This window comes from Lepus europaeus, chromosome 5 (assembly GCF_033115175.1).
Source record: "Lepus europaeus isolate LE1 chromosome 5, mLepTim1.pri, whole genome shotgun sequence".
Taxonomy (NCBI): Eukaryota; Metazoa; Chordata; class Mammalia; order Lagomorpha; family Leporidae; genus Lepus; species Lepus europaeus.
The window spans coordinates 27,794,012-27,912,718 of NC_084831.1; the positions used below are offsets into that span (position 1 = coordinate 27,794,012).

General features: G+C 44.7%; 2 protein-coding genes across 3 annotated transcripts; one reads left to right on the forward strand and one right to left on the reverse strand.

Moving 5' to 3' along the window:
• Positions 1 to 254: 254 nt before the first annotated feature.
• CLSPN (claspin) lies at positions 255 to 39,041 on the reverse strand. Its single transcript, XM_062190945.1, has 25 exons — positions 38,919 to 39,041; positions 34,295 to 34,400; positions 33,349 to 33,791; positions 31,918 to 32,079; positions 31,193 to 31,270; positions 30,824 to 30,896; positions 28,289 to 28,397; positions 27,544 to 28,115; positions 22,316 to 22,507; positions 20,569 to 20,837; positions 18,448 to 18,626; positions 18,282 to 18,346; positions 15,540 to 15,736; positions 15,049 to 15,203; positions 14,228 to 14,454; positions 13,564 to 13,675; positions 11,262 to 11,340; positions 10,951 to 11,054; positions 5,980 to 6,144; positions 5,764 to 5,885; positions 5,388 to 5,515; positions 4,987 to 5,092; positions 3,735 to 3,817; positions 3,338 to 3,496; positions 255 to 2,675 (listed from the first exon to the last, which is right to left on the reverse strand). The coding sequence occupies exons 1-25, from the start codon at positions 38,940 to 38,942 to the stop codon at positions 2,565 to 2,567; spliced, it is 4,020 nt and encodes a 1,339-aa protein (XP_062046929.1). The 5' UTR covers positions 38,943 to 39,041; the 3' UTR covers positions 255 to 2,564.
• Positions 39,042 to 39,049: 8 nt separating this feature from the next.
• On the forward strand, positions 39,050 to 113,888 carry AGO4 (argonaute RISC component 4). 2 transcript variants are annotated; one of them, XM_062190947.1, is made up of 18 exons: positions 39,050 to 39,180; positions 72,575 to 72,740; positions 77,734 to 77,854; positions 80,320 to 80,501; positions 80,666 to 80,802; positions 80,911 to 81,045; positions 83,570 to 83,657; positions 86,789 to 86,936; positions 87,153 to 87,272; positions 87,397 to 87,525; positions 87,769 to 87,902; positions 88,998 to 89,182; positions 90,512 to 90,671; positions 94,228 to 94,543; positions 94,682 to 94,816; positions 106,700 to 106,801; positions 107,069 to 107,268; positions 110,091 to 113,888. In XM_062190947.1, the coding sequence occupies exons 1-18, from the start codon at positions 39,084 to 39,086 to the stop codon at positions 110,197 to 110,199; spliced, it is 2,664 nt and encodes an 887-aa protein (XP_062046931.1). In that variant the 5' UTR covers positions 39,050 to 39,083; the 3' UTR covers positions 110,200 to 113,888. The 2 variants fall into 2 exon arrangements, with proteins under 2 accessions (XP_062046931.1, XP_062046932.1); XM_062190948.1 differs by lacking the exon at positions 39,050 to 39,180 and adding an exon at positions 68,734 to 68,799.
• Positions 113,889 to 118,707: the final 4,819 nt, after the last annotated feature.

Genomic DNA, 118,707 nt, shown 5'->3' on the forward strand with positions numbered 1-118,707 from the left:
GTGAGGGCCAGGGTGTGCGATGGAACCTTTCACTGAAATGGAAAACACAGGAGGAAGAGCAGGTTTCTCAGGAAGGCAGGTCACACTTTAAAGGCATGAAGTTTGAGATATTTGTGAAATATTTAAGGAGTGGACAACACCATACGATGGAACTCTGATACTAGCAATTTCTTACACTTGCATATAACATTTGACATAACGCATTACAACTCAGAAACAGGCACGAATCAGTATCGTTATTCTGCAGATACAAACACCCTAAAGGGAATGGCATCATTTATTCAACCTTTACTGGGCACCACTACATTCCAGGCTGGATTGATCCAAGGAGGATCCACAACCGTCTCTGGGTAAATGCAAGGAGGATCCACAAATGCTCTGCCCTATCCTTAGTGCACAAGTCCCCGGACAAGAAGCCCTAAGAGTTCTTAGACATCCTTTAGGAGCTCAAACCAAAAACAGCCTCTAAAAAGTCTTCCAGCCTGATCGTTAGGAATTCTCAAAGTGCAGAGAAGTCTGTAGAGCCGCAGTTGAGCTGAGGGACCCTGCAGAGAGCTCAGCACCTTGTCTCTGAAACTGTGGTAAACGTGGCCTGGCGGTTTGTAGAGCGGATCCTGATGTGGCCTATGCAGCTGCAGAGTAGGTAAGGGGCCTGTGTACATGGGGGCAACACCCTGTGTCCCTACCTCAGTGTGTGGATTAAGGAGGAGGCAAAAGAAGCGAGAGTGTGCACTCCAGTCCCCAGGCCCACCGAGAATGTAATTTTCAAGCTAGTGGAGCTAAGTCCTACCAGGAGCCACAGCACCAGGCCCTGGGGTTCCCACTGTGTCAGCTGCTGCTGCTGACTCGGCGCTTTTGAGTAAAGGACATGTGGGTCCAGTCAGAACCTCTCCATTTCGGTCCAGTTACCAAGGTCAAAGCTTAGTTTGCCCAATGGCAGCTTTAATGGCAGTAAGAGACGCAGTCCCGAGTTGAAGACTTAACTTTTTTTTCTCTAGAGAGAGTGCTTATTCCCTGGAGACTCCCACGCCACCATGTGCTCCTCGGACTTCTCAGGCACTGATCCTGGGCTGTCAGTTCCAATCCTCTTCTTCACCTCTCCCCAAAAAAGGCACGTGGGGAAGCAAAAAGGGAGACATTTCTAACCCTCTACGTAAACCCTGCTCCCCACCTACCGGAAACCAAATCAGCCAGTAAGTTAATCCCATCATTTGCTGGGGCTGAGAGGCCACTCAGAGGACAACCGCAGCACAATCTCTCGCTCCAGGCCCAGACGGCTTCCCGGAGAGGAACACTTGGGAATGAGATGCTCCTCAACTTTAGACAGGCACTGCCCTGAGATTCAGCACTCAACCTGGACAGCGAACGCTGCCTTCAAGCCATGGATATTTATTGAAAAACTACATACTTATTAAAACATCTTTATACACATATTCCCCGTTACAAGATTACAAATATACAACCATGAGTTCTGTCAAAGTCCGCATCTTGCGTATCAGAAAAAAAAAAATCGCAGAAAACCTACACCCTAATTTCGTTAGAATTCCTCATCCCCCAATGTCTTGACATCAAAAATCCAGCATCCACATGGAAAGTTTTCTGATGCTCAGTTCTGGGAAAGAAAAATTTGCCTAAAGTTCTGAGAGCTCCATGGTAGTCAGGGAAAATGGGGAGCGATGGTAATGATCTTCAACAGTATTTTTATTAAACTCCATGTTGGTCTTCTCTCAAAATCAGTAATGAAATATTGCCATGTCCTCTGATTGGTCAGGGCAACCTGCTCAATCTAAGAGAACACAATAAATAACGGCTGCATTTCTTCTTGTGAGCTGGAGGAGGGACGGCTTTGAGCAAGTGTTTCAAAATTTAGTTCCAAGAAACGTTTCTGCCCAACAGACCATCCAATGTGGACAGACACAAGGTATGATCCTTTATGTTCATCCCCACACTCCAGAAAATTTGGTCCGAGGTCTTTCTGACTTGGTTCCCAGTTAAAGTCCTTATTAAAAAGGTGGCAAGAGTTAACTACAAAGTTGCAGCTGCCTTGGGAAGAAGCATACAGGCAAATGGAAGGGGCCAGACTAATTAATAGCCCACCTGCTGGTTCCCAGTCTTCCATCTGAGAAGTTCCTCCGTCAAGAGTCCTGGTTCCGTGGTAGGGGTCTTATGGGTTTGGAGTCATTCTGGTTCTGACTTTCACTGCCTTCTATAACGCCACAGTTTTCCTTTCTCCTCCTCCTCCTCCAAACAGCTCCATCGCAAAGAGGTATTATTACCCCCAGGAGTTGTTAGGATAAAATGTCAAATGTTTAATGGAGGAAGAGAGACTTCACTTCACTCAAGTAATCCATCAGTTGTGGAATTAAAATTGGTAGCCAATCCAGGAGCTACTGTTGGGAAAGGATTAGAGCTGTGCAGTAGAAAGAACTGGGATCTTTGTCGATAATCTCAACACTCTGGGTGGGAAGGAAGGCGGGATCAGCAGTGAGAGCACAGATTCCAACCTTCAGTTCCAGAACCTTCTCAAAGCAGAATCAACAAGGAAGCTGGCGCCCCCAACACTGTTAGCTTTCCAAGTATTTGAAGATGCTCCGCTTTGGTCCTGAAGTGCTGTCATCTGTTTTGAGGCGTTTAGGTGAAGGCGATGTCATTAAAGCTGGACCCCTTTTCCTCACCTAGAGAGCAGAGGGGGAGTCAGGGTCAGCTCAGGACCCTCATAGGAGTACTTACCTTCAACTGGTTCTTTTTTTTTTTTTTTTTTTGACAGGCAGAGTGGACAGTGAGAGAGAGAGAGAGAGACAGAGAGAAAGGTCTTCCTTTTGCCGTTGGTTTACCCTCCAATGGCCGCTGCGGCTGGCGCACCGCGCTGACCCAAAGCCAGGAGCCAGGTGCTTCTCCTGATCTCCCATGGGGTGCAGGGCCCAAGCACTTGGGCCATCCTCCACTGCACTCCCTGGCCACAGCAGAGAGCTGGCCTGGAAGAAGGGCAACCGGGACAGAATCCGGCGCCCCAACCGGGACTAGAACCTGGTGTGCCAGCGCCGCAGGCGGAGGATTAGCCTAGTGAGCCACGGCGCCGGCTTCAACTGGTTCTTAAGCAACTCACTGTTAAGTCATGGATGATAACAGGAAGACTATATGCAAACTTTTCAGGCAAAGTTTAAAAGCTGATTACCTACAAGGAGTGGCCATTCCCTTGCACCTCATGAGAGTGCAGGATTAGCACCTAGCACCGTAGCATAAGCTGTTAAGCCAGAATCTTTGTTTTTTCAATCACATAAATAAATCAACGAATTTCACTTTGGGAAATCACCACAACAATTCATAAACTGCCCACCTGAGGTTTAGAGGCCTCCTTTGCCTCAGCTTTGACGGGAGAAAGTGTATGAAAAACAAAGTTTCTTGAATTTCGTGGGGCACTGGGGTTGAGGTCGGAGAGGGCAGCCAGTTTCTGAAGCACAGCTCTGGGCTGGTTTAGCAGGGACCCTGTCTTCCGCTGAGGAAAGAAGAGTCATCCGGGATCAAACACCAAGCGCTAAGGAAAGAGTGAAGTCAGTCCCTCCTGCCTCCCCACAGGTATGGGGCACGTGTTCTCACCTACTCAAGTCAGACACAGCTCCTTTGCCATCTCCTTCAGCCTCCTCCCTCCTCTACTAACAGACTGCTTCTTTACCTTGATCTGGTCCTTACAACCTGTAGACCATGACAGCAGCCTAACAAGGTCCCCAACTAACCTGCTGAGCACTTCCTGCTGTGATGGCTTCAAAAGGGTTTCTGAGAAGAGACTTTGATTCCTGAATAACCACAGGACGATTGGCTGGAAAGGAAAAAACAGACCTGTTCTGTGCAAAGCTGGGTAGAACTGCTTTTAAATCTAACGAAGCTAAGAAGTCTTACAATTAAACTAATAAGCTAAAGCCATAGGGATTGAGTATTTTATAATGGTGACTCTGAAGCTATAATAAGTGGCTTCAAGCAGACAGACAACTTAGGGCCAGCGCTGTGGAGTGCTAGGTTAATCCTCCGCCTGCAGCACTGGCATCCCATATGGGCGCTGGTTCTAGTCCTAGCTGCTCCTCTTCCAATCCAGCTCTCTTCTGTGGCCTGGGAAAGCAATAGAAGATGGCCCAAGTGCTTGGGCCCCTGCACCTGCATGGGAGACTGGGGGGAAGCACCTGGCTCCAGGCTTCAGATCGGCACAGCTCCAGCTGTTGAGGCCATATGGGGAGTGAACCAATGGAAGGAAGATCTTTCTCTCTGTCTCTTCCTCTCACTGTCTGTAACTCTACCTCTCTAATAAATAAAAAACAAATCTCTAAAAAAAAAAAAAAGAAGACTGACAACTAAGAGCTGGTGTTGTGGTGCAGCAGGTTAAGCTGCTGCCAGCAACACCAGTATCCAAAATGGGTGCATTTGAGTTCTGGTTGCTCTAGTTCTGATTCAGCTTCCTGCTAATATACCTGGGAAAGCAGAGGAAGACGGCACAAGCCCTTGGGTCCCTGCACCCACATGGGAGACCTGAAGGCATTCTGGGCTCTTGGCTTTGGCCTGGCCTAACCCTGGCCATTGCAGCCATTTGAGGAGTGAACCAGCAGATGGACGATCTCTCTCTGCCTTTCAGATAAATAAATCTTTAAAAAGAATACAACTAAAGTTAAACTTACTGATGAATCATTTATAGTAATAGTTTAAAAAAAACCAAGAACAAGACTGGTAGGAGTGAGGTAAGAGCTTTATTTCTGAAGTTAAATATACCTGGGTTCAAATCCTGATTTTAATACTTAAATATATAATGCTGGTCAACTAAATAGAAAGGCCAGAACTTACTACTCTAAGCCTAAGAACATAAATAGCAAAAGAAGCTACATATATTATAGACACAAGCTAATGACTAAGTTGCACCCACCCCTAAAGGTTAGAGTCACCCCTGAGTCTCCAGCACCAAAAAATCCAGGGGCTAACCCCTGAACAGAACCAAGAGCTCACCATTCTTCTGTAGTGCTTTGGCTGTAACCTTCTTGGCTAGCATCATAAACTGACTGTCTTCCCCAATTTCTTCCTCTTCTTCAGTTGTAATTTTCCCCTGCTGTGCCTGAAAATAAAAATCATACAGCATTAACAGAAACACCTACAGCTTAGACCAGGTTGTGGGCCTAGGATACCTGGTTAGTTTGTTGTTCTTTTACAACCTTTATTGTTTTAGACAAAAAAATTGATTTTGGACAAACAAACCTGAAGCGAATTTTACCCATGATAATCTTCTCAAAGCACAAAGAAATACTCAAGGAGTAAAAGGGACAGGCAACTATTAATACAAACAAGTGGCCAGGTCCTCTTGTTTTCACAAAGTAGGCACAGCATAGGTGATTTTCTTGCAGACTTCTTACCTGGTCCCGAAGCCACTGCTCTCGTTCAATTCGCTCCTTCCTCCATCTGGCTTCTGTCTCATCAAGCTGTTCTTCAATCTGATCATCATCAGAGTCTCTGTGGAACAGGTCCATCTGGGAAGCGTCATCTAAAGCCAAGAGTTAAGTCTATCAGCATTCTGAAATTACCACAGGAGAGAATACTGGGACAGACACAAAATAAACCCTTATCATTCACTGTAGATTGACAAAATTTTCCCACCCGGTAACAGAAAACAATGGCTACATCCAGGACCTCCACAAAGCCTGTTATCATTTTGATTTCCATTTGTCATCTTCAACTGGACAAATATGCGCATCAAAAGGTGTGTACATCTAAAAGCAACAATCAAGATACCTATGTTTTTCCATCGGAATTTCCTCATTCGCCCAGGCCCGTCGCTATGCAGATCACCATCAGCGAGGTACCGCTCTTGGTATAAACGTAGCTGTCGCTTATCATCATCCAACATGGTTTTCCTAAAACGGGAGAAATCAGGTGTCCAAAACCAGGATGACTCCACCTGCCTTAATATGTACTCTACTACTTAGAGGGGTCTGCTGAGATACTGACATGTGTATTTTCTTGATTTGACTCTGCAGTTCCTCATCAGAAGGAAGTACTTCATCAATCACATCCTCTTCATATTCATCAATATCTTCTCCATCATACTCGTCTTCACTTCCCACGTCACTTCCTGACACCTCTGCCTCATCCTCCAGGTATTTCTTTAATCTCCTAGGAAGCAATTTTAAAGATTAGAAAACGTAACAATGAATGTACACATATAATATGAACACAATGAGAAAAACAGAAGAGTTCTAATAACAATAATACACTTAAAATGACAAATTTTTTTTCAAGGGTAAGCTATAGGTACAGTGGTTAAGACTCTGCTTGGGGCCGGTGCCGTGGCTCAATAGGCTAATCCTCCACCTTGCGGCGCCGGCACACCGGGTTCTAGTCCCGGTCAGGGCACCGGATTCTGTCCCGGTTGCCCTTCTTCCAGGCCAGCTCTCTGCTGTGGCCTGGGAAGGCAGTGGAGAATGGCCCAAGTGCTTGGGCCCTGCACCCCATGGGAGACCAGGAGAAGCACCTGGCTCCTGCCATCAGATCAGCTCAGTGCGCTGGCTGCAGCACGCCGGCCGCGGTGGCCATTGGAGGGTGAACCAATGGCAAAAGGAAGACCTTTCTCTCTGTCTCTCACTATCCACTCTGCCTGTCAAAATATATATATAGTGCCTAGGTTTAACTCCTGGCTCTGCTCCCAGTTCCAGCTTACTGCTAATGCACACTCTCAGGGCATCAGGTGATGGTTCAAGTGGTTGGCTTCTGCCACCCACATGGAAGACCTGGATTCATTCTAGGCTCCTGGTTTTGGCCTGGCTCAGCTCCAGCTGTTATGGGCATTTGGGGAGTGAACTAGCAGGTGGGAGGTATCTTTCTCTTTTTTTCTCTCTCCTTCAAGTAAATAAATGAAATCATTTTTAAATATTTAAAAGTTGAGCACTTAATACACACCATTTGCCAATAATTGTGCTTTATATACATTACCACAGTATCTTAGGAGTAGGTACAATTATTCCCTTCATTGTACAATTAAAGAAGCTGAGGCTCAGAGGGAGTAAGCAATTTGTCCAAGGTTACACAAGAAGGTAGCAGAACCCACATTCAATCTTGGCTGGATGATTCTAAAGCAAAAAAGTTTTAATCTCTTCTACATTTTTAGGAATACTTGCTGGAAAATTCAAACTCCCGTTTTGCATTCAAGCATACCAAATTGAGGAGATAGATTAAAGATGGTAACGTATAGAAAGATTGTAACAGAATAGGATCTTCTTATAGCCCATCAAAACTTGCTCCCCACTTCCTACTCCCAAATTATTGGCAAGACTGTAGCTCAGAGCTCTTGGTAATCAAAACTACCAATAGGGGGCTGGTGGTGTGGCACAGCAGATTAAATGGCCACTTGCAATGCCAGTGTCCTATACTGCAACATCAGTAAGAATTTCAGCTGCTCCACTTCTGATCCAGCTCCCTGCTAATGGGCCTGGGAAGACAACGGATGACGGATGGGCCCCTGCCACCCATGTGGGAGACCAAGATGGAATTCCTGGTCCTGGGTTAGGCCTGGCCCATATCTGACAGTTGTGGTCATTTGGGGCATGAACCAGAAGATGGAAGATCTTTCTCTATCTGCCTTTCAAATAAATGAAATATATAAATTAACAAAATTTTTTTAAAAAAACCACCAATTATTTTTTGTGACTTTTAGCTCCTCTTGAAAACAAATTTGCTGTCACTCAAAGTTCAAAGTTCTTTATCTATTATCACAAACAGCAAAAGATTGATAGTTTTATGAAAGCTGATTTTTCAAAAAGGATTTATATATTTATTTGAAAGGTAGTCACAGAGAAACAGAGAGAGAGAGGGAGAGACAGACACAGAGAGAGATTTTCTATCCACTGGTTCACTCCCAGAAATGGCTACAATGGCTGGAGCTGGGCTAGGCTGCAGCCAGAAGCCAGGAGTTTCTTCCAGGTCTCCCATATGGGCGTGAGGATCCAAGTACTTGGGCCATTCTCTGCCACTTTTCTCAGGCACATTAGTAGGGAGCTGGATCAAAAGTAGAGCAGCCGGCGGGCTTTACCCGTTACCCAACAGCACTGGTCCCCTATCCACCTTTGAGCAGTTCAACTTTTAGCTGTCATTCTTCAAAACACTTCATTGTAATCAAGAACTATACAATTAAGCAAGGTTTAAGAACCACCGCCTTACGGGGGCGGTTTGAGACTCAGCTGATCTACTTTCAATCCAGCTCTCTGCTATGGTCTGGGAAAGCAATGGAAGATGGCCCAAGTGCCTGGGCTTCTGCACCCACATGGGAGACCAGGAAGAAGTTCCTGGCTCCTGGCTTCAGATCAGCCCAGCTCCAGCCATTGTAGCCATTTGGGTAGTGAACTAGAAGATGGAAGACCTCTTTCTCTGTCTCTGCTTCTCTGTAACTCTGCCTTCCAAATAAATAAACAAATCTTTTTTTTCCCCAAAGAAACCTTTTTAAATAAATAAATCTTAAAAGAAAAAAAAAAAAAACAACAAGAACCACTGCCTTAGAAAAATGTATGGGATATTCCAAAGTGGTTTGATAGTGAACTTGATAGGTGACAAATTAGAACCCAAAATGGATCTTAACAGAATGGAATGATGGACTAAAAACAACAATATAAATCTAATAGAGATCAATAGAATGTTCTACATATAATTATAAGTCATTCACATATGATATAAAACTGTAAAACTGAATACCTATTACAATTATCTTTATGAAACTTTTTAACATCATAAAAATGCTTTTGGACATGCAAAATTTTATATAAAAATTGCACAAATCTCCAGTATATAAAAATAAATGCATTAAAAAACATCAAGAGGTTTACTTAGTGTAGGGTTAATCTTATGAATATAAAGTAAACTAAAAGAAGATCATTGTGAAAATTAAGAGAGGAAGCAGGAGGAAGGGTAGGAAGCAGGAAGTATCACTATGCTACTAAATCTGTATATATAAAATATGTGAAGTTGGTTCTCACCTTAAAAACAAACACACATCATGAGGAGGGTGGGCATTTAGCCTAGGGGTTAAGACACTGCTCTGATAACACAGTCCTTGGGTTTGATACCCAGTTCTGGCTCCTGACTCTAGTTTCCTGCTACTGAAGATCCTGGGAGGCAGCAGTGATGGCTCAAGTAACTGATTCCTGCCACCCTTGAGGGAGACAGATTGTGTGCCCAACTCCAGCTTCAGCATTACCTAATCCTGACTGTTGTGGGCATTTGGGGAGTGAACCACCAGATGGGCTGTCTCCCTCTATGTCTGTCTTTGTCTAACTCTCTCTCGCTCTTTTTGAAAAGATTTATTTATTTATTTACTTGAAAGGCAGAGTTATAGAGAGGCAGAGGTAGAGAAAGAGATAGAGGGCTTCCATCTACTGGTTTACTCCCCCAGTGTGCCGCAATGGCCGGAGCTGCACTGATCCGAAGCCAGGAGTCAGGAGCTTCTTTCAGATCTCCCACATGGGTGCAGGGGCCCAAGCACTTGAGCCATCTTCTACTGCTTTCCCAGGCCATAGCAGAGAGCTGGATCTGAAGTGGAGCAGGCAGGACTAGAACCAGCGCCCATATGGGATGCCGGCACTACAGGTGGTAGATTTATCTGCTATAGTGTTGGCCCCTCTCTAACTCTCAAATAAATAAATAAATAAAATTTTACATCTTGAGAGGAAATAACCACCATCAACAATTTCACAAATATTCTAGATAGTGGATACAGATGACTTTTTTTTTACAGGCAGAGTGGACAGTGAGAGAGAGAGAGAGAGAGAGAGAAAGGTCTTCCTTTGCCGTTGGTTCACCCTCCAATGGCTGCTGCAGCCAGTGTGCTGTGGCCAGCGCACCGCACTGATCCGAAGCCAGGAGCCAGGTGCTTATCCTGGTCTCCCATGTGGGTGCAGGGCCCAAGCACTTGGACCATCCTCCACTGCACTCCCGGGCCACAGCAGAGAGCTAGACTGGAAGAGGAGCAACCAGGACAGAATCTGGCACCCCGACTGGGACTAGAACCCCATGTGCCGGCGCCGCAGGTGGAGGATTAGCCAAGTGAGCCGTGGCGCCGGCCACAGATGACTTTTATTTTCCTGTATTCTTTCAAAAATAAAATAAACATCTAAAACATTTAAAAAAATTAAAAAGTCATTTGCCCAAGACTAGGATGAGGAGACTGGAATGATGTTAATTCATAGGAAAAAAGAGCCAGGAATCCCAGTCACTATTAGATCACCAGGATCTAGAGTATGACAGCTCTGATGATCTCTGGTTATATTTTAAGTAGCTTGAACCCAGTACAAGGGAACAGTCAGACCACACTTGAGGATAAAGAATAACAAGGAAGTGAGGAGACTAGAAGCAATGCCAGTGCAGCTAACATTCCCTGACACCCATGTGGAAGGCCTAGATGGAGTTCTGGGCTCCTTGTTTTCAGGCTGGCTCAGCTCTGGCTGTTGTGGCCATTTGGGGAAACAATCAACAGTTGGAAGCTCTTTTTCTCTCTCTCATTCTGACTTACAAATATATAAGGAAATATATATATATATATATTTAGTAGCAAGTTGAGGGTTGGCACTGTGGCTCAGTAGGTTAAGCCATCATATAGGTGCCAGTTCAAGTCCCGGCTGCTCCATTTTTGATCCAGCTCTCTGCTAATGCACCTGAGAAAGCAGCATTAGATGGCCAAAGCCCCTGGACCCCTGCCACCCACTTGTGAGACCTGGAAGAAGCTCCTGGCTCCTGGTTTCGGATCAGACCAGCTCCGGCTTGAGGCCATTTGGGGAGTGAACCAACAGATGGAAGATCTTTCTCCCTGTCTCTCCCTCTCTATATATAACTCTGCCTTTCAAATAAATTAATTAATTAAAAAAAAAAAAGTAGCAAGCTATAACTAAACCATTTGGGAAATTTTCTTGCAGTAAAAAAAGAGAACATAATACCTACATTTGCCTTTTCAGCTTCTCAGATTGCTTCAAGAGTTCTTCTTCATCATCATCTTCGTGGTCCTCCGGGGTCAGATCTTCATCACCAGAGTCACTCTGTTCATCCTGCAAAATCACAGTATCTCATCTGACATTGAGTGGAATAAAGTGTGTCCTTAACGAAAACAGAACTTACAAACTTCTGCCAAGGCATCTCAAATTTGCTTCTGATAAGATGCCAAACTTAGAAGTCGCAAGAACTCAACCAAGAAAAAAGCCCCGAAGGGTAGCAACCGAGTTCAGTAATGATCACTTTGTTCCCTTCAGACTCACCTCATCACTATCAAATTCATTATCATTTGGGACGAGCTGGAAGTCCCCAAACTCTTCCTCTTCACCTTCTTCTTCTTCCCTAAAATGCAAATAAATGAATCAATAAGTAAGTTGTTGAAAGCAAGCCATAAGCAGTTGGCCAAGTGAAGAATCTGAAATACTTTATTAGCACCGATAGTCTCTTCAAGGAAACTGGGGCCGGTGCTGTAGGGCAGCAAGTGGAGTTGTGGCTTGCCACGCGGGCATCCCATACTGGAGTGCAGGCCTGAGTCCCGGCTACTCTGCTTCCAATCCAGCTTCCTTCGAATGTGCTCTGGGAAGGCAGCAAAAAATGGTCCAAGTACCTGGGCCTCTGCCACCCACATGGGAGACCAGGATGGGGTTCTTGGCTCATGGTTTTGGCTTGGCACAGACCTGGCTATTGTGGCCATCTGGGGAGTGAACCAACAGATGGAAGATCTCTGTGTCTCTCTATGTGTCACTCTTTTTTTTTTTTTTTAAATTAATTAATTTATTTGAAAGTCACAGTGACATAGAGAAGAAGAGGCAAAGAAAGAGAGGTCTTCCATCTGCTGGTTCACTCCCCAATTGGCTGCAATGGCTGGAGTTGTGCTGATCCGAAGCCAGGAGCCAGAAGCTTCCTCCAGGTCTCCCACATGGGTGCAGGGGCTCAACGACTTGGGCCATCTTCTACTGCTTTCTCAGGCCATAGCAGAGAGATGGATGAGAAGTGGAGCAGCCAGAAATCGAACGAGCACCCATATAGGATGCTGGCACCGTAGGTGGTGGCTTTACCCGCTATGCCGTAGCACCAGCCTCTGTATTTTGTGTCACTCTTTTAAATACATAAATTAAAAACAACCCCACAAGAAACAAGATGATATGCTTTTTTTTTTTAAAAAAAACTGTGGTAAAACATACGTAACATACAATTTAGCATCTAAACCACTCTTAAGTACGCAGCTCAGTAGTGTTGAATATATGTACTTGGTTATACAAGCAATCTTCAGAACTCTTCTCATCTTGCCAAACTACAAGTCTTTTTTTTTTTTTTTTTTTTTTTTTTTATGAGAACCATTAGCTAAATGCAGTTAAAATTTTTTCTTATCCCGGTTGCCCCTCTTCCAGGCCAGCTCTCTGCTGTGGCCAGGGAGTGCAGTGGAGGATGGCCCAAGTCCTTGGGCCCTGCACCCCATGGGAGACCAGGAGAAACACCTGGCTCCTGCCTTCGGATCAGCGTGGTGCGCCGGCCGCAGCGCGCTACCGCGGCGGCCATTGGAGGGTGAACCAACGGCAAAAGGAAGACCTTTCTCTCTGTCTCTCTCTCTCTCACTGTCCACTCTGCCTGTCAAAAAAAAAAAAAAAAAAATTTTTTTCTTAAAGATTTATTTATCTATTTGAGAGGCAGAGTTACAGAGAGAGAGAGAGAGGGAGAGGGAGAGACAGAGAGAAAGGTCCTCCATCTGCTGGTTCACTCTCCAAATGGCTACAACTGCCAGAGATGGGCTGATCTGAAGCCAGGAGCTTTCTTAGGGTTTCCCACATGGGTGCAGGGGCCCAAGCATTTGGGCCATCCTCCACTGCTTTCTCAGGCCATTAGTAGGGAGCTGGATCACAAGTAGAGTAGCCGGGACTCGAACCAGCACCCACATGGAATGCTGGCACCACAGGCAGAGGTTAAACCTACTACACCACAACACAGGCCCATTTCCTTCCTTTTTGTGGCTGAATAATATTTCATAGGATGTATATATCACATTGTTTATTCACTCATCTGTAAACATAACACTCAGGTAGCTTCCACATTTTGACTACTGCTCTGAACACAGGTATATAAATAGTTGTTTCAATCCCTGCTTTCATTTCTTTGGCTACATACTAAGAAGTGGGATTGCTGGGTCATATGGTAATTCTACTTCTAATTTTAGAAGAACCACCATACTGTTTGCCATAGCAGCTAAACCATTTTATAGTCTCACCAACAATACACAAGACTTCCAGTTTCTCCACATCCTCTCCAACATTTCTAACAAGTATAAGGCAATATCTCATTGTGGTTTTGATTTGCATTTCCTTAACAATTAGCGATGTCAAGCATATTTCATGTACTTATTCTTCCCTTTTTTTGTTTTTTCATCAAAGCATTTTAGTTTCCTTACTTTGCAAATATGAGGTCCAAATCCACTCCAAGACCAGCCAAGATAGAGAACCTCTAAGATAGTTATTGCTAAGTCCAGAACCTGATACCAGGATTTTATCCAAAGGTCAAGCCTTCTCAAGTTCCCACTAATCTGAGACTCACCTGTCTGTTGGGAAAGAGCCTGAGCAAAGAGCAAGTGCTTCCTCCATTGGATCACCCATACTGCTCTCCTTTTCCTGCTTATTGAACTCTGATGGAGCCAGACTGGAGGGATCTACATCACAAGGAAAAGATTTGTCACCAAGGAATGAAAACTTTATCGTCTTTTCCCAGCCAGCCAATGACATGCCAGATCAACAGAATTCTAAGGTATGCTTAGCAAAAAGAGCTTTCTGTCCATTCATTCAACAAATCTTAACTTAGTGCTTAGGTTGAGCCAAACACCAGATACAGTAGTGAACAAAACAAAGATCCCAGGTCTCACAGAATTGTATTCTAGCAGGTGTGTGTGTCAGGGGAGGGGAGGATGCAGGTGGAAAGAATATTTATATGAAATTTATTACATACCAGACACTGTTCTAAGCCCTTGTACATAATATATCACATGACCAAAACTAACAGTCTTGAGTTGATAATTTACCAATCTAAGGAAGTAAGGGCTCTAAATGTCAGGGAACTCAGCAGTGAATTCAATTTACATGCAAGATTCCATCACAGCCTTTCTTTCTGTAAACTTTTCACCTGAGGGTAAGGGGCTTTTTCCCCCTGGAACACTGATTTAAGATATTTGGCTGTGGTGACCCTTCGTTCTCTGTTTCATATTTACCCTGAGAAGTGAATTTTCCTGAACAAAGATTCAGGAGTTCCTCCATATTCTCTTTCTTGTCACTCTTTGTGGACAGATGTTTTTCAGCCTGAGTTGTAAACTTCCCAGTACACAAATCCAACAGCTCATCCATGTTGGCATCCATGGCGTTCTCATCCATACTGGCCAATGGCAACCGAGGTTTCAAGGCTTGGTACTGATTCCTGTGGTTCCTAACATTTAAGAACCTACAAACACAATGAATAGAGTAGGAAATTCTCCAGAGAAGCAGAAAAGTCGTGGGTGAAAAACTCTGGATTTATTCCCAACACCAAAATTAGAAGCTGAAACTCAAATTGGAAAACAAAAGATTCAAACTTAGCCTCATGCTAATCTGAAGTGGCTGAGGGAAGTTATGCAAAAAAAGAATAAAATGATATTCAAAAGATCAGATGAGAATAATGATTTTGACTTCACACGATGCTAGAGTCTGGCTTTGTGTTACATCCTGTAATGTGCTGGGGTCTGTGAATCCTCAATCTTACTCAACAATTATAATGTAGTAGAGATGGATATGGGGAAATTTAACGCCCTCACAATACAAGATCAATGGAGTTCAAAGAAGTGATTAAGGGATCAGACAGTCAGCAAGAACTAGTTATATTTTATTTTCTGAAGACTTTGTTCAAACTTGTAGAGTATAATACTAATGATCTGTACACCTTCTTTCCCTTTCTCAGAAGAGAAAGCACAGATGGAGTGACAGAAGCTCACTTTATTTTTAAACAAAATTAAGCAGTACCCAGCACCATTCCCACCCACAGAAACACAAAACTACCTACCCATCTGCATCCAACAGTTGGCTCTGAGTGTCATCTTCTAAACAGAACTGGAAGTCTCCTGCTCCTAGGAAAAGTGTCTTAGGCTCTGGGGAGGCGTTATACAGATCCTGGGAATCTTCAATGGGAAGTGAAGGCTCAGACAGTTTCCCTGAACTCTGGCACCAAAGCAAAAACAAACAATAACAAAACATTTTGCAAATGTCATTCAGTGTCATGAAAACAACAGAAGTTGCTGTTTGCAACACTGAAACTACTCCCAGGCAATTGCAGTTGAGGACAATGCATAGCCAAGAGAAGCACAAAGAAAAATACCACCCAGAAGTAGGAACACTGGATGAAGCTTGTTTTTAATACACAAAGAGGGTGGATTTTTAAAACTGAACACATATAAGCTCAGGAGCATGGTGGTAGGAGTGGGTTGGCTGGAACACACTTTATTTAGCAATGTGGGAAGCAAAGGGAGGAGATTAGAAAAACTATTACCAACTTACCTTAGAAGCTGAGCTGACCAAACTAGACCGAAATAACCCAGGGGAAGGAGATCGGAATCCTCCTGCAGGAAAAAAGCTGGTTCCTCGGCCTGTTTGTCTGTTGCAAGGCTGATAGGATGGAATGGTGGAGCCAATCAGCTCAAAGCTGCTATTGTGGCTGCTCTCCTTTGTCAGCAATGAACATGAATCATCTTCCTCTAAAGAAAGAGAAATACCTTTCAAGTATGTGATTATAGAAAGAAGGTGGGTTTGTTTAGGAAAAAGTTGAGAATGAAACTGTGAAGTAAAATTCACAGGCAAACTCCTCATGTTATATGTTCCAAAACATTAGAAGTAAATGATGGGGGTGGGTGTTGTGAAATGGCTTAAGTCAATGCTTAGGACATCTGTACCCCCTATCAGAAGGCTAGGTCAAGTCCCAGCTGCTCTGCTTCTGATCCAGCTTCCTGCTATTGCGCTTGGAGGCAGCAGATGATGGATCAAGCACTTGGGTTCCTGCCACCCACATGGGAGACCCAGATGGAGTTCCTGGTTTTGGCCTGGCCCAGCCCCAGCTGTTGCAGGCATTTGGGGAGTGAACTAGCAGATGGAAGATATCTCTGTGTCTCTTCCTCTTTCTCTGTTACTTTGCTCTCAATTTTTTTTTTTTTTAATTAAATGACTGTACTAAGATGGCATTATGGGGGTCAGTGTTATGGTGCAGCAGGTTAAGCTGCTGTTATGACACTGGCTGGTTTGAGTCCTGATTGCTCTGCATCCGATCCACCTCCCTGCTAATGCGCCTGGGAAAGCAGTGGAAGATGGCTCAAGTACTTTGGTCATTGCCACCCACATGGGACCTGGATGGATTTCCTGGGTCCTGGCTTCCACCTGACCCAGCCTTGACAATTGCAGCCATCTGGGGAGTGAATGAGTAGATAGAAGATCTTGGCCAAGAAGGGCCGGGATTGCTGGCCTGACATCTGGTCATGGAAATCTTGGCTATTTCCTCTCCTTGGCCCAATAACTTCTGTAGTCTTACTGCTTCTCTTTGGACCATGTGTTTTTAATGCCCTTGTTTGTTTTGTCTCTAACAGACTAAAAGCTGTCAAACTCCAAATGGTCGTCAGACAAGGCTTCCAGCCCATTCCATTGGACAACCTGAGCAGCCCTCTGGACCGAGCAGGACAGTCTTTCCAAGGCCACTGTTGCATACCATAAGACAGATAGCAAGAGGAAATACCCAAATCCCCCTCAACGCCCACATGCCAGCTTTGAAGAAGTTACAGAAAATGAACTCCATCCATAATCCCAAAGAAGAATTTTGGGTATTACCTCTTGAGGGGGGAATGTTAGGTAGGAAGTCAGTTATGAGTTTATGTGTGTGTAACAGGCCTAGAGAGAAGACGTCTATGTCCAGCATATGCATCTGCATTTCAAAGTCATCCTGACAATGTTTCAGGGGCAGCCCAGATTTCGCATCCTGCCCTGCCCCCTTCTACCTGATAACCTGCCAGGTGGAGGTCCCCGCCCCTTCTGCCTGACACATCTCCCAGGTGCAGCCCAGTATCTGCTCCAGATCCCCATTCTCCAGGGGATCTTGCTCACCCTTCCTCTAAACTCAGGATGGAGCCAGCTAGGCTTCCTCCTGTCTGATACCTTCAGGGGAAAACTCAAGATAGAAGTTTTTCTATTTACATCCAAAAAGCCCTTTGTTCCAAGAGGAGCAGAGGTGGGGAAGCAAGACCCATCTCCTTAAAAACCCGGCCTCAACTGGTCTGCGTGCTCAGCCTTCTGCCTCTCTGCTGAGCCGCCCACCTGCCTGACCAGGTGTACTCTCTCCACTCAACATATAACCTCGCTCCTTCCCCTCCACCCCCCACCCCCGTCTGGGCAACTGCACTCTCTCCCAGGTACTGTCTGGAGAGGTGCCCATCTGTTCTTACGGATGTCCCTTCCCTAATAAACCTTGCTATTTTACCTCCCACTAAAAAAAAAAAAAAAAAAAAAAAAAAAGATCTCAATGTCTTTCCCCTACTCTTCTTGTTACTCTACATTTCAAACAAAATCGATCTTTTTAAAAAGTGGCATTATATAATCAGGGTTTATTACTTTGAGCTAAGTGATGTCTGGAAGTTCTTTTCTTTCTCTCACCGACTAATGCCATTGACCACCCTTCCCATTATCCAACCAATTAGATATCTCCCTTGGAACTAGATATAGAAATAGTTCAGAGTTCACTCAATCAACATGTACTCACCAAGGACCTACTATATTATGCCCAGGACCCACTACAAAAAAAAAGGGCATGTAAGTTGCTACATGTAAGATGGAAAAAAGTCACCAGATTACAAAAATGTAAACTTGGAGCCAGTGCTGTGGCACAGCAGGTTAATCAGTGGCTTGGAACACTTGCATCCCATGTTGGAGTGCCTGGTTCCAGTCCCAGCTACTCTGTGCTTCCAAACCAGCTTCCTGTTAATGTTCCTTAGGAGTGGATGATGGCCCAAATTCTTAGGACTTTGCCACCCATGTGGGAGACCCAGATGGAGTTCCTAGCAACTGGCTATTACAATCATTTGGGGAGTGAACCAGCAGATGGGAGCTCTCCCTCTTTGCATCTCCTTTTCTTTGTCACTCTGCCTTTCAAACAAATAAATACATAAATCTTTAAAAAAAAAAATAAACCTACAGAATTGTAATCCTTAAACATCAAAGCTAGAAGATAAAGAAAAGTCTGGTTCTGCAGTAGTCACTGCTTACCCAGTTTGCTAGGCTGTTTGCTTGAGCTTTCATCTGTTTCTGATTTTTCTTCAGAAGGAAAGTAACTACAAAATAAGAAGGCAAATCGTTTGAACATCTGTTCCTACTTCTTCCTAGAAGGACAAATCCAAGTAAATTTCCCATTTCCTTAGAGAGAATTGCTTACCCCGTCTTTGAAGAGCTGTCCTTAAATAGGAGTAAGGTAGAATCTGATGAGAGGGGCTTGGGATCAGAGAGGAGGCCAACTGACTTGTCAATTTCACTACTGCCCTCATTATTTTCTTTATCCATTTCTTTCTCATCTTTGGTTTCTATTTCTTCATTACTAAGAAGAAATTCTTCAATCTTCATCAATCATAACAGCCAAAAACAAAACAATCCAAGTCAAAAGATTTAAAAGCAAACCCACTGTTTAGTTAGAAACACTGCTGCATGGTTAAAGGCCACATGTTAAATCTGCAAAGGTAAGCCTGAAGGAACTCGGTCTATTATATACTTTCCCTAACACTTTTAGAGAGCTCTTTTATACTTATTTTCCCTTCTATCCTCCCCAAATTGCTAAAACATAATGAAAAAAGACTGGATTATCGTTTGAGGCAATAACAGGTTAAACAATTACTCTAAGAGAGTAGGCTATGTCCTAACCTCAAACCCAACACAGATGTGATATGATGTCCAGTTATTGCTTTGTTTTTCCTTTTCACAGGGGCAAGTATTAACCAATTCCTTCAAGTGATCTCAACATAGAAACAAAATACCTAACAACCACATCACTTGCCTTCCCTAGGCAAAAATAATACTAGCAAACAAGGAAAAAAGGTCCTTCTACCAATATCTTCCTCAAAAAGAATCAGATTAACTGAGGAAGGCCTCTGCTTGTCTGGGAATTTATTTCGTATCTTAACCTGGCCAAAATTAAATTTTTAAAAAAATTCTGGCCGGTGGCATGGCTCACTAGGCTAATCCTCCGCCTGTGCACCAGCACACCGGGTTCTAGTCCTGGTTGGGGCGCTGGGTTCTGTCCTGGTTGCTCCTCTTCCAGTCCAGCTCTCTGCTGTGGCCTGGGAAGGCAGTGGAGGATGGCCCAAGTGCTTGGGCCCTGCACCTTGCATGAGAGACCAGGAGGAAGCACCTGGCTCCTGGCTTCGGATCGGCACAGCGTGCTGGCCATGGCAGCCATCTTGGGGATGAAACAATGGTAGGAAGACCTTTCTCTCTGTCTCTCTCTTTCTCACTGTCTAACTCTGCCTGTCCAAAAAAAAAAAAAAAAATTCTGATGAACATGTGATGCTTATAATTAATATTGCTTTTTAATCTGTATATACAGCTAAATAAGCAGTCTCTATTAATATAAAGCCATTTTCAATATCAGCATTATATTTAAATGCAATCTAACACACAGAAGCCAGGACAATGGTTCCGTGAACTGTGGGGATCCAGTAGTGCTGACAGAAGTGAATGTACTGGGGCTGGCCCTGGGGTGCACTAGGTTAATCCTCCGCCTGCAGTGTGGCATCCCATATGGGCACCGGCTCTAGTCCCAGCTGCTCTTCTTCCAATCAGCTCTCTGTTGTGACCTGGGAAAGCAGTAGAACATGGCCCAAGTCCTTGGGCCCCTGCACCTATGTGGGAGACCCAGAAGAAGCTCCTGGCTCCTGGCTTTGGATCGGCACAGCTCCAGCTGTTGTGGCCGTTTGGGGAGTGAACTAGCAGATGGAAGATCTCTCCCTGTCTCTTCCTGTCACTGTCTGTAACTCTACCTCTCAAATAAAGAAATAAAATATTTTTGGCCGGCGCCACGGCTCACTAGGCTCATCCTCTGCCTGCGGCGCCGGCACACCGGGTTCTAGTCCTGGTCGGGGCGCCGGATTCTGTCCCGGTTGCCCCTCTTCCAGGCCAGCTCTCTGCTATGGCTCGGGAGTGCAGTGGAGGATGGCCCAAGTGCTTGGGCCCTGCACCCCATGGGAGACCAGGAGAAGCACCTGGCTCCTGCCTTCGGATCAGCGTGGTGCGCTGGCTGCAGGGTGAACCAACGGTAAAGGAAGACCTTTCTCTCTGTCTCTCTCTCACTGTCCACTCTGCCTGTCAAAATATATATATATATTTTTAAGAAAAAAAAAGAAATGAATGTCTAAGACTTAGACACATATGAGGCAGCTCCCTTTGTCCATGGCCCAACCAACAACTCCTATACAATTGAACATGCTGATTATACTCTTATTTCAATTGGATCACCTTTCTCCTATTCATCATGACTACGTAACAAGATTACATAATTCCCAGAAACCTCCTCATTGCCTTCTTCCTCCTCTTCCTCTTCTTTCTCCTCCTCTTCCTCTAATTCTTCTTCTTTCTCTTTTTCTTCTCCTGGTTCTTCTGTCTCCTCTTCTCCATCCTCCTCAGACTCATCTGTCATTTCTTCCTCCTCCTCCTCCTCTTCCTCAAACCCATCTTCATTATCTAATTTAAATAATGCTTGGCGCTTTTGGCGCTCTTCAAACCTTCGGAGTTTCATTGCCTCTTGAAGCTTAGCCTTCAACACCTGAAGCTTTTCACCTGAACAGACAGGAAGAGAAACAATCCCAGAGTAAAACTGGCAAAAGATATGAACTGGGAGTTTTCAGAAAAATAAAGACATATTAATAAGCAAATTAAAAATAAGCTTAATCTCATTTATAATTAAAGAGAAGCAAATCAAAATAACAAGACAGCATTTTTGACAAATTACTTTGATGACATTTATCAAAATTTGATTCAGTGATTCCACTTCCTCTATAAGGGGTTCTGCATCCAGATTATATCCATCTACATCTGGTTGTAGGCTGCGACATAGATGTAGTAGCCAAAAGCTGGAACAAACAATATGTCTATCAATACAAGTATGGTTAAGCAAACTGTGTTGCATTCATTCAGTAGAATATTATGCAGCTGTTAAAAGGAAGCCTCAAAGGTAATGTATAACTGAGCTTTAGAATTGGGTGGTCTGGATCAGCTGCTAGTCCTACCAATTATTATCTATGTAAACTTTTAAAAAAATTTATTTATTTAAAAGAGTTACAGAAAAAGAGGGAGAGAGAAACAGATATTCCATCCATTGTTTCACTTCCCAAATGGTTGCAACTGCCAGGGCAGAGCTGGGCTATGGTGAAGCCAGGAGCCTGAAACTCCTTCTGGGTCTCCTACTTGGTTAGCAAAGGCCAAAGCACCTTGAGCCACCCTCCACCACTTTTCCCAGGTACATCAGAAGGGAGCTGGTTCAGACATGGAGCATCAGGGATTCCAACCACTGTTCATATGGGATGCCAGCATCACAGGCAGCAGCTTAACCCACTGTGCCACAACCCTGGCCCCCCAAAGATAACTATTAACAACTTCTTGGGGCCAAGGTTGTGGCACAGCAGGTTAAGCCACCACTTGTGATTTTGGCATCCCATATCAAAGCCCCAGTTCAAGTCTTAGCTCTGCCTCCACTCTAGCTCCCTGCTAATGCACCTAGGAAAACAGTGGAAGATGGTCCAACTACTTGGACCCTTGACAACACACATGGGAGACCCAGATAGAGTTCTGAGTTCCTAGCTTTGGCCTGCCCCAGCCCTGGCGGTTGCAGCCATTTGGTGAGTGAACAAGTGAATGGTAGATCTCTTCTCTGTCACTCTGCCTTTCAAATAAATAAAATGAACCTTTAAAAAAATGAATGTAAGGAAGAGAGTTTAAGGATAGATACACAAAATGGTTATAGAACTTGTCTCTGATAGAGGACTGAGATTTTTTGTTTATTTTATATGAGGGGAGCTTTAAAAAGTCTGAAAAATGAAATTTTAAGGTAAGATGAATTCTCCATGAACTTTTAGAAGCACCATCATTTTCTATGGTATTGGCTGCTTTTTATAATAATACTGATAAAGTCATCTTACCCACCCCAGACATTGTGTAGCACACCAGAAGCGCTGCTGTCCAATCTCTAACATCTCCAAGGGAAAAAATTCATTGAATTTTCACTTTAGGATCTTTAACAGCCATAAAGATTCAAATACCTGGTTTTGTGTAGCTTGCTCTGTCCAGCTTCTCAGCTGCCAAGGTCACAGGTACCACATCTGCCTTTAGCTCTTCCTTTCCCTCCGTGCCCACGTCTTTCACTATGATGTTCACATTCACCGTCTGACCAGCCCTGGGTTTGGCTGCAGGATTGGCATGCTTCCAGAAACGCTGCTTCAAGGCTTCCAGTTCTAAACCCAAACACCAACAGTCTGTCAGTCTGCCTGCTCAAACTCTTTACAATTCCACTTAATTATAAGCTTGTAATTATAAACCAAGTTTTTAGTTCAACAGTGCTGAGGAAAGAAACACAAACAGAAAAAAAAAAAAAAAGAACCCCAAAATCCCTTTGCTACTAATGCCTGCATGAAAGGCATACAATTTACCCCAAATTAATGGACTGTGCAACTCTTCTCAGTTTCAAAAATCAGACTTTAAGACAGAAATTTACAATCTAACTTTCTATATGTACAACTCTTTAAAAAAGGTACTAAACCAGGGGCCAGCGCCATGGCACAGTGGGTTAATCCTCCGCCTGCGGCACCAGCATCCCATATGGGCGCCGGTTCTAATCCCGGTTGCTCCTCTTCCGATCCAACTCTCTGCTGTGGCCTGGGAAAGCAATATAGGATTTCCCAGGTCCTTGGGCCCCTGCATTCATGTGGGAGACCGGGAAGAGACACCTGGCTCCTGGCTTCGGATTGGCACAGCTCCAGCCATTGCAGCCATTTGGGGAGTGAACCAACAGAAGAAAAACCTTTCTGTCTTTCCCTCTCACTCTGTGTAACTCTAACTCTCAAATAAAATAAAGAAAATATTTAAAAAAAGGTATTAAACCAACTTTAAAAAACCCACAATTTTCAAGTATTTAATTAATTCTTCATGAGTTTCAGTTATTTTTTTTTTTTAATTCCCTCTTTTGAATATTTCATTATTGACAATCTTACTAATATGGGCAAGGTCAAATTTAAAAAAGGAAAAAGAAAATGACCTTCAACCCAGTGATCTAACTCCACAGTCTTGTGGTGGAACTATTAACTAGTACAATTGGTACAATCAGAAAGGAAATGCAATTTATATGTAGCTCCTATATCACACACCCAACTTGTATACAAATAGGAACATACTGGGGGCAGTTAGTACAGTGGTCCAATGGCAACAGAGCCTTTTCCCTCTTTCTCATTGCTGTAGCTTAGAACTTTTCCATGTAGTCTGAGATACTACAAGTATGGCTCTTTTTAAAAATGCACTCAAATCATACTTTAGTAGTTTTGTGACTAGCATCTAGATGTGATTTTTCTTTTCCTAGAAGGTCATAGTATAAAAAGAGAACTGAAAGAAGTTTTACCCAGAACCCCTATATTATTAGCAGCAAAAACCCAACCCTACAGGATGGTATATTTTCATAAACAAAAGGGGCAGAATCTTTAAGTCTACCTCCTATTTTGTAGTGGAAGCAACAGGTGATGGCGGGGGAAGGGAACATAAATTAGTGCCAACAGAATGAAAGAAATGGTTGAGTAGGAAGATTACTCAGAACACAAAATAATAGCAAGAAAGAAGGTACCTTCATTTATAAACAGAGAAAACTAGATTCCTAGAGCCCTTCATATCCAATCCACTGGAGCACACACTTTATTACATGACTCCAGCATCACCCTCCTCATTTTAAAATCCCTATTCAAGGTCATCTCCCTTCATCAGTCTTTTTCCAGCAACTCCTTTTTCCTATCTAAGTGAAAAGTCTCTGCCTTAGTTCAAGTCTCTGCCAGTAGCTTGGATCTAAAACAGTTCTCATTTCCATTGTCCTACCATTAAAACAGAGGGATTAAGGGCAGAGATGAATCCAGATGCTATCACAAGGCACAAGAGCACTGATTCCAATACGGGTTGTTCCCTCTGAAATTTATGTTGAAATCTGTGAGAGAATTGAGAGGGGCATTTAAGGGGTGTCGGGATGGTAAAGAGGGATTAATGCCTTTCTCAAGGGAACTGTCTAATTCTCATAGCAGTGAATTCTCACTCTCTTGGGATTGGATCACCATGAGGATGGGTTACTAGAGTGGCTGCTACAAAGCAAGGCTGCCTCTCATGCTTTGTCTCCTACATTTGCACATGCCTACTCATTCTTCCACTTTCCATCATGAGGTGAGGCAGCAAGGGCTCTCACCAAAAACCAGATATGGCCACCCAATCTTCAGACTTGGTGTCCAGAGCATAAGGCTAAATAAACTTTCTTTTATAAATCATCTAGTCTCAAGCATTGTTATAACAATATAAAATGGATTAAGATAAGAAGTAATATATTTCTGATACCACAAAATTTAAATCTATATGCACGTCATGGAAACCTTACCCTCTATGAGATAAAGAAACTGAGCTATTCCTTCCCACTGCTTTCTCTGGGGCAGCCATTTGGGGAGTGAACCAATGGACAGAGGATCTCTCTCTCTCTCTCTCTGTCTCTTCCTTTCTCTGTAAATCTTCCAAATAAAATAAATAAATCTTTAAAAACAAAAAGAGGGAGGGCAGTGCTGTGACTTAGAGGGTAAAGCCACCACCCACAGAGCTGGCATCCCATATGGGTGTCGGTTTGAGTCTTGGCTGCTCCACTTCCAATCCAGCTCTCTCCTATGGCCTGGGAAAGCAGTGATGTCCCAAGTCCTTGGGCCCCTGCACCAACATGGGAGACCCGGAAGAAGCTCCTGGCTCCTGGCTTTGGATCGGTGCAGCTCCGGCCGTTGGGGACATCTTGGGAGTGAACCAGAGGATGGAAGACCTCTCTCTCTGTCTCTGCCTTTCTAATAAATAAATAAAATCTTTTTTTAAAGATTTATTTATTTATTTGAAAGAGAGTTTCACAGAGAGAAGGAGAAGCAGAGAGAGGTCTTGTATCTGCTGGTTCACTCTCCATTTGGCAGCAACGTCTGGAGCTGCGCCAATCTGAAGCCAGGAGCCAGGAGCTTCTTCCGGGTCTCTCACACAGGTGCAGGGGCCCAAGGACTTGAGCCATCTTCAACTGCTTTCCCAGGCCATAGCAGAGAGCTGGATTGGAAGTGGAGCAGTCAAGACTTGAACTGGTGCCCTCGTGGGATGCCAGCACTGCAGGCGGCGGCTTTACTTTCTACATCACAGTGCCAGCCCCCAATAAATAAATCTTAAAAAAAAAAAAAAAAAAAGTCTACTCAAAGTGTAATACTTTGAGTTCAGTGTTGAAAGATCATTCCTGGGGCTGGCGCTGTGATGCAGCAAGTTAAAGCTGTGGCCTGCAGCACTGGCATCCCACATGGGCGCCGGTTCTAGTCCCAGCTGCTCCACTTCCAGTCCAGCTCTCTGCTATGACCTGGGAAAGCAGTAGAAGATGGACCAAGTCCTTGGACCCCTGCACCAATATGGGAGACCTGGAAGAAACTCCTGGTTCTGACTCAGTTCTGGCCATTGTGGTCATTTAGAGAGTGAACCAGTAGATGGAAGACCCCTCTCTATCTTCTCTCTCTCTCTCTGGCTTTACCTTGCTCTGTAACTGTCTTTAAATAAATCGGGGAAAAAAAAAAAAAGAAAGATCATTCCTTCATTCAATAAATACAGATGTCTACAATGTGTCATTACTGAGGAAGGACTAGTGATGTGTAGAGAACAACACAGGAGGTTCCACATCACAGAAGGGGTCTTCAAAAGGTCTGGGAAATGCACATAATGAAAAACATGTGCATTGCCGGCACCACGGCTCACTAGGCTAATCCTCCACCTGTGGCACCAGCACCCCAGGTTCTAGTCCCAGTCGGGGCACCGGATTCTGTCCCAGTTGCCGCTCTTCCAGTCCAGCTCTTTGCTGCGGCCCAGAAAGGCAGTGGAGGATGGCCCAAGTGATCTCCCTGCACCTGCATGGGAGACCAGGAGGAAGCACCTGGCTTCTGGCTTCGGATCAGTGCAGCGTGCTGGCCGTAGCAGCCATTTGGGGGAGTGAATCAATGGAAGGAAGACCTTTCTCTATCTCACTGTCTAACTCTGCCTGTTTTAAAAAAAAGTGCATGGATTTTAAAATTCTTTTGTGTCAAAAATAAACTTTTTTTTTTTTTTGGACAGGCAGAGTGGATAGTGAGAGAGAGACAGAGAGACAGAGAGAAAGGTCTTCCTTTTTGCCATTGGTTCACCCTCCAATGGCCGCTGCAGCCAGCACATCTCGCTGATCCGAAGCCAGCTGCCAGGTGCTTCTCCCGGTCTCCCATGCGGGTGCAGGGCCCAAGCACTTGGGCCATCCTCCACTGCCTTCCCGGGCCACAGCAGAGAGCTGGCCTGGAAGAGGGGCAACCGGGATAGAATCCAGCGCCCCGACCAGGACTAGAACCTGGTGTGCCGGCGCCGTAAGGTGGAGGATTAGCCTGTTAAGCCACGGCGCCGGCCAAACTTATCTTTTAATTCCATTTTCTCACAAACTTTTTGAAGTTCCCTTGTAGAAAGGGAAGGCATCCAATGTATAATCACATCCATCTCCTTTCAAGTCTTCCTTTAACCACCCACTAGAAGAAACTTATCCCTTGAACTTCTGTAGAACTTAATGGTAAATGTTTTCCCCTCTCTGCAGAAAAGAATACTTCCCCTTTTCTTCACATTTTTTAATTTTCTTGATTATCAATGACAAGTTCATTATAGACTAAAATGTCACTTACCACTCTCCCTTGCATTACTGTAACTTGCACATTTCTTACCACCACTACAATGTACAAATTGAAAGTATAGGATAAATGTGATTTGTCTTAGTATGCTCTACAGTATTTTGCTTACAGCAGACACATGAATATCAGCTGGATGAGTGAAAAAAAAAAATTCAGCATTACAGACAATTTAAGGGAACCAAAATGTTTAGCTATGAAAAACTGAATATTCTCTTTGTGAAGGTCTTAATAAGATTTAACAGGGATCATAGAAAAACTTAAAATTTCAGGGTGCAAAGACAGAAATAAATTCCTAAATACCATAACACAACAGCAGTGCGCCTCTTCTGTACATTAACTATCAACAGGCTTCCCTTAGAAACAAGGTTTAGATCATCCTGACACCCTGTCAAATTTATCTCAATGGAACCCCTCCCATCTCTGGCACAACTGGAGTGAGAGCACGTGTGGTTATTGGTTTCTCTTGTGTTCCCTGTCCTCCATCGTGGCAAGTAACTGAAAACTGCCAGGACAAATCACTCCAGGAAGGCGCCCCGCCATTTCAAGATTACCTCTGTTGGTTTCAGGTTCATCAAGTATCACAAAGGAATCTTCATCAGCACCCAGCTGTGGTTTAATGGAAACATCAACTCCCAGCTGCTTAAGTCTATCCAGAGTGAACCGCCTCGCTTTTTCAGGTGGCACAGCGGCTGCTGATTTAGCCTGCTGCCCGGGCTCTTGCACTTTCTCCTCTGCTTCTTCTGCTTTTTTCAGGTTGTCTTCTCTCTTCAGGGCATGAGGTTCAGATGTGTCTGGGCTACCAGCCTGACATTCCTCACTGTCATTCCTACTGGATTCCTGTTGCGACACTACACTGTCCCCAGGTAAAGGTCCAACATCACTCTGCTTCTGTTTCTCCTGAACTTCTGGCTCCTCACTTCTCACCAAATCCTTCCTGCAAGACTCATCTGATCTAGTAGTGATCTGAGGTTCCTTTGAAACCATGGGGAGTGCATTAATTTCCGTTTCAGATTCCGTGCCTGTTGTCTGTTCAGAATCTTTGCATTGGCGGTCACAATCCTTTTCAGTTGCATTTACAGTGTCTATGATTTCTCTGTGATGGCTAGACTGATATTTGGATGACCTAGAGCAGGGAAAAGGAGGTAGAGTTGAAAATTATCTTCATTGTGAAATATTCTCATTCCTTAGTTCATAATCTGTTTCAATGGAGTTAGGGATTTGAATTTTTTATGACACATCTTGCTATAAAACCGAGAGCTCACAAAAATTATAATCACAAAGAAAGAGGGTTCTTACTTCAGGAGTGTCATGGGATTTCCCTGGCAAGTGGGCCGGGGTTTACGTTTGAAAAAGTCATGAATGGTTTTATTCTCAGGCACGTGATATGGAAGATTCAGTGCAGACTCTATAAAAATGAAACAAAACAAGCAAATACATATACAGTATATTCTGAAATATCACTTCAAATAGTTACCAAATAGTATAACTGAAGACAACACCAAAAATAGAATGATCCTTCCATCAACATAGGTTGGAGATGGGGCCTGTATTGTGGCTCATTAGGTGAAGCCACTACTAGCATCCTGTATGAGCACGATTTCAAGTCATGGCTACTCTACTTCTGCACCTCTGATCCAGCTCCCTGCTAATGCACCTGGGAAGTCAAGAAAGTGCTTGGGTCAGGGCTGGTGCTGTGCCGTAGCAGGTAAAGCCGCCACCTGCAGTGCCAGCATCCCATATGGGCGCTGGTTCGAGTCCCTGCTGCTCCACTTATGATCCAGCTCTCTACTATGGACTGGGAAAGCAGTAGAAGATACCCCAAGTCTTTGGGCCCCTGCATCTTCTTGGGAGGTCTGGAAGAAGCTCCTGGGTCCTGACTTTGGATTGGTATAGGTCTAGCTGTTGCAGCCAATTGGGGACTGAATCAGTGGATGGAGGACCTCTCTCTGCTTCTATTTCTCTTTCTGTGTAATTCTGACTTTCAAATAAATAAATAAATAAATCTTTTTTTCTAACAGGCAGAGTGGACTGTGAGAGACAGAGAGAAAGGTCTTCCTTTACCGTTGGTTCACCCTCCAATGGCCACCGCGGCCAGCGCGCTGCAGCCGGCGCACCACGCTGATCCGAAGGCAGGAGCCAGGTGCTTCTCCTGGTCTCCCATGGGGTGTAGGGCCCAAGCACTTGGGCCATCCTCCACTGCCTTCCCGGGCCATAGCAGAGAGCTGGCCTGGAAGAGGGGCAACTGGGATAGAATCCGGTGCCCCGACCGGGACTAGAACCTGGTGTGCCGGCACCGCAAGGCGGAGGATTAGCCTGTTGAGCCACGGCGCCGGCCCATAAATAAATCTTAAAAAAAGAAAGTGCTTGGGTCCCTGCCACCCATGTTGGACACCCAGATGGAATTCCTGACTCCCGGCTTTACCCTGGCCAAGATCTGGCTGTTGTGGCCACTTAGGGTATGAACCAGCAAATGGAAGATTTCTGTCTCTGTCTCTGTTTCTCCCTCTCCTCTCTCTTCTGCCTTTCAAGTAAAATAAATAAATCTTAAAAAAAAAAAAAAAGAGAGAGAGAGAGAGAAAACCTCCTAAAGGGATACTGATACAACCAGTCCATAAACCCTTTAAAAAAATCTTGCAGGACTGGCTCGCTGTGGCATAGTGGGTAAAGCTGCTGCCTGCAGTGCTGGCATTCCACATGGATGCCAGTTCGAGACCCAGCTGCTCCACTTCCATCCAGCTCTCTGCTATGACCTGGGAAAGCAGTAGGTGGTGGCCCAAGTCCTTGGGCCCCTGCACCCATGTGGAAGACCCAGAAGTTCCTGGCTCTTGGCTTTAGATTGGTTCAGCTCTGGCCATTGTGGCCATTTGGGGAGTGAACCAGCCTCTGCCTCTGCCTCTCTATAGCTCTGCCTTTCAAATAAATAAATAAATCTTTAAAAAAAAATCTTGCCTCCACTACAATTCTGAAGTTTTCTCAGTTTATACTAATGTTCCAAGGGCTTTAGAACAATGGCTATTTCCCAAGATCAAGTCTTAACTTGATATTATAATTTTTAGATTTATTTATTTGAAAGGCAGAGTTACAGAGAGAGAGAAGGAGAGACAGAGATCTTCCATCCACTGGTTCACTCTCCAAGTGGCTGTACAGGCCTGGCCTGAGCCAAGCCAAAGCCAGGAGCCAGGAGCTTCTTCCATGTCTTCCACATGGGTGCAGGGGCCCAAGCCTCTGGGTCATTTTCTGCTGCTTTCCTAGGTGCTTTAGCAGGGAGCCGAATCAGCAGTGGAGCAGCAGAGACATGAACCAGTGCCCATGTGAGAATCCGGTATACCAGATGATGGCTTATCCTGCTGCGACACAGTGCCAGGCACATATATTATAATTTTTTAAAAGACTGATTATTTATTTACTTGAAAGGCAGAGTGACAGAGAGAATGAAGGGGAGAGAGAGAGATCTTCCATCCACTGGCTCACTCCTCAAATGGCCATAACAGTCAGGACTGGGCCAGGCTGAAGCCAGGAGCTACAAACCCCATCCAGATCTCCCACATGGATGCCAGGGTCCCAAGTACTTGGACCATCTTCTACTGCCTTTCCAGGAACATCAGCAGGGAGCTCGATCTGAAGCGGGTAGCCAGGACTCAAACTAGCACCCTGATATTTGATGCCTGCATTGCAGATAGCAGCTTAACATGCCACCACAATACTGGTCAGATATTTTAACTTGAATTCACATTAAGAGTGTTAAAAAAACAAAAAACTCCAACATCCAAGTTAAGCTTACAAAGAAATACTGCAGTTTGCCTCCGAGTTTACTGTGCCAGTTTGCATTACCTCGAATAAGGCGCTGAGTCTCACTGTGCAGTTTTTTCAATGCTTCTTTACTTAACTTGGCTGCCTTCCTTTCCTTAAAGACAAAAAGTGAGACTGCATTAAAAATATTATCCAGAAAGAGCTTCATCTCTCATAAGTTGTTCTCTCCATGAAAACAGGAGATGGGATATAAGCACAAATAAACTCAATGTAAATATGAACTCAAGGAGCTCATATATTTGTCTCAGAGAATTAATTCAATCCAATCAGTATTTATGTACCTACTATGTACAAAGCAATATGCTGAGTACCAGGAAAATATAGCAAAGTAAAATATTTGTTCCTAAGAAACACAATCTCCTGTGAAAGACACCAATGTGACTATCTCACCTTCCTCACGCCTCCTTTTGATAACTCACTTTCTTCTTCAAATGAACAGACCCCATTTGCCAACGATGGTTCCTTTTTCTAAAAGAGATTACAAATTGATTAGGACAAAAGCTATACTCAAGAAGAAGCTGTTTTTGAAGATGACTTTTGTATTCCAACATCACATTAACAATAAGTCAATAATTTAATAGAAAATTTTAAACACAGCATCCTACTACACTTAAAAAGCAGATTATCTAACTCAAATGGGGCTTGAACCCTCATTTCTTACATCTCCACTTACATCTTTCCCTAAAGAGGGAACAATGGCTCAAAAGGAGCTAAAGAAAAATCTTAGGAAGAGAGGCTTCCACTCAGGACGTTTTGATGATGCCTCTCTTTGATATACCCCCAAAATCCTACTGAGTTCATTTCTCAGGGGCCACAGAATTGTAAAAGTTACATCTCTGCCCCAATATTTATCTGCTTCTTATCACAACACAAAGTATCTTACTTTCCACCCCCACCATCATTCCTAGAAGAGCAATAACAAAGTACTAGTCTCCAAGCAAGTTAACATGTCTATCACTTGTACTGCAAGTTTCCAAAATTAACAGCTGAAAAACTTAAATCAATCTGTACACATTTTTCTTCAGTTAAACAAAATTAAGGTTGCAACAGTAAATCCAAAAAAATCAAGATCAGAAGCAGCTGGTTAGCTCCTAATGCAATCACGCTTCACTTGCCTTGTGCTTTTTCACTTTGTTTTTCACAGCTGCCCTTATTGATTCTAATGATTCTTCATCCTCCACTGGAGAGTTATTCTCTTCCTCCAATCCAGTTTCAAAAAGGTCTTTATTTGCAAGTACACAGCCACTGTCATTAAATGGCTGTTCCACATCATCTTCCTGGATGATACGTAAAGACAAAAGCATAAGCGAATCATGTCACAATCCAATGCTTCACAACATATATGGCAAATTGGATCAGCCCATGTTTCATCAACAGACAAGTCTAGGGCAGCTAGAACATTCTCGGTGGTTCCTCACTCATAGTTAGCCTTTGAAGTCCAAGCTGTGATTTTATGCAACTGCCCAAAATTAACAGTAAATTTTTTAAAAGTCAATTAAATACTTATTAAGCAATAGCATATAAAACTTGTGGATGATTTTTTTAGTTAGCAAGTAAGACTTCTGACTGATGGATACACTAAAAGATTCTTTCAAAAGTTCATTTTCATCAGGTCAGAAGCAGTGAAAAATTAATTCACATCCTCACACAGAAAATAAGAACCCAGGGTCAGTGCTGTGGTGTAGCGGTAAAGCCACCACCTGCAGTGCCAGCAACCCATAGGGGCGCCGATTCAAGTCTCGGCTGCTCCACTTCCAATCCAGCTCTCTGCTATGTCCTGGAAAAGCAGTAGAAGATGGCCCAAGTGCTTGGGTTCCTGCACCTGCACGGGAGACCTGGCAGAAGCTCCTGGCTCCTGGCTTCGGATCAGCACAGCTCCACTCCACTTGTGACCATTTGGGGAGTGAACCAGAGGATGGAAGACCTCTCTCTGTTTCTCTGTAACTCTGCCTTTCAAATAAATAAATAAATCTTAAAAAAAAAAAACAAAAAAAACAAAAAAAAAAACTCATTTGGAAGTGTCCTCTACATATCCAAAATGAAAACTAAGCCCAGGGAGGTATTGTGGTACAGTGGGTTAAGCTACTGCTACAGACATCCACATCGCACATCAGAATGCCTGGTCTGAGTCCCCATTACTCTGCTTCAGATCCAGCTTTCTCTGTCTGGGTAGGCATCAGGCGATGTCTCAAGTACTTGAGTCCCTGACTCCACATGAAAAGCTCAGATGTAGTTTCTGGCTCCTTGCTTTGGCCTGGCCTAGCCCCAACTTATGTGGCCATCTGGGGGAAGGGACCAGAGAATGGAATATATTTCTGTCTCTCCCTCTGTCACCTTGCCTTTTGAACAAGTAAATAAATAAATAAATCTTAAAAAAAAAAAAAGAAAAAGAAAAAATAAGACCAATACGTTTCAAATCACACTCAATGTAAAACGGCCTATGCAAAGCTCTATCCTGGATGCAGAAAACACCTCAAGAGTGAAAGCAACTTTTACTAAAATGTTAATCTACTTGAGAAATAGAAAATCATCCTTTAAGCATGTACCTCATGTTTTGTCTCCTTCTTTTTCAGCCGCCTAATTTTTTCCATCTTTCTCTCCTCTTTCTCAAGCCTTCTCTTCGACTTTACTTTTGCTTTTCCTCCAGTTCCTTCTTTATCACGTATCGATTTTCTAGAAACCTTGCTGTCAGCCATGAAGTCCACAGAGTTTCCAGACTGGAGATTCAGCTCTAAGCAAGGTGTCCCTTGAAGATTTTCCTGAGACAAAGACTCCTCTATGTCACTGTCCTCACTGTCTGCCAGAGTTTTGTAAGTCCTTTTGATTTTTCCATTTTTCCCAGTATATACATTCTCTTTATTTTCCTCTTCAGCACTGTCATAGGTAGCTTTCCCTGGAGAAGCATTTTTATTCTCTAGTTCAGAATCACTGTCCTGTAGCACTTTCCTGCTTTTCAATTTCTTACTCACAAATATCTCTTCATCTGAATCTGGAGGAAACATAAAATTTTTCAAAGGTTTACAATTATTTGGCCTTCCTCCTAGCTTCATACTCCTGGAAAATATATCCAATTATACAAGCGTTACATCACCTTGTGAAATTATGTAACTACCATTAAGAACTGATTGTAGCAAAGAAAATCTAAAAATACATTTTGAAAACATTTTCCCTGGTAAAATGTGTCTTACTGAGAAAAGCAATTATATATATTTACAATGTGTAAAGTTGTTCTAATCCCTCTGGCAGGTGTTAAAAATCCTTTTATTATAGGATGAATGCATTTAACCAGGCCATGTGGTGGCTGTTAGACATTTTACATTTTATACATTCAGTAATAGAATAGAAATGGCTATTATCAAAAAGGTATAAGTACTTGCTTTTATACTAAACAAAAGCCAAGTTAAAAACAAAGAGATTAATGAAATTAGTTCAATTAACTTACAACCCAGGCCTCTTCTACTTCTAAAAACAAAAGTAATGCATATTACAAACCTCTTTCACTGAAGGTGCCAGTGGTTTCACAGCTACCCTGTCCACTGTCTGCAGGACTGCCTGCTTCTTGTGAAATGAGTTTTGGGTCACTGATTTCCAGGTGTACCTAGAAAATGAGAATATGGGCTAACAGAAAGCTCCAAGTATTGATACACAAAACATCATGGGATCATCAAGCTGAAAGAAAGAATGAACCAATACAATGGATCAATGAAGAGATGATATTTAGAATTACTGAAACAAAAACCAAAAATTTTGGGGGGAAATCTAATTTTAAAAAGTTTATTTTGGCACAAAAAATTTTGAAAACCATGAACTTTCTGAGCTTCTCAGACACTTTTGTAGGACCTAATATAACCAACTCTTTCAGTAACAGTAAATAAATAAAAGAATCAAGCATTTATCATGGCATCCTCAGTGTACCTAAATGATTGATAAAGGGAAGTTTTTCTTTCTTTTTTTCAGTTACTTTTTCATTCTCAGGGTCACAGCAAATGTATGATAATCACTACAACACAATTCTCATGTTAATGTGATATTAATATAAAAGAACAGATTCAATGTAGCTCATAGATAGAATTCTAGAAATATGCAATTCTAGAACTGTAATGATACTACCCTTCTCCCTTTCTTTTTAAATTTTTGATATAACATTTTTTTAATTTTAAGATTTATTTATTTGAAAGTCAGAGTTACACAGAAAGAGGAGAGGCAGAGAGAGAGAAGTCTTCCATCCAATGGTTCACTTCCCAGATGGCCCCAACGGCCAGAGCTGTGTCAATCTGAAGCCAGGAGCCAGGGGCTTCTTCCAGGTCTCCCATGTTGGTGCAGGGGCCCAAGGACTTGGGACATCACTGCTTTCCCAGGCTATAACAGAGAGCTGGATCAGAAGTGGAGCAGCCAGGACTCAAACCAACACCCATATGGGATGCCAGTTCTGTGGGTGGTGGGTTTACCCTCTAAGCCACAGTACTGCCCTCCCACACGGTGCAGGGGCCCAAGGACTTAGGCCATCTTCTACTGCTTTCCCAGGTCATAGCAGAGAGCTGGACTGGAAGAGGAGCAGCTGGGACTAGAACCGGCGCCATATGGGATGCCGGCACTTCAGGCCAGGGCGTTAACCCAATGCGCCTCAGCACCGGCTCCTGATATAACATATTTTTAATTTACCTTATAATCAAAGGCTTACTGCCTGACTAAAGAGTTCAACAAGTAAAAAGTAAAATGACCACAGTTCAGCAGGAATATAGGCAACGATTATAAACAATTTTCAAACAAAAAGATGTCCATTTCACTCACATACAGTAAATTTTAAAAAACAATCACAGATCATTAAAACAATAATAGTACATCTAGATATCAATATTAACTACCACAAATAGAAAATGTGATATTTTTCTTTTTGGGTCTGGCTTATTTCACTTAGCACAATGATCTCCAGTTGCTTCCACTTTGTTGCAAACGTCAGAATTTCATTCTTTCTTATGGCTGAGAGGAAGTTTTTCTTAAGAGAAATATCCTAGTTAATCAAGGAAGAAATCATGGACTTAGGCTATCACAGTTTTTAGCAACCTTCAATTAAATAACAGAGCTAGGCAATGACATTAATGTCTGCTGATTTTACCAAAAAAGGAACAACACATTGTATACAGCCTAATAGAAGTACCCAACACCATCTATACAGCATTCGTGTCAGAACACTCACATCTGAATCTGATCAAGTTTGTAGATCCAAAAGAGAGAGCAGAGGAGCGTGTTCAATAATACCAGACATACAATCTGGTGTGGGAAACTCCGGGCTGTGTTGTGGCATAGTGAGCAAAACCACAGCCTGGGATGCCAGCATCCCATATGGGCTCCAGTTCGAGTCCTGGCCGCTTCAGTTCTGATCCTGCTCCCTTGCTAATGGCCTGGAAAAAGCAGCAGAGGGTAGCCCAAGTGCCTGGGCCCTGGCACCCACGTGAGAGACCCAGAAGAAGTTCCTGGCTTTGGCCTGGTTCAGCCCTGACCGTTGCGGCCCTTGTGGGGTGAACCAGCAGATGGAAGACTTCTCTGTCTCTCTCCCCTCCCTGCAACTCTTTCAATTAAACAATATACAACATAAAAGATAGATATACATACAAGAATTGCAATTGTAGACTGAATCCTTATTCAAATAAAAATCTGAAATATGCATGAGTCAAAAAAATCTGAATACTGACTAGATATTCTGCAGGAGTGGCAATAATAATATGGTCGGTTATCCTTTTGTGGAAAGCTTTTTGTCTTCTAGGAATGTACACTGAAATATCCATAGACTAAATATGTCATAGGGGTGTTTGGTGTAGTAGTTAATACACTGCTTGGGACACCTGCATCCCATATTCAATGCCTGGTTCAAATCCTGGCTCAGCTTCCAATTCCAGTTTCCTGCTGAGGTGTAGTCCAGGATGTAGTAAATGATAGCTCAAATAGGTCAGTCTCTGACACTCACGTGGGAGACCTACACTGAGTTTCCCAGTTCCCAGCTTCAGCCTGGTCCAGCCCCAGCTGCTGCAGGCATTTGGGGAAACAGTGGATTGGAGCTCTCTCTCAAAAGATAAAAACAACTAAAATTTTAAATAAATATGTTGGGATTTTCTTCCAAATAATCCAATGAGGGAAAAGAAGGTAGGGTATAAATTGATCAAGATTGGCCATGATTAGACAATAATCAAAATTAGGTGAAGGGATTATTATGTACATCTCATTTGTATAGATGACATTTTCTAAATGAAACATTTTTAAATGTCACAAGTAAAAAAATCTAGGTGTTAGTGACTTGAACAGTTAGTGACCAAATTGACCCAAGATGCCAGGTCTCCTATCTCCTCAGTGTTCTCAGGGATCTGAGTTAACTTATTAATAAGGGAGGAAGGGGGCTGGCACTGTGGCTAAGCCACCACCTATGACACCTGCATCCCACATGGGCACGGTTCGTGTCCCAGCTGCTCCACTTCCGATCCTGCCCCCTGACAATACACCTGGGAAAGCAGCAGAAGATGGCCCAAGTGCTTGAACTGTTGCCACCTACATGGGAAACCTGGATGAAGCTCCTGGCTTGCTCCTGGCTTCCGCCTGGCCCAGAGCTAGCTGTTGCAGCCATTTGGGGAGTGAACCTGCAAATGGAAGTTCTCTCTCTGCCTCTCCCTCTCTGTAACTCTGACTTTCAAATCAATAAGTAAATCTTTCAAGAATGATAATAATAAGCGAGGAGGCCCCAGTATTGCAGTAAGGGAGGTTAAGCCATAGCTTGGAATGACCATATCCCATATCTGACTGTCAGTTTGGGTCCCAATACAGCTTCCTGCTAATGTACCTGGGCAAGAAGCAGAAGATGGCCTAAGTACTTGGGTCCCTGCTACCCATGTGGGAGACCCAGATGCCATTCCTGGCTCTTGGGTCCAGACTGACCTATCCCTATCCAGCCTGGCCTATCCCTGGCATTTGGGGAGTGAACCAGCAGATGGAAGCTCTCTCCCCACCCTGCCTCCCGAATAATCTTTCTTTAAAAATATGAGAGAAATTACAAACAAATGTAATGTAAAAGGATATAAGGCTTTACTCTAGTGGTTTATCAAATTAGTTAGTTGATTTCAATGTCTAGCTCAATTATTAAAAAAAAAAAAAAAACACGGGTTGACGGTTATCATGTATGTACTGATGGTCCTCTCAACAAACCAAAGCAGTAAGACTGTGAAGTCTGTCTGTGGATGTGGACACTGACTTCAGGTAAGCACACAGCTCAATCCATGGGCATGCTTTTAATCTCAGTTCTATTCTCGGCCATTTGCAACAGGACCAGCCATGTCCAACACTGGAGCCAGAAGAAGAGACAGAGGGGTTTCAAGAACTTCCTGATCAAATAGTATCCTTAAAAAAAAATCAAATCGGCCAACTATGACTCATGTCAGCCTCCTGCTGCATAGTTTTCCGGAAACCAGAGACAGGATTAGGGTAAAGTGAGTGAGGCAGGGTTGGATCTTGTCCTTATTCAAAATGTTCCTATTCTGTTCAATACCAAGTCATGAAACTTCGCAAAATTTTGTTTTTTAAATACTGCGTTAAAATGTGGGTTGCATTAGGTAACTTTTTTTTTTTTTTTTTGCGTCCGTTTAAATTTTGCTTCCAAGGCGAGAGCGTCTGGCGCACCCGGGACCCAGTCGGAGAACACAAGGCGGCCTCCCTGGCCCAATTTCGAACTTCCTAACACCCCGCGCTCCATTTACCGAGAATCCCGCCCCGCATCCCCGCCGCGCGTTCGCCCAGGGCCTCCTCTCATTGGGGGCGTAGTAAGAGGAGGAGCTAACGTGACAGGAAACGCGCCAAAGGGGAAGGCGGGCGGCAGGGGCAGAGCCAGGCGGCAAGGACCGACCACCGGGACCACCGGGACCACCGGGACCACCGGGCCCGAAGCTCCGCACGCCTCGCGCCAGGACCCCCGGGAGAGGTCGCGAGCCCCTCTCAGCTGAGGCGCGCGGCAGCTGGCGCCCGCGCGGTGCACGCCGGGAGCTGTAGTCCTCTCAGCCCCGGGGCACTGGCTCTACCCCTGCCCCTCGGCGCCCGGCCTCCGCAGCCCATGAAGGAGGCCTGTGCTTAAACCCACCTCAGAACCTTCCTCGCCCGTCATGGTTCCGGCCTCCGCAGCGGTCCGCGCCAGACGAAGCAGTGCCGGGCTCCTGCAGCCTCCGGCGCAGCCTCTCCCGCCGTCTCCAGCCTGGCAGCGGCGTTCGAGCTTTCGCGCCCAGCCGGCGTGGAGGACCCGCCCTCGATGATTTGCACCAATCCGAAGCAGACCTTCCATTCTAGGCCCCGCCCACTCCCGGCCCACCAATCACGAAGCTCTTGCGGCCGGCTCCAGGATGACGGTCAGTGTTGGCTTGGCGGGTCCCCGGCTGCTCTTGTCAGCTGAGCTTGGGGCGGAGGCTGTGAGTGCCGGGGCGGGGTGCGAGGCGGCGGGGCCCACCGCCCTTACCAGGAGGCACCTGGCGAACGGTGCTTTGACTCTGGGCGCCGCCACAGCAAGGCGACTCACGTCACGCCCAAATTTAAGAGTGAGCTGGTCCCCTCGCCCCCTGCAGGATGTCCTGTGCTTGAATCTTTTCAGAGAGAGTGCTGGGCCTCCATAGGGGTTTCTCCACTGACCGCAGCCTTGCAGCTGCTGGCGACCCTGTCTGGCCCTTCTTGTACCCGACACCATGGAATAAAAAACGTTTCTCCAGGGGCCGGCACAATGGGTGGTTCACTCGCATCCCACTCGGGAGTGCCTGGGATGGACTCCCGCCTCCAGCCCCCTGCTAGTGCACTCTGGGGGGCAGCGGAGGATGGACCAAGTGCTTGGGCCTCTGCCACCCACATGGGAGACCCGGATGGAGGTCTTGGCTCCTGGCTGATGTGGGCATTTGGGGAGTGAACCAGCAGATGAAAGATTTTCTCTCTCTCTCTTTGTTGCGCTTTCAAAAGAAAACAAAACAAAACACGTTTTGCCAACTGCTTAGATACCGAAGAACATCAATGGGTAATCTTTATAAATTTTATTTGAGGCTAATTTGAGCATGCAGACGGGACCCACCTCAGACCTAGAGGGCTTTCTACTTTTTTTTTTTTAAGTAAATATTTTATTTATTTTTTATTTTTTTGGCAGGTAGAGTAACAGAGAGAGGGAGAGACAGAGAGACAAACATCCTCTGGTTCACTCCCCAAATGGCTGCAAAGGCTGGAGCTGGGCTAATCTGAATCCAGGAGCCAGGAGCTTCCTTCGGGTTTTCTTATGTGGGTACAGGGGCCCAACCACTTGGGCCATCTTCTGCTTTCCCAGGCCACAGCACAGAGCTGGATCGGAAGTTGAGCAGCCGGGACTCGAACCAGCACCCATATGGGATGCCGGTGCTGCCGGTGGAAGCTTAGCCCACTGCCACAGCGCTGACCCCAGGGCTTTCTACTTCTGAACAAGTCTAGAAAAGGAGTAAAAGCTCTGGAGTCCGCCTTCCCTAGGCCCTTCTAATGCATTTTGCCACTGTGCTGCTTATTATCTTTTTGCCTCTCTGGGTCGATTCTCCTCTCTTTGCCCTGGTCTGTGTCCAGGCAAGGCTCACCCTCCGAGACTATTACCCCAGCTCCCTTGTCCTCTGGCATCTGGCTGAGTCAGGGCCCCTTGCAGGAGAGGAGGGGCACCAGGAGAGAAGGGGCAGAGCACTTACTGCCTCACTTAACTCCAGTCGAAACCTCTGATAAGGAGACCAGCTCGGTCCAGTGTTCCCAGGCCTTTTCTGATTTTAGCACTGAAAATCCCACAGCCCAGGGCCCTCCTTGGTCATTGACATACCAGGCTGGTTGGTGCCCCTAGGCACTGCGCTGGTTTCCTCTTCCAAGCTTCTGTCTTTAGCTGGGTTCAGTTAAAAGCCCTTGGCTCAGCTTCACTTCTTCACCTCCTTTCCACCTCTCAACCCACTTCTGCCCCCACCCACAAGACCCCATCACCCATCCTCTTCCTCACATGTCTCAGTCCATCTGCCTTTTCATTCACTTCACTATCTTCTCAAATGTATTTCTTTTATTTATTTGAGAGACAGAGACATTTCCCATCCCTGGTTCACTCCCTAAATGCCCACAACAGCAAGCTAGGCTTGGCTGAAGCTGGGAGCCTGGAACTCAATCTGGGTTTCCTGTGTAGTAACAGAGACCCAACAACTTGTCACCTTCTGCCTCCCCGGGTGCATATAGGTGGGAAGCTGGAATCACAAGCAGAGCTGGTACTTGAATCCAGACACTCTGATGTGAGATGTGAATGTCTTGGCCAGGATGTGGGCAACAACTGCTGTGCCAAATGCCTGTACACCTCGCCCACCCCAGAATGTGTATTTCTAATGAGTTACCAGGTGATGTTAGGGCTGCCGATCCACAGACCATACTTTGAGAACCAAAGACTTAGAACAATCCTGGCTCAGAATGGAGAAACTGATAAACATTCATTTACAACTCTGATTCTTCTTGAACTGCCTCTAAAAGTGAATAAATGAAATAATATTCCTTATATTAGTATTTTCTAATGTCTTTAGAGAGCACCTCTTCACTTACCGGAGAAACTAAGAGAGAGATCTCCCATTTGGATGATGGGTAGACAGGAGTGAACAAGGCAAAAGAAACCTTTATTTATTTTTTTATTGTGGTAAAATATACATGAGATAAAATGTGCCACATTAATCATAATCACCTTATACAGTATGTATGTACTATACTATGTATGTTCACTTTATTGTGCCATAAATCTCCAGATCTCTTTCCACTTGCAAAACTGGAACTCTAGACCATGATAAAATTCCTTATTTCTCCCATTCCCACAAAACATTTTGTTCTACACATTAGCTTGCACCCAGCTAAAGTGAGTCATCTTTGGAATTAGCACTTTGTAGTCTCAATTTGATGATTGGCACCACAATCCCTCACTCACCAGCTCAGAAGATGGGCAGTTACTCTTCACTTGATCATAGCGAAAAGGCCAAGGAACGATGGGCACTTACTCTTGACTCTTTGTCCCTTTCCCCCAAGGTTACTCATCCAACAACCTCTGTTTATGAAATCAAAAGGTGACTGGCATTGTGGTGTAGTGGGTTAAGCTACCACCTGCAATTCTGGCATCCCATATGAGAGCCAGTTGGAATCCTGGCTGCTCCACTTCTGATCCAGCTCCCTGCTAATGCACCTGAACCAGTGGATGGAAGGGTCTCTCTCGCCTGCTTGCTCGCTCTTCTCCCCCACCCTCATAACTCTGCATTTCAAATTAATAAATAAATCTTTTTTGAAAAATGAAGTTGATAGATGGCAACAAGAGAAACATCTAGAATGTTCATTTTATAGGAATTAGCCTGAACCTGTTCCATGCATGGCTTTGTGGTCTTAGATAAGCTATTTAGTCTCTCAGAGCCTTGTTTTCCTGGTGACTAGAAAACATTGGATCCAATCATGCTTCTCAAATGGATTTAATTGTAGAGAACCTAGGAGTTTGGTACTGCACAGGAGCAGTTTTGTAAGTCCTGGTACTTTTCATCTGGTCATATCAGTTAGGAAACATTTTCACTTGTAGGATCTCTCATTATACCACAAAGAATAAATATGAAAAAAGCACTATGATATTACATGGCCATGAGAAAAACAAATCATGGAACATAACATGCCTAGCTCATTCCAGTATTCTGCTTACATTTGCTCCTTTACAGACCAACCAAAGAAGGTATCAGAGGCTTAGGGAAGTTTGGAGGGAGGTGTTTGGCTAAATTATATCTTCTACTCTTTTCTTTGCAACTTGAGAAAGACTACCATGTAATGTATTGTGTACTAATTAGTACAAAGGAGTAGTTCTTTGGAGTAAAGTTTGAGACCTTTTCTCCTGTCTGAAAATATTCATCCTTTGAGAAGCACTGCCACCAAGTGGCAGGTCCTGGTCATGTCATCCCATCTATTCCCTTTAGCCACCCAGGAAAGAGGTCATTTTAAGATTACTTAAACTTTCCTTTGGTGGGGTGAAACAGCTGCCTCTTCCAGCATCTGATTTCAAGAATAATTTCACACTGTCACTCAGACAATTTCAAAGCTTCGCTTGGAGAGTGCCCTGTTTGAAGATCAGGGCTGTTTTTCTTGCTCAATGCACTATCCCCTGATCTTCAAAAATGACACAGGATTGGGACCAGCATTGTGGCACAGCAGGTCAAACTGCTGCCTCCAACACAGGCATCCCATCTGGGCACTGGTTCGTGTCCCGGCTGCTCCACTTCTGATCCAGCTTCCTGCTAATGTACTTGGGAAAGCAGCAGACAATGGCCCAAATACTTGGGCCTCTGCCACCCACATGGGAGAACCAGAAAAATCTCCTGGCTTCCTCCTTATCCAGGCCCAACCACTGGGGCCATCTGGGGAGTGAACCAGAGGAATGGAACCTCTCTCTGACTCTCCCTCTCTCTGTATAACTCTGTCCTTCAAATAAATAAAATAAATCTTTTTTAAAAAAATGACACAGGACCTAAAACATAGTGAGTACTTAGTAAGTAACTATTGAATGAGGCATTAAAATACTATGATCTAAAATTTAAAAGCAAAAAATAAATAAATAAAATTTAAAAGCAACCAGAGCCTTCCCCCAAGGCATAGCAGCATATAACATAACTACTTTGTGTACAGAAGCTCCTTAATCACAACTTTGGGGAACCTCAAATACCTACATGAAAATATTCCCACTCCTCCCCAAACCTCAAGCACCTATTTTAAGCCTATGCTAGACACAGAGAATATCCTGATCAATGAAAGGCAGTCTTGCTCTCAGAAAGCTTCCCATTGCCAGCTGGAGACAGGCACACAGACAAGTATGTGCAGCATGTAGTGTGTCCAGGAGGCTATGGGATAAGGGAAGAGAAGCTGACTGTGGCCGGGGGGTGTAGGAGGATGGGGGGTGGAGAGCGGGGATTGGAGGGGAATGATTCATGAATGAATTTCAATCAGGCTGGCACAGGGAGGAAATGGCATTCCAGGTATGTGTAGGGGCTTGATAAGGCAGGTTGTGCTTGGGGAACTGAAAGTAGGTCAGAGTACAGGGTGAGAGGTGTGGGGAGTGGCCACAAAGAAGGCTGGAAGTTGAATAAGGAGCAAAAGGCCTTGAATGTTCCATTCAGAGTTTAGCTGGGACGAACCGGGCAGCTGGGGAGAGAGGGGGGTTGTTAAACAGGAGGGTGATATGGTCAGATAGACGCCTGAGAAAGATTATCCTAGCAGTGTGTGAAGGATGAATTGGAAGGGGATTAGACTGGACACAAGAAGACCAGTTGTCTGAGTGGGAGATTATGGGAAGCTGAATTAGGTCAATGGCAGCAACACTGGAGAGGAGGGAATGGATTGAAAAGAAGAGGCAACATTGACAAGGCTTGTTGGATGATGAACTGTGATGGGCAAAGGAGAGTAGGCTCAATGTGACGCCAGTGCCTTCCATGTCTGTGGGCCAGTGAGTGATGGATTGTGATGCTATTCCACACAACTGAGAATACAAGTCATTACTTCCAATTACGGATTCATTTTAGCTCAGCACAGGATAAAGGGTTTTCCCTTCATAGCTCACCCCTTGTCTACCCAGTGTCCAAACTGGAGCTCTCTCTTAGTTTTTCTGGTATAAAACCAGGTATCCCCCAGACCCAGGCAGGCATCTCCATTCCATTCCCCAGCTGCCTATTCTTGCAGGCAGTTTGTTTTTTATATTCCATTCACATATTTTCCCTTCAATGCCCTTTTCCTTCCTGGCTGCCTACCAGGAAAAATTTATAAGGGAAATAAGTCCCTCTGCTCTGCTGTATTCAATTTTTCCTCAAGCTTTCTACTTTGCTTTTTGTAGCAACCCAAGTGTTTTCATGTCCCTTCCCTGTCCAAAGTCCATTAGAAACTTAATGAGTTGGTGATGCAAGTAGTGTTTATTTAGACATTAGCATCTCTAGAACTTGGCCAAGTACTTCAATCAAATATATCTCAATCGGTTTAGGAAAACTCTACCCATGTATGCATGTCTGGGGGAATGAATCCTACCATGGAAACACACAGTCTACTCTGTCCCTATTTTGTATTAAATTTCAGCACCTGCTTATGGATTTGCTAATGCCCAAGCCCCTTCAGTTTTGACAGATAAGTCAACTATTCCTAGAAGGGCTAGGAAACCTGTCAACTGGAAGTAGATCATAACAAACCTTGAACTTTATTTATTTTTTTAAAGACTTATTTTCTTTATTTGAAAGAATTACAGAGAGAGGTAGTGACAGAAAGAGAGGTCTTCCATCTGCTTGTTCACTCCCCAGATGGCCACAACAGCCAGAGCTGAGCTGATCTGAAGCCAGGAGCCAAGAGCTTCCTCTGGGTCTCCCACGTGGATGCAGGGGGCCAAGGACTTGGGCTATCCTCTACTGCTTTCCCAGGCCATTGCAGAGAGCTGGATTGGAAGTGGAGTAGCTGGGACTCAAACCAGTGCCCATATGGGACACCAGCGCTTCAGGCTAGGGCTTTAACCCGCTGCATCATGGTGCCAGCCCCAAACCTTGAACTTTAGACTTCACCCCATAAACCTTTATTGGGCATTGTAGTAGATTATTAGAGCAGTCATGGCTGTTTGTGTCCTCTCCCTTTTCCAATATGATTTTGCTGCACCTCCTGCTTAATCCTTAATTTCTGGGCTACGCTTGTTATTTGCATTGATCAACAGAATGTAGTGAAAGAAACGTTGTATAGCTTCTTATTTATTTATTTGAAAAGCAGAGAGGCAGAATGAGAGAATGAAAGAAGAGAGAGAGACAACAATCTTCCATCCACTGGTTTATTCCCCAAATGTCTACAAGAGTTGAGCCAGAGAAGCCAGGAACCCAGAACTCCACTGGGATCTCCCACGTGGGTGGCAGGTTCTTAATACCTGAGCTACCATTTGCTGTTACCAAGGGTGTGCAGTAGTAGAAAGCTGGATCAGAAGTAGAATAACCCATTCTCAAACCAGGCACTCTGATACAGGATGCAGGCATCCCAAGTGGCATTTTAACCACTGCGCCAGAGGCCTACTCCAACTCTGCATAGCTTCTACAGCTATCCTTAAAGGACTTGGTCACTTTTACGCCTGTAATTTTTTTTTTTAAATTTTTGACAGGCAGAGTGGATAGTGAGAGAGAGAGAGAGAAAGGTCTTCCTTTGCCGTTGGTTCACCCTCCAATGGCCGCTGCAGCCGGCGCGTTGCGGCCGGCGCACCGCGCTGATCCAAAGGCAGAAGCCAGGTATTTATCCTGGTCTCCCATGGGGTGCAGGGCCCAAGCACTTGGGCCATCCTCCACTGCACTCCCGGGCCATAGCAGAGAGCTGGACTGGAAGAGGGGCAACCGGGACAGAATCTGGTGCCCCAACCGGGCTAGAACCCGGTGTACCGGTGGAGGATTAGCCTAGTGAGCCATGGCGCCGGCCATGCCTATAATCTTAGAACATTGCTGCCACTGTTTAAGAAGCAAAGTTATTCTGTTGTATCAGCCACATAGAAAAGAATCTAGACATGTTAGCCAACAGCTAATTGCCACAGGTCACCACCTTGAACCATCCAGTCCCCTTGAGCCTCCAGATGAATGCAACCGAATGAGTGACCAAAAGTGAGACCAGCTAAGCCCAGTCAAATTTAACAAATCTGTGGGCAAACAAATTATCATTGTTTTAAGCCACTACATTTTCTTGTGGTTTGTTATGCAGCAAAAGATAAAACAAGCTCCCATGTCAGGTGTTATGGTACAGTGGGTTAAGCCACCACCGGGACACCTGCATCCCACATCAGAGTGCCTGGTCTGAGTCCTGGCTACTCCACTTCAGACCCAGCTTCCTGCTGGAGACAGTTCCAGGCTCCTGGCTTCAGCCTGACCCAGCCCTGGATGTTGCAGGCATTTGGGGAGTAAATTGGCTCTGTGGCACGGTAGGTTAAACCTCCGCCTGTGGTACCAGCATCCCATATGGGTCCCAGTTTGAGTCCCAGCTGACCTACTTCCAATTCAGCTCCCTGCTGATGGCCTGAGGAAGCAGTGGAAGACGGCCCAAGTGCTTGGGAGCCTACACCTGTGTGGAAGACCTGGAAGAAGCTCTTGACTTCAGATCGGCCCAGCTCTGGCCATTGCAACCATTTAGAGAGTGAACCAGTGGATGGAAGACCTCTCTGTCTCTCCCTCTCTCTGTCTGAACACTGCCTCTCAAATAAATAAATAAATCTTTTTAAAAAAAATTACCCCTCTCCTTTCAGCTTGATGAAAATAAATAAATAAACACTTAAAAAAATCTTCCATCACAAATTGGCATAAAGGATACAGTTTTATTTTATTTTATTTTATTTTATTTTATTTTACTTAATATATAGAGAGAAGCAGGAACTCAATCATTTGTGCCATGATTGTTACCTCCCAGGATCTGCATTAGCAGCAGCTGGAGTCAGAAGATGAAACCAGCAATCAAACCCATGTACTTTGAGTGGGATGTGGACATATTTAATTTTTTTAGATTTATTTTATTTTGAAAGGCAGAGTACAGAGAGAGAGAGGGAGAGGCAGAAAGAGAAATCTTCCGTCCGCTGGTTCACTCCCCAAATGGCCACAGTGGCCAAAACCAGCAGCCAGGAGCTTCTTTCAGGTTTCTCACAAGAGTGCAGGGGCCCAAGGACTTGGGCCTTCCTCTGCTGCTTTCTCAGGTACATTAGTAGGGAGCGGGATCAGAAATGGAGCAGCTAAGACTCGAACTGGTACCCAAAAGGGATGCCAGCATTGCAGGCGGCAGCTTTACCCATTAAGCCACAACACCAGCCCCATGATGTGGATGCCTTAACCACTAGGCTAAACACACACTCTAGGGATACAGTTTTGGAAAAAGTTGCTATTCATATGAAGAGTACACTATTGTAGCAAAAAAGCATACAACAGGCAAGAAAATGTCAGTTAGAATTAAAAGCTTTGAAGAAAATAAAGAATAATCATAGGTTATAGGGTGACAGGTGTAGGTGTAGTTAGGGGCTAAAGAGAATAGCTGGTACATTAGAAAAATTAAACCTTGGAAGAAAATATGGAAATATTCTAAGTTCCTACTTAGCAAAGAGGTGTTCATGACTGATGGCTCTCTATCAACTGTCGGAAAGTTTTTCCATGATCCTAACCCAGATTCTTCCAACTGGGTTAAAATCCATTTATAGAATCATAGAAGGTCACTCTGGAAGAAACTTTAGACATCAGCTTGTCCTGTCGACACATAAATGAACTGAATCCTAGGGGAAGTATTACACTGCGTCTAATTTACTTGAATACTATAATATGGCATAATATTAAATGTGATTTATGTAAATAACATATGTATGGATTATAGCATTTTAATATTTTACATATTAAACTGCTTAACACTAGAAAGTTTAACATGCGTATGTATTAATTAGTTTTAGTTAAACCTGGGGGCCTTTAGTTAAAATTTAAAGTGCCCTGATAAGATATATATACTCTGAGAGTGATTAGTAAGTATCTGAGAAATGCCAGGTAATGGTCTGTAGTCCAGTAGCAATTTTACTACAAGAACTTCAACTGTCTGGGCTGGCGCTGTGGTGTGGTAGACTAAGCTTCCACCTACGGTGCCAGCGTGCCATATGGGCGCCAGTTTTAGTTCTGGCTGCTCCTCTTCCAATCCAGCTCTCAGCAATGCCTGGGAAAGCAGTAGAAGATGGCCCAAGCGCTTGGGCCCCTGCACCTGTGTGGGAGACCTGGAAGAAACTCCTGGCTCCTGGTTTCAGATCGGCCCACGTCCAGCCATTGCAGCCAACCAGGGAGTGAACTAGCGGATGGAAGAACTTTCTCTCTGTCTCTCCCTCTCACTGTCTGTAACTCTACCTCTCAAATAAATAAATAAATAAATAAAATCTTTTTTTTTTTAAAAAAAGAACTTCAACTGTATCTATCTTTAGCTGAAGATAAAGGCTAGAACCTATTCAGTGCTTCTCTCCCCATTAGTGGAGAGCCTTGTCACTTGATTCTGATTAGAAAGCTAACTACATCCTGTTCTAGAATATTGTCTTGCATATCTAAAATAAACCTTTCATGCAAGGCACTTGACAAAGTACATAGGTGGATGGAGAGCTGGGGCTTTGCTGACCTTACAAGTTGTATGACTGGTTTTGCCTGCTTGTTAATAAATATTTGAACAAGTGGTGGATTTCAGTCTGAGACTTGCTTTCATTGTAATAACACACAACTTAGTAGTAAGGCTTGGGGGAAGAACATGCAGCCTGTCTTTTGTTGTTGGAGGGCATTGATACCTGCTGTCCACTCCTGCAATGACAACAAAAGCAATAAACCTATTCAATAATTAGTAAATAAATATAACTAGTAAATAAATATATGTTAATAAAACTAATTTATAGGGCTAGTGTTGTGGCATGGAGGGTTAAGCCTCTGCCTGCAATGCTGACATCCCTTATGGGCACCAGTTGGCATCCTGGCTGTTCCACTTCCAATCCAGCTCCCTGATAATGCACCTGGGAAACCAGCAGAAGATGGCCCTAGTGCTTGGGCCCCTGCACTCATGTGGAAGATCTGGATGTGGTGTCTGGCTCCTGGCTTTGGCCTGGCCCAGCCATGGCCATTGAGGATAAAGATCTCTATCTCTCCTTCTCTCTCTCTCTAAGTCTGACTTGCTTTCTGTGTTTTGTTTTGTTTTGTTTTTTTAAGATTTCATTTATTGAAAGGCAGAGTTACAGAGAAAGGAGAGAGAGAGAGAGAGAGAGAGAGAGGAGAGAAAGAGAGATAGATCTTCCATCTGCTGGTTCATTCCCCAAAATGGCCACAATGGCCAAGGCTGGGCCAGGCCAAAGCCAGGAGCCTGGAGCTTCTTCCGGGTCTCCTACATGGTTGCAGGGACCTAAGGACCTGATTCATCTTCCATTGTTTTCCCAGGCACATTAGCAGGGAGCTGGATCAGAAGTGGAGCAGCCAAGACTCGAACCAGCTTCCATATAGGATGCTAGTGCTGCAGGTGGCAGCTTTACCTGTTCACTATAGCACCGGCCTCTTTACCTTTGTTTTTAAAGGATTTTTTTCTTCTAGCATTTTAAAAGGCAGAGTGACAGAGACAGAAAGAGTTCTACACACTCGTTCACTCCCCAAATACCCACAACTGTAGGGTAGGTGAGGATCCCAAAATTCCATCCAGTTCTTCTACATGGGAGGCAGGGACCCAAGTACTTGAGTCATTGTCAGCTGCCTCCCATGGTGCAAAGTAGAAAGAAGCTAGATTAGAAGTAGAGTATGGCCGGCGCCACAGCTCACTAGGCTAATCCTCTGCCTGTGTGGCGCCGGCACCCTGGGTTCTAGTCCTGGTTGAGGCACTGGTTCTGTCCTGGTTGCTCCTCTTCCAGTTCAGCTTTCTGCTGTGGCCCGGGAAGGCAGTGGAGGATGGCCCAAGTGCTTGGGCTCTGCACCCTCATGGGAGACCAAGAGGAAGCACCTGGTTCCTGGCTTCGGATCGGCCGGCTGTAGTGGCCATTAGGGGAGTGAACCAACAGAAGGAAGACCTTTCCTCTCTGTCTCTCTTTCTCTCTCTCTCACTGTCTAACTCTGCCTGTCCAAAAAAAAAAAAAAAAAAAGTGGAGTAGCTGGGACTCAAACCAGCTACTCCAATAGAGGATGTAGGTGTCCCAAATGGTGACTTAACCCTCTGTGCCAAATGCCCACTCCTCTTCAAGCAGTTTAAAGGTGCTATCCATGGTCTCCTGGTCTTTGTTTCTGGTAACTTGTCCTCCCTTTGTTCTCTTGGACAAGATACATCTTTTTTCCACTGGCTACTTTTTTTTTTTTTTAAAGATTTATTTATTTTATTTGAAAGGCAGACTTACAGAGAGGCAGAGGCAGAGAGAGAGGTCTTTCATCCACTGGTTCACTCCTCAAATGGCTGCAATGGCCAGAGCTGGGCAGATCGGAAGCCAGGAGCCAGGAGCATCTTCTGGGTCTCCCAAGTGACTACAGGGGCCCAAGGACTTAGACCATCTTCTGCTGCTTTCCCAGGCTATAACAGAGAGCTGGATAGGAAGTGGAGCAGCAGGGACTTGAACCAGCATCCATATGGAATTCCAGCACTGCAGGCAGTGGCTTTACTTGCTATGGCACAGCGCCAGCCCCTCCTCTGGTTACTTTTAAAATATTATCTTTATCTTTGGTTTTGAGTAGTTTGACTGTTATTGTGTCTGGGTGTGGTTTTATATGTAATTATCCTGCTAAGGATTTGTTGAGCTTCTTAGCTCTGTGCATTCTAACTTTCATCAATTTTAGAAAATCTCAGCCACTATTTCTTCAAATCCTTCTTTTGATGATTTTGTCTCCCCTCTCCATCTGGGACTCCAATTACACATATGTTAGAATATTTGATATTGTCTCAGTTCTTAGACACACTGTTCCGTATTCTCACTCTTTTTTGCTCTGTGTATTTTAGCTTGAATAATTTATACTGACCTGTCTTCAAGCATATTGATTGTCTCTCTGCTGTGTTCAGTCTGCTGCTAAGCCATTGAAAAACATCTTTCATTTCATATATCTTGTTTTCATTCTGTCACCTCCATGTGATTCTTTTTTTATAGTCTCCGCCTCCTTGCTGAAATTCTCCATATGTCCATGCATTTTATCCACCTTTATCACTAACACCATTACATATTTATCAGAGCTATTTTAAGGTCCTTATCTCATCATTTAAAATCTGAGCTGTCACTTCATCCGATTCTCATGCTGTTTCCTCTGTTCGAAGCTTTTTTTTTGTTCTTTATGTGTCTCACAATATTTTTTTTATTATATGCAAGATATTTTGTGTAAAAGAATTGTAGACACTAATAAAATGTAGAAAAAGGTAAGCCCTCTTTTGTCAAATCACTAGTGTGCGGGAAAATAGTTGATGTCACCTGTAGCTGGGCTGGATCTGAGTTTTGTTGCAGCTTTAGTTACATTCAGTTCAGCAGTGACTTTAAGTGGTTTGGGGGAAGATCACAGCTCTCCCTTCTGCGGAGCTTGGACTCAGCATCAGCTGAGTAAAGTCTAGTAAAGTCTTCATGCCTTAAGATGGATTGCCAGTATTCTGAATTGTAGAAAATCTTCTTCTTCACAACTTAACTGCTAGATGTGGGTCACTTGAGATTTAAATTTCATCCTTGATTTTCTTTTCTTTTTTTAAGAAAGATCTATTTGTTTGAAAAGCAGAATGTCAGAAAGAGGAGAGAGGAGAGGAAGAGAGAGAGAGACAGAGAGACAGAGCAAGACAAAGATCTTTCATCTGCTGGTTCACTCCCCAAATGTCCACACTAGACAGGATTAGGCCAGGCAAGAGCCAGGAAGTCCATCCAGGTCTTTCACATGGGTGCTGCCTCCTGGAGTGGCATTAGTAGGAAACTGGCATTGGAAACAAAGCCTTGACTCAAACCCAGGCGGTGTGATATGGGATGTAAACATTACAACTGGCAGCTAAACTGCTAGGCCAGAGGCCCACCCTGATAGTTAATTTATAATCATTTATTCTCTAAATTGTTGGAATAATGCTCGCTTATAATAAGCATTACGAAAATATTTTCAATTATTATAGCACCAATTTTGGCAGGTTCAGAAACACTAGCAGGTGTGGACAATGATATAAATTAAAATTTGTGACCTAAGTCACCCTTACCCACTCTATATTCACACTCTCAGCCTAAAGTTTCCAAATATTTCCCTGTGTAATTTGGTTATTCCTTTTCTTTTCTTTTCTCTTTAAAGGTTTATTTATTTATTTGAAAGTCAGTTGAATAGAGAGAGCAGGAGAGGCAGAGAGGCAGAGAGAGAGAGAGAGAGTGAGAGAGGTCTTTTATCCGCTGGTCCACTCCCCAAATGGCTGCAAGGGTCAGAGCTGCACTGATCTGAAGCCAGGAGCCAGGAGCTTCCTCCAGGTCTGCCACGCAGGTGCAGGGGCCCAAGCACTTATGCCACCTTCTACTGCTTTCCCAGGCCACAGCAGAGAGCTGGATCAGAAGTGGAGCAGCCAGGACTCAAACCGCCACCCATATGGGATGCCGGCACTGCAGGTGGCAGCTTTACCTGATAGCCACAGTGCTGGCCCCAGTTATTCCTTTGCTTGATTGCCATTGCTCTAAGGACTAAATACAATTAGGCATATATTCCTACTATGTGGATCTTGTGGATGTAGGTGGCTTGAGAATAGGAGATGACTCTGTCATCAGGTAGCTGGAAAATAGGTGGATGGAAAAGGCAGAAATACTTCTGATCCAGTTCTAGCCTCTGGGGAAAAAAGTGAAATAAAATAAGGGCTACTCTGGAATATCAGAGGCACCAAGAACTCCAAGGACTGTGGATTCTACAGGGATGCACTAACATCTTGCCTGAAATTCTGGTCCCAGAACTTAGAAATTTGCTATACATTCAGTGATCTCAAAATACGGGTGTTAAGGAGGAAAAGTGGTGGTTTGAGCACATATGTTTATCTCCTCTCCTTCCTGGTGTCTCACAAAAATAAGAGCAAGTGGATAAAACCAGAATAAACCCACAAGGATAAAGAGAGTGGGAAGAGCCAGCAGAGAATGAGAAGATAGAAAGCTAAGTGGAAAAATGAGCTGTGCTAAGAAAGCCGTACACCAAGTTTCTGCAGGGGTGGTGCTAATGAGAAGCAAACCATTTCCTGCCATGGAGCTCCAGCTGAGCTCAAGTAGTAGAGGACCCAGAAACCCAAAGAGAAAGACCCAGGGAGAAGAATAGATTGAAGACAAGAGGCTTGATTGGAAGTCCCTGAAAGGATCGGCTGGTGTTCAGGGCCCTCTGCAATCTTGCACTTGTCAGATGACTGCTCTTCGCTGGCTGGAGTCTGGGGGTCAAGTCTGTCCATGGAGCACTTGAACCAGAGGGCTGCTTTCCAAGACAAAAGATTGTTTCTTGGAACTCTACATCCAGAATCATAAGACCATAGGCTCCTCTGCTCCCACGATCTCCTGATGGTTGTGGCTAGGGTATTCCCTCCCTAAGCAAGAAAATAGGAGATTCTCTGGACAAATTGAACATCCCAGGATAAATATCCTAAAGTTGGAGCTTCTATGATGAAAAGTCATAACCAACAACACTGAAAGTCTCTAAAAAGACCCCTGCAAGGCCTAGTTAATTTCTCAGCATTTCCTGTCTAAGAGAGGAACTGCTGGAGTGGCTTCCCTTTCTGAGAAGGGCCTTGGGCACAGGGATGCAGACACCTGGGGCACAGATGGCACTGAATTTTAGAACTATCCTTTACTGCCTCTCTTTTTCTCGTATGCTATATTCAGTCCATCAGCCACCTCTCTCTTCAAAGCAGTCAGAATCCACAGCCACCAAGCTTCAGTGTGGCCAGCTTCACCTTCACTTGCATTGCTGCAATAGCCCAGGGCTTGGTCTCCCTGATTCCACCTTGCTCCCTTTATGGGTTTCCTAGATCTGCTATAACAATGCACAAAAATGGAATCACTTAAAACAACAAAATGCTTTGTCTCACAGTTCTAGAGGCAAGAAGTCTGAGCTCAGTTCCCCCAGGGGACTCTTCCTCGCCTCTTTGTAGTTGCTGGTGCTTTCCTTGTGCCTTTGACATTCTCTAGTTTGTGTTTGCGCCACTCCAATCCTCCATCAGGATGTGGTACGCTCTCAGTGTCTCTTCAAACAGTCTTCTCTCCATGGATGTCTCTGTGTTCAATTTTCCCCTTTTGTAAGGATATCAGTTGTATTGGGTAAAGGGCCAACATTATACCTCATCTTAACTATGTTAGCAAAGACCCTATTTCCAAATAAAGTCACATTCTGAGGTGCTGGAGGCCAGGACTTCAATGTATATACTCTAGGGATGTGGTTCAACCCACAACACTCCCCCCAGTAGTCTATTTTGATTATTATTTTTAAGACTTAATTATTTATTTGAAAGGCAGAGTTACAGAGAGAGGGAGAAAGAAAGATTTTCCATCCTTTGGTTCTCTCCCCAAATGGCTGCAACAGCCAGGGCTAGGCAAGGCCAAGGCCAAGGCCAGGAGCCTGGAAATCCATCTGGGTCTCCCACACGGATGGCAGAGGCCCAAGCACTTGAGCTATCTTCCTCTACTTTCTCAAGCACATTAGCAAGGAGCTGAATCAGAAGCAGAGCAGCAGGGATTTGAACTGGTGCTCATATGGGATACTGGCACTGCAGGTGGTGGCAGCTTAACACAGTGCTGGCTCCTTGTAATCCTGTTAAAGCTCAAGTGATGTCACGTTATTCCTGCTCAAACCTTTCTAGTTGTTTCCCAATTAATCCAGAGAAAAGTCCTGATCTATAGGCCCTAATTGTCAGCCTGCCCAGCACCTCCTCGCTGACTTTATCCCTCATCAGTTTCAGTCTACTGTCCGCCTTGCAATAATACAGCGAACTATGCTCAGACAGAAGATTAAATCAAAGTCTGTATGTTGAAGGGTGATGCCCTCAGCCCCTTCCTTCACTCAGTCTGAGTACGAACCACATTGATCTCTCTCATTTGGGAGACTGGAGGGCTTTCCCCAGAGAAGCGGGGAAGCCAAGGGCTCAGGAAAGTCCAGAACACAGATAGCTGAGGGTCCTGCAATGAAAATGCCCAAATAGATCACAAGTGAAACCTGCTGGAAAATAAGTCCTGCCGGAGCTGGCACTGTAACACAGTGGATTAAATCACTGCCTGCAACACCAGCATCACCACATGAGCACCGTCCCGGCTGCTCCTCTTCTGATGCAGCTCCCTGCTGGTGCTGTGGTCATCTGGGGAGTGAGCCCTGTTGCATGGAAATCCCTCTGCGACTCTCTGCCTTTCAAATTAATAAATAAAACTAAAAAAAAAAAAAAAAGAAAAAGAAAAAAGAAAAAGGCAAAGACAGCGTGTCTATATATGCAAAAATTGTATTTAATCTTTTTTATTTATTTATTTGAAAGTCAGAGTTACGGGGCTGACGCTGTGGCACAGCGGGTTAATGCCCTGGCCTGAAGCACCGGCATCCCATATGGGCGCTGGTTCAGGTCCTGGCTGCTCCACTTCCGATCCAGCTCTCTGCTATGGCCTGGGAAGGCAACAGAAGATGGCCCAAGTCCTTGGGCCTCTGCACCCATGTAGGAGACCCTGAAGAAGCTCCTGGCTCCTGGCTTCGGATCGGCGCTGTTCCGGCTGTTGCGGCCAATTGGGGAGTGAACCAGCAGATGGAAGACCTCTCTATCTCTCTCTCTCTCTCTCTCTCTGCCTCTCCTCTCTCTGTGTAACTCTGACTTTCAAATAAACAAATAAATCTTAAAAAAAAAAAAGAAAGAAAGAAAGTCAGAGTTACAGAGAGAGGAGAGGCAGAGAGAGAGAGAGAGAGAGAGGTCTTCCATCTGCTGGTTCACTCCCCAATTGGCCGCAACAGCAGGAGCCACGCCAATTGAAAGCCAGGATCCAGGAGCTTCTTTCAGGTTTCCCACGTGGGTGCAGGGGCCCAAGGACGTGGGCCATCTTCTGCTGCCTTCCCAGGCCATAGCAGAGAGCTGGATCAGAAATGGAGCAGCTGGGACCCGAACCAGTGCCCATATGGGATGCTGGCGCTTCAGGCCAGGGTGTTAACCCACTGCACCACAGCGCCAGCCAGCCCCTGTATTTAACTTTTTAAAAATGCTTCATTCTAGGCCGGTGCCGCGGCTCAACAGGCTAATCCTCCGCCTTGCGGCGCCGGCACACCGGGTTCTAGTCCCGGTCGGGGCACCGATCCTGTCCCGGTTGCCCCTCTTCCAGGCCAGCTCTCTGCTGTGGCCAGGGAGTGCAGTGGAGGATGGCCCAAGTCCTTGGGCCCTGCACCCCATGGGAGACCAGGATAAACACCTGGCTCCTGCCATCGGATCAGCGCAGTGCGCCGGCCGCAGCGCACCAACCGCGGCGGCCATTGGAGGGTGAACCAACGGCGGAAGGAAGACCTTTCTCTCTGTCTCTCTCTCACTGTCCACTCTGCCTGTCAAAAATTAAAAAAAAAAAAAAGCTTCATTCTACAATGTAAATGGATAACCTAGGATCACCAGACATTCAAGAAAGGTGCCCAAAAGGAAAAACAGAGACAATCCCCTGAAAGTCAGTCTGGGGAATCAGAATCAGTGCAGGAAGCAGAAAAAAAAAAAAAACACAAATCCCATAGCTGAGATCCTTGTAAATGAAAGATATTATATCCATAGATAAGTAAGTACATGAAACTTTAAAAGCCCTTGAATATTAAAGAATATGATGGCCAACATTTTTCAGATTCAAAGTGTTGGAACACAGTTGAGAAAAAAAGTAACAATGCCTTCAATATTCTGAGAAAAATTTTTTTTCATCCTCTTGAAAGGTGAAGTGACTGGGCTGGCATGGTGGCTCAGCGGGCTAAGCCAGCGTCTGCAACACCAGAATCCCTATATGAGCTGCAGGTTGGAGTCCCAGCTGCTTCACTTCTGATCCAGCTCTCTGCTAATGCATCTGGGAAAGTGGAGGCTCAGTACTTGCACCCTGTGAGTGGGAGACCCTGATGGAGTTCCAAGCTCTTGGCTTCAGCATAGCCCAGCCCTGCATTGCATCCTGGGAGGCAGCGAGTGATGACTCAATTAGTTAGGTCCCTGTCACACACATGGGAGACCCAGACTGAGTACCCAGTCCCTGGCTTTTGCTTGGCTCAGGCCCAGCTATTGCAGGCACTTGGGGAGTGAACCAGTGAATGGGAGTTCTCTCTCTCTCTCACTCTCTCTCTCTCTCTCTTGCTCACTCTGTCTCCCAATGTCTCTCTGCCTTTCAAATTAATATAATAAATTTAATCAATTTTGAGAGAGCCACCTCTGTTCAACATCACACTAGATATTCTAGCCAGGGTAATTAAGCAAGAAAAAGCATCCATACTGGAAAGAAAGAAGTGAAACAATCTCTGTCTGCAGATGAAGTGATTTCATATACAGAAAATCCTAAATAATCCACATCAAAAAAGCCTGTTAGAGATAATAAATGAGTTTAATAAGTTTGCAGATACAATCAATGAGCAGAAGCCAGTGTTGCGGTCTAATTTGTTAAACTGCTGCCTTGAACACTGGCATCCTATATGGGCACCAGTCTGAGTTGTGGGTGCTCTGTTTCAATCCAGCTCCTGCTAATGTGCTGGGAAAGCAGTAGAAAATGACCTAAGTCCTTGGACCGCTGCCACCCACATGGGAAACCTGGATGAAGCTCCTGGCTCCTGGTTTCAGCCTGGTCCAGCCCTGACTGTTGTGGTCATCTGGGAAATGAACCAGATGATGAAAGATTTGTCTCTTTCTCTCTCTCTCTCTCTGTGTGTGTAACTCTGCCTTTCAAATAAATACAATAGATCTTTTGATTTTTAAAAAATGAACAATCTGAAAATGAAATTAAGAAAATGATTTATTTCCTGGGGCCACCACTGTAGCGCGGTAGGTTAACCCTCCACCTGTGGCACCAGCATCCCAAATAGGCGCCATTTCTAGTCCCAGCTGCTCTACTTCTGATCCAGCTCTCTGTTATGGCCTGGGAAAGCAATAGAAGATGGTCCAGGTGTTTGGGCCACTGCACCCATGTGGGAGGCCTGGAGAAAACTCCTGGCTCCTGGCTTCGGATCGGCCCAGCTTCGACCACTGCGGCCATTTGGGGAGTAAACCAGTAGATGGAAGACCTCTCTCTCTCTCCTTCTCACTGTCTATAATTCTACCTCTCAAATAAATAAATAAAATATTTTTTAAAAAACAAAAAAAATATTTTCAACAACATCAAAATGAATGAAGTGCCCAGGAATAAATTTAACCAAAGAAGTAGGGAGATTTTTTTGTACACTAAAAATCATAAAACACTGTTGGAAAAAATAAAGAAGGCCTAAGGAAATGGAAAGATACTCAGTGTTCATAGATTGAAATACCTAACCTTATTCAAATGGCAGTACTCCCTAAATTTATCCACAGATTCAGTGCAATCTATTAAAATTCAACTGCCTTTTTCTTTCAGTTATGGGCAAGCCAGTCCTAAAATTCACATAGAAATCGAAGGAGGCTGGCGCCGCGGCTCAATAGGCTAATCCTCCGCCTTGCGGCGCCGGCACACCAGGTTCTAGTCCTGGTCGGGGCGCTGGATTCTGTCCCGGTTGCCCCTCTTCCAGGCCAGCTCTCTGCTATGGCCCGGGAGTGCAGTGGAGGATGGCCCAAGTGCTTGGGCCCTGCACCCGCATGGGAGACCAGGAGAAGCACCTGGCTCCTGGCTTCGAATCAGCACAATGCGCCAGCCGCAGCGGCCATTGGAGGGTGAACCAATGGTAAAGGAAGACCTTTCTTTCTCTCTCTCTCTCTCTCTCTCTCTCATTCTCTCACTCTCTCACTCTCTCACTGTCCACTCTGCCTGTCAAAAAAAAAAAAGAAATGGAAGGAATCCAGAATAGCCAAAACTATCTTGAAAAAGATGAATAAAGGTAGAGGACTTATATTTCCTAATTTGAAAATTTACTGAAAAGCTACAGTATTCAAGACAGTGTGGGGACCAGCGCTGTGGCGTAGTGGATGAGTGCTGGCATCCCATATGGGTGCTGGTTCGTGTCCCAGCTGCTTCACTTCCATTCCAGCTCTCTGTTATGGCCTGGGAAAGCAGTAGAGGACAGCCCAAGCTCCTGGCTCCTGGCTTCGGATCGGCGCGGCTCCAGCCATTGCGGCCATCTGGGGAATGAACCAGCAGATGGGAGACCTCTCTCTCTCTGCCTCTCCTCTCTCTGTATAACTCTGACTTTCAAGTAAATAAATAATTTTTTTTTTAAAGTGTGACACTGGCCTATGAGCAGACACAAGATTGATAGAATAGGATTAAGAGTTAAGAAATAAACTCTTACATAGTCAATCAATTTTTGACAAGTGTACCAAATCAGTCATTACGAAAAAAAATAGTCTTTTCAACAAATGGTGCTTAGACAACTGAGTATTCACCCTGGGAGACGGGTGAAGGCTCAACTAATTAGGTTTCTGCCATCCTCATAGGAGACTAGACTTTAGTCCCAGCTCTTGTCTCCAACTCCAACCCAGTCCTGGCCACTGCAGACATGTAGAGAGTGAACAAGTGCACAGGAGCACTCTTGCTCTCTTCTCTCTTTCTCTTCTCTCTCTCTCTCTCTCAAATAAAAAAATGGATAGAGAATCTAAATAGATATTTCTCTTTTTTGTAAAAAAAAAAAAAGAGGATTTATTGATTTATTTATTTGAAAGAGCTACAGAGAAAGGGACAGAGATCTTCCATCCACTGGTTCACTCTCCAAATAGCCACAACAGCCAAGGCTGGGTCTGGCCAAAGGCAGCAGCTTCATCTGGGTCCCTGATATGGGTGCAGGGGCCCAAGCACTTGAATCACTTCCACTGCTTTCCAGGCACATTAGCAGGAAATGCTTTGAAAGTGGAGCAGCTGGGACTTGAACAACCAGTGCCCATATGGGATGCCGGCAATGCAGTCAGTGGCTTAACCTGTTGCATCACAGCAAACCTGTTGCACCACAGCACCATCCCCTAAACAGATATTTCTCCAAAGAAGATATACAAATGGTCAATAGGCACATAAATAGATGTTCAACCTCATTAGTTCTTTTTCTTAAAATTTTATTTGTTTGAGAGGCAGAGTTACAGAAAGAGGGAGAGGGAGAGAGGGAGAAAGAGAGAGAGAGAGAGAAAGTCTTCCATCCACTGGTTCACTGCCTAAATGGCCACAATGGCCAGAGCTGGGCTGATCTGAAGCCAGGAGCCAGTAGCTTCTTCCAGGTCTCCCATGTGGGTGCAGGGGCCCAGAGACTTGGGCCATCTTCTTCTGCTTTCCCAGGCCACAGCAGAGAGCTGAACTGGAAGAGGAGCAGCCAGGACTTGAACTAGCACCCATATAGGATGCCAGTGTCACAGGTGGATGATTAACCTACTGTGCCACAGCGCCGGCCTCCAGCCTTGTTAGTGCTTAGAGAAATGCAAACCAAAACCACAAAGAGATATCCTTTCAGACCCACAAGGATGCCAGTAAATATATATATTTTTAAATACTATGGCTCAGCAGGATAAAGTTGTGGCTTGCAGTGCCAGCATTCCATATGGGTATCAGTTTGTGTCCTGGCTTCTCCACTGTGATCAAGCTCCCTGCTGATTGCCCTGGGGGAGCAGCAGAAGATGGCCTAGGTACTTGGGAAGCCCAGGAGAAGCTCTGGCTCCTGGCTTTGGCCTGGCTCAGCCATGGCTATTGCAACCATTTAGAGAATGAAACAGCAGATGGAAGATCTCTCTCTGTCTCTCCTTCTTTCTCTGCCTTTCAGATGAATGAATAAATATTTTTAAAAAAATGAAATTAACAAGTGTTGGTGAGAATGTAGAGAAATTAGAATTCTCATACTTCATTGGTAGAAATAGAAAACAATTTGGATGCTTCTCTAAAAGTTAAACTATGTGACCCAGCAGGTCCACTCACCCAAAACACCTGAAAATTAATGTCTGCACAAAAACTTGTACGTGAATGTTCACAGCAGTGTTATTATAGCCCAAACTGGAAGCATCCCAAATACCCACAAACTGATGACTGGATAACGTATAATACATCCATACAATGGAATCTTTTTTTAAAAAATATTTTTTATTTATTTATTTGACAGGTAGAGTTAGAGACAGAGACAGAGACAGAGAGAGAGAGAGAGAGAAAGGTCTTCTTTCCGTTGGTTCACCCCCCAGATGGCTGCTACGGCTGGCGTGCTGTACTGATCCGAAGCCAGGAGCCAGCTGCTTCCTCCTGGTCTGCCATGCTGGTGGGGGCCCAAGCACTTGGGCCATCCTCCACTGCCCTCCCGGGCCACAGCAGAGAGCTGGACTGGAAGAGGAGCAACCGGAACTACAACCTGGTGCCCATATGGGATGCCAGCGCCACAGGCGGAGGATTAGCCAAGTGAGCCATGGCACCGGGCCCCATACAATGGAATCTTAGCCATAAAAAAAACCTGTGGATTACTGATCTACGCTGCAACATAAATGAACCTTGAAAATATTATGCTAAGTGAAAGAAACCAGAGACAAAAAGCCATGTATTGGCCGGCGTCGCGGCTCACTAGGCTAATCCTCCGCCTTGCGGCGCCGGCACACTGGGTTCTAGTCCCGGTCGGGGCGCCGGTTCTGTCCCGGCTGCCCCTCTTCCAGGCCAGCTCTCTGCTGTGGCCAGGGAGTGCAGTGGAGGATGGCTCAAGTCCTTGGGTCCTGCACCCCACGGGAGACCAGGATAGGCACCTGGCTCCTGCCATCGGATCAGCGCAGTGCGCCGTCCGCAGCGCGCCAGCCACAGCGGCCATTGGAGGGTGAACCAACGGCAAAGGAAGACCTTTCTCTCTGTCTCTCTCTCTCACTGTCCACTCTGCCTGTCAAAAAAAAAAAGCCATGTATTGTATGGTCCTATTTATGTGAAAAGGCAAATCATTGAGACAGAAAGTGGATGAGTGGTTGGCTGTTGGGAGTGGTAGTGGCAGTGACTAGGAAAGGGTATGGATTGCTTTTAGGGGTGATGAACATGTTATAGAATTCAATAGTGGTGAGGGTTGCATCTTGTGATACACTAAAAGCCACTGAATGACACACTTTCAAACAGTGAACGTGAATTTTATCTCTGTAAAAATGCCAAAGAGCAAGGCTGCTGGGTAGAGTAGGAGCAGTTGGGCATAACTTTCATTCGGATGCCCGAAGTGCTCATCCGTGAGCTGGTCTAGTGCAGTAGTGTTCAGTGCATGTCGCTGCCTCCCTCAGCCAGACTGGCTGCACTTCAGCTTCCTCTTGAGAGTTTCATCTGGACGAGGGGTTCCTTGGTGAAAGCCCCTGGCCCTGGGGATCAGCTGCAAAGATGTACCTCCTCAACTTCCAAGTTCCACACCTGGAGGAAAGCTGATGTGAAGAGAGGCTAGGGAGTCAGAACAAACACAGAGACCAATGGCCCAGGCAAGATTTTCAATGCCACAAACAGAACTGATGGCCAAGTCCTACCTCCTGGCACAGTATCCTCTAGGGAGGCTCACCTGGCATGGTCTGGCATTGGGGGAGCATTGACTCATGCAAGAGGTTTGGTTTCATTAATAAACCTTGACAGAGCCTGTTCTTTGTACCTGCTCTCACCCCCAGGTGGGTGAGCCAAGTTCCTCTCCTCAGGTGGCTTGGGCACAGGGCGTGTAAACATGCACATCCTTAAGGGCTTTGCTCTCCTCTCTTGGGCTGAGCTGAGATCTTGAGCTTGCTGTCTCTCCAGGGACACCAAGACAGCAGCATGAGAGCCAGAGAGTCATGGGAAACATAAGAGAGAATTAGTATCTATCAGGCACTCGCTGCCTTATGTTGTGCCAGACACACAAGAGCATGCACATCTAAGATTTAACTTTCTCAAGACATCCCTGAGCAAGTGAAGAGGTACTTAGAGCTAGTGCATTGTGGAACTAGGATTTGAACCTAGGATCATCCCACTGGAAAATCTGTGCACTGTAGAAGCTGGCACTTCACCCAGGGATTTTCACCTGGGCTCTTCCACTGGATCACTTATTTAAAAAAAATTTTTATTTGAGAAAGAGAGAGGGGGGAGGGAGAGTGAGAGAGGGAGGGAGGGAGGGAGAAGAGAGAGAGAGAGAGAGAGAGAGAGAGAGAGAGACCTTTTATCCACTGGTTCACTCCGCAAATGGCCACAATGGCTGGAGCTGAGCAGATCTGAAGCCAGGAGGCAGGAGCTTCTTTTGGGTCTCCCATGTGGGTGCAGGGGCCCAAGGACTTAGGCCATCCTCTGCTGCTTTCCCAGGAGTATTAGCAGAGAGCTGGATCAGAAGTGGAGCAGCCAAGTCTCGAACCACTGCCCATATGGGATATCAGTGCTGCAGGTGGTGGCTTTAACCTACTGCACCACAGTTCTGGCCCCTCAATCATTTCTAATTTCCATGATTTACACATTCACTTCCTCATTCATTCATTCTGTAACTTTCTACAAGTAGGTTGGTAGGCAACAGAAACACAAACATGAATACCTGAATAAGGCATGTGTCCTGCCCTCAAGGGCTTACAGTACAGTGGGAGCCAGGTCTGATCTGAGACATAAGACCAGTAACTGAGTTAATCACACCAGCAATCGAGGCCCTGTGGGAATGTGGCCAGATGGCAAGTGGTTTATCTACAAAAATGAGGTTTCTAGGGTTGGTGCAATGGGGGCACATGTGCTGCCAATCTTCTACTGAAGGACCCTTATGGGGGAGAGGGACAAGAAACTAGGCCTGGGCAGATATCAGGGGCTTCTTAAGAGGTTAGATGTTCCCCAGGGTCCAGCGGGCACGTTCTCTGGGAAGGAAAAGTCTATCCCCTTTAGAGAACCTCTAGGCATGCCCAGAGCAGAGCTGCCACTCCCCTTCGGAGAGTCTCAGTACTCTCCTCAGCATTCTCCTCAGCTGGTTCCCTCAGCACTCTCCTCAGCATTCTCTTCAGCTGGTTCCCTCAGCACTCTCCTCAGCATTCTCCTCAGCTGGTTCCCTCAGCACTCTCCTCAGCACTCTCCGGTATGCTAATTGTCCCTTCGAACCGGCCAATCCCATATGCTAATTTGTTGACTATATAACCTGTGTGAAACTGCCGCTCAGGGCTCCTCACCGCCTTAGGTGGGGGCCCGTTTGCGCAAACGTACAATAAATACCTCATGCTTTTTGCATCAACTGGTCTGGAGTCTGGATTTTTGGGCGTCCTCTCGAGCAAGTGGGCATCTCTACAACTGAGAGGTCCAACACTACCCATCCCCTACCATGCCCTGGAGGTGTTGGGGGTATGGGAGAATGAGCAGCTACCATCGGAAGAGCTGAAGGGGAAGTGGTGTTCTGGGGCATGGCTGTTTCTCAGCCACAACAGGAAGTGGAGGGAGGGCTTCCAGGCTTACTGGAGTTTGTTGACAACAGAACTCTGGTTCTGGAGGGCTCAGTAGGGAGGTTTTTCCAGGGGCAGGGGGCAATGTGTGCCTGAGAGGGAGTGAGATTTGGAATAAGAATGTGGATGATAAGAAGGGTCAAGAATTAGCTTGGAGATGAGAGAGTGAGACACTGCGGTCCCAGCAGAACTGTGGGGTAAATATCTTCAGATTCAGGTTTCTGCAGCTAGTGATAACATTATTCTCAGCCCAGGCAAGTCTCTGTTCAAGGCACCAAATAAAATATAGAGAAAATTTATTAGGAAGCAGGAGGTTGGGAAAGTCAGCTTCAGATCAGGCTATTGGAAACAACAGTGTTTCTTTTTTCTTTTTCTTTTTTTTGACAGGCAGAGTGGACAGTGAGAGAGAGAGACAGAGAGAAAGGTCTTCCTTTTTGCCGTTGGTTCACCCTCCAATGGCCGCCGCAGTAGGCGCGCTGCGGCCGGCGCACCGCGCTGATCCGATGGCAGGAGCCAGGTGCTTCTCCTGGTCTCCCATGGGGTGCAGGGCCCAAGGACTTGGGCCATCCCCCACTGCACTCCCTGGCCACAGCAGAGAGCTGGCCTGGAAGAGGCAACCGGGACAGGATCGGCGCCCCGACCGGGACTAGAACCCGGTGTGCCGGCGCCGCAAGACGGAGGATTAGCCTAGTGAGCTGCGGCGCCGGCCTTTTTTCTTTTTCTTTTTTAAAGGACTTGTTTTACTTATTTGAAAGGTAGAGTTACAGAGAGAGGGGGGAGAGACAGAGAGGAAGAATTTTTCCATTCACTGATTTACTCCCCAAATGACCACAACAGTCGAGGCTGGGCTAGGCTGAAGCCAGGAGCCAGGAACTCAGGGACCCAAGGAATTGAGCCATCTTCGGCTGCTTTCCAGCTGGATCAGAAGTGGAGCAGCTAGGACCTGAACCAGCACTCTGATAAGAGATGCCAGCATTGCAAGTGGTGGCTTAACCCTCTGTGCCACAACACCAGCCTCTGAAACACTAACATTTCTTAAACTGTGGGAAGAATTTAGTCTTGAGTGGAAAAGAAAAGAGTTGGCTACCAGGTTGAACTCAAACTTGGCCCTAGGGGTGAGCACTTGCCTAGCAGTTAGGGTCTTTGTTTAGGATACTTAGGACACCCAAATGCCATATCGGAGTGCTTGAGTTCTGCTCCCAACTCCAAGCTTCCTGCTAATGTGCACCATGGATGGCAGCAGGTGATGGCTCAAGTACTCGGGTCCCTGCTACCCGTATGGGAGACCTGGATTGAGTTCCTGACTCCCAGCTTCAGCCTGGCTCAGCCCTGGCAGGCACAGGCATTTGAAAAGTAAGCCAGTGGATGGGAGGTCTCTGTTAGTAAGTAAATTCTAAAAATACAAAGAGGTCGACCTCTGGTTGATCTTTCTTTTATATCTTTTATATTTTTCTTTTATATTTTATATTTTATCTTTCTTTTCTTTATCTTTTATATTTTATCCTTCTTTTATGTCTTTTATATCTTTTTATATCTTGTATATCAATCTTCATTACTGAATACTTTCTTTCCTTTATGGTTTCTATCCTCTTTTTTTTTTTTTTCAGTTAGTATCTCATTTAGCAGAGATATAGGTAGCATGGTACTAAAGAATGTGGAATATGGTATCAGTAGACAAGATTCTAGTCACTAGATTAAAAGTCCCAATTCCATAGCCAATCAAAGATGGAGTCAGCCAGCACTTGCATGCAGGGTTTAGAACTCCAACTTTTCCATGCTTCATGGCAGCAGCATCTTGTGCAAAGCCTGACCTAAATAGCTTTCCTATTTAGTTACCCCATCTGTACTAATGATTTCTGTACCTTGATAAAATCTGCTTTATACGTGGTTGAGATGATTAAATGACATTAAATTAAAACTGATACAGTACTTGGCCATGGTGTAACCCCAACATTCTTAATTAACACATACAAAAATTACCTGACTCCATGGCTACCCATGGCAGGTGCTCAACTAAGTATCTCACTATATGGTACAGGTGGAATTCTGCCCCCCAACAACTTACGTATTGAAGTCCTGGCTCCTGCATCTTTTTTTTCTAAATTTTTAAAAAAGATTTATTTATTTTATTTGAAAGACAGAGTTACAGAGAGGCAGAGGCAGAGAGAGAGAAAGAGAGATTTTCCATCTGCTGGTTTACTCCCCGATTGGCTGCAACAGCCGGAGCTGCGCCAATCTGAAGCCAGGAGCCAGGAGCTTCTTCTGAGTCTCCCACATGGATACAGGGACCCAAGGACTTCCACTACTTTTCCAGGGCATAGCAGAGAGCTGGATCAGAAGTGGAGCAGCTGGGACTTGAACCAGTGCCCATATGGGATGCTGGCATCACAGGCAATGGCTTTACCTGCTACTCCACAGCACCGCCCCCCCAAATATTTATTTATTTATTTATTTATTTGAGAGGCAGAGTTACAGAGAGAGAGAGAGAGGAGAAAGGAGAGAGAGAGAGAGAAGATGTCTTTCATCTGCTGGTTCACTCCCCAAATTGCTGCATTGGTTGGAGCTGGGCTGATCCAAGCCAGGAGCCTGGCGCTTTTTCCAAGTCTCCCATGCAGGTGCAGGGGCTTAAGCACTTGGGCTATCTTCTACTGCTTTCCCAGGCCATCAACAGGGAGCTGGATTGGAAGTTGGAGCAGTTGGGACTTGAACCAGTGCCCATATGGGATACCAGCACCACAGGGTGAGGTTTAACCTACTAAGCCACATGCCAACCCCGAACTCATGCATCTTTGATAATGACTTTATTTAGAAATAGGGTCTTTGAAGGGGTAGCTATGTTACAATCAAGTTATCAGTGTAGGCCTTAATCCAATGTGCCTGATGTCCTAGTAAGAAGGGATAAATGTGGACAGGACAGTACAGAGGGAAGACCATGTGAAGACACAGGGAGAAGATAGCCTTCTACAAGTGAAAGGAGAGCAGTCTCAATAGAAACCAACCATGCCAACACTTTGGTCTCACACTTCAGGGCTGTCGTTAAAGTAGGCAGATGGGAAACTTGCTTATGGCAGCCCATGGGTGGACAGCGCCCTCCCTCACTCTGTTGCCTGGAAAGTGCTTCCCGACCCTGTGCTCCAACTCAGAGTCCCCAGTGACACCTGGAGGCACCTAGGCCTGCTGGGCTGACTCTGGGGCCCTTGGCACTTGGATGCTGAGGTAGGGGCATCCCAGTAGGTAAGCTCTTTCTGCTAGGAAAGAACTTGTAAGGCAACTGGGTGTGCAGGGATGGGTGAAGGAAAACAGGGCTGCGGTGCCTTTCGTGTTCTCTGCCCCAGGAAGAGACAGAGGAGAAAGAAGCCACCTGGGGACCCGCAGGAGGAGAGGCGCCTACGCGAATCTCAAGACACTTTCCACGGACAGAAAGGGAGACCCGCGCGTGTGAAACAACAGAGCTGGCGTTCAGATCTTGGGCTGGTCGCAGCGTGTCCGGACGCCCTCAGGGGAGCGCTTGTAGCCCTCCCAGAGCCACCTGCCCGGAGGCGGTAGCCCTGGCCAGCCAGGGCAGAGCGGGCCGGCGCGCGCGTGCCCGGCACGTCCTGCGGGTGCTGCCCCTCCAGGCGCGCTCCCGTCCCCGCCGTACTCCACCCCCCTGCCCCCGGCAGGGCTCAGTGGACCCCGCGACTGGGGCCGCGCACGCCCCTTCGGCCGCCGGGACCCCGGGTGGCGCGCGCCCCGCGTCCCCTCCCCGCCTGGACGGGCGTGCGCGGGCTCAGGCTCCCGCTCCCGCTGGCGGCGGCGGCGGCGGGGATTGTTTTTGTTGTCGCTGAGGCCGGAAGAGCCGCAGGAGCCCGGTCTCTGTCCCCGGGCCGATCGCCGCCGCCGCCCCCTGCCAGCGCCCGCGTCTCCGCGGCGCTTCCCCAGCGCCAGTATTCCCGAGATCAAGCGTTACGCGGCGGCGGCGGGGCCCGGAGCGGGAGGCGCCGGGGACCGGGGCGAGGCGGCCCCCTCCGCTGCCATGGAGGCGCTGGGACCCGGTGAGGAGCGCGCTCGGGCCGGGTTGGGGCCGGGGCCGGGGCCGGGGCCGGGGCCAGGGGCGGGCGGGCAGGTCTGCTGCTGCCCCGTCGCCCGCGGCGGGCACACCCGGGCTCAGGCTCCAGGCCTCCGGGAAGGGGAGCGGTGCCCCGCGACGCACGGAGCGCGGCGGAGGGAGCGGACCCGGGCCGCAGGGGGCGGGGACCGCGCCCCAGCCGGGAGACGCAGGCAGGAGCTGGTGCGGAGGCCTAGGAAGGTGTCTTGTGCCCCGGGTGCAGGGGCCACCTGACACAACCCCATCAGGGGAATCTGTGCCGCAGGGTCGCGGCGAGACTACTTTGGTCCTCATAGGGGACATCTGTGTCCGGTGCGCACGAAGGCCTGGTCCTGGCCGGGCAGGTCCCCCGCCTGCTCCCTTGGGTATTCTGGGTTCGGGGCCGCACCCCTGTTTTTCTTTGCGATCCAGAGCCCTCAGTGGGGGAAGAAACCTCCCTGAGACGCCGCTCTTGACCCCTGAAAGCCCAGGAGCAAACATGCTTTTCCGGAAGGCGCTGAAGTCTGGAGAACCTGCTGCCATGCCTCTGTCTGCCAGCCAGTGTGTCTGTCGCTGACTAGTCGAGGCTAGCCCTTGAGTGGCAGGGCAGCCACCAGCCAGTTGGCTCCGGAGCAGGCTTATGTGTCCCGAGGGCTCTAATAATGGGGCTGTGAGTGGTTGCGAGGATGCAAGGAAGGAGAAAGCGCTTTGGAAACGATCTCTGTGGCTGTGCAGGCTTCTTGTTGCCTCCCTCACTCTGCCCAAACCCGAGGAACCCTCCAGGTGGTCACAGATGCCCTCTGTGTGGGGGCCTGGGTCTCCCACCTGGTCTCTGATGCCTTGGCTCAGTGGACTTGGGTTGAGAGGTTGTGGTGGAATTAACTTTAATTTGCAAGCCTTGCTTTAATTGTAGAGGATTTCATTTTTCTTAGTGCTTAGAGAAATCAGTTTGCCATTTGTGTTCGGGAACTTTTCAGAGTTGATGACTTAGGATTTGTTTGCATAACTGAGCACACTCCACCTTGATTTGCTGTTTCTGCTGTTTTTTAAAGGACCTCCTCAAATTTTATATGCCTTTGAAAATAAATTGGTTTGTCACATGAAGATTATTTGATAAACCTCATTGTATTGTGCTAGGTTACTTAAGATCTGTTCTGCAGCTAAAGACATGATCTAGACTTTAGGAATATAACAGACTTCTGTTCAAATGCAATCTAGTAATTTAATAATTGTATGACCGTAGGCAAGTTACTTAATTCCTTTGAACTTTCATTTCCTCATCTATAAAATGAGGGTAATAATAATTAGGTGCTGCAAGATTGTTGTGAGAATGAAATGAGATAATGTATGTGAGAAATCTGATTGTAGAGGTTAAGACTTATAGATGCTCAAGAAATATTTCCTCCCCTCCCGTGAATAACTCATAATCAAGGCAGCTGTTGCATTTATGAGCTGATGTGCAAAGAAACTATGCAACTGTGTGCACAGGCTGAATTCCCAGGAACGGATCCACCTGTGGTGTTAGGAATTGGCCAGGGACTAGTTTTTGGTTTGATTTTAGCTTTTGCAGGTTTGAGGACTTCTCAGTTTACCCAGGATTGTTCGAATTGTGGTTACAAAAGGCACTAATGAGTAAGCCGAAATGTCACATAGATCATTTCTGTTGACTGGAATATTTTCCTGTCTGCTGTGTAGCAAACTCCTTTTTTGGTGTTGTAGTGCCTTGGAAACCCAAAGAGTAAAAGAAGCTGCTTCCTGAGCAGTAGAAATCAGAACCAACGGAGTTGATAGCCCTGGGTATTTATTTTTTTTAACAGATATGCATTTTTCCATGAACTTTTAGGAATATTATTTATTTTCTTTATTTAAAGGGTGTGTGGGGGGAGGTATCTTTTATCTGCTGATTCACTCCCTAAATGCCTGTAACAGCTGGGGCCAGGCCAGACTGAAGTCAGAAGCCTGGAACTCAATCAGGGTCTCCCACGTGAGTGGTAAAAATGGGAGTACATGGACCATCTCCTCTTCCCAGGGTGTGGGTTAGCAGGGAGCTGGATCAGAAGCAGAGCTAGGACTCAAACCCAGGGACTCCACTATGAGATGTGAGTATCCCAAGCAACGACTTAAGCACTGTGCCAAAGTCTTGCCCCAGCCTTAGATATTTCATCCAGGCCATTTCAGGACTAGAAAAGCAACTCTGCTTCTCTTAACACACGCCTTCATCTGGTGCTCTGTGACCTCCTCCCCTGAACAGCCACTGAAGCTTTCTCAGGCTTCTCTGCAAGCCCTCCCACGCCCTCGCCACCACCACACACACACCTCTGTTTCTGTTTCTGACAGTCACTCAAAGACAGAATTAATTAGATTACCACTTTTTTTTTTTGTTGTTACATTGACTATATCATTTATTTTTGCTGTGCTTTATAGTTTGGAAAATGCCTTTGTAACTAGAAGGTAAGTGTGGCAGGTGTTTGTCCCCATTTTACAGATAAGAAGAGCAAGATGCCACCAGTATAAAAGGGGGCAGGCCTTGTGGCACAGTGGGTTAAGCCACCACTTAGGTTGCCCATGTCCCATATCAGAGTGCCTGGTTCAAGACTCAGTTACTGTACTTCCTGATACAGCTTCCTGCTATTGCACACCCTGGGAGGTAGCAGATGCTGGCTCAAGTACTTGGGTCCCTGCCACCCACGTGGGAGACCCGGATGTGGTTACAGCTTCCTGGACTTCTGCCTGGCCCAGCCCTGGCTGTTGTGGCCATTTAGGGAGTAAACCATGAGATGGAAGATCTCTCTATCTCTCTTTCTTTCTCTCTCCCTCTGTCTTGCTCTGCATTTCAAATAAATAAAATAGTAAATTATTTTAAAAATTAAATGTTTGTTAAGTAACTAAACTAAATCTTCTGATTAGGAAATTTCATTGTCCCAATTCTAAAAATATCAGACTATAAACAAAAGATATAGTACTATTAGTATTTTTCACTATGAAAATTAGCAAATAAATGGATAAATATAGCTACTATTTATTTTTATCCTGTTTGTACAACAGATAATAATGCATAATTATAATAATAATATTATTAATCTATAATAATAATGGAGAATTAATGGATCACCTCCAACTCTGAGGATGATGGCCCCAAGAGTTTGAAGATGGTTTTATTTTTTAATGCATACAGCTTTGTAAGGCTAGCTTTAGAGCTATTAGTGCTCATGAGAAGTTTTACACTAACCTACAAGTGAAAGGAATTCATCATACTCTCTGATTTTGATGTCTCTATCTTTAAAATAATGGCAACTTGGCAAAATATTTAGAAATATAGAGAACCTTAAGCTGGCAGACATTCTATACTAAATTCACCAATTTATTTAATTTGAGGGTCAGAATGAACTCTCATTGCTGGTTCACTCCCTAAATGTGTGCAATGCTCAGGTCAGGCACCGGCTGAAGCACAGAAGAAAGAACTCAGTCCAGGACTCGCATGTGGATAGAAGGTCCCAACCACCTGCTGCCTTCCATGGACTACATTAGCAGGAAACCAGGAATCAGGAGGGGAGCTGAGACTCAAACCCAGACACTCCATATGGAATGTGGGTGTCCCAACCTGACATCTTAACCACTTAATCAGAGCAAGCTCAGTGAATAAAAGATCTGAATAATTGCAGCTAGCAGCATTGTCATCATCATCATCATAAATATTATACTTCATGGCCAAATAACACAGTAAATGTCTTTTAATCTTTTAGGACCTCCCACCAGCCTATTTCAGCCACCTCGTCGTCCTGGCCTTGGTACTGTTGGAAAACCAATTCGACTGTTAGCCAATCATTTTCAGGTTCAGATTCCTAAAATAGATGTGTATCACTATGATGTGGACATTAAGCCAGAAAAACGGCCTCGCAGAGTGAACAGGTAAGGATCAGAAAGAATAGGCCTCTGTATATTTGAGTGAGCATGATTTCTATCATATTGTTCTCTAAATTATGTCAACACACAGGCTTTATTTTTACCCAAGATGGTGAGTTTTTTAATAGCAAGTCTGTGGTCTGGTACTTGGTTATCCTCCTTGGTTATTCCAGCAGAGTGGTGGGTGTATCATTTATTCTGATACAATTGAGTGTCATATGTAACCATAATTAGCAAATGCATACTGAATGAAAGAGAAAGGTCACTCTCAGGAACAAAGAGGAACAGAAATGTGTAAGAATAGGTGAGGACATTAGTATCTATAGGACGTAGAACTATCTGGAAATTCAAATTTTATTAAATGTTGATATTGAACATGAGAAGTATGTAAGTGTGAAGACAGAAGGATCATCTTGAAATATTGAAAAAATTGCTCAGAGGAAAGTTCTACTCCTTTCTAGCACTATCCAAGAGGGGTACTGATGAGATGCTGTGAGTTTTGTCGGCTGTATAGCAAGAATTTGCCAGATGTGAAGACAGCCCTGTAGTAAATATTCTAGCAGTGTGCACCCACTTTGATTTTCTCCCTTTCCATGCTGTGATATTCAAACAGTCTTTGCCTTAACATTCTTGTTCTTGCTAATAAGTAAAATATCATGTGCTGCTTGAATTTTTTCTCATCACAGGTAGTCACAGCATTTTCTATAGCATTTACTCTGGTAACAGGGGCTTCAAATACACATGTGATATGACTTACTTAGATTTTTAATGGATTGTTTGGGTCCTAAGTTGAAAATGGACCCTACGGACTGGCACTGTGGCATAGTAGGTTAAGCTGCCTCCTGCAATGCTGGTATCCCATATGGGTGCCAATTTGTATCTTGATTGCTCCATTTCTAATCTAGCTCCCTGCTAATGTGCCTGGGAAAGCAGCAGAGGATGGACCAATAGCTTAGGCCCCTGGTGGGAGACCTGGATGAAGCTCCTGGCTCCTGGCTTCAGCCTGGCCCAGCCCTGGCCATTGTGGCCATTTGGGAAGTGAACCAGTGGATGGAAGATATATCTGTGTGTGTGTGTGTGTATGTGTCTGTCTGTCTGTCTGGTTTCTTTCTTTCTCTCTCCCTTCCTTCCTTCCTTCCATCTTTCCTTTCTTTCTTTCTTTCTTCTCCTCCCTCCCTCCCTCCCTCCCTTCCTTCTTTCCTTCCTTCCTTCTTTCTCCATAACTCTGCCTTTCAAATAAAATAAATCTTTAAAAAAAGAACAGAAATTAGGGCCAGCGCCGTGGCTCAACAGGCTAATCCTCCGCCTTGCAGTGCCGGCACACCAGGTTCTAGTCCTGGTTGGGGCGCCGGATTCTGTCCCGGTTGCCCCTCTTCCAGGCCAGCTCTCTGCTATGGCCAGGGAGTGCAGTGGAGGATGGCCCAAGTGCTTGGGCCCTGCACCCGCATGGGAGACCAGGATAAGCACCTGGCTCCTGCCTTCGGATCAATGCGGTGCGCCGGCCATAGTGGCCACTGGAGGGTGAACCAATGGCAAAGGAAGACCTTTCTCTCTGTCTCTCTCTCTCTCTCTCACTGTTCACTCTGCCTGTCAAAAAGAAAAAAAAAAGAAAGAAAGAAAGAAATTAGACCCGAATGGCTAAGTATAAAAAGCAGCAAAACAAATTACAAGACACTTATAATGGTTCAGGTGAAGAATAATGGTGGCTCAGACTTGGACAGTGTAGTTGATAGTAATGAGAAATGATCAGATCCTGTAAGTATTTTGAAGGTAACATCAATAAGATTTGCTGATAGATTGAAAATGGGGTGTTAATGAAAGAAGTAAGTCGTGAATAATTCCAGGGTTTTTTTTACTGGGCAAATGGAAAAAAAGAGTTGCCACTTATCATATGGGGAAAACAATAAGAGAAGCCAACAAGGGTGATCAATGTCCAAGCATTTTAGATATGTTAAGGTTAGGATGTTTATTAGACATGCTGGTGGAGAAACTGAGCAGGAAGTTGAATATATGAGCTTGGATCAGGTGAAAGGTCCACATGTATGGGTGTTTGAGCCATGAGACTGGATAAAAACCTAGGTGGGAAGTGGGTGTGGTTGGAGAAATTAATACTGAAGACTGAGTTCTGAGGTTCTCCGATGCTTAAAGATTAAGGATAGGAGGAAGCAAAGAGACTAGTTAGGAGAGGACAAAGGAACAAGAGGAAACCAGGAAAGAGTGGTGCCCTGGAAGCAAAGGAAGATATTTTACATTCAAAGACTGAATTTTCTGGGGCCGGCGCCATGGCTCAGTTGGCTAATCCTCCGCCTGCGGCACTGACATCCCATATGGGTGCCAGTTCTAGTCTCAGTTGCTCCTCTTCCAGTGCAGCTCTCTGCTGTGGCCCAGGAAGGCGGTGGAGGATGGTTCAAGCGCTTGGGTGCCTGCACCTGTATGGGAGACCAGGCAGAAGCACCTGGCTCCTGGCTTCAGATCGGCATAGCTCCGGCCGTAGCAGCCATTTGGGGGATGAACCAACAGAAGGAAGACCTTTCTCTCTGTCTCTCTCTCTCACTGGCTGACTCTATCTGTCAAAAAAAAAAAAAAAAAAAAAAGAAAAGAAAAGAAAGAAAGAAAGAAAAAGACTGAATTCTCTGATGTTCAAGGAGCATTGAATTTAGCAATGTGGAGCTAATTGAGGACCTTGATAAGGGTAATTTAGGTGGGTAAAAGCCTTGTTTGAGAAAATTGAAAAGGGGAATAGTAATTAATGACAATTTTTTCAGTGGGTTTTGATCCAAAGAGGAGCAAAGAAATGAGGAAGAAGTAAAGTGAAGAAAGTTTCGTTTTAGGGGTTCCCATTGTGGTTTAGCAGGTTAAGTCACCACTTGGGATGCCAGATGCCATATCGGAGTAACTGGTTTGGGTCTCGGCTACTCAGTGCTTCTGATCCAGCTTCCTGTTAATGCACATCCTGGAGGCAGCAGGTGATGGCTCAAAGACGTGGGCCCCTGCCACCAATGTAGGAGACCTGGGTGGAGTTCCTGAGGTTGGCCTGGCCTAGCTGTAGATATTTCAGGCATTTGGGAAATGACCCAGTGGATGGAAGATATCTTCCACTTCCCCCCACCCCATCGCTCTGCCTTTCAAATAAATAAATACATCTTTAAAAGATAAGAATGTTTAATTTTTTAAGATGAGAGAAATGATAGCATTTTTGTGTGCTAAAGAGAATGCTTCATTAAGGAGGAAATATTTGATGACTTAAAAGAAAGAGTTCTTTTAAAATAAATATTATAATATTTTAAAATGTAATTTTATTTATTTGAAGGGCAGAGAGATAGACAGAGCTCTTTCATCTGCTGGTTCACTCCTCAAATGCCTGCAAAAATCATGGACCAGGCCAGCTAAAGCCAGGAGCTGAGAACTTAGTCCTGGTCTCTCATGTGGATGGCAGGGACCCAAGTACTCAAGCCACCACCTGTCTCAGGGTGCACAGTAGCAGGTAGCTGGAATGAGAAGCAGGATTGGGAGTCAAACTCAGGCATTTTGCTATGGATATACTTGTTCCAAATAGTATCTTATCCCCTGTGTCAAACACCAGTCCCTATTGTCATAATTTTACCATGAGGAAAGATTAAGTTGTCCAAGGTCAAGCAGTTCTGCTGCTTCATCATTGTGTGACCAGGGGACAGATCCTGGCTCATTCTGAATTTTTCTTTTTTCCTGTAATCTTTCTTCTTTATCTTACAAGGTTATTGTGAAAATTAAATGAGAATGAAGGCAAAAAATATCTCTTTACTGTAAAACTCTTTATAATCATAACCTTTTCTAGTATTAAAATACATAGTCTTAAGTAAGCTTTTTTTCAGTTACATAACTTGGTATATAAATAAGTGTGGTATATAAAGCTTCCCCACAGCTTTCATTTGTAATAATATTAATGCATTAACTAGCTATATATTTTGGCTCTCAAGAGGTAGTCCCCACATGGAAGTCACTAATGTTGGTGAGACCAAACCCAACTTCATTGACTCTCACATTCAAAAATCTCAGAAACCCATACATGACCATATTTTAAACTGTGTCCTTGAGGTCGCATTTATTTCAGGGCCTGCATACAGTGTGAGCTGGCATAAATGCAAGAACACTGAAGTAAAGCTATACATTATTGAGAGAAAGACTTTCATCTTAAAAACAAAGGAACTGTGGCCAGCATTGTGGTGCAGTGGGTTAATCCCCTGCTTGCTACCCTGGCATCCACTGGTTCACTCCCCAAATGCCTTTATCAGCCTGGTGGGTCAGTTTAAAGCCAAGAGTCCAGAACTCCATCTAGGTCTGCCATGTAGGTAGCAGGAGCATATCATTTGGGCCATCATCCACTGCTTTCCTGGGCTTATTAGCAGGGAGCTGGATTGGAAATGAAGCATCCAGGAGTTGAACCAGCACTCCAACATGGGATGCTGGCATCATAAGCAACAACTTAACCTGGTGCACCACAACATCAGTCCCTGTTGCTATCTTTCTTGGGATAACATTTTTATTTACTTGAAAGGCAGCGCGAGAAAGAGAGAGAGAGAGAGAGAGAGAGAGAGAGAGAGTTAGTTAGTTCTCTTATCTGCACATTCACTCCCCAAATGCCTGCAGTGATCAGGACTGGGCTGGACTGAAGCCAGGAGCTGGAAACTTAATCCAGGTCTCCTATGTGGGTGGCAGGAACTCAGTTACTGTAACCATGACTGCTGCCTCCCAGAATCTGCATTAGTAGGAAACTGGAGTCGGGAGCTGGAGCCTGGTAGCTTGATGAGAGATGCAGGCTAGCCAAATCCATTTATCTGCTAGCCAAAATACCTGCCCCAAGTTAACTATTTTTTAAATTACTTGAATCAATTGTAACTTTAGTTCTTATTTTTTCCAAGTAGCATTGGACTGAATTTAGATGATTAAGATAACTGTGATTCTGTCTTGACTGTTGAGTCATTTCTGGAAGCTAACTGCCACCATCTCCATTACTGTTAAGGGAGGTAGTAGATACAATGGTGCGGCACTTCAAGATGCAGATATTTGGTGACCGGCAGCCTGGCTATGATGGCAAAAGAAACATGTACACAGCACATCCCCTGCCAATTGGACGGGACAGGGTAAGTGTGGACAGCAAGAAGTACTTAGGTCGTTAGTTGCGGAAATGTTGCCCTTTCTAATTACACTGCAGTTCTTAGAGTTATTGTCATTGGATGATGGACTTGTTATTCTAGCTGTAGTCTCTTGTCTCTTAGTTGATTGATCCTTGAACTTGAGCATCTCACAAGCATTAGAATTTAGGCCGATTATGTCATCTTCACATATATTCCAAATTTCTCATGTAACCAATGGCCTTTAGCAAAGTATTACCTGAATCTGAACAAAGGAGTTTTTATAATTGTAGAAAATTGTACAATGCCCACTTATGAAAATGGATTCATGGAACGATACTTTTTAAGCATTTATTTTAAAATTTAGAAAAGAAGTATGTGAATAAATGCCCTTATCAACTTATTCAGATGATTTAGAAATGCTGAGCTTTCTTGCTTCTCCCACTTGTCTACTCCCTCAACTCCATTTTCCTTTTCAGAAGAAGCTACTATAATAATTTGGTATATGTAATTTTAGATATATGTATTAGCTTTTCATGAATATGTTTACATTTTTTTGCATGTCATTCTATGATTTTTTTCATTAAATAATATGTCTTGGAGATCTCTTTTTTTTTTTTTTTTTTTACTTTTTGACAGGCAGAGTGGACAGTGAGAGAGAGAGACAGGGAGAAAGGTCTTCCTTTGCTGTTGGTTCACTCTCCAATGGCTGCCGCGGCTGGCGCGCTGCAGCCGGCACACCGCGCTGTTCCGAAGGCAGGAGCCAGTTGCTTCTCCTGGTCTCCCATGGGGTGCAGGACCCAAGCACTTGGGCCATCCTCCACTGCACTCCCTGGCCACAGCAGAGAGCTGGCCTGGAAGAGGGGCAACCGGGATAGAATCCGGCGCCCCGACCAGGACTAGAACCCGGTGTGCCAGCGCCGCAAGGCTGAGGATTAGCCTGTTGAACCACGGCACCGGCCAATCTCTTCACTTTTTAAAAGATATTTATTTATTTATTTATTTATTTGAAAGGTGGAGTGACAGAGAGAGATCTTCCATCTGCTGGTTTACTTCTGAAATGGCTGCAACAGCCAGGTCTGGCCCAAGCTAAAACCTGGAGACAGGAACTTCATCCTGGTCTCCCACTTGGGTGGCAGGGGCCCAAACGCTTGAGCATCTTCTGCTGCCTTGACAGCAGGAAGCTGGACTGGAAGCAGAGCAGCCAAGACTCAAACTGGTACTCCCACAAGGGATGCCACCAGCATTACAAATGGCAGCTTAACCTGCTATGTTATAATGCTGGCACCTATCTGTTCATTTTTATATACATACATCTGCTTTATGTTTTTCAAATTCAAATTTCTTATGGTGGTAAAATATAGTTAACATAGAAGTTCAAGTATACAATTCAGTGGCATTAAGAATATTCACATTGGTATGCAGTAAGCACTACTCTCCATCCTCATAACTTTTCTGTCATCCCAATCAGAAACTCTGTACTAATTAAACAATAACTCCTTGTTCTCTACTGCTCCTAGTCCTGTAACCCCTTCTTTCTGTCTTTATGAAATTGGCCATTCTAGGTACCTCATGCAAGTAGAATAATACAATATTTGTCCTTTTTTAGAAAAAAAATATTTATTTTGAAAGAATTAGAGAGAGAGAAGGAGATGCAGAAAGAGAGAGAGAGAGATCAGTCTTCCATCTGTTGGTTCACTGGGCCAATCTGAAACCAGGAGCCAGGAGTTTCATCTGGGTCTCCCATGTGGCTGGCAGGGGCCTAAACACTTGGGTCATCTGCTGCTGCTTTTCCCAAGCCGTTAGCAGGCAACTGGATTAGAAGTGGAGCAGGTGGGACACAAACCATTGCCCATATGAGATGCCAGAGCTCTGGTGGTGGCTTTACCTGCTACACCACAATGCCGCCCCCAGTATTTGTCCTTTTAATCTGGCTTCTTAGTTTAGCATGATGTTTTCAAGGTTCATCCATGTTGTAGCATCTGGCTTATTTTTAGACTATTATGTAATATTCCACATTAAATTATTCCCATGTTGATATATGCTTATGTTATTTCCAGTCTTTTTTTTTTTTTTTTTTTACTTGACAGGTAGAGTTATAGACAGTGAGAGAGAGACAGAGAGAAAGGTCTTCCTTCTGTTGGTTCACTCACCTAATGGCTGCTATGGCTGGCACTGCGCCAATCAGAAGCTAGGAGCCGGGTGTCTCTTCCCGGTCTCCCATTCAGGTGCAGGCACCCAAGCACTTGGGCCATCCTCCACTGCCCTCTTGGGCCACAGCAGAGCTGGACTGGAAGGGGAGTAACCGGGACTAGAACCCAGGGTGCCGGTGCCACAGGCGGAGGATTAGCCAAGTGAGCCATGGCATCAGCTTCCAGTCTTTTATAATTAAAATAAATATCCTATGCATTTAACATTTGAAATGTTCTTGAGATCTTTGTAAATGTACCTGTTTGTGTATATTTTTTCCTTAGGTTGACATGGAGGTGACCCTTCCAGGTGAGGGTAAAGACCAAACCTTTAAAGTGTCTGTTCAGTGGGTGTCAGTTGTGAGCCTTCAGTTGCTTTTAGAAGCTTTGGCTGGGCACTTGAGTGAAGTCCCCGATGACTCAGTACAAGCACTTGATGTTATCACAAGACACCTTCCCTCCATGAGGTTAGTACCTTGGTTTGGATCCTTTCCCACGAATGTCAGACAGTTTTGGTAGATTGGAGCCATTGAAGGGTTTCTACATAAGTCATTGTTCAAACGAGTTCAGTTCACAAAACTGAGAGTGGAACAAAAGCTCTTTCACAATGTAACAACTCTTCCTTCTTCAGGTACACTCCAGTGGGCCGTTCCTTTTTCTCACCTCCTGAAGGTTACTATCACCCTCTGGGAGGGGGCAGAGAGGTCTGGTTTGGCTTTCATCAGTCCGTGAGACCTGCCATGTGGAATATGATGCTCAACATTGATGGTAGGATGGGATTTTCTTTCTTCACCAAATCCATGGCTGGATTTGTTTGTTTGTTTTGGGCCCTTCTCTTTTTTCCTGAACTAAGTATCCTTTCTTTCTGTTTGTTAGTCTCTGCAACTGCTTTCTACCGGGCTCAGCCCATCATTGAATTCATGTGTGAGGTTTTAGACATACAGAACATCAATGAGCAGACCAAACCTTTGACAGACTCCCAACGTGTCAAGTTTACCAAAGAGATCAGAGGTAGGTATTTGCATCAATGTACTTGTGCAGAGACAGCTCAGCAGGACTCAAGTAGCCTGGGCTTTGGGGTCAAACAGACCTGGGCTTCCAGTCCAGCCCAGCCAGTTCTATCAGTGGGACCTTGAGCAAGTTCCTTAACTACCGTGTGCCTTAGTTTACTCATCTCTAAGATAAAGATAATAATATATATCATGTAGAGTTACCATGAGAATTCATTGCAATTAATCTTATAAAACTTTCTAATACATTACCTGCCATGTATCAAGCACTCAGTAAATGGTACCTTTACCTACTTTTAAACTTTCTTTGTGATAAAATAACACAAGACAAGTGTTTGGGACAGCAGTTAGGACACCTGCATCCCATATCAAAGTGCCTGGCTTGAGTCCTGACTCTGCTTCCAATACAGCGTCTTGCTCATGTGCACCCTGCAAGGCAGCAGATGATGGTTCAAGTGATCGGGTCCCTGCTACCCATAAGGGAGACTAAACAGAGTTTTGGGCCCCTGGTTCCAGTGGGCATTTGAGGCATTTCAGTAGATGATGATCTCTTCTCTCTATCTCTGCCTCTAAAATAAAATGAAAATAAACAAACATAAATTTATTTACTATACTTTGGGAATTTAATTCTTTTTTTTTTAAGATTTATTTATTTGTTTGAAAGATAGAATCACAGAGAGGCAGAAGCAGAAAAAGAGAGAGAGAGTCTGCTGGTTCACTCCCCAAATGGCAGCAACAGCCAGAGCTAGGCCAATCCGAAGCCAGGAGCCAGGAGCCTCTTCCAGGTACCTCATGTGGGTGCAGGGGCCCAAGCACTTGGGCCATCTTCTACTGCTTTTCCAGGCCATAGCAGAAAGCTGGATGGGAAGTGGAGCAGCCAGGACTCGAACTGGCATCCATATGGGATGCCAGCACTGCAGGCGGCAGATTTACTCCCTATACCACAGTGCTAGCTAGCCTCTTTCTTGTTTTTAGCTGTTTTCTCTCACTAAAACATAAGCCCATGAGGTTATCTCCAGATTTGAGAATAAGCATCAGAACATAGTTGATACTTAAGAAACAATAAGTATTGGAGTAAGTTTGGCATAGTAGCTTTGGGATACTTGCATCCCATATTAGAGTGCCTTGTTCAAGTCCTGACCACTCTGCTTCTAATCCAGCTTCTTGCTAATGTGCATCCTGGGAGGCAACAGGTGATGCTTCAATTGCTTGGGTCCCTGTCGTCCATGTGGGAGACCTGGAGTAAGTTCCTGGCTCCTGACATCAGCCTGGCCCAGCCCCGGCTATTGCAGACATTTGGGGAAATTAGAAGGTCTCTCTTCCTATCTTTCTGCCTTTCAAATAAAATGGAAATAAATAAAAACTAAAAATAAATAATAAATGTTTATTGAATGAATTAACAAAGTAGATAGAACATTTTAGGTCATCTGGGTTCTAATTTATTCTGCTTAATGAGGCTCTTTGCCTACACGTGGTAATATTCTCCCCATATTCTTGCAACTTTTATCCTGTACAAGGTCATGCCTTTTTGGAGGCAACGTTATGGTTTTTTGAATGTATTTTTTTGAGAGACAGAGTCAGACAAATAGATGGAGAACTCATCTGCTGACCCACTTTCCAAATGCCTACAACAGCCAGAACTGGGCCAGGGCCAAAGCCGGGAGCTCAATCCACATGGTTGCAAGAATCCAACCACTTGAGTCATCACCACTGCCTCCCAGGATCCTCATTAGCAGGAAGCTGGAATCAAGAGCTCCAGTGTCCCCACAGGAATCATAATTGGTATCTTAACCACTAAGGCTAAACATTTGCCCCCAAAGATAACATTTTTTTAAAGATGTATTTATTTGAAAAGTAGAGATACAAAGAGAGAGGGAGAGAAAGATCTTCTATCCACTGGTTCATTCCCCAAATGGCTGCAATGGCTGGGCATGGCCAGGCCAAAGCCAGGAGCCAAGAGCTTCTTCTGGGTCTCCCACATGGATGCAAGGGCCCAAGTACTTGGGCCATCTGCTTTTTTCCATTAGCAGGGAACTGGATCAGAAGTGGAGCAGTGGGACTTGAAATAGCGCCCACATGGGATGCTGGCACTGCAGGCAGAAGCTTAACTTTCTACACCACAATGCCAGCTCCCAAAGATAACATTTTTAAAAAATTTATTTATTTATTTGAAAGGCAGAGTTACAGAGTGGCAGAGGTAGAGAGAGACAGAGAGGTCTTCCATCTGCTGGTTTATTCCCCAAATGGCTGTAACGGATGGCTGTGCCGATCCGAAGCCAGGAGTTCTTCACGGTCTCTCACATGGAGGCAGGGGCCCAAGGACTTGGGCCATCTTCTACTGCTTTCCCAGACAGCTGGATTGTAAGTGGAACAGCCTGGACTCAGAACATATGGGATGCTGGTACTGCAGGCAGAAGCTTTACCTGCTACGCCACAGCACCAGCCCCAAAAGATAACATTTGAATCTATTCTCCTACTCTGCTTTTAATTAATATTGATGTTTTGTTTTGTTTTTTAAATGTCAGGTCTCAAGGTTGAAGTGACCCATTGTGGACAGATGAAACGAAAATATCGAGTTTGTAATGTGACCAGAAGGCCAGCCAGTCATCAAACGTATGTTAACCACATCTAAAATAGCACAATTACATGTGACAAGTTAATATCCCCTGTTATAATTTCAAGATTACCAGAATCTTTGCTTTTAACAGCAAAGCTTTAAGAAATGTTTTAAATTTTTTTGATGGAGCTATTTATAAAAAAGCTATTTATTATTTATTTAATTGCTTGTGTTTAATTCATACTCTTCCATAGAATATGTTAAATGTATACCAACTTTTATTTAATGATGCAGTCAGCATTATATGCTTATATAAGCATCATTTGTATGCTTGTACACTGTGATATTCTCAATACATGGCCTGAAGCATCTTTTTTTTTTTAAAATGTATTTATTTGAGAGGTAGAGTTACAGACAGTGAAAGGGAGAGACAGAGAGAAAGGTCTTCCTTCTGTTGGTTCACTCCCCAAATGGCTGCAACAGCCGAGCTGTACCATTCCGAAGCCAGGAGCCAGGAGCTTCCTCCAGGTCTCCCATGAAGGTGCAGGGGCCCAAGGACTTGGGCCATCCTCCACTGCTATCTGAGGCCACAGCAGAGAGCTGGATTGGAAATGGAGCAGCCGGGACCAGAACCGGCACCCATATGGGATGCCAGTGCCGCAGGCGGAGGTTTAACCTACTGTGCCACAGCGCCGGCCCCAGCATCTCAAAGACTGTCATGGGAAGATGTATATTGCTTTGTGGTTTGTTCTGTGTGTATTTTCTCCTCTCCCTTTGTAGTTAGTTGTCACTTCTAGTATTTGTTAAGAACTGCATTAGCTAATTATTTAATTTAACCCTGTCAGAATAGTTAGATATAGACGCATATAATTTTTGTTCAAAACTTTAAAGCATATAGATTTAAATGTCACAGATGGTCCTCATGCTATTGTTAATTTGTGGGGCTGTAACTGTTAAGAAAGCAAGTTTATAGTTATTAACGTGTTAAGTAGTTGAGATAACTGGTCCACCTAAAGAGCCAAAGACTCCCTTAAATCATGCTTCCATTTTGGACCAAATATTCTGGCAGAAACTAAATATCATGTTTTGTCCATATCTATGCGCATTTGTCCTCAGTTGGGGATCAGAACTTTGGAGATCTGAAAATGTGGCCTCAATAACTATATTACTCTCATTTTGCCAAAAATGTTCCTGTACAAATACAATTCCTTTGTGGGTGATTCAAAGTCCTTATTTCAATTTTTAAAAATTGGCCGGCGCTGTGGCTTAACAGGCTAATCCTCCGCCTTGCGGTGCCGGCACACCGGGTTCTAGTCCCAGTTGGGGTGCCAGATTCTATCCCGGTTGCCCCTCTTCCAGGCCAACTCTCTGCTGTGGCCCGGGAGTGCAGTGGAGGATGGCCCAAGTGCTTGGGCCCTGCACCCCATGGGAGACCAGAAGCACCTGGCTCCGGCTTCGGATCAGTGAGATGCGCCGGCCACAGCGGCCATTGGAGGGTGAACCAACGGCAAAAAGGAAGACCTTTCTCTCTGTCTCTCTCTCTCACTGTCCACTCTGCCTGTCCAAAAAAAAAAAAAAATTGTATTTGGGGGCCAGCGCTGTGGCGCAGTGGGTTAACGCCCTGGCCTGAAGCACCAGCGTCCCATATGGGTGCTGGTTCTAGTCCTGGCTGCTCCACTTACGATCCAGCTCTCTGCTGTGGCTTGGGAAAGCAGTAGACAATGGCCCAAGTCCTGCACCCACATGGGAGATCCAGAAGAAGCTCCTGGTTCCTGACTTCGGATCAGTGCAGCTCTGGCTGTCGCAGCCAACTGGGGAGTGAACCAACGGATGGAAGACCTCTCTCTCTGCCTCTACCTCTCTCTGTAACTCTGTCTTTCAAATAAATATAAATAAAAATAAATAAATAAAACTAAAAATTGTATTTGTTATTTGAGAGGCAGAGAGACACAGAGAGAGCTTACATCATCTAGTTGATTCAAGGAATGCCCGCACAAGGTCACGAAGTCTTCCCAGAAAGCCCAGAAGGCTAAATGAATATTATCCCTAATACCTGCCACCCCTGTCTTAATCGGTGGTGGAAGACGGGTCTCAGAACTGTTGTCTCCATTGGTCATTTAAGTTTAATACTAAAAGACTGGTTAATGATAACAATACATCGTAAAACTTTCAGAAGGAAAGGAGAATGTTTTGTGGACCACTTTTTTTGTGTGTTTGGCAGTTTTAAGTTATTAGTTTTTAAAATCAGTACTTTTTAGGCCGGCGCCGTGGCTCCACAGGCTAATCCTCCGCCTTGCGGCGCCGGCACACCGGGTTCTAGTCCCAGTCGGGGCACCGATCCTGTCCCGGTTGCCCCTCTTCCAGGCCAGCTCTCTGCTGTGGCCAGGGAGTGCAGTGGAGGATGGCCCAAGTCCTTGGGCCCTGCACCCCATGGGAGACCAGGAGAAGCACCTGGCTCCTGCCATCGGAACAGCGCGGTGCGCCAGCCGCAGCGCGCTACCGCGGCAGCCATTGGAGGGTGAACCAACGGCAAAAGGAAGACCTTTCTCTGTCTCTCTCTCACTGTCCACTCTGCCTGTCAAAAATAAAAAAATAATTTAAAAAAAAATCAGTACTTTTTAATGAAAACAACTTGACCAAAAATCTGTCACAGAATTTTGAGAGCAATTAAAACAAAGTTTAATGAGAAAAAGAAAGAAATACCCACAATGGCCAGGGCTGGACTGGGGCCAAAGTTGGGAGCCAGGACCTCAATCCATGTCTCCCACATGGGTGGCAGAGACCCAATTGCTTGAGCTACTACCATTGGCTCCCAGGATCTCCACTAGCAGGAAGCTGGAGTCAGGATTCAGAGATGGGCATCAGACCCAGGTACACCAGTAGGGGACACTGGCACCTTAACTGATATCTCAACCACAAAGATGAATACCCTTCCCTAAAATTCTTTCTGAAAATTATTTTCAAAAATTTTATTGAAATGTTTTTCTCATCCTACCTAGCTTCAACAAATGTGGAAAAGTTCAGTGGAATCATTGTTCTGGTTAAATATTAAAGTTACTTAATTAAAAATGCTCAAGTAGATTTTTTGTCTTTTGAGTGATCAAGGTTGAAAATATTATGTCTTTATTTACTTATTTAGAAAAAGAAGAACTTGAGGAAATTTCTAAAAAAACATTCTCTCCTTTAGTTTTCCTTTACAGCTAGAAAATGGGCAAGCTATGGAATGTACAGTAGCTCAATATTTTAAGCAAAAGTATAGTCTGCAGCTGAAATACCCGCATCTTCCCTGTCTCCAAGTGGGACAAGAGCAAAAGCATACATACTTGCCACTTGAGGTAAGGGAAACTAAATTTTCTTTTGCCAATCTCTTGAATACTTTTTTTTTTTAAGTAGAGTTCTAAACTCGCTGTAGAATTTAGTCTTAGTTTCTAAAATATTTTTGGCAGATCATTATATAACAGCGTTTCTATTTTTCTGGAAATGAAAGATACAAGGTACAGTTGGGCAAATAAGCCCGCTACACAAGCAACTTTCTTTTTGCTTCTTGGCAGGTGTGTAACATAGTGGCAGGACAGCGATGTATCAAGAAGCTCACAGACAATCAGACTTCCACGATGATCAAAGCCACAGCCAGATCTGCTCCTGACAGACAGGAAGAAATCAGTAGACTGGTCAGTAAGGCATGGGCTTCAAGATTAGCTAACTGTAAGATGAAAAAAGAGCGAAAGAACAGAAAACTCCTGATGAGACACAGTTACTCTGGTTTTTATGTATTCAGGTTTTCCTGTTCTTTAGGTGAAGAGTAACAGCATGGTAGGAGGTCCTGACCCTTACCTTAAAGAATTTGGTATCGTTGTCCACAATGAAATGACAGAGCTCACAGGCAGGGTGCTTCCAGCACCAATGCTGCAATACGGAGGCCGGGTAAGCTTTTTGTCTCATTCTGCAAGCTTTCTCCACAACTAGTCAAAACGAGAATACATGCAAGGTTTCCCCCGTTACACCACGCTGAATTTTCTCCTGTAGTTTGGCCCATTATTGTTTTTTTGTCTGCTGGCTCGTACCAAATAGAATTTTGTTTATTCCCTCATCGATACTAAAATGGCCTTAGATTGTAATGTCTTTTCTCTTTTCTTTTGTTTCTTTTTTTTGTTTTTGTTTTTTAAGAATAAAACAGTAGCCACACCCAACCAGGGTGTCTGGGACATGCGAGGAAAGCAGTTTTATGCTGGCATTGAAATTAAAGTTTGGGCAGTTGCTTGTTTTGCGCCTCAGAAACAATGTAGGGAAGATTTACTAAAGTGAGTATCTTCATATTTTCAGCTTAGTAATATCCCTTCCAGATATGAAAATCCCTTCTTTATGTGAATGTGCTGTAGACACTGGCACTCAGATCACTGACTCCCCTAGCTGTATGAAAAAGACCTTGTGTTAATAGTAAATGACAAACTTGGGAATTACATTAAGAATCTGACTCAACTTCCTTCCAGCTAGAGCAGAAAATTGTGACTAAAAAAGCCAAAGCAAAGCTGATTGATTGATTCTTGAGTTCTTAGTGAAGCTTCCTTTGGTATTAAAATGTATCTTTTCAGCTAAGATAAAAACCAGTTTATTTTTAATCATTATAATTTGCTAGGGAGCTTGTTTCCCTGCAGGGTTACTGGCAAAGAGTATTGGTTCACCTGTTAAGCCAATGCAGCTTTCTATAGAAAGGAAGTGAGTGAGAAGGGTGATCAAAGATCAAAAAAACCAAGAGGGAAGTGGGAGGAAAGAAAGGAATTCTACACAGTATTGGCAGACACACAAACAAAATTATTCTAACACTTTACATATAGATTGAAAAAACTTGTTAAGTCTAAAATTTGAAACTCCAAAGTGAATTGTTTTTTTAAAGTGATGATTTCTTTTGACGTTGTTCTTGTACCAAATGTTACAAATTTGAATAGAATGCTAAATGTATCAATTTAGTGTATTTCTGTGTTCTCAGTTGAATGCAAGCTTACCCAGCTACTCTTGTATCAGGTTTACCAAAACACAACTTACTTGAAATTTTGACTCTGCTTTTCTTCAATCCAGAATTTCTAATTTGAATTTTTAAACAAATCTTTGAATATGAGTGCTTTTCTACTCCCTAGGGCCCCAGTGGAGGCATTCTTATTTAAAAATTCCAAATGATAATCTGATAGTTTAATAATTCTGATTCTTCTCTGCTGTCATTGCTGTGATACAACTGCCAGTCTGTTTTTGGCAGACAGTTAAAGATTTGTTATTGTTGTTTATTTGTTTCTCATTTTGGCTAGGAATGTGTGAAACTAAAAGAAATATTTTAGGGGGAAATTAATGCTAAGAATGAACATTGAAATGAAAATGCTGTGCCACTGGTTCTATTTTAACAGGAGTTTTACAGATCAACTGCGTAAAATCTCTAAGGATGCAGGAATGCCCATCCAGGGTCAGCCGTGTTTCTGCAAGTATGCGCAAGGTGCAGACAGTGTGGAGCCCATGTTCAAACATCTAAAAATGACATATGTGGGCCTACAGCTAATAGTGGTTATCTTACCTGGAAAGACACCAGTATATGGTATGGAACCTTTTTAAAAAATGTTTAAAAGACTCATTTATTTGAAAGGCAGAGAGAGAGAGAGAGAGCACCTCCATCCACTAGCTTGCTCCCCAAATGGTCACAATGGCTGGGGTTGGTCCAGGCTGAAGCCAGGAACCCAGAACTCCATCTAGGTCTCCCAACTGGATGGCAGGGGCCGAAGTACTTGGGCCATCTTCTGCTGCTTTCCCAGGCACATTAGCAGGGAGCTGGATTGGAAGCAGCTGGAACTTGAACTGTTGCTCTGATATGGGATGCCAGCCCTGTACATGGTAGCTGAGCTCACTGCACCCCAGCAGCAGGGTATGGAACCTTTCAGTGCTGAGTGAAGAATGATTTCAAGCCAGGATGAACTAGGTTATGCTACATTCACAAACAACTCCATGCTCTCCATGGTTCTAAGCAACAAAGATTTATTTCTTCCTCGCACTATGTGTCCACTAAGGGTGGACTGCAGCCCCTGTCTCCGGGTGATCTTGTCATCCTTACTGTGGGATCCCACTTGGCAGAGCAGCCAATATTTGGAATATTATTGGTCCCCAGTTCTCTTTTCTCTCTGCAGCTCCTCAGCTATACCCAGCCTCATGGCCTTACCCAACCCTGTAGGGGGTACAGGGATGGGATCAGGACAAGCTGGACACACCTAACTCAGTCTGGGAAGCCACAAGAACTACAATATTTGGTGAAAAACACTAATGATCATAGTGAAGAAGAGTACAGGAGCCTGCCTTCCAGAAGAGGGCTTAGATTTTATCTTTTCTAGCAATGATACAAAGTTCTTTTTGCTATCATGTTAAGTAAAGGATGTAGGATCTACAGAGTAGCAATCTGAACTTTGTGTAGACAACACTATTTGCTTCTTTTGTTTCCCTCTGTTTATGGCTGGTGTGTAGATGGGGATGGAAGGGGCTGAGGCAAGGTAGCATTCAAAAGGCTGGTGTGTGTGCTGAGAGGAAGGCTCTGGGGAGGTGGATTCCTTTGCCAGGCTAGTCATGTGGGAAAAGCAACCTCAAAGGACTGAGTGAGTGGTGGCAGGCAGTGCCAAAGAATAAAGGAAGTAGGCTGGCTTCAGGGCTGCAGAAAGGGGAAAAAAAGGGAGGAGGGCCTAACCAAGCCGAGGGAGAAGTTGCCCTGCAGGGTTAACCCATGAAAGGCCTGATGCGTGAGAAGCCTCCAGCACCATGTACAGTGTATACAGTAGGTGCTCTGTGACTGTTACCTTGTGGGTTAATTTTTCTTCTACTCTTAGTAATTAGGAGACTATGTAACATTTTTAAATGAATTACTTAACCTTTTTTTTTCTTTTAGCGGAGGTGAAACGTGTGGGAGACACCCTTCTAGGTATGGCCACCCAGTGTGTCCAGGTAAAGAATGTGGTAAAGACTTCACCCCAAACCCTCTCCAACCTTTGCCTGAAGATAAATGCGAAGCTCGGAGGGATTAACAATGTGCTTGTCCCTCATCAGAGGTGAGAGTCTGAATTCTGCTTTTCCTGCTTTTGTTTAAAATCTAACTTCCATGATTGATGGTAAAGCACACACACCTCAAATATGCATCTCAATTACTTTTTCTTCTGTTTCTATACACCCGGGCACACACCTCCGAGGGTGAGATTTGGAGTTTTTCTAATACCACCCAGCCATCCTTGTGCCCCCTTCAAATAGAGAAACCCCAAAGGTAGCTGATCTCTATCACCATAGGTTAGTTTTGCCCCTTTTTGAACTTCATATAAATAGAAACATGTAATATGTACCATTTTGTGTCTATCTTCTTTTACTCAACATTATGTCTATGAGATTCATTTATCTGGTTGCATTTAGTGGTAGTTTATTGCTTTTCATTATTGTGTCTTATTTCATGACACGATTAAATCATACAATTTAATCTTTCCTATCATTGCTGGATATTCTTGTTCATTATACAATTCTACATTCTTGGTGGACTTAAGCACTCTTTATTTTGTGTAGAATTCCGGGAGTGGAATTGCTGAGTTATAAGGAATAGAGTTATAGATAATATGCCTAGTTAGCATTAATAGATACCGCCAAAAAGTTTTCTAAAGTGGTTGTACCGGTTTACTTTTCTGCTGAGAATTCTAATTGCTCCATATCCTTACTAACACTTGGTAATATCTGTCCTTTTAATTTGAGCCGTGGCAGGCATTGTGATACAGAGGGTAAAGCTGCTGCTTGGAATGCCTGCATCCCATATTGGAGTGCCTGGGGTCATGTCCACCTTCGCTTCCAATCCAACTTCCTGCAAATGCTCCTGGGAGGCGCCATATGATGGCTCAAGTACATGGGTCCCTGCCACCCACTTGGAAGACCTAGATAGAGTTTCTGGCTTTCTTTGGGTATTTGGGGAGAGAACCAGTGGATAGAAGATCTCTCTTTGTCTCTGTGTCTCTCTCTGTCACTCTGCCTTTCAAATAAATAAAAACTCTAAAAATTTTAGCCATTTTGTTTGGAGAATAATAGTATCTCAGTATAATTTTAATTTGCATTCCCCTGATGACTAATGATGCTGAGCACATTTTCATATGCTTATTGGCCATTTAGACATCTTCTTATGTAGTGGACCTTTTCAGTCCTTTGCCCATCTTTTATATTGGGTTGTGAGTCTTTTACATTAATATGTGGTAGTTCTTTGTGGCTTCTGGATATAGTGATAGGATATAGATATTGCACATATCTTTTGAATTTTTTAAAGATTATTTTATTTATTTGAAAGAGTTTCAGAGAGAGGTAGAGACAGAGAGAGAGGTCTTCCATCCACTGGTTCACCCCCCAGATGACCACAATGGCTGGAGCTGTGCAAATCCAAAGCCAGAAGCCAGGAGCTTTTTCCAGGTCTCCCATGTGGGTGCAGGGGCCCAAGGACTTGGGCCATCTTCTACTACTTTCCCAGGCCATAGCAGAGAGCTGGATCAGAAGTGGAGCAGCTGAGACTAGAACCGGCACCCATATGGGATGCCAGCACTTCAGGCCAGGGCTTTAACCCTCTACACCACAGCGCCAGCCCCATATCTTTTGAATTTTTAATATCTCTGGGCTTTAGTTCTTCATCTGTCTAGATAATAATATCTGCCTTGACAACTATAAATGTTGCTTTTAGATCCAGGTAGAAATATTACTATGCTGTTAATAATTCTAACTAAATACCTAAATTCAGCACTGTTAAGTTTCTAAGTAGTGAGTTTCTTTTCATGTCTTTAATTTGGTTTCATTTCTGTAATACAGTCACCCAATTTCTTTAAAAAAATTTTTTTTCTTTATTTTATTGGCTTGAGAGTTAGAGAGACAGAGAGCTCTCATCCACTGGTTCACTCCCCAAATGCCTATAATGGCTGGTGCTGGGTCAGGCTAAAGCCAGGAGCCAGGAAGCCAATCCTGGTCTCTCATGTGAGGGACAGGGGTCCAACTATTGGAACCATCACCTCCCAAGTGCACATTAGCAGGAAGCTGGAACCAAGAGCTCAATCTGGGAATCAAACCCAGTTACTCCAATATGGGATGTCAGCCATCTTAAGTGCTAGGACAAGTGCAAACCCTAAGCCACACAATTTTTTTTTTTAAAGATTTATTTATGGGGCCGGCACTGTAGTGTAACAGGTAAAACCATTGCCTGCAGTGCCGGCATTCCATATGGACACCAGTTCAAGTCCTAGTTGCTCTACTTCTGATCCAGCTCTCTGGCCTGGGAAAGCAGTAGAAGATGGCCTAAGTCCTTGGGCCCCTGTACCCACATAGGAAACCCAGAAGAGGTTTCTGGCTCCTGGCTTCGGATTGGTGCAGCTCTGGCCATTGTGGTTATTTGGGGAGTGAACCAGCAGATGGAAGATTCTCATCTCAGTTTGAGTCCCAGCTGCTCCACTTCCAATCCAGCTCTCTGATAATGCACCTGGGAAAGCGGTGGAGGATGGTTCAAGTGCTTGGACTCCTACAACTCACATGAGAGACCTGGATGAAGCTCCTGGCTCTTGGCTTCAGCCTGGCCCAGTCCTGATCATTATGACCATTTGGGGAGTGAACCAGTAGATGGAAGACCTCTTTCTCTCACTCACTCTCTCTCTCTCTCCCTCTCCTTCTCTGTAACTCTTTCAAATAAATAAATAAATCTTTAAAAAGAAAAGTGGAGCAGCTGGGACGCAAACCAGTGCCCATATGGGATGCCAGCATCACAGGTGGCAACTTAACCTGGTATGCCACAACACTGGCCCTGCTCTTTCTTTTTTTTTAAGATTTATTTATTTATTTGAAAGACAGAGTTATATATAGAGAGAGAGACGGGGGGGGGGGGGGTGTCTTCCATCCACTGGTTCACTCCTCAAATAGATGCAATGGCCAGGCTGAAGCCAGGAGCCAGGAAACTCTTCCTGGTCTCCCACACAGATGCAAAGGCCCGAGGACTTGGGCCATCTGCTGCTGATTTCCCAGTCAGAGAACTGGATCAGAAGTGGAGCAGCTGGGACTCGAACCAGCACCCATATGGTGCCCACTGCAGGCAGTGGCTTCACCTGCTACGCCACAGCACTGGCCCCAAAGTATCACATCTTTTTTTTTTTTTTTTTTTTTTTTAGATTCATTTATTTATTTGAAAGTCAGAGTTACACAGAGAGAGGAGAAGCAGAGAGAGAGAGAGAGAGAGAGAGAGAGAGGAGTATCACTTCTTAAAGAGGACTAAATCCATGTACATTCTGCAATTCTGTTTCTGTTGTAGAGATGTTAGGATCCCAAGAGAACCTGTTCTGAGGAAGTTTTTCCTTAACACACAGAGATTTCGTTGAATTTGGATTAGGTCTTCTTCCTGCCAGTATAGAAGAACCATGTTCACCTTGCAGTCAATTCAGAGTCTCTGAATTTGGTGGCACCAATACTTGGTTGTACTTAGTGTTCTCTGTCAACGGGCACAGTCTTTGCTCTTTCTAAGTAGATTATACCTGTGATTATCTCTGGCGATATACTCTTGCTATACTCAAGCATTTGTACCTGTCTGAATGGCATTGTCTCCTTAAATCTGAGCAGGCCCTCCGTGTTCCAGCAGCCTGTCATCTTCCTGGGTGCAGATGTCACACACCCCCCAGCTGGGGATGGGAAGAAGCCCTCCATTGCCGCCGTGGTGGGCAGTATGGATGGCCACCCCAGCCGGTACTGTGCCACCGTGCGTGTGCAGACTTCCCGCCAGGAGATTTCCCAGGAGCTCCTCTACAGTCAGGAGGTCATCCAGGACCTTACTAACATGGTTCGAGAGCTGCTGATCCAGTTCTACAAATCTACACGCTTCAAACCCACTCGGATCATCTATTATCGTGGCGGGGTATCAGAAGGACAGATGAAACAGGTACTCCTCTCTCATGTTGCTTTGTGGGGCTTCTAGGACTCTAACAGAGCTATCTCCCATTTGCCACTCTGGATAAGTCAGATCTGGGAGATGCTGGGTGAGTTCTCAAGTAAACATCATGCTGTGTCTGTCTCCTAGGTAGCTTGGCCAGAACTAATAGCAATTCGAAAGGCATGTATTAGCTTGGAAGAAGATTATCGACCAGGAATAACGTATATTGTGGTGCAAAAAAGGCATCACACACGGCTCTTCTGCGCAGATAAAACAGAAAGGGTAAGAGGATGTAACGTAAGCTTCCCTACCTGAGGCTCTGGCTACTCAATGTGTTTCTGAGTGGGCATGTGGACAACTTTTCCCTAAAAACAGAAGTGCCTAATAACAATTTGATAAATATGTTAACTGCCATTGAGCCTCGATGGCCAGTTCTGAGTGATGCGAGTTTCAAGAATGAATACTCCTCTTGTTTGACAGACATGCTGATTTCTAGATTTGTTTTTGAGTGTGGAGGAGTGGAGATCAGAAACAGGCCAGGTACAGTGCTAAAGGCAGCCCTCAAAGGAGGGTTATCTATGTGGACTCCATTGCCCTTTGCTACTTTTTGGCTGCCATAGTTCCAGGGTTGCAGAAGGATCAATCTCTAAAATGACTTTTTATCTATGTAATTCATGGAGTATAAACTCTGAGCAGTTATTAACGCCTTTGTTAACCATAGGTGAGTTACTTAACTTTTCTAAGCCATTAAGCTTAAGTTTTCTTCAGTTTGATGATGGTGCTAAAGTAATATGCATTCAGTAGAAATCGTACTTTGCATTTTGAATGCTGACCTTTTTCTGGGCTAATAGTATGTGGCGTGACTCTGTCCTTTCCTGCTGGCAGCGGCAGCAGCCACCTGCAGCCAGCAGTCAGCCCGCGATCGTGAGGGGAAGCAGGGGGCTCTGCAGTGCACTGTGCTGCAGAGCTGCGATGTTCAGGTCAGGCACATTCAATGCATTTTCAGCTAGCATATGCTTTCCATATATGATAGGTTTATCAGGATGTCACCACGTTGTAAATTGAGGAGCATCTATATTCTCATCAGTATAATATGATTAAGAACAATAGTGTGGCTGGCGCCGCGGCTCACTAGGCTGATTCTCTGCCTGCAGTGCCGACACCCCGGGTTCTAGTCCCGTTCAGGGTGCCAGATTCTGTCCCCGTTGCTCCTCTTCCAGTCCAGTTCTCTGCTGTGGCCCGGGAGGGCAGTGGAGGATGGCCCAGGTCCTTGGGCCCTGCACCCGCATTGGAGACCAGGAGGAAGCACCTGGCTCCTGGCTTCGGATCAGCGCAGCGAGCCGGCCACAAAGTGCCAGCCATAGCAGCCTCTTGGGGGGTGAACCAATGGAAAAAGGAAGACTTTTCTCTTTGTCCCTCTCTCTCTCTCACTGTCTAACTCTGCATATCAAAAAAAAAAAAAAAAAAATAGTGGGATAGGTGCTTGGCCTGGAGGTTAAGATGCCTGTATCCCTTATCAAATTGCCTGGGTTCAAATCCCAACTCTGGTTTCTGATTCCAGCTTCCTGGTAATGCAGACCATGGGAGGCAGTGGTGGTGGCTCAAATGGTTGCATGCCTGCCACCCACATGGGAGATCTGGATTGAATTCCTGTCTTTGGCCCAGCCACTTTGTAGCTGTTGTAGGCATCTGAGGAGTGAGCCAGCAGATAGGAGCTTTATCTGTCTCTCTCTCCCTCTCAAATTAAAAAATAATTTTTAAAGAAGAACAACATTTATTTCAGAGAGTGTTTTAAAGATTAATAAATGAGTATTAATTTGGGGTACAATGCTCAGCACTTGATAAAAGGCATTTCTTGTTATCTGTTTATAATCTGGTACTTATGTATAAACTAGATAAGTCACACAACCATAATATTTGAATCATTTTGCTTCTTTGTTTTTTTCATGCCATTAATTCATCTTGTTCAGGCCTCCCTGATCCATCCCCAGGGAGATGAGAACTTTCTATTGCCCAATCACATGATCTTGTTGGCCTCTCCTATTGTTTCCTAGTGCACCCTTAGGTTTTTTTGGTCCCTAATCCATGAATGGGCTTTCCTTTAATTTTCTGTATCATTAGAAAGCTAAGGTTCTTTCTTTTTTTCTGGGGCCCCAGCTCTATCAATCAGCTTAGATTAAAAGTCCCCCCTTTTAAGTTGACCAGATGCTGACTCATTAGTACTTCTTAGACTTTGTTAACACAATTATCTGAATTCTTGCCTGATCACTGGGCTCCAAACATCCTGCTCCCTCCAGCTTAACTGCTATTTGCACCCCTCCACCTGCCTGGAAACCCACTGTCCATGGAACCTTGGTCCTGAATTGTCTTTTTTTTTAATTTATTAATTAATTAATTTGAAAGAGTTACAGAGAGAGAGAGAAAGGGAAAGAGAGAAAGAAAGAAAGAAAGAAAGAAAGAAAGAAAGAAAGAAAGAAAGAAAGAAAGAAGGAAAGTCTTCCATCTGCTAGTTCACTGCCCAAATGACCAGAGCTGGGCGGATCTGAAACCAGGAGCCAGGAACTTCTTCCAGGTCTTCCACGTGAGTGCAGGGGCCTAAGCACTTGAGCTATCTTTTTCTTTTTTTTTTTCTTTCTTTCTTTTTTTTTTTTTTTTTTTTTTGACAGGCAGAGTGGACAGTGAGAGAGAGAGACAGAGAGAAAGGTCTCCTTTTTGCCGTTGGTTCACCCTCCAATGGCCGCCACAGCCAGCACGCTGCGGCCGGTGCACCACGCTGATCCGAAGGCAGGAGCCAGGTGCTTCTCCTGGTCTCCCATGGGGTGCAGGGCCCAAGCACTTGGGCCATCCTCCACTGCACTCCCGGGCCACAGCAGAGAGCTGGCCTGGAAGAGGGGCAACTGGGACAGAATCCGACACCCCGACCGGGACTAGAACCTGGTGTGCCGGCACCGCAAGGCAGAGGATTAGCCTGTTGAGCCACGGTGCTGGCCTTGAGCTATCTTCTACTGCTTTCCCAGGCCATAGGAGAGAGCTGGATCAGAAGAGGAGCAGCCGGGACTTGAACCAGCGCCCATATGAGGTGCCAGCACTGCAAGCGGCGGCTTTACTCCTGCCACAGTGCCGGCCCCCTGAATTGTCTTTCTAAAACTCAACGCTATCTCATAGTTCTGTTTTTTGTCATCCAGTAAACTGTAACCTTCCAAGATTGACAGTCCTAGTCTTCATCTGCTTTGTACCCTGACATTTGCCAGCATCTTCACTTCTCTATATGTACCTCTTGCCAATCTCCAACTCTGAATCAGTCACTTGCCCACTTTCTTTGCTTCTACAGAGGCTGACCAGGAGTTGCTGGGGGAGAAAAATCATTCATGTAATCATGAACTACACAAGATTATAAGTTCATGCTAACAAATCTCAGCCAAGTCTTGGATGCTACAGTTTTTAATTTTTCCTTTTCCCCTTCCAAACATTTGCACTCTCAGTTCTCCAGTTGCATCCATGATGCCTTCATTGCCAACAAAGTCCTATCTTCTGTTTCCCCCAGAAAACAAACTCTAGGAGCCCCAAATTTTCTCAGCTGTTCTCTATTTTTCAAACTTAGTTGTATCTTATATTTGTACTCTCCTTCCTTATATCTCAAGCTAATCTCTCCACCTATGCTTTCTTTTCCTGACTTAGGTTTGGAAGGGAGGGAGAAAAAGAGTGAGAGAACACCTCCATTGATGGTTCACTCCCCAAATATCTGCAATGGCTGGGACAGGGTGAGGCCAAAACCAGGAGCCATGATCTCAATCCAGGTTGCTCGAACCCAATTACTTGAGTCATCACTTCTGTCTCCCAGGGTCTGTATTATCAGGAAGTTGAGGTCAGGAATAGAGCCAGGAACCCAAAGCCAGACATTTTTATAAGGGACATGAGAGACTTAACTGTTGTGTTACCACTAGGCTAACTGCCTGCCCTGCCACCTGTGGTTTGTTTGTTATTTTGTGGTTTTGTTTTTGTTTTTGTTTTTTGAGAGGCAGAGAGAAAGGGGGTGAGGGGAAACAGATGGGGAGAATGTGATCCCATTTGCTGGTTCACTTCACTCCCCTAATGTCCACAATGGCTGAGACTGGACCAAGACCTGGAAACTCAATGTAGGACTCCCATGGGGTGGTAGGAACCCAGTTGTTTGAGCCATCACTGCCACCTCCCAAGGTGTGCATTATTAGGAGCCAGAACTGGGCATTGAATGTAGGTGTTCTAACCAGCATCTTAACTGCTAGACTAAATGTTCCTGTCAGTGTAATTTCTTTTATAAAAGTATATTTATTTGGGGGCTGGCACTGTGGTGTAGCAGGTAAAGCCGCCACCTGCAATGCTGGCATCCCATTTGGGCACCAGTTCGACTCCTGGCTGCTCCATTTCTGATCCAGCTCTCTGCTATCACCAAGGAAAGCAGTAGAAGATGGCGCAAGTCCATGGGCACCTGCATGGGAGACCTGGAAGAGGCTCCTGGCTCCTGGCTTAAGATCAGCACAGCTCCGGCCGTTGTGGCCATTTGGGGAGTGAACCAGCAGATGGAAGACTTCTCTCTCTATTTCTCTCTCTCTCTCTCTCTCTCTCTCTCTCTCTCTCTGCCTCTGCCTCTACCTCTGCCTCTCTGTAACTCTGTCTTTCAAATAAATAAATCCCTAAAATAAAAAGGTATATTTATTTTTATTTATTTAAAAGAGAGATAGGGGAGAGAGAGAGAGAGAGATCTTCAGCCTGCTGGTTCACTTCCCAAATGCCCAGCAGACAGGACTGGATCAGGCTAAAGAAAGGAGACAAGAACTCTATCCCAGTTTCCCAAATGGGTGTCAAGGACCCAAGTACTTGAGCCGCCATCTGCTGCCTTCCTGGGTGTGCATTAGCAGGAAGCTGGTTTTGAAGCAGATGTGGGACTTGCTGAACCACAGTGCATGCTACCCACCCCCCATTTTGGCCTACTCCTTTCTGCCTTCTCTGACCTCACTTCACTAAGTACCCATTATTTTTCAAAATCTTGTTCTATTGCCTCTTTCATTGCTCAGATCTTCTTAAGTATCCCCACTCAACTTTCCTTAGCCTGCTTCTCCCCGAGTCTGCTTGCACCTTATCTTTTCATGACTAACCTTAAAAAACAACCTCTGGTGCCGGCGCTGTGGTGTAGCAGGTAAAGCTGCTGCCTGCAGTGCCAGCATCCCACATAAGTGCCAGTTCAAGTCAAGGCTGTTCCACTTCCAATCCAGCTCTCTGCTATGGCTTGGGAAAGCAGTGGAAGATGGGCCAAGTCCTTAGGCCCCTGCACCCTTGTGAGATACCTGGAAGAACTGGCTCCTGGCTTCAGATCAGCTCAGCTGTGGCCATTGCAGCCATCTAGGGAGTGAGCCAGTGGATGGAAGATCTCTCTCTCTCTCTCTCTCTGCCTCTGCCTCTCTGTAACTCTGCCTTTCAAATAAATAAGTAGATCTTAAAAAAAAAAAAATAAGAAAAAAAGAAACAACCACTTCACTTTCTATAGGTACCTTCCCACAACACACTTCCATTTTCTGTAGACTGACTGCAGTTTCAGTAACTCCACTGAAGATGTGCATCTTGTCACTGATCTCTGCAGCACTTAAGAAAACAACTGCCCAGCCAGCACCACGGCTCAACAGGCTAACCCTCTGCCTTGCGGCGCCGGCACACCGGGTTCTAGTCCTGGTCGGGGCACCGGATTCTGTCCCGGTTTCCCCTCTTCCCGTCCAGCTCTCTGCTGTGGCCCGGGAGTGCAGTGGAGGATGGCCCAAGTGCTTGGGCCCTGCACCCCATGGGAGACCAGGAGAAGCACCTGGCTCCTGCCTTCGGATCAGCACAGTGCACCAGCCACAGCAGCCACTGGAGGGTGAACCAACGGTAAAGGAAGACCTTTCTCTCTGTCTCTCTCTCTCACTGTCCACTCTGCCTGTCAAAAAAAAAAAAAAAAAAAGAAAAAGAAAACAACTGCCCTTAGCAATAGGACTTTCCAGGCTTACTGCCTAGCTCTATAATCACTCTTTGACTGTTCTTCCTCCCTCTGTCCATTAAACACTGATATTTCCTGGCATCTCAGATCTCCCTTTTCTCAATTTCAACCTGGTTTTTAGTCTCATCCACTTTTATGCGCTTAATCATTTACTTATTGTTTCCTAAATTTGTTTTTCCAACCCCAAACCACTCTGTGAAACTCCTGATGTGTACTCTTAGTTACTCAGCAGCCATGTATACCTAGATGTTCTGTGGGCATTGCATCAGTCAAGGTAGACTGGGCTGTGCTATGGTAACACAGCAAAAACCCAACTCTTCATGGCTTACAAAGATTTCTTTCTGCTCACATTACACATTCACTGTGGCTCCGCTGCAGCTGTGACCCTGCAGTCCTCGTGTTGGAACCTAGGCTGGCCGGAGGCATCTATGTGGAACATTGCCAGTCATTGTGGCAGAGGGGGAAAAGATACACAATAAGCCAAGTGCTGCCTCTTAAAGATTCTGCCCAGAAGTCATACATTTCAGGCCACATTGTATCAACCAAAGCAATTCACATGGCCCCCTCTTGAGAGATTAATTGGGTGGGGAGGTATAATCTTCCCTGAGGGAGGGGCCAGGAACATTTGGCAACAGTGATACAATGTACCACAGGCGTTTCAAGCAAAACATGTCTAAACCTTCTACTGGTTGTTTCATCCCCATCCAAAGCCTATTCATCTCCCAAGTTTTCCTTTTACCCTGACTTGGCATCATTATACCTTTAGTCAGCCAACTTAGAAACTTGTCCTAAAGTCTTCTCCTCCTTTCCTGTCCCCTGCCTGTGTCCAATTTGTCCAACAGTCCTCTGTGTTGTCTCTGGTGTCTCTCTTGTCTCAGCTCTTCCTCTTGGGTTTCTGAGGCCCTAGGCGGAACACTTCTGTGTTGGAGTCGGAGACGTCTCTCTGCAGGCTCCCTGTCTGCTTTCCTCCCTCCTTCACTAAGGCATTCTCTACCCTCCGTGCTGTCAAGGCTGAGTGTTTAAAACAAGATCTTATTGTGCCACTCCACTGCTCAGAAGTCTTCAGGCATTCCAGGGTTTAGCCTAGTGGCTAAGATGTCGGTTAAAATGCCCAAGCTCCGTGTCGGAGTGTCTGGGTTCAATACCCGGCTCCGTTCCTGACTCCAGCTTCCTGCTAATGCAGACCCTTCGAGGCAGTGGTGATGGCTCCAGTGATAACTTTCTGCCATCCGTGTGGGAGACCTGGATTGAGTTTCTGACTCCCAACTTCAACCCAGCACAGTTCCAGCTGTGAGAGGCATCTGGGGAGTGAACCAGTAGATGGGAATTAAGTCTGCCTATTCCTCTCCCCACTCTATCTCTACAATGAAAAAATGCTCATGTGCCCTCATTCTCGACCATCACCTGCTGCCTCCCGCAGTGCACATCAGGAGGAAGCTAGAATTGGGAGTGTAATCAGGACTCAAACCCAGGCTCTCCAATTTGGGACACAGGTGTCCCAACTGGTGGCTTAACCTCTAAGCCAAATGCCCAACCCATTTGTTCCTTTTTATTGCTGAGTCGTATTTCATTAGCCAGAATTTGCTTATCTGTTCCTGAGTTTAGAGGTATTAGGAGTGTTTGCAGTTTTTGTCCCACCATACTTGTACTCTAAAATGTGGCTCAACTGTTTCCTTCCCACCACCTTTTCCCAGTGCCTCACGTATGTCCTTATCACACTTCATTGTATTGTATGTGGTTTTTTAATTACTTATTTTATTTATTTGAAAGGCAGAGTTGAGAGAGAGAGAGAGAGAGAGAGAGAGAGAGAGAGAGAGAGAGAGGTCTTCCAGCTGGTTATTCACTTGCCAAATGGCCACAGTGGCCAGGGCTAGGCCAGGCTAAAGCTGCTTCTGGGTCTCCTAGATGGGTGCAGAAGCCCAAGGACTTGGCCCATCCTCCGCTGCTTTCTCAGGTGCATTAACACTAAAAGCTGGATTGGAAGTGGAGCAGCCAGGACTCAAACCCTTGCCCATATGGGATGCTGGCGTTGCAGGCAGCAGCTTTATCTGCTATGCCACAACGCCAGCCCCTGCATGTGGTTTTGTGAAGGCAGAAAGGTAAGTTCATTAGTTCTGTCTGTGTGTGTGGCTCATTGCTAACACTGCAAAGCCAGGTGGATAGATGCTCCAGAAAACATTGTTGCAATGAATGTGCCTGGATTCCTTTTCCCCAAGGTATCGCATCTTCAGGCTCTCATCTAGAGAACCTGAGAGAATTTTGGGGAAAAAAAATTATTTATTTGAAAGAGTGACAGGGGCCAGTGTTGTGGCATAGCAGGTGAAGCCACCACCTGCAGTGCCAGTATCCCATATGGGTGCTGGTTCAAGTCCTAGCTGCTCCACTTCCAAGCCAGCTCCCCACTAATGCACTTGAGAAAGCAGCAGAATATGGCTCAAGTCCTTGGACCCCTGCACCCGCATGGAAGACCCAGAAGAAGCTCTGGGCTCCTGGCTTCAGCTGACCCAGCTCTGGCCATTTCAGCCATTTGGGGAGTAAAGTAGCAGGTGGAAAATCTCCCTCTGTCTCTCTCTCTCTTTCTAACTCTGCCTTTCAAATAAATAAATCTTTAAAAAAATATAGAAGGAAGGAAGGAAAGAGTGACCACTGGTTTACTCTCCAAATGGCCACATCAGCTGGGACTGAACCAAACTGAAACCACGACCTAAGAGTTCCATCTGGGTCGCCCAGATGGCTGGCAGGAACCCAAGCACTTGAACCATCATCTGCTGCATTCCCAGGTGCATTAGCAGTAAGAGAAGAGTGGAGTAGCTGCAACTGGAACCAGGCACTCTGATATGGGATGTGGGCATCCCAAGCAGCAGCTTAACCCACTGCACCACAACACTAATAGGTCCTAAAAGGGTTTTATGGGCAAATGTTTGGAAAATGCTACATACACCACCTCCCTCTCAAAGATTATATGTAATAGAAAAAAATATTCTGAGAAGTTAGACAGTAAAAAAGCCTTTTAAACTTGTATCTTTACATAGTATTTCTCAAATTTGACCATAAACACATAAATACATCCTTCAAAAACTAATATTCCTGGGGCCAGCGCTGTGGTGCAGCAGGTTAAAGTCCTGGCCTGCAGTGCCAGCATCCCATATGGGTTCTGGTTTGAGTCCTGGCTGCTCCACTTCCAATCCAGCTCTCTGCTATGACTTGGGAAAGCAGTAGAAGATGGCCAAAGTCCTTGGGCCCTTGCACCTGCATGGGAAACCTGGAAGAGGCTTCTGGCTCCTGGCTTTGGATCAGCTCAACTCTGGCTATTGCAGCCATCTGGGGAGTGAACCAGTGGATGGAAGACCTCTCTCTCTCTCTCTCTCTCTCTCTCTGGCTCAATGTCTCTCTGTAACTCTGTCTTTCAAATAAATAAAATAAATCTTAAAAAAACCCAAATATTCCTAACATACTTTGGGAAAAAGCACTCAAACTGTTTTACAGTAGTTGCTCCATGGGGAATAGATTCCAAAACCCCCTCAGTGGATTCCTGAAACTACAGATAGTAGTGAACCCTATATGTTTTTTTGTTTGTTTGTTTGTTTGTTTTTGTTTTTGGACAGGCAGAGTGGACAGTGAGAGAGAGAGAGACAGAGAGAAAGGTCTTCCTTTGCCATTGGGATGTCATCGGTTCACCCTCCAGCGGCTGTGGCGCAGCAGCCAGCGCACCACGCTGATCCAAAGCCAGGAGCCAGGTGCCTCTCCTGGTCTCCCATGGGGTGCAGGGCCCAAGCACTTGGGCCATCCTCCACTGCACTCCCGGGCCATAGCAGAGAGCTGGCCTGGAAGAGGGGCAACCGGGACAGAATCCGGCACCCCGACCGGGACTAGAACCTGGTGTGCCGGCGCCGCAGGTGGAGGATTAGCCTATTGAGCCACGGCGCCGGCCATATGTTTTTTCTTATACATACAAATATACCTGTGATAAAAGTATAGCTCATAAATCTGGCACAGTAAGAGGTTAACAGTAAATACTAATAAAATAGAAAAATTATAATGATATACTACAAGTGATGTGAATATGGTCTTTCTATCCCAAAATATTTTCATTCCTCATTCCACCGTAGTAATCGTTTTGGTTGCAGTTGTTGAACAAACTGTAGAGGGTGAAACCTTGGATACAGGGGGAATGCTGTAACTCAATTTTCCTCTGGCCTAGTTAGGTACCCAAATTCACATAAGAGCTTGAAGGGAAATTTTTCTATTCTCTAGAGCTATTGTATGCATTGGTGTATGAACTTTTTTTTTTTTTTAGAAAAATATTTATTTATTTATTTATTTGAAATGCAGGGTGACAGAGAAAGAAAGGAGGACAGAAAGATAAAAATCTTCCACCCACTGTTTCTTTCCCCAAAGGCCAGGCCAAAGCCAGGAACTCTGAACTCCAACATGAGCAGCAGGGACCCAGGTACTTGGGCCATCCTCTGCTGCTTTCCCAGGCATTAGCAGAGACCTGGATTGGAAGCAAAACAGCTGGGACTTGAACCAGAGCTCTGATATGGGATGCTGGCATTTCAAGTAGCAGCTTAACCTGCTGCTCCACAGTGCCAGTCCTTGTGTGTAGGAACTTCAGTTGAAGGTAATGATCATTAAAATGGAGCCAAATAAAGTCCTGTCACCTTTATGCCTATTGAACCCTGCTGTACAGCAGAGGAGGCTGACCAAATAGCAAGATTTTATTTCTTTCTTTGTAAATGAGCTTCTGAAATTACCCTCTCTACTTTCTTAGAAATTTAATATTTTGATTATAGAAAAATCTTAGAATTTTAAAAGAGCAAGGGATCACCACCTAATTGTATATTCAATTAGATGAAGACACAGAAATCTTAGGCTTTGTTCAAATTATATAGTTGCAAAGGAGACCTAGATCTGAAACTGGTTTCTTTTATTCCTTCCTTCCTTTTTTTTTTAAAGATTTATTTATTTACTTGAAAGGTAGGATTACAGAGAGAAAGGAAGAGAAATATATTTTTTAAAGATTTATTTATTTATTGGAAAGGCAGAGTTACAGAGAGGCAGAGGAAGAGGGAGAGAGAGAGGTCTTCCATTAGCTGTTAAACTCCCCAGATGGCCTCAATGGGCGGAGCTGCACTGATCCGAAGCCAGGAACCAGGAACTTCTTCCTGGTCTCCCACACTGGTGCAGGGGCCCAAGCACTCGGGCCATCTTCTACTGCTTTCCCAGGCCATAGCAGAGAGCTGAATCAGAAGTGGAGCAGCAGGAACTGGAACTGGCGCCCATATGGGATGCCGGCAGTGCGGGCCGTTGCTTTACCTGCTACACCACAGCGCCAGTCTCAAGAGATCTTCTGTATGCTGGTTCATTCCCCAAATGGCTGCAACAATCCTCGCCCAGCCCTGGCCGATGCAAGGAACCTGGAACTCCATCCAGGTCTCCCACATGGGTAGAAGAGATCCATGTACTTGGGTCAGCTTCCACTGCTTTCCAGGTGCATTAGCAGGGAGCTGGATTGGAAGTGGAGCAGCCTGGACTGAAACCAGTGCTCCTATGGGATGCCAGCATCACAGGCAGTGGCTAAATGTGCTGTACCACAATGCTGGCCTCTGATACCGGTTTCTTAATTCCCATTTCAGGTGTTCTCTTTCTGATAATCATTTGCCAGTGACTTCTTTTATTAACTCCATAAAGTGTAAGGTTTATTGAACCTGGTGAGCTAGTTCAAAGATTTCTTCATCTTACCTTTTGCTAAAAGTTATGGAGTTTTGTTGTTGTTTTGTTTGTTTTTTCATTCAAGTGAGGGAAAAAATGATTTTTTTTCCAGGAAGCCTGTCCCTATTAAATGTTCATTTTTTTTCTTACTCCCTTTGTGAATCTGTGTGATCTGTAACTAGATGGCAATACTGCAGCCCAAAGCCACAGGTAAAAACTTATTCATCTGGATTCCCCAAGAGACCTTGGAGTATGTTTGCTTGAGAAAATACTTCTAGGGTGAAATGGCTGAACTAAGGCAAAATCAGAGGATTCAACATCTTGATTAAACTGGTTTTTAAGGCTTCACTGAAGAGCAGTTTGTCAACTTTTTACCAATTAACACATACCATTAAAAACGTCCTGAGCCCTAATACCTTTGATGACTAATTACATTTTTTTGGTAGGTGGGGAAAAGTGGCAACGTACCAGCAGGCACTACCGTGGATAGCACCATCACTCATCCATCTGAGTTTGACTTTTACCTCTGTAGTCACGCAGGAATTCAGGTAATTTGGAAGCTGGTCCAGATCTTTGACTTGATAGGAAAGTGTTTGCAAATTCAGCAGTTAGCTTGAGTAGACTTGTTATTAAACATGGTAATTAACTTTGTTAACGCTTGTATCCTAGAATTGTTATCTGTTGGTCTAGGTATCTACTTGTAGATGTGCTAGGCAGAAATACTTCTGAGTTAAAGGAGTAAGTTTCAATTCTTATCTCCTTTCAGGTAGTCATCCCATATCAGACATAGATTAATCATGCCACTCTTTCTCCAGGGAACCAGCCGTCCTTCGCACTATCAGGTCTTGTGGGATGACAACTGCTTCACGGCAGATGAGCTGCAGCTCCTGACCTACCAGCTGTGCCACACCTATGTGAGGTGCACGCGCTCAGTCTCTATTCCAGCCCCTGCATATTACGCCCGGCTTGTAGCTTTTAGGGCCAGGTATCATCTGGTGGATAAAGATCACGACAGGCAAGTTTCTCAGGCACAATGAAAATCTCTTTCTCATTTAGCAGCATGTTAATTTGTTTTAAAGTTACTATAGAAGACATTTTAAATGATTTAAACTGCCCTCTAGGATTTAATTGCAACAAGCAAATAAAATTAGATGTGCCTTTGAGAGCTTATAACATGACTTTTGATCCAAGAAGTGCTCAGGCTTGTTTATACTTGTTTCTCTAAAGAAGTCTAATTTGGAGCTGCCTGTGGCTTTCCCATGGAGCCAAATGCATTTCAGGTCTGTTCAAGTCCTGAGTAACCTCAAAAGGTGGCCAGCACAGCCCCCTGACTCCAGTCAGAGGTCTGTGGATCCCACTTCATGCAAAAGGGAGTCATGATCACTTCATTCCATTTCCAGTGCAATCTGGGATGTACCAGTGAACCTATGTGTGGGAGGGGGCTAGGCCACTCTTAACCCCAAATAGGGATCCCAAGAGAATCAGACATTTTGACCTATTGCTGAGCTTCCTGCATTAATTTTCTCTTCCAAATGACCATCTGTAAAGTATAGCAGTTTCTGGGCTCTTCCCCAAGTCTGAATTCAGCTGCTAAATTCTAGACATTCCACTGCAAGTCTATTTCTGTATGGTTGAAAATACACTATTACAGAAAAAGCCTGGCTGTGGCTTCACGCCTTCCATTCTATAATATACATCCACTCATTCAGCATATTTATTAGGTATTGACTGTGAGTTTAGTATAGTGGTAGGTGGGAGAAATGCTAACACATGGCTCCAGTCCCTGAGGATTTTGTGTTTCAGTACGGGAAACAACACAGGCAAATATAGAACTGACAACTAGCCCATTATCAGTACAGATAAAAGTGCACTGCAATGTCAGAGGAAAGGCGGTTAGAGAAGACTTCATAGCCAGATGCAGAGGCTTTGGCTTTACAAAGAAAAGGATTTTCCAAGCAGAAGAAACAATGGACACAAAGGAGAGAAAGCACATGACATGTTTGGACAATATCAAGTTTTCTTTGGCCAGAGCATATTAAAGGGGAACAGCAGGCATGAGGCAGGGAAAGTATGTTAGAGCAAGACTGTCTTTGTTAAAAGCAGAAAGCTATTCCTGGGGCTGGCACAGGGGTACAGACTTCTGACTACAGCCTGGTGCAGGCCTGACTGTTATGGTCACTGGGGAGTGAACCAGTAGGTGGAAGAGTTCTCCTTCTATCTCTCCCTCTCTCTCTGTTGCTCTGCCTTTCAAATAAATAAATAAAACTTTAGAGGGAAGAAAAGCTATTCCTGGGATAGAATAGGTAGTTAATTGGCCATGAGTAGCACAGGAGAAGATGAAATAAAGGATGACAAAGATTTTGAGCCTAGATGACAAAAATTGGTTAAAGCAGAGAAGGCAAAGGAGGAGTGATGAGTAATGGTTCACTAAGTCCCCCTTCCTTTTAAAAAGACATTTATATTTATTTGAGAGACGGAGTAACAGAGAGAGAAAGAGATCTTTCACTCTTCAAATGGCCGCCGTGGCAGGGCTGAACCAGGCTGAAGTCAGGGAACTCCAGCCAGATCTCCCACATGGGTTGCCAGGACCCAGATACTTGGGTCATCTTCTGTGCATTAGCAGAAACCTGGAAGTGGAGCAGCTGGAACTCGAGCTGGCCTTCCCTTATGGAATGCCAACCTTGCAGGTGATATTGTGCCATGACATTGGCCCCAAGCTAAGCCCTTTGTATCACATGGTCTGTTTATGCAGTACATTCAGAAATTGTTATTATTACCCTGAAATACCAAAATGCAGAGGAGTTGTTACTTGTCCAAGGTTATATAGCTAGCAAAGAGAAAGCAGGAAGAGACAAATGGCACAGTAACATTTGCTGAGGGTCTACTGGGTTACAGCAGTGTATTAGACACATAAATTCATTCATTCAACAAATGGTTACTGAAACTGCTATGTGCTGGGCAGTAGGGATAGAGTGGTGAGTGAGATGTACAAAGTTGCTGCTTTTTTAGGATGTCTATCTAGTCGGGAAGTAAATCATTACCCAGTTAATAACTTAATTTCAGTTGTGTTTAGTAACATGAAACAAAAATGTTTTCACCGTGTACTGTGAAAGCATGTTCCAGGTGACTCTGCACTTGAATTTGGAAGTTAGTATAGGTTTCTTTCTCTTCTTTAAATTTTTATGATTTATTTTCATTTTATTTGAAAGGCAGAGAAACAGATAGAGAGAGCTCTTCCATCTGCTGGTTCACTCCCCAGATATCTCCAACAGCCAGGATTGGGCCAGTCCAAAGGCAGGAGCTCAGAACTCAACCTGGGTCTCTCATGTGGTAGACAGGGACCCAAGTACTTGAGCCATCACTTGCTGCTTCCCAGAGTGTGTGTTAAGGGAAGTTGTATCTGAAGTGAAAAGCCGGGGCTCAAATCAGGTACTCTGATGTGGGCTGCTGGGCTCCCAAGAAACATCTTAACTGCTGCACCAAATGCCCATTGCCAGAATAGATTTCAACAGGGAAAATGGCATTTAGCTGAAACCTAGAGGATGAGTAGGAATTAATCCAATATAAATGGGAGCAAAAGTTTTCATAAAGGAACCAAGAAAGATCTGGGTCTATGCAGACTTTGTTTTATGTAGTTCTTACAACTTCCCATTAAATAAGTTGTACTGCACTTCATGGTTAAGTGAACTGGTGAGTAAAGACACATAACAAATTATTTGAGGAGCCAAGGCTTGAATCTGATATCTTCTTAAATCTGGTACCACCGATGCTGTTTGTAACGGTGAAATATGAAGTGGCCTTCTGTTACACCTGTGTTTTGCTTTCTTCTTTTTACAGTGCGGAAGGCAGTCACGTGTCAGGACAGAGCAATGGCCGGGATCCTCAGGCCTTGGCTAAGGCTGTGCAGATCCATCACGATACCCAACACACGATGTATTTTGCCTGAGAGTCTCAGAAAAAAGAACCCGTTTGGCACCTCATGCAGCCTCAAAATGTTTCAAATGCCTACCACCTCTAGAGAGAGCCAAGTTGATCGCAGGTGGTCTTCTACCAGCAGCTCGGAATAGTTGCACTGAATCTCTACTTTCTTTGCAGCACTATCTGATGCATCAACAGAATTGAGCCATTTTTTTTAAAGTAATAGATACTCATAGATTGTCTTTCCTGATGCACTGGATGGAATTTTTACCTCAATGTGCAAAGGCTGATGAGCCTGAACTTTTTAAAGGACTTTACAAGAAAGGATTCTATGGAATATTTTGCTAGCTGTGGTGTTCACCACATCCCCGCATCCCTCTAGTCTTACAGGAGAAGATTGTCCCTTTTTTTCTGTTTTCATCAAGTGGAGTATATATGGATGAGAAAAACCAAACAATCTACTTCAGTTGAGTGTAACTATTTACTTGTGTATGTTCATAGACTTTTTAATGGAGATTCCTGACTTCGCCACTGTAAATGCCTTTAATGAGCATTACTTTTTGAAAGATTTACAAAGTTTTATTAGTTGTACTACTTTATATGATTGATCTCTGCAGACTTGTGCTGGTGCAAGTACAGGCTGCCAGGCAATTTGCACTATATTTGGCTTCAGATTCAGCAGGCAGTTATCTTATTGGATTGACTTTTGTGAATGTGTGACATAAACAGATATAATGCACGTCACAGTAACAGATAACACTGCCATGGTCCAAGTACTCATGTTTCTCCCTATTTGGAAAAGAAAATAGTTTTTAGTATTTTTCCAAGTTTTCAAAAGTGCCCATTCTATGCTGCTGTGTGGTTTGTTAGATCTAAATGATTTTTAAACTTTTCTCATAGAAAGTTAACTTTGGCAATAAACATTTTTTAAGATCCCTCCTCTTCTGTCCCCTGACAATGTAGTTTTCTAGATGAGATTTCAGTATGATTTTTATTAGCTATTTCTTATATATCATAATCTGGCAACTTCTGACACTGGTCAGAAAAGACATATATTTCCATGCCTTTTTAAAGAATTGTTTTTACCTCTTTTATAGTCACAGTTGGTGTCCTGTCACTTTATTTTAAAATAAGCTAGAACCAGGATGCTTCCTTATTGGATAGGCTTTGCCAGTCCTTAAGGTACCTTGAGTGATGCTGCAACTCGCAAAAACGTACCAGCATTTAGACTTTTTTTTTTTCCTGAGAATCAAGGTTACTCACACAATTACTTGCTTCTCTTTCAAACTGAAATGTACTTGGTAGGTTTTCCTTCCTTTTATTATACTAAATCTGTGTAGAAAATATTGATTTTTCTTCATAGATTCTGGATTCCGCTCACAGGGAGATGGGATTCGTTTCTTGTTGAACAAAGGGAGCTGATCTAAAGCAAGCACCAGTTAAAACATAGGGGAAATTGTATTCTGTATTTAGTGTAGATAATATTTTGTGAATGGACAACAGCTACATATACCCTTGGCAGTTCCAGCCGGTGTTTCCCAGCCCAAATTTTACTGACTTGGAATTCTGTTATCCTGGAACATCAGGAATGAGAAATGGAAAGGCGGATAAAAGGCCCCAGAGCCACACTCCATATAGCTGAGGAACGTGCTGGGGGAAGAGAGACACAGTGTGGTGAGAACAGTTTTCTGCCTCTGGTTGGAAGCCGCTGGTGGGGAAACACTGGAGCCGATGGCAAAGGGTGTTTGCTTGAACTCATGGGTCAGTCCAAATCTCTTAATCTAGCCTTCTCAAAATCCCAGCAATATAAAGCACTGTTTTTCATCAGTGGTGGAAACAAGCCTGTAAATACATTCAAGTTTACAATTCCGCGTGCTATTGCTCAGCAGCAGCGCCGACACTTGCTGAGCCCGGTCTCCAAGTTTTGTAATGTGTATTGAGCCCTAGCTCATTGTGGTGATGCAGATGTCCTTGATCTGAAGGTGATGAGAAGAAAGCAAGTTCTGTGACTGAAGCACAACATAGGCAGGAGTGAAGAGATGGCAGATGTTCGTTTCGTAAGATTTTCCTTTTTTGCAAATACCTCACTTGGATAATACAAATCAGGACATGTTGGTGAGGGGCTGGCTGCTGCTTTTATTCACACTTGTTCAGGGAGAGCACAGAAAATACCCTTCAGCATGGCCACTCTGGACCCAAGAAGAGGAAAAGCGGAAGCTTTTGTAGAAGGAGGACTCAATGGAGTGAAGAACTCTTGGTGGCTTCCTGGCTGGCCAGCAGGCACCTGCCCTGCACGGTAGTGCCTCTGGCTTGCTCGCTAATAACGCACAGAAGTGTCACTTCTCACCATCTCCTGGCATGCACGGAACAGGGAGCAAGGCGGAGTGCAGGGAAGCCCAAACTACTTGCCTCCATCTGGGCTCTACGCTTGACCTTGATCTACATAGTCTGTAAGACCTCAGTCAGTCCTTGGACTCTGGGGCAAATCAGTGCAGTGGTGGAGGAAAAGCCAGGAGGCCTATTTTTATAGGAAAACAATACCATTAAGGGTGCAATGTTGTCATTTTGGACAAAAGGAAAGAAAATGATGAAGTAGGATTATTGGAAAAACTTGTTGAGGGGTGAATCTTTAAAAGGTGATCTCTGCAGAGTCAGAGTTGTGGCAATACTTTTGCAAGCAAGTCTGAATGCACAGTTTTAATTGAATTCGGCTCGACTATTCAAATAGGTAACCCCCTCAGGACTGATTGAATCGTTATGCATGTGTCAATCAATGGGAGGTGTGCATTCTCTACAAGTAGTGTTAGGCTGTTGGGTTTTCTAAATTGCAGCCTGTTTAGGCACTGTCATGTGGTGTGAAAGATTTAAATGTAGCAACGCTAATGAGTAACAATTTAGGGATAAGGAGCAGGGACATTAAGAGAGTGGTGAAAATTCAAATGGTGAACCCATGGTTTTGTTGTTGTGAGCCATTGAATCCTGAGCGATTTAGACAGTGAGCTAGCTGGTATAATGTAGCCAGCATTCTGGGCGGGCAGAACATATTCATTCTTACTGTAAATTCTATTTGCTGCTTCCAAAGGTGATGATTTACAAGCAGACATGTTCTATACGGTCTGCATTTTAGGATCTGGTGCCCAGCCTATATCAGAGCTTAACCTACCTGGCTCAGATACCTCTGCTTCCCAAGGGAAAAGTTAATCTACTGGTAGAATAAGGTTCACCCTCTCTACCCCACCCAAGCGACTCTTTGTGGATGTGCTGTTAAGATTTTCTTGCTCAATAGCAAGGTGGTAGCTCTACTTTCATTTTAAGAAAGTGGAGGCTGAGGGCATTGTATCAAAACTGTTTCAACTCCAAGAATTTTTCCTTGTCAAATTAAAGGAAAGATCTTGTTATTGATGAACATTTTCTTATCCCTTGCTATTGACATATTCATGCTCTTTCTATGTCTAGTGGCTGACAATGTTTGCGTTTGTTCATTTGAATAATGGTGTGATTTCTGTTTCTATATTGTTAGATTTGTAATGTTTTAAATTTATTCAATTTGGACTGGATGTATGTCTCTAGCAATACGAGGTACTTTCTAAGCTATTAAGGGAGGGGCTATATCCCCATATTGAGAAAAGATAATGGTTGTTTAAATTTTGCATTTTTTTTGGGCCTGCAGGGATATTTTGTGTTCATGTGTCCAAAAATAAAATAAAAATAAGACAAATCGGCATTCTTGTGCCAAAACTTGTTTTGCTTGTCAATTGTCTAGTAAATGCAGAGTACACTGTAATGGCAACACACATGGTTGCTGTTAAAAAACAATTTCCTCCGTTTGAGAAATATGACAGAAACAGTGGGAAAACTTTGTGTTTTTAAATGCTCGGTCTTCCTATTTTTGTAAGTTGCCGTTTGGCAATTTCAGAAGACATTTTCAGCAACATTTCACATATGAAAACTTTTAAGTATTCATCAGGATTCTAGGTACAGCTCTTAATGGGAAGATCTATTTAACTGATATCTTGGGGAAAATCTGTACTTTCCAGGAGGCAGTGGAGCCCAACTAACTTCTCCAGAGGAACTGCCCAAAATCACCCAATCTGGGGGTATCCATTGTAACACCTTTTTTTGTTTTCTATCTTTTAAGGTTTTCACCAGCAAAACTTTTTGTTAAGTCGCAGTGAGGATGCTGCAGAAATATGCACAGTGGTCCTCAGAAAATTTGTGTTTTACCAGATGAGAAAGTCCTACATGCAGCTAACTCTACTAGAAGGGAATCTTCCCCCACCCCTGCACATAATATCTCCATTTCCACATTTATCAAACATTTATGATGGACTGGGTACATGCCAAGCTCATCCTGGGTGCTAAGAACACAGAAGAGTAAAAATCTTCAGAGTTCATTCTCCTGTATCCTGGGGTGGAAGAGAAGGTATCAAGATTTACATTACCCGAAAGCTTCTATATGTCAGTCACTTTATGTTGACATCTTGAATCCCAGAAAACAGTCCTTTTAGGTGGATAGTGGTATCCTCAATTAAAAATGAAGAGTCAGCTTCAAAGATGCTAAGTACCACAGTTAGCGAATGACAAAGCTAGAAGTTGAGTTCAGGCTAACTTTATTACACCTGCTATTGAGCACAAAACGAGAAAACACTGTGAGGAACTTAGAAGATGGAACCAAGAAACACTTGACAGTGGTTGTGATTTGGGGGATAGATCATGAAGCACAACAGGAGTTTGCCAGTTGAACAAGGGAGAGGATGTGGGGATCGTAGACACTCAGTTCCCTTACAGTACTTTAGAGCAGCTACAATCTTTGCCCAAATGCTTTCTTCTACTCCTTTGGAAGACAGAACCTTTTTTAAAATGAGAAATCCATTATTTTGTGTGATTCAGGTGGGTCCAAATGGCCTTACTGCCATCTCCTCACCCCCACTTGTACCGTGCTCATGTCCATTCCTGAGTTGCAGGAGGATGTGTTACACCAGTCAGGAATGGTTCATGTGCCCACTCCTGTTGGAGGAGAGAGGTAAGTAATTAGATAAATGATGACAAACTGTCAGAAGGCATGTGTCTCTTCTGTCTCCTTGTCCTTTGGTTCTGATTTCCTTGTGTTGACTTTATTCTCTAGAAGCTAGTGGCAGGTTTTTTACTTTTTTTTTTTTCCAGGCAGAGAAACAGAGAGAAAGTTCTTCCTTCCTTTGGTTCACCCCCTAAATGGCCGCTACGGCCGGCGCACTGCGCCAATTCAGAGCCAGGAGCCAGGTGCTTCCTCCTGGTCTCCCATGCGGTGCAGGGCCCAAGCACTTGTGCCGTCCTCCACTGCCTTCCCAGGCCACAACAGAGAGCTGGACTGGAAGACGAGCAACGAGGACAGAATCCAGTGCCCCAATCGGGACTAGAACCTGGGGTGCCGGCGCCGCAGGCCTAGTGGCAGGTTTTTAAGGAGGAAGACAAAATTAGATAGAGGTGGTGAATAGGAAGAATACTAGCAACTGTATTGCATAATCACTGAAGGAAAGAAATGAATTTAGTCTGACAAACGTGTCTGGAGCTTCTGTCAGGTACTAGAAGCTACTAAGATGATGAACACAAATTCTGGCTGTTGAGGGATTCACTTGTACACTTGGGGGCTACACACGTGAAAGATAACTTTGAGGGTTAAGTGCTATGAGAATGTATACAGGGGATCATGGAATCACTTAGGGAGGTCCTTACCCCAACCTGGGAAATCAAGGATGTCTTCTTGGGAGAAGTGATGACTGAGCTCTTATTAAAAAAAAAAAGAGAGAGAGAGAGTTCTATAAGTGAATAAGGTGTAAGAAGACATTCCAGGAATTCTGGTCATGGGCAAAGGCACAGAGTAGGAAAAAAGATCATGACATTTGGATGAATTACAAATAATTTTAGTACTCTTAGTTTTAAAAGGTAAGAGAGAAAGTGCAAGTGATAAGGATAGACAATGGAGCAGGCACTAGTTCCTCACAGGACAGGGTTTAACTGGCATTCTAAAGAGTTTAGAGCTTTTTCACGAGTGCAGAGGGATAGCAGATTCTGATTTGTGCTAGTTTGCTAGCAGCTAGCAGGAAGATTTTGGATAGGTTGAAGCTGAAGTTCCACTGAAGGGAAGTTCAAGTTTTATTGCAATGCTAAGCAAAAGCTGAGGAGGCTTGAACTTCGGCAGTGATGATGCAATTGGAGGGAAAGAAGGGACACAAGAGACAGACATAAAACAGAAGAAGTTGAACCTTGTGATGGAGCAGATCACATGTAAGGGGATCAAGCAGATCATGTAAGGGGAAGGAGGTAGACTCGTTAGGTGACTTCTAGATTTCTGGTTTGGGTGGCTTAGTAAACCACAGTACTCTGAGAATGAACACAGAAAATTTGTTGGAAGGATGAAGGTGGTAAGTTCAATTTTGGACAAGTTGGTTTTGAGGGCTTGTACTGGAACAAGAAATTGGAAGCCATCAGTATATAGGTTGGGGTTAAAGTCATTCAAATGTGTGCCCAGAAAGACCACGTGGGGTGAGAAGAAATAAAAAGCATGGGGTCCTAGGGAATACAAATACTTAAAGAGTAGATAGAGGAGCAGGGTTATACAAGGGAGAATACAGAATGGACAAAGATCAAAGAACCAGTTGTTCTAGAAACTAAAGGAGAAGAGCATTTCATCAAGTGTCTATAGGATAAGCAGTTAGCTGTGTGACACTGGGCAAGTTACTTAGTCTTTCCTGGTTTTCTTATTTGTGAAATGGAGATAATAACTAGTATTTACATCCAAGAGTTTAAGGATTACATGAGAAAAAGCTATGTAAAGACTGGGAAGGAACTAGCTGTAATGAGGAAGGGATCAACTATCCAACACTAGTGTAGAAAGACTAGATCTGAAAGTGTCCATTGGTAATTGCAAGGAAGTTGTAGGTGACCCCACAATACAGCGTCTTTAGCAATCTGAAGGATGTACAGCACCAATCCTTTCCTCAGTGAGTTGAACCCAATGTGAAGGAATGAATTCTGAGATGACTAGAGTGGGAAGTGTTTCGTTTTTTTTGTTTTGTTTTGTTTTGTTTTGTTTTGTTTTTACAGGCAGAGTGGACAGTGAGAGAGAGAGACAGAGAGAAAGGTCTCCTTTTTGCCGTTGGTTCACCCTCCAATGGCCGCCACGGCCAGCACGCTGCGGCCGGCGCACCACGCTGATCCGATGGCAGGAGCCAGGTGCTTCTCCTGGTCTCCCATGGGGTGCAGGGCCCAAGCTTGGGCCATCCTCCACTGCACTCCCAGTCCACAGCAGAGAGCTGGCCTGGAAGAGGGGCAACCGGGACAGGATCGGTGCCCCGACCAGGACTAGAACCCGGTGTGCCAGTGCCGCAAGGCGGAGGATTAGCCTACTGAGCCGTGGCGCCGGCCAGTGTTTCGTTTTTTCAAGATTAGAGAGATTGGAGCTCATTTACACATTAGGGAAGGACGCAGCAGAGAGGGAAATTGAAAATAGTGGAAAGAGAAGAAGAAGAACTTGAAGGCAGGTGTAGGGAATGCCGTTCAACATTCGAGTGTAAAGAACTGGGGGAGGCCTAGAAGTATGAGGAGACTCTATTCTAACTTACTGAAATATAACATTCTTGTAGTAAAGTATGCAAATCTATACTGTTACAGATCAAATATTCACAAAGCAGACATGCATGTTGTTGCCCATAGCAGAAATGTGTTCATTTTTATTACTGTGTGATATTCCATTGTAACAACATGTGGACCAGGTTTTGGACACTTGGGCTGTCTCTTGATTATTGTGAATAATGTTACCAGGAACGCACTGTACAAATATCTCTTCAAGACTCTGTTTCAATTATTTTGGATACAAACCCAGAAGTGGAATTGCTGGATCATATGATAATGTTCTGTTTAATTTTTTGAGAAACTGCTATAATGTTTCCAAAGCAACTGCACTACTTTTTATAAGATTTTTATTTATTTGAATGGTAGAGTTAGAGACAGAGAGATTGAGAGACAGAGAAAAGGTGTTTCATCCACTGATTCACGCCCCAAATGGCTGCAACAGCCGAACTGGGCTGATTTGAAGCCAGGAGCTTCAGATCTTCCGGTTCTCCCACAGGGGTGCAGAGGCCCAAGCATTTGAATCATCTTCTTCTTCTTCTTCTTTTTTTTTTTTTTTTTTTTTTTGATAGGCTGAGTGGACAGTGAGAGAGAGAGAGAGAGAGGTCTTCCTTTACCGTTGGTTCACCCTTCAATGGCTGCCGCGACCGGCGCACTGTGGCCAGTGCACCAAGCTGATCTGAAGCCAGGAGCCAGGTGCTTCTCCTGGTCTCCCATGTGGGTACAGGGCCCAAGGACCTGGGCCATCCTCCACTGAACTCCCAGTCCACAGCAGAGAGCTGGACTGGAAGAGGAGCAACCGAGACAGAATCCGGTGCCCCGGCCAGGACTAGAACCCGGTGTGCCAGCGCCGCAGGCAGAGGATTAGCCTATTGAGCCATGACGCCAGCCTTGAGTCATCTTCTATCACTGTCCCAGGCCATGGCAG

What these genes read in the sequence shown, in the direction of transcription:
- AGO4 (XM_062190947.1), top strand. Translation starts at nt 39,084, where the DNA reads ATGATTTGCACCAATCCGAAGCAGACCTTCCATTCTAGGCCCCGCCCA. An exon ending in CGGCCGGCTCCAGGATGACG is followed by an intron (nt 39,181 to 72,574) that starts GTCAGTGTTGGC and finishes TTAATCTTTTAG; the next exon opens with GACCTCCCACCAGCCTATTT. An exon ending in AGACACCTTCCCTCCATGAG is followed by an intron (nt 80,502 to 80,665) that starts GTTAGTACCTTG and finishes TTCCTTCTTCAG; the next exon opens with GTACACTCCAGTGGGCCGTT.
- CLSPN (XM_062190945.1), bottom strand. Translation starts at nt 38,942, where the DNA reads ATGACGGGCGAGGAAGGTTCTGAG. An exon ending in ATGAATTTGATAGTGATGAG is followed by an intron (nt 11,055 to 11,261) that starts GTGAGTCTGAAG and finishes GTGATTTTGCAG; the next exon opens with GATGAACAGAGTGACTCTGG. An exon ending in CAAAGCACTACAGAAGAATG is followed by an intron (nt 3,818 to 4,986) that starts GTGAGCTCTTGG and finishes TTTCCTTTCCAG; the next exon opens with CCAATCGTCCTGTGGTTATT.